The sequence below is a fragment of the Jaculus jaculus genome, chromosome 17, assembly GCF_020740685.1.
Source record: "Jaculus jaculus isolate mJacJac1 chromosome 17, mJacJac1.mat.Y.cur, whole genome shotgun sequence".
Classification (NCBI taxonomy): domain Eukaryota; kingdom Metazoa; phylum Chordata; class Mammalia; order Rodentia; family Dipodidae; genus Jaculus; species Jaculus jaculus.
Window position 1 is genome coordinate 24,153,346 of NC_059118.1, and position 143,600 is coordinate 24,296,945.

Below are 143,600 nucleotides of genomic sequence, written 5' to 3' on the forward strand. Positions count from 1 at the left end.
GGGTGATTAAATCTGGGTCCTTAGGCTTCACAGCCAAGTCCTTAACCACTAAACCATCTCTCTCTCTCTCAAATAAGTAAAAGAATAAATAAAACTAAATTAAAACTTATCTACCTAAACTAGTGGCTGTCTATAATAACAGCACTTGAGAGGCTGAGGCAAGTGGATCGCCATGAGTTCAAGGCCAGCCTGGTCTACATAGTGAGTTCAGGCCAGGGAGAGCGGGTCTAAAAAAAAAAAAAAAAAAAAAAAAAACTAAAAAGGGGCTGGAGAGATGGCTTAGCAATTAAGCACTTGCCTGAGAAGCCTAAGGACCCCGGTTTGAGGCTCAATTCCCCAGGACCCACGTAAGCCAGATGAACAAGGTGGCACACGACGCGTCTGGAGTTCGCTTGCAGTGGCTGGAGGCCCTGGCACGCCCATTCTCTCTCTCTCTCTCTCTGCCTCTTTGTCTGTCTGCCTGTCGCTCTCAAATGAATGAATTAAAAGAAAAATTGAAAAAAAAAAAAAAAAACCTAAAAAGCCAGGCACCATGACTTTAATCCCAGCACCAGGGAGGCAGAGGTAAGTGGATTGCTGTGAATTTGAGGCCAGCTTGGGCTAGAGCAAGATCCTACCTCAAACAAACAAATCCTTAAGAAACTGAAATCATCTGTCTGGGTGGAGACATAGCTCAGTAGAACGGCAACTTGCCTAGTGTGCGCAAGGCCCCTAGTTCCAATCCACAGTACTGGAAAAATAAAACATTAAAATGATATGGGGCTGGACTGTTAGCCTCCTACCAGGATCAGCCTTTTCCCTCCCTCCCCTCCTTTTTGTGACACTGAGGATTGAACCCAGGGCTGGCATATGCCCAATCAAACTCTCTTTACCAACAGAAATCTCAAGCCCACCTGTCCCGCATCTTGGAAGACTGGTGTCCATCAATGTTCCGGTGAGACTCTATACAAGGTCACACTTATTTTGATCTTGAAAAACACATCTGGTAGAAAATGCAGTCCGGGGCTGGAGAGATGGTTTAACGGGTGAAGGAGTTTGCCTAAGAAGCCTAAGGGCCCAGCTTCGAGTCCCGAGAACCCATATAAGCAAGATGAAAATGGTGGCACAGGCACCTGGAGCTCGTTTGCAGTGGGCTAGAGGCCCTGGCGCGCCCATTCTCCAAAACCAGTTCCCTTTTATTTATCCACTGGGCTTTTGATTTGTTTTTAATTATTTATTTATTTTGACAGCCTACGCTGACCTGAAGTTCATTCTCTAGCCCAGCTTGGCTTCAAACTCAAGGCCATCTTCCTACCTCTCTGTCTCCAGAGTGCTGGGATTAAAGGTGTGAGCCACCACGCCAGGCTGTAATGATTTATTAAAGATCTTCCAGTAAGTAGGACATCAACTTCTACTAATCCACTGCTCCTCTGATTAAAAAAAAAAAAAAAAAAAAATCACTTCTCAAAGACGAAAAGTAATGGCTGCCGGACCAGAGGAGGTGAAAGTACAGAAGAAAGCCAAGACGCAGGAACAATTTTTTAACATAGCTGGCTTAAGATAGCTCTTTTTTTTTTTCCCTCCTCTCCCTTTCATCAAAGTTCAATCTACTCCCAAGGCCACAGTCTTGCCGGCGAGCAGACACACACACACGTGCAGCCCGACGCATGCGCCCCACCAGGACACACCCGCCCCTCGGGCTCGGTCCTCTTCAGCCAAGTCACCAACCCTCCAAATGCTCGTCCTCAAGGCAAAAAAAGCACTGGCCAATCGGCAGCGGGAACCACTGTACACGTCACTCACTTTGCATACGGCCGCCCCGCCCCGCACGCCGAGGCCCCGCCCCGCGGGAGGGCCAGATTATCACCTAAGCGCCTCGCCCCGGCATCTGATTGGCTCTCCGTCCAGCTCCGCCTCCTCCCGTCAGCCCCACCCACCCCACCCCCGTCGGCGCGCCCATAGCGGCGGGAGGAACCGAGCACGCAGGCGCAGGCGCTGCCTTCTCTCGTCTGCTTGGCCCGCCCTCGCCTCCTCCTCCCCTTCCCCGTCCCCCTCTCCTTCCCTCCCTTCCTCCCTCCCATCTCGGGGCCTGCGCGCCGCTTCCTTCCCGCACGCGTCGCCGCTCGCCGGTGTCTCGGGCCCGCGCGCGGTTTTTTTTTTTTTTTTCTTTTTCCACCACCCTTCCCCCAGCCTCCTCGGGCGGTGGAACGGCCGGGCTCACGCTCCGTGCTCGCGGCGGCCTGGGTAGCGCGGGAGTCCCACCGCGGAGGAGACGGCCTGTACCATCGTCTCCCGGCACGCGGGGGGGTGGAGCGTGCGTGTGTAAGGGAGCCGCCCGCCCCGCCGCACGCGCCTCGGCGACCCCGTGAAACTCAGAAGCCCCCCCCTCTCCTCCTCCTCCTCCCCGGGGCCTCGACCCCGGAGCGCAGGCAAACCACCGCCTCCCTCTTTGCCCCCCATCTCAACGCCGCCGGCTCCACCCATCCGGGCCGCGGCCATGGCCGAGACGGAGGAGCGGAGCCTCGATAACTTCTTCGCCAAGAGGGACAAGAAGAAGAAGAAGGAACGGAGCAACCGAGCGGCGGCTAACGCGGCGGGCGCGAGCGGCGGGACGGGAGCCAGACCGGGCGACGGAGGGACGGGCGCGGGAAGCAGGCCGGGCGATGGCGGGACAGGAACTGGGATCAGGTCGGGCGACGGTGGCATCTCGGGCGTCGGGACCAGGTCCGGAGACGGCGGGCTCACCGGAACGGGAACCAGGCCGGGAGACGGTGGCATCTCGGGCTCTGGGGCCATCAAGGCCGTGACGAAGGTGAGGGGAACCCGGGAGGGCACCCCTCTTCCCCTCCCCCCCATGTGCCCGCCTCCGCCAGGCGCCCGGGACGAGCCGCGGGCGGCCACGTGACCTAGGCTTTCCTCTCACCCCCCCCCATGTCGGGACTGGGCTCGCTCGAACCCGGGTTCGATGCCACCACCACCCCCACACCCGCCTTCTCCACCCCGGGCCCGTCTTGTGCTGCGATTCGTCGGCTCGGACTCGGGAGTCCGTCCGTGCCCCGCACCCTCCATCCAGAGACCCTTGGGCTGCGGCTGCCCTGGCTCGAGCCCGCTTGCTTGGACATGAGTTTTCGCCCGCAAACGTGGTCGGGTGGGGGGGGAGGGGGTGACTCGTTGTTGTCGTGGCCACTTGGAGCTGGAAATGGACTTGTGGAATGACCCATCGATTTCAACGCCGGGCTTTCCCCGTAGTTGCCTTTAAGTCACAGCTTTGCTGCGCGAGGGGGACGAGGCGCCCCGGAGGGAGGATGTTGGACAACTTGGGCACGTTTCGGGATCACAGAAGGACTCGGGCTACACTTTAGATTCCATGAGTACCTCCTCCCCTCACTGCCTTTAAAAACAAAAAAAAGTATTTAAATAGCCGGGGCACCTGTTTACAAAGAGCTTTAATTGATACGTGATGTTTCTTTCGCAGGATGAAGATGAATGGAAAGAATTTGAACAAAAAGAGGTCGATTACAGCGGACTCAGAGTTCAAGCGATGCAAATAAGGTTGGTGTGATTTTTCAGCTGGATTTAGATAAGCCTTAGGGGGACACGTGTTGGGCACAAGTTTCTTCTTTGGATTTTCGAGGTCGGGTCTTGCTCTCAGCCCAGGGTGACCAGGAATTTGTCTCAGGGTGGCCTCGAACTCACAGCGATCTTCCAACCTCTGCCTCCCCAGTGCTGGGATTAAGGGCTTGGGACACCACGATAGACTACTAAAACTTTTCTTGAGCCCCAAAGCAGCATCAGGGCAGCGTCCTCGGTTACTGGCTATTCCTCTCTCGGGGGAGGAGGACCTCAGGTGTGCACGTCAAATTAGCTGCCGTCTCTAAAATCCTGTGAGAGTTTATTTCTAGCTCAGCTTGCTTAGGCTTTTTTTTTTTAATTGAGACAACTAAGATTTTGTGGGGGTTTTTGTTGTTGTTTTCAGGGTTGGGTCTTAGCTCCTTGGTCCTGGCTAACCTGGAGTCTCAAGGTGGCTTCGAATGGCAATCCTCCTACCTCAGCCTCCCGAGGGCTAGGATTAAAGGCATGAGCCACCACCAACCTCTACTCCTTTTTTTGGGGGGTGGGGGCTGTTAAATATTCTATTTGTGTGAGGGCGGAGGGAGAGAATGGGCACATGAGTGAGGGCCTTCAGCCACCGAAAACGAACTCTAGACAAATGTGACCATCTTTTGCATCTGGCTTTACGTGGGTACTGGGGAATGGAACCTGGGTCCTTAGGCTTTTCACGCAAGTGCCTTAGCCACTAAGCCATCTCTCCAGCCCAGTGTTATTTAAAATGTTGGTGTTGGAACTTCAGTCTTTCAGTGTAAATCTCCCATTTCTCATGTTTTGCCCTTTGTCATGCCATCTGTAGTAGCATTATTTCAAGTGTATACATATAGTTTACTTGACCATTTTCTTAGGTCTAATCAAGTTACATTAAGGGGGTTCCTTAATTATTTGCAAGCAGAGAGGGAGAGAATGGGTGGGCCAGAGCCTCCAGCCACTGCAAACTATTCCTCCAGCCCCAAGCTTTTGTTTTTGTATTTGGTTTTTTGAGGTAGAGTCTTGCTCCAGCCCAGGTTGATCTGGAATTCCCTGTGTAGTCTCAGGCTGGTCTCAAGCTCACTGTGATCCTTCTGTCCCAGCCTTCTGAGTGCTGGGATTAAAGGTGTGCGTCACCATGCCTGTCTTGAGTTTCTATTATTTTGAGACAAGGTCTCACTTAAGGCTGATTAAACTCGGAAGGTAGGCGGGAATGACCTTGAGCTGCTCATCTTCTAACTTCTGAATGCTGGTTGTACAGTCCTATACCACGCGGTCAGTCTGGCTTGAACTTAGTGGATGTTGTTTTTGTTTTTTGAGGTAGGGTCTTGCTGTAACTCAGGCTGATGTGGAATTCCCTATGTAGACTCAGGCTGGCCTCAAACTCATGGTGATCCTCCTATCTCTGCCTCCTGAGTGCTGGGATTAAAGGCATGCACTGCCACACCTTTGATTTTATTTATTTATTTTAGAAAATGGGCATGCCAGGGCCTCTAGCTTACTGCAAAAAAATTTCACACGCATGTACCGCCATGTGCATCTGGCTTACTTGGGATCTGGGAAATTGAACCTGGGTCCCTAAGATTCCCAACCAGTAAGCCATCTCTCTCCAGCCCTTTTTCTTTCTTATTGCTAAATAAAACTATTAAAATGACAAAATCTGGCGTTGGAGAGATACCTTAGGAGTTAAGATGCTTGCCTGCAAAGCCTAAGGACCCCGGTTTGATTGCCCAGTACCCACATAAAGCCAGAAGTACAGTGGAGCTTGGGTCTGGGATTTGTTTGCAGTTGCTCTCTCCTCTCTTTGCCTCTCTCTAAATAATTTTTTTTTCTTTTTCTTTTGTTTTTTTTTGTTTGTTTGTTTTTTGGTGTTTTCGAGGTAGGGTCACCCTCTAGCCCCTCTGACCTGGAATTCACTATGGAGTCTCAGGGTGCCCTTGAACTCACAGCAATCCTCCTACCTCAGCCTCCCTAGTGCTGGTATTTTCTTTTGGTTCTTCAAGGTAGGGTCTTGCTGTAGCTCAGGCTGATCTGGAATTCACTGTTCAAGATACTGAACATTCCTATTACAAAAGAAGGTCCCTCCACTTTACTTCTAGGGTTAACCACTAGCCTATCACCATCATTTCCTCTACAGTTTTCCTAGGTGTGGGATTATTATAAGATTTTTAAAAACACTTTTACTTATTTGAGAGGCAGTGGGCATGCCAGGGCCTTCAGCCATTGCAAAAGAACTCTAGACACATACACCACCTTGTGAATCTGGCTTTTGTGGGTCCTGGGGAATTGTACCTAGATCCTTGGGGTTTGCAGGCAAGGGCCTTAACTGCTCAGCCATCTCTCCAGTCTTTAATTATTTATTTGAGAGAAGGAGGCAGATGGAGAGAATGGGCATGCCAGGACCTTTAGCCACTGTGAAGGAGCTCTAGATGCATGTGTCCCTTTGTGCATCTGGCTTACTTGGGTATTAGGGAATCAAACCTGTGTTCTTAGGCTTTGCAGGCAAGCTCCTTAATTGCTAAGTCATCTCTCTATCCCCCCAGCCTTTATTTGAGAGTGACAAAAAGAGGCAGACACAGAGAGAATGGGTATGCCAGGGCCTCCAGCCACTGCAAACGAACTTCAGATGTACACACCCTCTGTGCACCTGGTTAACATGGGTCCTGGGGAATCGAGCCTCGGACTGGGGTCCTTAGGCTTTACAGGCAAATGCTTAACCACAAAGCCATCTCTCTAGCCCCTTCCCCCCCCCTTTTAAATAAAAAGGTTAAACTCATATCCCCTCTCCTGTACCCCAGTTCTGAGTGTCTTCAGTGGCGTTATTGACATTCCTTGTGGGGACCAAGAGGCCTCATTCTTTGGGGGTGGCGTCTAAGTTATGTTTAAAACTCAAGAAAACAAATTTTTATTTAATTATTTTTTTTTTTGAGATAAGGTCTTGCTCTAGCCGAGGCTGACCTGAAACTTGCTATGTAGTCTTAGGGTGGCCTCGAATTCACAGTGATCCTCCTACCTCTGCCTCCAGAATGCTGGGATTAAAGGCATGCACCTCCATGCCTGGCTTTTAAAAAGTATTTTTAAGGCTGGAGAGATGGCTTAGTGGTTAAATACTTGCCTGTGAAGCCTAAAGGCCCCAGTTCGAGGCTGGATTCCCCAGGACCCACATTAGCCAGATGCACACAGGGGTGCTTGCGTCTGGAATTCATTTGCAGTGGCTGGAGGGCCTAGTGTGCCCATTCTTTCTCCTTCCCTCCCTCTTTCTCTGTCAAATAAATGAATAAAAATAAAATATTTTTTAATAAAGTATTTTTATTTATTTGTAAGAGGAGTGAGAGAGTGGGCACTGCGAACAAACTCTAGGCACATGTGCCACTTTGTGCATCTGAGCCAAGTCTCTAGCCCCAAGAAAACAAACTTCTTTCAGTTAGATTAGTTGGTTGAAATACTTTATTTTTGGATTTTTTAATATAGGGTTTCACTAGCCTAGGCTGACCTGGATCTTACTCTGTGATCTTCCTGCCTCAGTTTTCTAAGTTCTGGGATTAAAGTCATGTACCACCATGCCAGCTGGTTAAGGAATATTTTATTAAGTCCAGTTTATGATAGTCAGAAAGAAGGGATTCTGGGGAAGAAAAGATATGGGAGGGGAAAAAGAAAGTTGTGGTGGGGGATTATCATGATTTACATAGTGTAACATACCATATACATGTGTTATTTTATATATATACATATCATATATACTATATATAATGTAATAGTATAACATGTAAATTCATTTGTGAGAGAAAATAAAAAAGGAAGCACCACGTAGGGCCTCCTGCCACTGCAAGTGAACTCTAGACACATGCCAATTTGTGCTTTGGATTTTACATGGAGAGTGAGAAATTGAACTTTGGGTGGCAGGTTTTGCAAGCAAGTGCCTTTTATTGTTGAGCCATCTTCCCAGCCCCTACACTTGTGTTTTTAAAAATCTCTTCCATTGTTTTAAGATTTAAAAAATCATTGTTTCTCAGTTTAAAGAAATGAGATGATTTCAGACTCCCTCATCTGAAGCTTCCGATTTGTACAGAAAGCTACTGAGTGTATGTGATAGTAGAGGAAAGCTTTTCTTTAATTGAAACCTGTCTTTGACTTCATCATGGTTATGCTCAAAAGTAGCATGAAAAACCCTTAATATTTTTAACATGTTCAATACCTACAAGACCCAGGCATTTAGTGTCGTCTTTGGGGGTTCTCCCATCATTTTGTGAGTTTACCAGACCAAAAACTGTTGGTAGTGGGGAATTGAAGAAAGCAGTGGTGTAGGGAGTGTCAGGCGTTGAAACCAGGACCTGAACTACATCTCCAAACTCCTCCTGACTCAAGATGGCTTTCTAGTAATGCTCAGTAGACGTGATTGGACTTGTTTGATTCCCAAGTACTTGGCTTCCTTCATGTTTTTAAAGGTATGTACTTCATGGCTAGAGTGATGACTTAGTGGTTAAAGTGCTTGCCTGTGAATCCTAAGGACTCAGATTTGATTCCCCAGTGCCCATGTAAGCCTGATGCACAAGGTAGCACATGCGTCCGGAGTTATTTGCAGCAGCTACGGGCCCTGGTGCATCCATTCTCCCTCTCAAATAATGTCTGTACTTCGGGAAAGATTAAACTGGGCAGACCCTCCCTGGTTGCTGAGAAAGCCAAGGCAAGAGAATTCAAAGTTCCAGGCCTACTGGTCAATTTAGTAAGACCACGTCTCCAGGGGAAAAAAAAAAAGCTGTTTCTAATAGAGTTAGCGTTTGACCTATAACTGTGAGGGAGGGAGTTGTGAGAATACTCCTGTTCAGGATGGTAGACTGCCTGCCTATATGTGACTCCTGTTGTAGATGGCCTCTTGGTCTCTTTTCTTGTCTTCTTGAAGACTGGAATGCTGGCCATGTGGAACGTATCTCTCTTTGGAAGGAAGGGGAAAAAATGTTTTAGGTTTATGAAGTTTTAGAAATTTGTTTTAAGTTGTAATACAGAATATTTACATTGAAACGTTCCCATTGAGTATAAATCTCCTGTCTTTTTTTTTTTTTTTTTTTTAATCTGTTTGAGAGAGAGAGGCAGATAGAGAGAATGGGCATGCCAGGGCCTCCATCTTCTGCAGATAAACTCCAGGGGCATGCGCCACCTTGTGCATCTGGCTTACGTGGGTCCTGGGGGATTAAACTGAGGTCCTTTGGCTTTACAGGCAAATGCCTTAGCCACTAAGCAATATCTCCATCTCCCTATCTTATTTTTATTTTATTTTATTTATTTGAGAAAGAGAAAAAGAGTCAGAGAGAATGGGCTTGCCAGGGCCTTCAGCTGCTGCAAATGATGCACACACCACCTTGTCCACCTGGCTTACGTGCGTCCTGGGGAATTGAACATATCCTTTGGCTTTACAGGCGAGCACCTTAACCACTAAGCAATCTCTTTAGTCCATCCTATCTTTGTTCATTTACTTGTTTTTTTAAGACAGGCTTTCATTCTATCCTTAGCTGACCTGGAACTCTGTAGTCTATGCTGGCCTCCAGCCTATGTCCATCTTACTACCGTAGCCTCTGGAGTGCTGGGATTAAACGGTTGAGCCATTGTGTTCAGCATTTATATATTTCTGTGGTCCATTTTTTCTCCAATTGGGCTGGTATTGATTGAGCTCACTATGTGGCAGAACTTCCATGATTATAAACAATATTCCATGATAATGCCCTCCCTCTCTCAATCAGTCTCTCCTTTATTTTGATGTCATGATCTTTTCCTCCTATTATGGTGGTCTTGTGTAGGTAATGTCAGGCACTGTGAGGACATGGATATCCAGGCCATTTTGTGTCTGGAGGAGCACGTTGTAAGGAGTCCTACCCTTCCTTTGGCTCTTACATTCCTTCCTCCACCTCTTCTGCAATGGACCCAGAGCCTTGGAAGGTGTGGTGGAGATATTGCAGTGCTGAGCATTCCTGTCAACTTCTTTCCAGCACCATGATGCCTTCTGAGTCTTCCCAATGTCACTGCCATCTGAAAAGAGAAGGTTCTCAAACAAAAGTGAGAGTAGCATTAATATACAGGTATGAACATTAAGAGAAGTGCTTACTGGACAGTTTGATGAGCATAGTATGTACATTTAGCCAGACAGTAGCAGACGTTACACCCCTAGGGCTCATGACTACCTGTTTTAGGTTTTCAGTATCAGGGATGTATTCCCTCCCATGGAGTGGGCCTCCAGTCCAATTAGAGGACAATTGGTTTCCACTGTGACAGACGTGCCACTATTGTACCGGTTGGCTCATTTGGCCTGGCTGGCCAATTTTTTTTTTTTTAAGGTAGGGTTTCATTGTAGGCCAGGTTGACCTGGAGTTCACTTTGTACTCTTAGGCTGGCCTTGAAATCATGATGATCCTCTGCCTCTTAAAGTGTTGGGTTTAAAGGCATTTTCAAGAGACAGGCAGTCTTAGTCCATTCTAGCATCCATACTCCAGGGTTCAGGTGATATTTTTGCCTACACTTGATGCTTATTAAATGATACACCTTTTCCTTGCCAAGGACGGTGAAGTTCGGCTGGTATGAGTGTTCATGTTGTTTGTGCTAAGGTAGATCAGCTGTGTGTGTGTGTGTGGGGGGGGTGCCAGGGTCTCTGGGAACAGCAAACACCAGATGGGTGTGCCACTTTGCGTCTGGGGAGTACTAGGCAGTTGAACCCAGGTCAGCAGGCTTTGCCATCTCCCAAACCAAATCTGCTCTGATGTTTTATATTGTCGTTGTTCTTAACTTCTAGTTACAGCTCCTCGGTGGCCATCTGAGAGGTGTTTTTCTAACCTATTAACATTGAGAAAATTCCTTTTCTGGGAAGCTGGTTTTGTGGGTCCTCAAAACCTGGAATTAGTAATTATTTAATAAAGGGGAATTCTAACACTTCTAGGAAAAGCTTAAAGGTTGGAAACCATTTGGGATTTAAGGACTAAAATATTTAACCTTATATACTGAATATTCTTATAAACACTGCATTAAATACTAATTTTTCAACATTTTATTTTTATTTGCAAGTAGAGAGTGAGAAAGAGAAGGAATTGGGTGCACAAGGGAGTGGCAGAAGAGTGATTAAAAATCTGAAGCCTGCTTCTTGTTTTACATGAGACCCTGTCTCAAAAAAAAAAAAAATTCAAAAAGCCTGGGGGTCAGGTATTTTGGTACCAGCAAACCATACTATGTTAGGGCTCTTTCGCAGTCAGCCCCAAAAGTAATTACTAAGGATATTTAATATGTTAAATGAATTGATCTTATTCAAGGTAAGGTCATCATAGACAGGTTATTGCAAGAAGTCATGAAATGGTGATTAAAGGGCTTGACATTTGAGCTTCAGTGTGATTTAAAAAAATATTTGCCAGCAGAGAGAGAAAGAAAATTGCCACACCAGGGTCACTAGCCCATGCAAACAAACTCCAGATGCATATGCCACTTTGTGCCCCTGACTTTACACGGGTACTGAGGGATCAAACCGAGTTGTTAGGCCTTGCAGACCAGCTCCATTTATCTCTTCAGCCCCTGAAAATAAATCACTCTGAATCCCAGGTAGACTCACTATAGCAAATTCTTAGGAGAGTGCTGTATAACAAATATTGTGTGTGGTTTCCCAGTTGTAATTCACTCTTAGTAGATCCCAGCAGGTGGTTTTAGAGATAGACAGAGTGCTGTGGGCACAGAGGAGAGATACCAATGTAGCAGGAAGGCAACTGAAAAGATTCTTTGGAATTGTAGTGACATCTAAAGATTCAAGGCTACGCATAGATCAACAGGCATTCAGGCTTCCCATTTTACTGTACCCTTATAGTACAATGAGGACTCCTGCTTCCAGCAGCTCTGCCAGGCCTGTTTCTGTGTTAGCTGCTTCCCTCTAGTGTTGAGGAAAGGGGTTTTTATGGATTCTCTAGTTAACCTCCAGTGTAAGGTAAGGATAGCGTTCTGCCTCAGCTCATGCCACTTGGAGGTATCTGGGGTGACAGTCCCAGCTAACAACCAGCACTGTCTGCCAGACCTTTAGATGATGCCAGCCTTCAGTTTTCATACCTAGTGGAGCTATGTGATGCCTGCCAAGTCTTGCCCAAATGTCAGCACTATGAACAAAATAAATGGTACGTTCACATTACAAAAAAGTATTTTTCATAAATAAAATGGTAATTCTCAGTAAAGAAATTGAATTTCTCAAATCTCAAAATAGAATTTCCAGGTTGTATTTGTTTGTTTGTTTTGGTTTTTGGTTTTTCAAGGTAGGGTCTCACTCTAGCCCAGGCTGACCTGGAATTCACTATGGAGTCTCAGGGTGGCCTCCAACTCACAACAATCTCCTGCCTCTGCCTCCCAAGTGCTGGGATTACAGGCGTGTGCCACCACACCCGGCTCCATGTTGTATTTTAAAGCCATAAAGAGGATGAGATACAAGAAGGCAGAGAAAGTATGGGTTCCTGGAGCCCTTCTGACTTGGCTCTGCTACTTTTTCCTGAGGGAGAGCGCATGAATGTCTGCGCAGCGCTTGCCTGAGGGTCGGCTTGGTGTAGCGCTGCGGTGACACACAGTGAGGGGGCGCTGTGTGGCGTAGCAGCTATCCAGCAAGTGTCCGTTTTCTGCATTTGGTTTTTCCAGGTAGGGCCACGCGCTAGCGCCGGCTGACCTGGAATTCACTGCTCCTCCCTCTTCCTCCCGAGCGCTGGGATTAAAGGCGTGCCCCACCAGGCTGGCCTCAAACTCAGCCTCCAGAGTTCTGTCTGCGATGACATGTGTGCCCAAGTCCTCACCTCGCCAAAGACACTCTTCATGTATTTTGTGTTCCAGGGTTTTCAGATGGTCTCACTGTATCATGGCTGGCTTCAGACCTGTGCTCCTGCCTCAGGCTTTGGAGGGCTAGGATCGTAGACACGCAACCCTACTCCTGTTTTCTTTTTTAATGGGTGACAAGGACGTGTTTGGCGGCTGTGTGTGTGTCTCACTGTCAGCTGAAAGACTGAGATGAGCAGGACCCCGGCACCGACGGCAATGCTGAGCCACAGGCCGGCTTCTCTGTTGGCTGTCGAATAAGAATTCTCGTCTCATGAGCATTCTGGCACATGTGCAGTAGGATTAGCAAGTAAAATTACAATTTTGCAAAAACCTTTCATTTGCTCACTAAAAATAAACTTAGTACCATAAATGCCAGCTTATATGCTTTGGTCTGGGGCAGTCTTGTAATTGTTTGGTTAAGCCTTATTTAAGTCACCCTTGCCTCTCCCTTTCGGGGTGCATCAGTCTCTTGCCCTCATGCTTCACTTAGGGTCCAGCACTTAAAATCGTCCTGCAGGCTGTCACACAGGCATGCATATCAGTATGTTAGATAGGACTAATTGTTTTTTTCTTTCAATGGTGGGTGGTAGGTGGGTGATGCAGTGATGGAGTTGGTCGGTGGTGATGGAATACTAAATTTTTCTGAGTGTATGTAAGTGATCTGCAAAAAGGTGGGTGTGACCAGAGATTTTTTGAACTCTTATTTTCAGATAGGGTCTTGCTGTATGTGTCAAACTGGTGTCAAACTCATGATCTTGCCTCATCCTTTAACTGGGGGATTACTGCATCCATGGCTGGCTCCTCTTTTATCTTTTCCCTCCTCTTTTTTTGAATGGAGCCTCCTGTAGCTCAAGGTAGCCTCAAATTTGGTAGATAGCCAAGGCTGGTAGTGAACAACCACATACTGTTTTGTTTTGTTTTTTAAAAAATAGTTTTTTATTTGACAGAGAAAGTGGGGAGAGAATGGGCGCGCCAGTGCCTCCAGCGAATGCAAATGAACTCCAGACGTGTGCACCCCCTTGTGTATCTGGCTAACATAGGTCCTGGGGGATTGAACCTAGGTCCTTTGGCTTTGTAGGCAAACACCTTAACTGCTAAGCCACCCCTCCAGCCCCAGATACTGTTTTTTTTGGCAGTGACTATTTCCTCTCACGGAAAGTAATTGGAAATCCCAACATGTATTATATATAAAATCTTGTCTTCCCCACTTTTTTAAAACAAGTGAGGCATTTAGGCTGTCAAGAGATTAAGTGACTTCGCCAGGGTCACCAAAATAAATGGTGACTTAAATACAGGGTTTGGTGCTGGAGAGATGGCTCAGTGGTTAAGCTCTCGCCTGTGATGCCTAAGGACCCCAGTTCGAAGCTCAATTCCCCAGGACCCACGTTAGCCAGATGCACAAGGGGGCGCACACATCTGGAGTTTGTTTGCAGTGGCTGGAGGCCCTGGTGTGCCCATTCTCTCCCCTAATTCCCCCCCCCCAAATAAACCAAAAAAAAATTAAATACAGGGTTTGGACTGACCATTTTACTGGTAACTTATTAATTGCATTCACTTGTTTGCTTTTTCAATAGTGAAAAGGAAGATGATGATAATGAAAAGAGAGAAGATCCAGGAGATAACTGGGAAGAAGGTGGAGGTGGTGGAGGTGTAGAAAAATCTTCAGGTCCCTGGAATAAAACTGCTCCGGTACAGGCCCCTCCTGCTCCAGTAATTGGTAATGTTTCCTTTTGAAAAGAGCTCTTTTGTATGTGGTCTTCTGTCCAATTGCATGCTTGTAGGCTTGGGTCAGTGGGCTCCTCTCCATCCTAGGAGAGAGGGGTCTGTGTATTTTTCTGTGAAGATTTCAATGGAAGAAACATTGAAGCTGAGATACTATTCTCTTATAGGCTGCTCAAGTTTTAACTTGGATTTGATTGACTGACTGCAGCGTTTGGTCATGAAGCCAAGGCAAGCACTGGGCTAGGCAATGACTCCCATTTGGTTATACCTCCTGCCTTCCTCCTTTTTTGGTTTTTCGAGGAAGGGTCTTGCTCTCTAGCCCAGGCTGACCTGGTATTCACTATGTAGTTTCAGGGTGGCCTCGAACTCACAGCAATCCTCCTACCTCTGCTTCCTGAGTATTGGGATTAAAGGTGTGTGCCACCACGCCCGGTGTCCTGCCTTGAATCATGACTTCCTGGCAGGACTGCTTTCTCACCCCGAAGGGCTATAGAATTGGTTTTTTGGTGCTAAAGAAATCTTTGGTTTGCTTGTTTTCATTTTGCTGTGCTGGAAATTGACCACAGAACCTTGCACATGCCTACTGAGCAGTCTACAGCTCCCTCAGAAGTAAGGTCTTAAGGTAGACCAAGTTGGCCTCAAACTTGCTAAGTAGCTGAAACTGGTCTTGAAATCTGACCCTCCTGCTCCTATCTTGCCAGGACTAGTATTGCTGGTAAGAATCAATCATCAGTGGTTATGTTTAACCTTCACATTTTTGTTCATTGCATATTCTGAGACCAAGATGGCTTCAAACTTGCTATGTTGCTAAGTAAGGCTGGCTGGCTGTGGACCCTGATCCTTCTGCTTCTACCTCCCAAGTGCTAGCTAGGATTACAAACCCAAGACAGGGTTTTGATTTTTCTGGCCTAGCCTCCAGTGCTGGGATGACAGGCAATATATACCCAGCTTGGTTTTTCTCTTGAACTTGATCCTCCGCATTCTGAGTGTGTACCAGAAACACCATTCCTGCAGGCCTGTTTTTGGCCTCTGGCCTGGAATGCTTTCCTTAGTGTCAGAAGCTTTTTCTGTAGAGGTCTGGAGGTAGTAAATCAACTTTTGTTGATTTCTCAGTCTGTTGCAGCGGCTTGCATTGGCTTCTGTAAACAGAAGCCCTCCCTCCCTTTCCCCTTTTTTCCTCTTTCCCTGTCCCTGTTGCATCCTAGGCAGACAGATAAAGTGAGAGAATTGGTGCTCCTGGGCCTCAGCTACTGCAGTCAAGCTCCGGACACTTGTGCCACCTAGTGGGCATGTGTGACCTTGTGCTTGCTTCACCTTTGTGCATCTGGAGAACATGTGATCTGGAGAGTAGAACATAAGTCCTTGGACTTCACATGCAAGCGCCTTTACGGCTGAGCCATTTCTTCAGCCCCTACACTAGTTTTCATGTTGGTTCTGTTTTTCATGACTTTTTCTTTTCTTTTCCCAAGATAGGGTCTCACTGTAGCTCAGGCTGACTTGGAATTCACTATGGAGTCTCAGGGTGCCCTCGAACTCTCAGCGATCCTCCTATCTCTGCCTCCCGAGTGCTGGGATTAAAGGCGTGCACCACCACACCTGGTTTGACTTTTTCTTTTTAAAAAGAATTTTATTTTGTATTTTGTGGTAATGTCTTGGTCTAGCCCAGGTTGACCTGAAATTTACACTGTAGTCTCAGGGTAGCCTAGAACTCATGGTGATCCTCCTACCTCTGCCTGGTATTAAAGGTGTGCACCACCACGCCCACCTTTGCTTAATATTTCCATCCTGACACTGAGGCCCTCCCCAGGGTTGTCACACCTTGCAGCTTCTCCCTCTACCACTCAGTCTTGCTTTCCTTACACAGGCCTTGTCCCCAGTATGGTTTTTGGTGTAGTACTTAATTTGAATTTTAGATATTAGTTCACTTGACTCATCTACAATAGTCTCCTGTGGCTACTGGATAGAATATGAGGTTCACAAATGTTTGGGGTTTGTTTTGATTTTTGAAGGCAGGAAGGATCTCAATAAATTCTGCAGGTTGTCCAAAAATTGACTGTATAGCTCAGGCCTGGCTTTGAACACAGTGATTCTCATGCCTCAGACTCCCATGTGTTGGGATCACAAACATGTTCACCAGGCCCAGCAAGTTTGTTCATTTCTTTCCTGAGTCCAGTTTGGGCTCTCAGTAAATACTAAATATGTAAGGCTTTCCTCCCATGCAAACACCATACAAAACAGCCTTTTATGCTATTTTATAGTAGCATTCCAATGATTCTTATTATATTACAGATAGTAAGTATATAAGATGTTTTTAGAAATATTGGGATTTCTTTTCAGAGTTTGTGGTGCCTAAGGATCTGTCCCTCCATATGCCCCCCCCCCCCCCGCAAAAATTTGATTATGCTAGGCAAGTACTCTACCACTGAGCTTCTCCAGCCAGAGACATACTCCTAACCTTACTTGACCGAATTGAGTCTGTTGAGAGAGAAAATCTGGAGGGCAATGTCTCCAAAGTCATAGTGAAAGATGAGGCGGCTCCTCAAGTGCCCCCCCTTTCATTTATTGAAGACTTTCATACATTATATAACGCATTTTGTCACAATTGACCCTCACATGTTTTCTAAGGAAACAAAACCGTGAATACTATTGGTGTGGTGGAAAAGGAAGAAATAAGCCTTGACTGTTTTTTGTCATTATCTTTAGAATTCAAAATACTATATAGGTATTTTGTTACATAAATTATTTATAAAGGCATTTTATTTTGCCAACTTGCAAAGTAAGGAAGTGAATGCCACATTGACATGTAGTTAGAGACACTGAGGACTACAGTGTCGCATCCCGAAAGTTAGTCCCTAGTGAGGACTGGCCACCTCCCAAACCAGACGCTTCCTTCTCAGCAGGTACCCACATTTTCACAACTTGCTTATATAGAATGCTAGAGTTGTACCCAGAGGAATTACTACCTTAGAAGGTAGGGTTTCTCTTTAAGCCCATTTCCCTGCTGCTGTTCAACGCAGAGCTCTGTGGTGGAGTGTAGAGTTCATGTGAGGCCGTGGCTTCGGTGTCCAGCTGCATTAAAAAGTCCCAGGCCAAAACGTTAGTGAAAATTGTGAGGAAAAAAAAAGTCCCAGGCCAGCCTGGCCTGGTTGAGTTCACAACCAGCTGAGCTACGTAGTAATCCAAAGGTCCTTTTCTCGGGGATGGTGCTTCTCCATGATTAATGACTGGGAATGCAAGAAGAGCTTACAAAATACCAGACTCTTGAATGGTTCATCTAAACTTTTACCAAATATTAGTTACAGAAACCCCAGAACCGGCAATGCCTAGTGGTGTGTACAGGCCTCCTGGGGCCAGGTTAACCACAACAAGGAAAACACCACAAGGACCTCCAGAAATATACAGCGATACACAGTTCCCGTCCCTGCAGTCCACTGCCAAGCATGTAGAAAGTCGGAAGTAAGTACCAGTAATGTTTGCATATGAGGTGGGACATCTGGCCTTTGCCTGGGATGGGTGTATGACTGAGTTAGATGGCTGTATGCTACGTCTTTAGACGTGGGGAGGGCAGGAAGGAGTGGGGGAGGGTCTTGAAAGGGCAAGGGGAAGAATAGTAAAGACATTTGTCTGCCCTTACTGTCATGAGGTTCATGTTTATAGTGGTGATAAATTACATTTAGTTACCCTTATTTTAATAATATACTTTTAATGTACTTTTAATAAGTACATTATTAAAAGCTTATGTTCCTTGTAATATGAAAAATAAAAATGTAAAATCAGTTACATTATTACACTCCCATTAAATGTGATTAGATGAAAGATGTTGGCATTTCCAAGTCTAATTCTAAAAATAATCTTATTTCAGCAGGTACTTAAAATGAATGCTACCTGGATTAAATGACCACATATGGCACATCTACATCTTATTTAGGGACATGAATTTTTTAAAGTAAATAAAGTGGGAAGAAATGTAAATGTCATCAGATGGAAACTTTTTTTTGGGTGGCTTTTAAAGTAAATCCCAGCCTTTTCGTCTCAATGAGAGCACAACTGGCTTGAATTTAGACCTCCACTTGGACTTGCTTCTCCACGCTGTCCGACAAACTATATAAGGGACTCTGGGAGGGCAGTGACTTGCCACACACATCTTTCTTTACTTGATCTAATCAGACCTACTCCCCTACAGTAGAAGGGAGGCGAAATCGTTGAATGATGAGAACTTTACTTGAATGAGAAAATTGTTATCCTTATGCATAAAGAAAGAGACGTATTATCTACTAATTGCTAAAACTTAAAAGTGAGTCTTAGGAGGAATATCATTACACAGCTTCTTTCTGGTTGACCTCAAGTTGGTCCCAAAATAACATTTGCAGACATTACTATTGAGAAGATGGGACCACAGAGCTTCAGTACAGTATTACCTGTTTTCTGTTCAATTGAAGCCTTAAAATGGTTTGCTAAGAATTTTATATTCCCTTTCTGTCCTTCCCCAAGATTCTTCTTAAGGGGTGACTTACTACTTTTTTTTTTTTTAATTCAAGGAAGAATATTTTCAAAGTCTCTAGTGAAGAAGACATATTTACTGATTACATTTCTTTTCCCTTAGGGATAAAGAAATGGAGAAGAGCTTTGAAGTAGTAAGACACAAAAATAGAGGTAGGGAGGAGGTTTCAAAGAACCAGGCCCTTAAACTTCAGCTAGACAACCAGTATGCTGTGCTTGAAAACCAGAAAAGCAGCCACTTGCAGTACAATTAAGGAATGGTCTTTGTTAACCCTTCCGAGATAACCAGACCACAGCTAACCACCACAGCCATTCACCATCTGATCTGTTGGATCTACAGTGACTGACCGGTGCAGACCTCAATTCCAGTGACTGGCCCTTTTGCACTGTGGAAGTTCAAAGTGTCACGACTTCTTTATGTATTGGATTTAGGGAAATATTCATTGTCATAAATGTGCAAGCTAGATTCAGCAATGTTCTTTCATAATTGCTTCACAAATATAAAAACCAAAACCTGCAGTCAGCGGTCATTTCAAAAATCTTTATGTTCAGATACTGAGCCTCCATCAGGGTTGACTACCTCAGAGATGCTGCACTTCCTGTGGATGTCATGTGGGTCCTGCCTCTGGATTGGAAGGCTGTCGCTACTGAAGTGTCCAGGGGAACCTTGAAGCCAGCTCTATTGGATTCTTATCAGAAATCCTGCAGAAAGTCAGCCATCTGGGTTCTGATCTGCTGTAAAAGATGAAGATTTAAGTGACCTTAATTAATCCTGTCCTGTGCCCCACCCTAAGGAATACTCTGTAGTAGGCTGTGGCTATGTTAGACTTCCTGTCAAAAACTGGATCATCTGTGTAGGGCTGTAATTTACAATTTTAAATTTTTAGTTGTAGTTTGAGGTAATTACAAATTAAATTCAACCAAACTTGGGTCCACCAAATGGGAAGGGGTGTGTGGGAATAATCTTCTTTGAGTAATTTTTTTATTTGGATAGCAATTTTTTCTGTGTTCCACATTAAGGCCTTTTTTTGCTTTGACTTTGAATAAGTTCTTCGAGAGCATAATGCCTAGCTAAGTAACCTGGAATATGCATTGGAATTGTGAAATGTCCTGTGAATTTGCCAATGTCTAGGTGGAACCAAATAGCCTTTGTAAAGGGCAATGGATACCAGAGGCCTCACTCGAGGTGCTGCTAAAAGCTTCCTCTGATCAGGGCTAAATTGTGTACTGACCTGCTGTGGAAGGAGTGTGGTGTCTGCTCAGGTGAAGGTCCCCTGGCCTGTCCTTTGAGAGGCAAAGCAACACAGCTAATCAGGTTTAATTGAGTACCGAACTGCTGTGGAAGGAGTGTGGTGTCTGTTCAGGTGAAAGGTGCCCTGACCTGTCCTTAGAGTCAAAGCAACACAGCAAAGCCTCACCCGACAGCACCCTCCCGTTTCATGGACCTTGATGACCTTTGACCAGAATTCCTTTAAGGCACTGGATACGCTGTAGATGAAGCGGTTTGTCCTGCTAGCTATTACCAACTCTGGTGTGTTTTCATAGTGGTTATTTGAGAAGGCAGGGCAAAAACGTAGCACTTCTGCTTTCAGTAATTACAGTTGAACTCTCCAGTAGTATTTAGTCCTTAAAAGAGACTTTTAAAAAGTTCCCGGGCTTACTGGCAAGTTTCTTTCCACCTGATGAATGGTCTGGCAATTTCCTGCTTGTATCTTTGGTTCACTAGAAATTCTCCAGAGCGGCTCACGACCATGAGAGGCAGAGTGGGGTTCATTACAATCCCTTTTCTGAATGTGGCTCAGGTGCTTGCTGCTGGCGGGAATGAAGTAGATGGTGAGTGATGCTCCCAGTATGGGCGCTGGGAGCCTTTTCCCACAGTCCAGAAGAGCGTGTCAGTGCAGGAAACAGACTGCCTGGGGCCACACTGTCTCCTGACAGGACCCCAAGCCACTTCTGAGCCATAATGGTATTATCTGAGCCAACCAAGGCGAGCTTGAGTGGTTAGAAATAAGAGTCTTGGTTAGATTAAAGATGTTCTGGGCACCAAAACCCTTGTCAGACCTTGAGCCGCATACTTCTCTTGAAGAAGAGTATGAGTGTCCCCCTCCCAAACTTCGGGTTTGTTACTAGGAAGAGAACTGAGACAAATGTGAAGAGGTTTGTTTAATGGTGTGCTGTACTGGAAATCTGAAGGTTTGCAGCAAATTTAAGTTCCAACTCATAATTTTGATTATAATTGTGAAATTCTCAAAATGCACATGAATCAAGTTTTAATATACTTTATGATGGGTGGATGAGGCTGTCTATTGTACCATTTCTTTGGATTCTCAGGCATGGTTTGGCAGTGTAAGAACTCTGTATCATTAACAAGTTCAATAAAAAGTAAATATATGGATCATGGAATGTGACAGTTTATGTCCTAAAACTGAAAGGGTGAACTAATGTCATGTACACGCAGGGGTGGGCTGATAATGCTCTCCATCAGGAATGTACTTTGTGTTTGAGAAATGTTTACTGAGTTAATCATGTTAGAAAGATGTGGAGTGACTGGCTGCGAAATTGACGTTACTTAGGGGAAGGTTACTGAGTCAAGTTGTAGTGTACTTTGTTACCTTAAATTATAGCAAGTATAACTAGAATCTTCCCTGTAAACCACAAGATAAACATCCCAAAGGAGCAAGGACCTTTTTTTGAGGTGGGTCTCACTCTAGCCCAAGCAGACCTGGGGCCTGAGTTGAATATGTAGTCTCGTGGTGACCTCAAACTGTCAGCAATCCTCCTACTTCTGCCCCCCAAGTGCTGGGGGGTTAAAGGCATGCGCATCTCTGCCTGGGTAGATTTTTAAATGTTATTGAGATGGTCTGCTAGGTATGGAAACTAGCTTCCTGCCTCTTCCCTGTGGTTACAGATCAGGGACACGTGCCACAGTATCCCAGCCTAATCTATCCAAGTGTGTTTTCATTTTGACAAGGTCCAAGTTTTTAATTTGGCTTGTTTCCGCTTTCGTTGAGGTGGTCCTGCTGAGCTAGTGGTAGGCATCAGTATGAACTCTCAGTGGAAGGCAAGTTGCCCAGCAACAACTCTTACTGTTGCCACACTAAACATTTATACCTATTTCCCTGTTAGAATGTGAACTTGGGGGTGGGAAGGGACATAGGTAGTGATGTCAGTGAACTGGGAGCATGGGATAAAGATCTGGGTGTGCTGGTCGCTGCTGGGACAAACACGACCAGAAGCAGCTTACCGGAGAAAAGGGTTAATTCCAGTCTTACAGATTGTAGACACTCCACATGGCAGCACACTTTATCATCCATAGCAGAGGAAACTGCTGAAAACTAAACAAAAAGCTTCATTAAAAAAATACCTCAGGTGGGGGCTGGAGAGATGGCTTAGTCCTTAAGGACCTAGGTTTGATTCCCCAGAACCCACATAAGCCAGCTGCACAAGGTGGTGCATGCATCTGTAGTTTGCAGTGGCTAGAGGCCCTGGCGTGCCCCTTTTTATTTTTGCCTCTCAAATTTGAGAACGAGAGAAAGCAGCAGATAGAATGAGTCTCCCAAGTACTGGGATTATAGGCATGAGCTGCTGTGCCCAGCTAGAATTTTGCCAAGTTACATGGTCTGGGCACTGTTCTAATCAGGTAAAAGGTGAACATGTCAGCTGACAGCCCCTTGAAGCCTGGGTACTAGATTCTAAAAAGTGAAAACAGTTTCTTCAAAGCCAGGCCAATAACCAGGATGCCAGCCAAGTGCTTAGATGAGGCTTTGCTTTTGCTTTAGTAGGGTTCAGGCCAGAGAAGGAACATAGGCCACAGGTGCCGCCTGCCTTCCGGTTTGTTGCACCTGAAGGCGACTCTTCGTTTTTAGCATGTTTATGATGAGATTTCTTTTTGTTTGTTCAATTTTTTTATTTTTTATATGATGAGATTTCAAAGTAGCACAAAGATGGGTTGGAGGGATGAGTTAGCGGTTAAGGCGTTTGCAAAACCAGAGGACATAGGTTTGATTCCCCAGGACCCATGTTAGCCAGATGCACAAGAGGGCGCACGCTTCCGGAGTCTGAAGCGGTGGCTGGAGGACCTGTCGTGCCCATTCTCCCCCACTTTCTCTGTCAAATGAGGTTAAAAATTGTTTTTATTTTTATTTTATTAATTTTTTTTGGTTTTTCAAGGTAGGGTCTCACTCTGGTCCAGGCTGACCTGGAATTAACTATGTAGTCCCAGGGTGGCCTTGAACTCACAGCGATCCTCCTACCTCTGCCTTCCGAGTGCTGGGATTAAAGGCACACGCCACCACACTAAAAATTATTTTTAAAATGGCACAAATCTCCTTGTTTTCATAAAGCAACTTGGATAATGACTAGGTTATGCAAACTCAGCCTGCAAACAACACTTCTGGGCTAAAGTTACCCCAGATACTTCACCAATAGGTACTTTCTCAATTATGAAAGTACCATTACCTCATCTAAAATTCTTTGCAAAATATGCTGTTAGTACTTGCTTTTTTTTTTTTTTAAAGGAATTCTTATTTATTTGAGAGTGACAGAGGGAGAAAGAGACACAGAGAGAATGGGCGCGCCAGGGCCTCCAGCCACCGCAAGCAAACTCCAGACGTGTGCACCCCCTTATGCATCTAGATAACGTGGGTCCTGGGGAATCGAGCCTCGAACCAGGGTCCTCGGCTTCACAGGCAAGCGCTTAACTGCTAAGCCTTCTCTCCAGCCCAGTACTTGCTTTTTAAAAGTTTTTATGTAAGAGACAGGACAGGCATGTCAGGGCCTCCAGCCACTGCAAACCAACTCCAGATGCATGTGCCACCTGTGCATTTGGCTTATGTGGATACTGGGGAATCGAACCTGGGTCCTTAGGCTTCACAGGCAAGCACTTTTAACGGATAAGCCATCTCTCCTATAGCTTTTGTTTTAATAGAATGCACATCTAGTTGTCCCACTGTGTGCAGTCACATTGCACCACTGTTTTCCTTAGCATGTATCTGTGCGGACAGTTCTAGCATATGCCTTGTAGAACTGCGTTCTGGATGAAGCCGGTTCCTTTCTACATTCCCCATATGGCACGATGCCAGGTACTGACGACACCAGATGCTCAATGGGTGCATTTTTCAGATTCTGGATTTCAAGTGTGAGCCCAATAGGATCCCAACAGTGTCCTTTCTCCATTAAGCCTTGGGCCCTGTCCTGGGTGGACTCAGCTTCATGAGGTTGTTAGTGGAGCTTCTGCTGCCTGACATGGAGGGCTTCTTGGAGTGGCATTTTTGCAGTGGGTTTATTATGTGCCATATGTACCTCCCACTCCCCCAATTAAGTCCTCTTGAGATGACACGACCTTAGCATGTAGAGAAGTATGCTAATCTTAAAAGACATTTTGTGAAATTTACCTGTTTTATTTGAGACAGAGAATGGGCATGCCACTGCAAACTCCAGACACATGCGCTGTGGCTTACGTGGGGTCTGGAGAATCGAACCTGGGTCCTTAGGCTTCACAGGCAAACGCCTTAACCGCTAAGCGCAATAAGTATGTTAATGGTGGCCTATCTGCATCCTTGAAGTCTGGTAGGCCCTTCATAGCTGGGTGCCATGGAGACTGCTGATTAGTGAGAGCTCAGGGCAGGCCAGGGATCAATAGACTGCACGGTGTAAGGGGCGGGAGGAGGCAGGCTGGGGAGATGGTCCAGAGGTTAAAGGAGCTTGCTTGCAAAGCCTGATGGCACACGTTCAAGTCCTCAGCCAGATACACCAAGTGGGGCATACATTTGATTACTCAGGAAGTTTTCATCTAAGAATGAATTAGCTTAGACAACAGGGAAAGTTCAACGCTTGAGTCGTGGCTTCCTTTTGAGACCATCTCATGCAGCCAGGCTGTCCTGTGTAGCTAGTGACCTCGAACTCCTCACCTTCCTGCCTTCTCAAGTGCTGGAATTCATAGCCATGTGCCAGCCACTGTGCCAGGAAGTTTCTACAGCTTGTAAAATGCTTAGCATTCATTTATTACTTGAACCCACCTACGTTAAACAAGCACCTTTACAGTCCTTAAGTATTCACAGAGGGTCTTACGGCTTTCCCTTCCGTAAAGTCACCACACATTTGCAACAGGTCTCACTGCAAATTCCAAATGTTGAACAAGCTTGAAATCGCCCTGCCAAATAGCTACTACTAATCACAGGTGGCAGGAACAGAGCTGGGTGTCTTCTTTGGTAACAGATTTGGTTTTTAAAGTTTTTAGGATATGGAGCCCTAATCCCCTCCCATCCCCCTCCCCCGGGTTTGAGGTAGTCTCCTTTTAGCCCAGGCTGACCTGGAATTTACCATGCAGTCTCAGGGTAGCCTGGAACTCATGGCAGTCCTCCTACCTCTGTTTCCTGAGTGCCGGGATTAAAGGCGTGCGCCACCACACCCAGTTTTCAGAGGCCTAATTTTGAATACTGTTGTCACGTTTCCTATCGGTATTTCTATAGTTAGTTTGCCAATCACTGATTTAAAAAAAGTACCTATGCGTGGTGGTGAACACCTTTAAAATCCCAACACTTGGGAGGCAGAGAGAGGTGGTAGGATTGCCATGAGTTTGAGGCCACCCTGAGACTACATTCTAAGTCAGCCTGAAAAACCCTACCTTGAAAAGCCCCCCCCCCCCCAAAAAAAAAAGACATATGTACTGAGGACCTTCTGGCAAGACGAGTGTGAATTAGCAGGTTTCGTGTGGGAGTCAGAGCTAGACTGGCACTGAGCTGTGCCCTGTGGCAGGTCAGTGGCAGACCTTCTGCCCCCGGGGTTCAAAACCACGGTGCCGTTAATTTGCTGGGGCTGCCGTACTAATACAGTCATTTTATCACAATTCTGATGTTTGGGAATCCAAGATCCAGGAAACTGGCCCTGCTGTCTGGCAGGGCCCCTTTCCTGCCAAGTGGACAGCTGTCCTTTCTCTTCAGGACCCCCCTGCACAAGCCAGGTGAGAGGGCAGTAAGAACTTGAGCCTCCTTTTGAGTGTTTTATTTGAAAGAGGCTATGAGAGTGGGGGGGGGGGGAGAGGGAATTAACAGGGGATTTTTTTTTATAATCATGGAAAATGCTAATAAAAATTAAAAAAAAGAAGAGGCTATGAGAATGGGCATACCAGGGCCTTTTGCCACTGCAAATCAATCCAACACATGGGCTACTTTATATACCTGGCTTTCCTGGGGTACCGAACCCAGGTCTGTTGGCTTTTTAAGCAAGGGCTTCCAACCTATAAGCCACCTTCCTAGTCCCACTGTTCTTCATAGAAGGACTCTAACCTTACTGGACTAGGGCCCCAGTCTGTTACCTGCATCCAATGTGAACGACCCTCCAGCTACACGTGTTACACCTAGGGTTGTAGGTGAGGGGGGAGAGAAAAGACACAAAGAGACACACAAGGGCCTCTTAACCTCTGCAAACGAACTCCAGATGCATGCACCACTCGGTGCATCTGGCTTTATGTGGGAACTGGGGAATCAAACCTTGACCAACAAGGCTTTGCAAGTAGGAACCTTTAACCGAGCCATCTCCCCAGCCCCAACTGTATGTTTTTGTTTGTTTGTCTGTTTTGTTGTTTTGAGGTAGGGTCATGCTCTGGCCCAGACTGACCTGGAATTCAGTATGTAGTCTCAGAGTGGCCTCAAACTCACAGCCGTCCTACTCCTCCTGCCCCAATGCTGGGGTTAAAGGCGTGTGCCACCACACCTGGCCCCTGACTGTATTTTTTGATAGGACAAATTCAGTCTGTAATAACAAATCACAGTAGCAAATGCTAAATCTGAGTCTGAACAAGAATTCTGTGAGAACTCCCGCCTACTGCCAGGCGTAGTGGCGCACACTTAATCCTGGCACGCGGAAAGGAGGAATGCTGTGAGTTCAAAGGCCAGCCTGAGTTACAAGTGAGATTCTACCCTGAAGCCCCCCTCCAAAAAAACAAAAAAAAAACCTCCCCACCTCTTTAGCTGAAGAGATTGCACATGCATCTGGAGTTCGTCTGCAGTGACTGGAGGCTCTGGTGTACATATTCTCTTTTGTACCTGTTTCTCTCAAATAAAATATTTTTTTAAAAAAAGAAGTCCCATCTCTAGTCTCTGAGAGATTGTTTAGTGACTAGTTTACTGCTGAATGTCGATACTACCTTGCAGGCTATGGAATATGATTTGAATGTTGGTGAGGTCACACCGCCGCACAAGCATTTTTATGCAGGGGCTCATTTAACACACTACAGACGAGAGACTGTGGCCCACGGGGAGGAACCAAGATTTAGAGTCATCACAAGTTTCAACTTTTCAATGTGAGACTGCCCGTGCTGGGCGTTCTTCACATGTAGAAGACATTCCTGGAGCTGTCAAGAACCTAAAGGCCGAATGCCACAGCCTGAGCTGAAGTGTCAGGAAAATTCAATATGGAACCAGCCATGATGTGGGCTGAGAAAGAACAGATGAGGTGATATTATCTAGAACAGAAATCTGCATTTTACCCACCACGTGCTCATCAAGAAGTAGCTCAAAGGTGGGACGAATGCTTAACATGTCCATGGTCTGGGTTAGACCTCGGCACCACAAGTTTCGGGAAGTATGAACTATTGGAAAGAATTTCAGAACCTGGAATGGTGTCACACATCTGACACCGCCTACATGGGAGGCTAAGACAGTTAGACTGTTAATTCCAGGCCAACCCAGGCAAAGGGCCCTGGTCTCAAAACCAAACCAAACGACTGAAGTGGAAGTCCAAGTGGAACATGGTGACTCGTACCTATGACCAAGCACTTGGGAGGCAGAGGCAGGTGGGTTGCTACAAGTTTAAGGCCAGCCTAGACTCCAGAGTGAGATCCTATTCCAAAACAAAAATGTGGCAAAATTCAGGGAATCTTAATAAATGGAGAGGGAAGGTGTTGAGTAGCTTATATGGCAATACTATGTGCTTTAATTTCCTTTGCTATGAACTAGCTCAAAACGTGAGGGGCAGAGGGTCTCTCTTCCATTCTGAGGGGATCTGATGAAGACATGGGGCTTTGTGTTCAGCTAAGGTTCCAGGCTTACCTAAGCTTGCCTTTCAAAGAATCAGTAGGAAGTGAACAGTTTAAATCAAAATTATAGTCCTAATGTCCTGGTCTATCCTTGAAGCAAAGTAGTAGTTTTGTAGTTAGGAACTGTGCAAATGTATGAAGTATTCATATTTAGCACAATAAAAACATTATTTAGCACTTCCAATACATGTAAATCTAATAAACCTCTGGGTCTATAAACATCTGAAATTTAGCAACTTGATTTTATTTTGGTTTTTCAAGGTCGGATCTCACTCTAGCTCAGGCTGACCTGGAATTCACTATGTAGTCTCAGAGTGGCAAGCCTCCTACCTCTGCCTCCCAAGTGCTGGGATTAAAGACGTGTGCCACCACACCTGGCTTAGCAACTTGTTTTAAGCTAGCTTTTATAAATCTTTTGCTTTAAAGGATCTACTTTTAAAAACATTTTACTTTTATTCACTTATTTGAGATAGAGGTGGGGGAGAGAGAGAGAGAATCAGATGCCAGGGCCTTCAGCCACTGCAAACAAACTATAGACGTGCATCTGGGCTTACATGGGACAGTCCTACCTCAGACTATTTAAGGCATGAGCCACCACACCTCACTTTGTTTTTATCCTTTATTTATCACATTTTCCAGGTTTGGATATCCACACTTGGCAAATATGGCAGTTTGTACATACATTTACATATATACACATTTAAGTTTAAAGCCCTAGCTTTCTCATTAAATCTCATTATGATCAGGCTCCTGTTTAAGAAGAGATAAAATGGTAAGATAAAATCAGGGAAAACATGAAATAGCTCTAACTGACAACACTCTGAAGCGAAATCCATCTCATTAAAATTTCTAACCTTCATCCTCAGATATTTACAGTAAAAATAAATAGAAAGCCCTTTAGATACTCAGTATGGTTTAACCAGCTAGCTAAGGCCTGACACTTTGTTGTCATTTAAGGTAATAACTCTGTGTGCATGTATATTTGTTTTTTGGACATAGGGTCTTACACTACCCCAGGCTGACCTTGAACTCACCACAATCCTCCTACCTCTGCCTCCCCAGTGCTGGGATTAAAGGCGTGCACCACCACGCCCAGCTTAAGATAATTTTTTATTAAGACATTTCATATTTCAGTGATTAAAATTTCAGGTGTTAAAAATCTTCAAAAGTAAGATTATCATTACATTTTGAAACAGAATTTTTCAGGTACTTGTCTTTAAATTACTATACAAACCCATCACAGTAACATTCAGGCTTAAGCAATATTCCTTTCCCTTTGAGGGGAGTGTTGGGGGAGGAGGTGCTACAGCACTAAATGAATCCAGGCCTTTGCACATTTTTGGCAAGTGCTGTTCCCTGAGCTACAGTCTCAATTCTTGGGACGGAAAAAGAAAAGACAATCATCCCCCCTCCAACATTTGGTAACTAAAGAGCAGATAGGATTAGTGTACTCTAGGTTTTTTGAATTTATTGGTCTCTGTAGGCGTTTTCCTCTTCTGTCCAGGTTCCTTATTCTGAAGTAATGGGGCAGCTCCTGGTAGACAGTAATTTCCCAAACTAGGAGGGAATTCCTATGAAGGGAAAAGTAAACATGTTTATTTTTCAGATTTTCCAATTTATAGGTAATGAAGCAGCTGATTCATTTACTTTGAATTTTTTACACAAGAAAGGGAAATGCATATTCCTAGATTCTTTCAAGATACGCTGACTAGGACACATCACATTCGGTGAGGAGGAGACTCTGGGACAAAATTTCATCTCAGGAAAATGGATGTGCAGTTCAGGTATCAGTGTAGTGCAGCCTTAATGGTTTATGTTAAAATACGCTGAAAGATGGAAAGCCATGGTCACTATCCCCTAAGCTTGAGCTCTTGTAGCATTTAAAGAGTTTTTGCCCATTTTACAACATTTAAAAAAATATACATTTACTTATTTATTCCCAAGCAGAGAAGACAGTGAATAGCTATGGGCACACCGGAGCCTAGTACCGCTGCAAGCAAACTCCAGATACATGTGCTGCTTTGTGTCTCTGGCTTTACAAGAGTACTGGGGAATTGAACCCAGGCCATCAGGCTTTGCAAGCAAGCACCTTTAATCACTAAGCCACCTCTCCAGACAGAGAGACACAATTTTAAATATTTTTACTTATTTGAGAGAGGGAGGTGGGGGCGGAAGAGAATAGGCACTCCAGGGGCCCTAGGCATTGCAAACAAACTCTGGATGTGCTACCTTGGGCATCTGGCTCACACGTGTACTGGAGAATTGAACCTAGGTCCTTAGGCTTCACAGGCTAGCAACCTGTTAAGCCATTTCCCCAGCCCTAGAGACACAATTTTTAAAGGCTAAGACAACCACCATCACATAACAAGCAAAACTTATATCCTTCTCTGCCTGTATCCAGACCCTTGCAAGGTTTTGGCTTTTATACCTTCTCTAACATTGAGATATTTCCTTCTTTATTTTTGTCACAAACATGGAAGACTACATAAACCACAATAAGTCAACAGAAAATATCAATTACATCTCGATTCAGACATTCTATAGGTAACAATCATAAATTTTGTCTAAAATATATTAAAAGCAACTTTCATAAGACCTGAAGAATAAACAGAACTACGTAAGAGTTGACATTTGGAAAATAGTATGGGGCAAGTTTCCCTTTTGCGTTTTTGTTTTTTTGAGGTAGGGTCTCACTCTGGCCCAGGCTGACCTGGAATTCACTATGTAGTCTTAGGGTGGCCTTAAACTCACAGGAATCCTCCTACCTCTGTCTCCCGAGTGCTGGGATTAAAGGTGTGCACCACCACACCAGGCCCTTTTACATTTTTTAAAAAGGGCTTTTTTAGTCTGCCTGGTCTATCATACAGGCTGGCTAAAACAGTACAAATTGTTTCAACAACCATACAGGAAGGCAATTACATATAACCCCTGGAAAATAAGGTGGGAAGCCCCAGAAAAGAAAACAAGGGGTGGGAAGCCCCAAATCAAGTATAGGGAGCCCTGCCCAAAGCATTGCCTTTTCTCAAACTTTAGATGTGCTGTGGAGACTAAAGGCTAACAGAATTTGAACTAAAGACAAGTTTTTTTTTCTTTTGTAGAAGGCCAATTAAGTAAACTGCGAAACAAAATTGTAAATAAAATAATTATCTAGGGTTTCTACAACTTATTTATGATATCCAAGAGAGTCATGTAGGCCAAACCACACAACAAGCAGAATAGGACCCATCTTTAAGATATAACCAGAGTCACTCCAAAGAAACAGAAATACAAAAAGCCAGACATAGTGGCTCACACCCATAACCGTAACACTTGGAGTTGCTGGCCAGGGAGGTCACTGATGCCCCCAAAACATTACAGGCTATTGCCTAGACTCTTGGTTTCCCACCAGGAATAGATGTTAAAACCCTATTGCTGAAGACTCCGCATACTTGGACCGCAAGGTACTGACAAATCCTGCTGGAGCTGAGCTGAAAGCCTCCTCCCTGTAGACCAGCTGACAGAAAGCTGGAAAAAGCTACATTGCATGAAGTTCCATGGGAGAGAAAGAAATTACCAGTGGAAAAAAACAACAGTGGACACTGTAAGCCTTTTATTTGGCCAGTCAGGCCAAATGAGCCAACAGGTGCAATAATGTCTGTTATGGGGGAAACCAATTGCTCTGTAATTGGAATGGAGGCCTGCTCCATGGGAGGGACTACATCCCTAATACTGAAAACCTACAACAGCAGTAGTCATGAGCCCTAGAGGTGTTATATCTTCCGGTGTTGGGCTAAATGTATATACTATGCTCACCAAACTGTCCAGGAAGCACTTCTCTTAATGTTCATACTGGTATATTTATGCTACTCTCATTTTTGGTAGAGAACCTTCTCTTTTCAGATGGCAGTGACCTTGGGATGACTCAGGAGGCATCATGGTGCTGAGAATAAGTGACAGAGTGCTCAGCACTGAAATATCTCTATCACACCTTCCAAGGTTCAGGGCCCATTGCAGAATAGGTGGTGGAAAGAATTTTAAGAGGAAAAGGAGGAGAAAGACTCCTTACAACATGCTCCTCCAGACACAAAATGGCCTGGGTATCCATGACCTCCCAGTGCCTGATACTGCCTCCACAAGACCATCATAATAGGAAGAAAAGATGATGACATCAAAATAAGAGAGAGACTGATTGAGAGTGGACTTTCAAAGAGGAAAGCGGGGATACGGAGGGAACTACCATGGATATTGTTTACAATTATGGAAGTTGCCAATGAAAAAAATTTTTTTTTAAAGATGCGCTCAAGCCGGGCGTGGTGGCGCATGCCTTTAATCCCAGCACTCGGGAGGCAGAGGTAGGAGGATCGCTGTGAGTTCGAGGCCACCCTGAGACTACATAGTGAATTCCAGGTCAGCCTGAGCCTGAGCCAGTGAGACCCTGCCTCAAAAAACCAAAATAAATAAATAAATAAAAAATAAATGAAAGATGCACTCAAGGCCAGCCTAGGCTACAGATTGAGACCATCTTTCAAATCAAAAACATAGGCACACCCACAACTCATACAGGATCTATATGCTGACAATTATTACATACTCACAGAAAATCAGAGACCTGATCTGATAGGCCATGTTTACTGATCACAATGCATTGAAGCACTCAATTCAATATGGTGTTAAAGTCAATGCAATCCATCAAAATTCCAGTCAGGTTTTTTGTTCATATAAACAAGATTATTATACTTGTTTTGAAGTTTTTTTCCTCAATTTTTATTAACATTTTCCATGATTATAAAAAATATCCCATGGTAATACCCTCCCTCCCCCACTTTCCCCTTTGAAACTCTACTGTCCATCATATCCCCTCCCCCTCTCAATCAGTCTCTCTTTTATTTTGATGTCATGATCTTTTCTTCCTCTTATGATGGTCTTGTGTAGGTAATGTCAGGCACTATGAGGTCATGGATATACAGGCCATTTTATGTCTGGAGGGAGCACGTTAAACAAGATTATTTTAAGTTTTCTATAAAACGTACAGTTAAAAAAGCCAGCCAGGGGCTGGAGAGATGGCTTAGCGGTTAAGCGCTTGCCTGTGAAGCCTAAGGACCCTGGTTCGAGGCTCGGTTCCCCAGGTCCCACGTTAGCCAGATGCACAAGGGGGCTCACGTGTCTGGAGTTTGTTTGCAGAGGCTGGAAGCCCTGGCGCGCCCATTCTCTCTTTCTCCCTCTATCTGTCTTTCTCTCTGTGTCTGTTGCTCTCAAATAAATAAATAAAACAAAATTTAAAAAAAAAAAAAGCCAGCCAGGTGTGGTAGAACACATCTTTAATTCTAGCACTCAGGAGGATGAGAGGTTTGAGGCCAGTCTGGGGCTAACAGTGAGACCACACCTCAAAAATAACAACAACAACAACAAAAAAACAGGTAGGTATTGTGGTATACACCTTTAATCCCAGCACTGGGGGAGGCAAGACCCTACCCTGAAAATCCCCCCCAAAACAAAACAAAAAAATTTTTTAAAAAAGGAAGAAAACCCAAAACCAAAGAAACAAAAATGGTTAAAAGATCATAGAATACCTACAGCATTCTTGCAATGGGCTTACTAAGTCCACTTCCAACAGCCACACTAGTACATGGCTGCAGATGGAAAGACACACATCATTGATACAGCAGAGGGAATGGGCCTGCCAGGCCCTCCGGCCACTGCAAACAAACTCCAGGCATATGAGCCACTTTGAGCATCAGGTTTTATGTGGGAACAGAATCTGGGTCATTAGCTTTTGCAAACTAATTACCCTTCCCCCCACCAAAAACAAATTCACACACACAAAAACTCTCACATTGTTTACTCAAAATTTATGATTTTGTATTGGGCCAAATTCAATATAGCTATCTGCAGGTGGCCTGTCTGCATTAGCTAAGTAAAAGTTTGATAACAAAACCACATCCATAATCAGACTTCATTAAGAACCCAGGTTCAGTCCCCCAAGACCCACATAAGCCAGATGCACACAATGGCACACGTATCTGGAGTCATCTGCAGTGGCTAAAGGCCCTGGAGCACCCATTTTCTCTATTGCTATTTGCCTCCCTGTCTCTCAAATAAACAAAGAAATAACATATTTTTAAAAAATGAAAAAATTAGGAGCTGGAGAGATGGCTTATCAATTAATGTACTTGCATGCAAAGCCTAAGGGCCAAGGTTTTATTCCCCTATCTACTCTGGCCAGATGCAAAAGCTGAGCTGAAAACCTCCTTGCTATAGACCAGCTGACAGAAAGCTAAAAAAATCTAGGCTGCAAGCAGTTCAATGGGAGAGAAATCACCAGTGAAGATACTCAACAGTGGACACTGCAAGCCTTAAATTTGGCCAGCTAGGCCAAATGAGCCAATGGGTGCAATAGTGGCATGTCTGTTATGGGGGAAACCAACCACTCTCTAATTGGACTGGAGGCCTGCTCTATAGGAGGGAATACATGCCTGATACTGAAAACCTACAACAGTGGTAGTCAGGAGCTCTAGGGGTGTAACATCTGCTGGTGTCTGGCTAAACGTATACACACTGTGGTCCCCAAACTGCCTGGAAAGTGCTTTTCTTACTGCTCATACTCATGTATTAACGCTACTCTCACTTTTGGTTAGAGAAGCTTCTCTTTTCAGATGGTGGTACCAGATCTTGGGGCGACTCAGAAGGCACATGGTTCTGAGATATAGTGAGAGAAGAGTGCTCAGCACTGAAACTTCTCTATGCCACCTTCGAAGGCTCAGGGTCCACTGTGGAAGAGGAGGTGGAAAGAATGTGAGAGCCAAATGAAGGGTAGGACTGCTTACAATATACTCTTCCAGATACAAGATGTCCTTGGTATCTGTGACCTCACAGTACCTGACACTACCTATACAGGACCATCATAAGAGGAGGAAAAGATGATGACATCAAAATAAAAGAGACTGAATGAGAAGGGGAGGGGATATGATGGAGAGTGGAGTTGCAAAGGCAAAGTGGGAGAGGAATAACCATAGTTTTATTGTCTATAATTATGGAAGCTGTCAATAAAAAAATAATGTATATATGTATGTATGTGTGTGTATATATATTTTAGAGAGAGAGCAAATGAGAAAATGGACATACCAGGGCTTCTAGCAACTGGAAACAAATTCCAGACACATGTACCACTCTGTATATCAGGCTTACAGGGGTAGTAGGTTCTTAGTGTTCACAGGCAAGCACCTTAACTGCTAAGCCATCTCTCCAGCCCACTTAGATTTTCTTTATAAAAGCTTACACTTCCATGCTGAATATGCAAGTGTCTATTATAAAGAGTATAATTTAACCCAAAAGATGCTGAATAGAGAATAGCAGGATACTATTAATAACAAGGACAGGGTTTTGATCCGCGCTTATTCTCTATAAATATAAGCACATCTCTGGTAACAAGTGAAGGCCGGCTGTCACAAACCTGTGTAAGATAATCAGCGATGTATTCTGTTTTCAAGCAGTGCACGTTCTGGGCAGCAGCCTCAGCTATGAAAACTCCTGATTCATCTGGTTTCAGTTTATTAAAGTCACAAAAGACATGCGTAGCCTCTTTAAACAGAGGTGCAGAATGACCAGAAAACACCTAGAGAGGAAACAAGAAGTATCACTCTACCAGTATTCTAATGCAGCCACCTCTGTAACACTTATTTGAAAAATTGTGATTTCAAAAATAGAGGAAGGGCAGGGGATTTAACTCAGTGTAAGAGTTAGGTACAGCAAGTGCAACACTAGGTTCAATTCTCAGCATTGAAAAAAGAAAAAAGAAAAACTGAAAAGTGATCACAAAAAAATAGAAACCTTGGGTAGTAAGGCAGTATATTGAGTCAGTACAAACCTTTGCTCCTCCTGCCTGAAGAAGACGCTTAAACCCAGCTTCTCGGGGCTGATCAACGCGCAAAATAACCTTCCAACCACTAAATGCTCCCTGTAAAGAAAGTATTAACCAGTGTTGAAAAATCATGGTAAAACAAATGGTACGTTCATTATCTCCCCCCCGCCCCCAACTCCAAGACAGTGTCTCACTCTAGCCTAGGCTGACCTGGAATTAGTCTCAGGGTGGCCTCCAACTCATGGTGATCCTACTACCTTTGCCTCCCAAGTGCTGGGATTAAAGGTGTATGCCACTATGCCTGGGTAATAAATTATAATATCTGATAACTAGTATCATTTTACAATGGTGTTAAAAATAAACATTTTCAGGGCACTGGCACTTAATTTTTGATTTTGTGATCCTGGGAATCAAACTTAGGGACTTGTACATGCTAAGCAGATCTACCACTAGGCTATATTCTCAGCAGGATACTTGCAATGAAAATGCAAAACAAACATATCTGATTTCTCAATTAAAAACAGATTCAAAGACCTTGATGTAACACCAGAAACTTTCCAACTGTTAGAGGAAAGCATAGGAAAACTCTTCAAAATATAGACAAGAGCAGGGACTTCCTTGTCAAGATGTGAAGAGCCCAGGAGACAAGAAGTGACCAGTGGGACTGCATGAAATAGAACAGCTTCTGCCCAGCAAAGGAACAACCAACCACCCAGAGCTCAGAAAGCCTAAAGGATGAGGAAATCTTTGCTCATTATACATCCAACAAGGGATGTTCGTTTGTTTGTTTTTGTTTTTGGAGGTAGGGTCTTGCTCTAGACCAGGCTGACCTGGAATTCACTGCATAGTATCAGGGTGGCCTCAAACTCACGGCAATCCTACCTATGTCTCCCAAGTGCTGGGATTAAAGGCATGTACCATCATGCCTAGCAACAAGGGATTTTTTAAAGATAAAGATTTAAAGATAATTAGTATGTAGGTTCTACAAAGAACCCCAAAACACTTAACATCCCTCCACCCCTTCCTGTATGCAACCCCCCCACCCACACTGAAACCAACTGTAGTGGTTTACACTTATAATCCTAGCACCTGGGAGGTAGAGAATAAGAGATCAAGAGTTCAAGATCATCCTCAGTTATAGCAGGAGCTTGAGCCCAACCTAGGCTACACAAGACACTCTCTCAAAAAACTAACAAGCACACAGTTTTAAAACAAAAATGTTGTAGGCAAAATCTGCATATTTCATCAGCTTAAAAAAATAATAATAGGGATGGAGAGATGGTTTAGAGGCGCTTGCCTGCGAAGCCTAAGGACCCATATCTGAATCTCCAGATTCTTACTTAATTAAGCCAGGTGCACATGGTGATGCAAGTGCACAAGGTGGTGCATGCACCTGGAGTTCAACTGCAGTGGCTGGAGGCCCTGGTGTGCCAATGCTCTCTCTCACTAAAAAAATAAAAGTAACTGACTAATTAAGAGAAGAAATGATGACAATGCTGGCCAGGATGTGGGCAGAGAGGAGCCCCTATATATTAGTGGGAGTGCAGTCTGGTGCTGCTGCTATGGAAGTCAGTTGCTCAGAGAAAGGAAATGAGAGAATGTCATCCATCACAACACACCAGTAAAGTATGAGAAATAACAAGAGTGCACTGAAGGCTGGTGAGATGGCTTAGTTGTCAAGTGTACTTTCTGGAAAAGCACAAGGGCCTGAGGGGTCTAAGAGTGCCCAAGTTCAAATCTCCAGATCCCATGTACAACCACATGGCATGGCTATGCACATCTGTCTTGTATGAGAGCAGGGAAATGAGAATTGTTGGTGTCATGCAAGCTCTGGAGTTAGTAAAAAGAGACTCCAGCTAAAATAAGACCAGGTGGAAAAGCAATGGAGTGCATCACAGATGTTCCACAAGCAAGCAACCCATGATACTCATGTGCATATGGGACACAGACACGTGCATATATATACCCCTCCAACCACAGAAGCAAGGAAAAAAACCTACATTTAACTACACACACACACACACACACACACACACACACACACACACACACACCCCATGAAAACAGAAGGGAGATTATTGGGGCTGGGTGCGAGGGACCAGTAAGAGCACAAGATGAACAGGGTACACTGGAGGAAGTGAAGAGGAGCAAAGTACAATGATAATCAAATTATTTGGTCAAGTATATTCTTAAGAAAAAATCAAGTCACAAGACTAAATATCACTTATATTATTACCTATATAATTTATACATTAATACCTCAACAATGCCTGATTCTCGTGCTTGCTGGATTTTTTTCCTCCATCTTATTGCTGCCAGCGCTAGGTTTCGCTGATGGTCAGTGACACCAGTCAACACATCAAGTATGGAACTATTTCCCCATTCGTAGTCTTCTTCCTAGAGAATTAGTTCAGGGGGCTTGTGAGTTTCTCGAATACAGAGCATATGCTACATACAGGTTTCTGGCCTCAAGCAGAAGATGAAAGATGTATGTTCAAATGCTACAGAGTACTAAGGAAATATAGATTCATCTGGTTTTACATTAAAGAGCCAACTTAATAAAAATTAGAAATATAGGGCTGGAGAGATGGCTTGGTGGTCAGGGCTCTTGCCTGCAAAGCCTAAGAACTCATGTTTGAATCTCCAGGTCCCACGTAAGCCAGATACAGTGACTCAAGTGCATGATGTCACAAATGCACACAAGAGGGAGCATGCATCTGGAACTCGTTCACAGTGGCTAAACGCCCTGGCATGCCCATTCTCTGGATCTCAAAATAAATATGAAAGAATTAGAAATAGGCTGAATACCTTTTTAAGAAACACATCCTTGGCCAGGCAACAGTATTTAGGTTATTTGGCTTCACCTGCTACACAAGTAACTTCACAGGAGGCTATTCTGAGAAGAGGCACAACTGACCGCAAGCTTCACAATCTGTGGGTGGGTACTATGATGGTCAGCCTACGATTACTTTACTATTTAATGACTAACAATAAAAAAAAAACTTACAATGAGATAATCTTGAAACTTTCTTCTGTAAGAGAGAATTACTTCAATACAAAAGCACTAACAGAAAGTCACAATGAAAGCCAGGTGCGGAGGCAGAAGTAGGAGGATCAGTGAGTTTGAGGTCACCCCAAGGTTACATAGTAAATTCTAGGTCAGCCTGGACCAGAGAGACCCTATCTCAAAAAGAAAAAAGTCAAGTCACAATGAAATCTACTGTTTTGTATGCCAACTAAATTAAAATAAAAAAGAAGAAAAGTGAGGGCTGGAGAGAGAACTCAGTAGTTAAGACACTTGCCTTCAGAGCCTAACAACTTGAGCTGGATACCCCAGTACCCATGTAAAGCCAGATGTACAAAATGACACATGCATCTGGAGTTTGTCTACAAAAAAAGTGGCTGGAGACCTTGGCATGTCCATTCTGTCTCTTCTCTCTATGCTTGCAAAAAAAAAACTTTAAAATATATTTTAAAAAAGAAAACCCAAGCACGGTGGTGCATGCCTTTAATCCCAGCATTTGGGAGGAAGAGGTAGGAGGATCACTGTTGAGTTTGAGGCCAGCCTGAGACTACATAGTGATAGTGACCAGGTAGTCAGCCTAGGCTAGACGAAGACACTACCAAAACCCCAAATGAGTAATTAAGTTAAAAAAAAAAAAGAATCTGATTTTGACTGTAACCTCTCTGCATTGTAAGATCATCATGAAACTGGGATAATTTTACTAGCCTTATGTAGCTATTTCGACTATACACATCATCAGGGAATAAAATGGAACCTCTTAAGATATTTACTTCATTTTTAGGAAATTGTTTTGTTTTTGCTTTTGTTTTTGGAGGCAGGGTTTCACTCTAGTTCAAGCTGATCCAGAACGCAGTCGGTAGCCTAGGCTGACCTCAAACTCCTGGTGACCCGATCTCTTACCTCAGCCTCCTTAGCCTTGGGCTTAAAAGCTTGTGCCACCACCACACCAGGCTGAGACATTCCTTTCGAGAAAGACCAACTGCATGAGAAGGTGGTACACACCTGCACGAAGTGTCCAGCAGTCCTGCAGGCTTCAAGGTAGGAGCGATGAAGCACCCACTTCCCAGCTGCCACACAGGCTAAGTACTTCTCATTGCGGAGTGGGTACCCCACGACAATGTGCGTGCAGCTGGGGTCACAGCACTGCTTCTCTATCACCACCCCACCTGCGGTAAAGAAGCACTGGTTACCGTACTCCTTTTCTTGTCTTCTTTCAGAAAACTATGCATGAAATGACTTCTTTTTACTTTTCAAGATGTGGCTACTAGACAGCGCCATATGACAATACACAGCTCGTGCCCCACTTGTACTGGACAGCGCTGCTATGCACACCTGTCACTCTTCCAGTATGTCACTCCTAGGTGTCTGATGGGCAGTCTACAACTAGGGGTAAGGAAACGTTCTGGGAGGAGTGCTCTCTGGCAGCGATTACCCTTTAATATACAAGTCTCATGCAGCCCAGGCTGGCCGCAACTTTCCTACGCAGCCAAGAATTACTTTGATATCCTCTACATGCATTACAGGCATATACCCCATACTCCCACCCCATCCCTGCCTGCCTGTTTCTCTCTCTTTCTCAAATAAATAAATAAAAATATTTAAAAAAATAAAAAAAAATCAACTCAGCCAGGCATAGTGGTGTACACCTTTAATCCCAGCACTCAGGAGGCAGAGGCAGGAGGCTCACAATGAGTTCGAGGCCACCCTGAGACCACACAATGAATTCTAGGTCAGCCTGAAGCAGAGTGAGACCCTATCTTGAAAAACCAAAATCAACAATCAAAGCAACAACAACAAAGAAAAAACCTCTAAGGCTAACTCAATATGTAGACTTAGGGCTAGAAAGATTGCTCAGTAGTTAAGGCACTTGCTTGCAAAGCCTAATGATCCTGGTTCAAGTTCCCACAATAAAGCTGGATATACAAGGTGGCACATGTGTCTGGAGTTTGTCTGCAGTGGCTGGAGACCTTGGCACACATATTCTATCTGCCTCCCTCAAATAAATATTTAAAAAAAATATGTAGGCTTAGGTAAGTTACCCACATTTTTTCTCAATTTCTACACATTGCAAACGATAGAATTAGACTACAAATAAAGGTTACTAAAATAACATTTTAAAGTAAGATACTGGTACCTAATTTTTCAATCAGGTGGCAATAATCAATCCGTTCTTGAGGGTTCAGAGATGACATCTGAAATATGTACTGTTTTTTAAGCTCCTTACGAGTCTCCTCTAGAATTTCAACCTGTAAGGGAATAAATAGTTTTATTTTAGAAAAAAAGTAACAATGAAAATCAAGGATAGTTATTTTACAGTAGCATTCTAGTCTTCTAAATTATCATAATAGCAATATCCAAAAGCAGTATCAATACATCCAGTGAGGAGAAACAGGAGCAAGATAGTTTTTTTATAGACAGCCAGGAAAAAGGCCCAGGCCCTAGGATGAGAAGATGCCAGCCAGCCTGCTCTGGCAAACCAGGACTGTCTATCCAGTCTCATCTAACATGGCTGCCAGCAATACTCCCCAGAAGAACTTCTTGCCTTCCTCAGCTCAGCACACCTAGGAGGGACCACCCTCCTGAGCTAGTTCACAGTCCATCCCTTGAGAACACTAACCAATCAGGTCAGGCCTCTCCTTACACACCTGAGTCCAATAACAAGGCTCTCCCTAATTGGATATCTGATCCATACAAGGAAGCCTAACCACATGGGCAAGACTTTTTTGTTTTTGAGGAAGGGTTTCTTTCTAGCCCAGGCTAATCTGGAATTCACTATGTAATCACAGGTTGGCCTCAAACTCACAACAATCCTCCTACTTTGGCCTTCCAAATGCTGGGATTAAAGATGTGCACCACCATGCTGGCTAAAAAAATTTTTTTATTAATTTATATGCAAACAGAGCAAGAAAGAATGAGTAGAAATGGGCGTATCAAGGCCTCTTGCCACTGTAAATAATCTCCAGATGCATGCCTCATGGATACTGGGAAACTGAACCAAGACTGCCAGGCTTTGCAAGTAGGCACCTATAACCACTACCGCATCTTCCCAACCCCAGGTAAGCCTTTTGTTCTGCCTGTGATTTCACCTGAACAGCAGAGCGTAAGTCTATCTGTATGTACCTTTGGGGGAACACTTCCTTCCACCTGTTTGCATTCTGTATGAGTCTTGCTTTGGAGTGCTTTCTTGATTTGTCACATGTATGATTTTTCTTCGATTTGAATCCTCACTATTTCTCAATCCTCTCTGGTCTTTCGTGTAAAGGAGATCTACTGGTTCTTATGTTCTGCCTTCCACCTGTGGTGGATGTGCCTTCTCCAGAGCCCCTTCACCCCAGGAGATTTTTCTGTGCAAGGAGGAAAACTCTGAGTTTTCAGACTCAAGATCCTCCCTGGATTTTAATTCCCCTACAATAAACCTCATAATTCATAATTTCTTCCTAAATAAACTTAATAATCTATACTTTACCCATTTCAGAGCTGGTTTTCTCAAGTATTTCTTAAAATGGAAATGAACCCAATGGTTAGTGTTCATAGGTCTGGAAGGAACACCCCCCCTCCTCAGAGCCCCAAAATCTTGCATCACACCAGTATCAACAAACCTTTTCTATGGGTTGTGGAGCCACAGGTGGGTTGGCCAGGGGGAAGGCAATGCTGGGGGCTTGAGGCGTAGGGATCAGGTGGTCTTCTTTTGTTGGAGTTTCGGCCTCCTTAGGGAGCTGACACACATTTCCACGACTACAAACAGCTGAGGGCAAGAAGATGTTGCAGTGTCAGTGTCCAAATACAACTAAGAACAAATTCTGGAAACATTTTCATCCATCTTGGCCAAAATAAAACATGAACTTTGCAATGCAAAAGGATATGTATGCCGGGGCATGGTGGTGCGTACCTATATCCCCAGCAGTTCAGGAGGCTGAGAAAGGGGGAGTTCAGGTTTGAGACTAGCTTGGGCTACAGAGTATGACTCTTATGTCAAAAACAAAAAATAAAGCCGGAGAGATGGCTCAACAGTTAAGGCATTTGCCTGCAAAGCCAAATGACCTGAATTTGATTCCCCAGTACCCACATAAAGCCAGATGTGCAAAGTGGGGTACACATGGAGTTTGCATGCATTGGCTGGAGGCCCTGACAAGCATATCCTCTCTCTCCCTGTCTCTCTTTTCTCTCTGCTCGTAAATAAAAAAAATTAAAAACTTTAAAAAAAACACATGCAAAAAGATATCCTATTTTTAGAGCTTATAAATAAATGCAACTAACCAGCTTCATATTTTCTTTATTCATTTACTTACTTACTTACTGTGTGGTTTATGCACATGTATACACAAATACATGTGCCCTGTGCATGTATGCGTGAAGGCCAGAGAAAAGTCAAGTGTCTTCCTCCATCTCCCTTCTGGGTGACTTCTTTGTGATGGCATCTCTCACTGTACAAGGAGCTGCCACATTTTGTTCAGACAGGCTAACAGAGCCCCAGGTATCCTGTTTTCACTCACCCTCTGTACTGGGGTTACACAGATGTGCAGCCATACTCAGCTTTTTATGTGGATTCAGGGCCTCAAACTCAGGCCCTATGCCACTGAAACATCTCCTCACCCCAGTAACAAATTAGCTATTGTTTCTTTTCTTTAACTAGTGACCTATCACCAGTATAGTATGACCCCAAATTTGTCAAATTAAAGCAAGTCTTCAGACAAAGTAATCAGAAGCGAAGATCAGTCCAGGTATCACCCAACACAAACAAATAATCACACAATAGGAAAAATAAAAGACAAGAAGCATTTGGTTTTCATGGTCAAGAGTTCAAGAAAGGAAAAATAGGGAAACCTAGAATAAGATCATATAATCCAAAGAACAAATTTAAGAATATACTGGTGAAATTCAGATGATTTAAAGAGCCAGGTGCAGTGGTGCAACCTTTATTTCCAGCACTTGGGAGGCAGAGGTAGGAAAAAAAAAAAAAAAAGACTAAAAGGAAAATGAGATTCCAGGAGAAAAAAAAAGCACTACCTGCACAAACGCAAAACAGGCACAGAAAGAAAGAGCAGCAGTTTGAAACAGGCCTTGAATCCTACATTCCAAGCTTACAAACCAAAATACAGTTTTCAATTTCTGAACAAAGGTTTTCATTTCCATGTACCATGCAGAGAACCACAGCCTGCATATGCATGTGCACAGAACAAACAGAGCTTCCTTATACCTTGTTCAGGAATCACTGACTCATGTAGAGGCTCTTGAAAAGGCGAATCCTCCAGCTTCTGCATTTCAACCTGAAGGTCAGAGTACTGTGTGGGATAACTGGGCCACTGCAAGTTGCTGGCAAGCCTTGCTCTTTCTTCCCTCGCGGTTGGATCATCCCAAATGATCTGCTCATTTTGGGACGGCTCTGTGTTGATATCAGGAATCACTTGCCGAGACTGCCTATGGAACAATGGAGAATTTTTTGGTTCTAGAGGTAGGGTCTCACTCTAGCCCAGGCTGACCTGGAATTCACTATGGAGTCTCAGGGTGGCCTCGAACTCACGGCGATCCTCCTTCCTTTGCCTCCCGAGTGCTGGGATTAAAGGCATGCGCCACCAAGCCCAGGCTTTAACAACGGAGAATTTTAAAATCAACAGCCTTAATGGTGCTGGGGAGTTGACTGTACATTAACCCTGATGCACAAAGTGGCATGTGTGGCTAGACTTCATAGGCAAGAGGCCCTGATGGGTTCATATTCTTTCTCTGTGCAGACAAATAAATTTAAAAAATTGTTTTTTTAAAAAAAAAAAAAAGCCTCAGGGGGCTGGAGAGATGGCTTAGCAATTAAGTGCTTGCCTGTGAAGCCTAAGGACCCCGGTTCAAGGCCTGATTCCCCAGGACCCACAAGTTTGTTTGCAGTGGGTGGAGGCCCTGGTGCGCCCATTCTCTCTCTATCTGCCTCTTTCTCTCTCTGATTGTGCTCTCAAAATAAATAAAAAAGCCGGGCGTGGAGGCAGAAGTAGGAGTATCTTTTTGAGTCCAAGGATACCCTGAGACTACACAGTGAATTCCAGATCAGCCTGGGCTAGAGTGAGACCCTACATTGAAAAAAGAGAAAAACAAACAAATAAGAATCAAGCCCTAACCCTGGTGTATAAAGTCTGTAGGTTGCACTGGGAAGATTAACTTACATGCTCACCACCCAGTACACACAAGGCATTAATACTTGCTGAAAAAATAAAGTCAGTGAATTTTCTAGCCTTCTTGTCTGTTTTTTTTTTTTTTTTTTTTGAGGTAGGATTTCACTCTAGCCCAGGATCCATTTCACTCTAGCCCAGGATCCATTTCACTCTAGCCTTGAACTGGAGTCCTTAGGCTTTACAGGCAAGTGCTTAACTACTAAGCCATCTCTCCAGCCTCCTCCTTTTGCTTTTGAGATGGGGTCTTAACTAAGTAGCCCAGTTCTTCCTGCCTCTGTCTCCTGAATGCTGACAAGCATTATTAGGTCCAGCTAATTACTTTTGTTTTCAAAAACGGTTTGCCATTTTAAAACTGAGTGTCTATTTAAATTTTTAAGCCAGGCATGGTGGCGCATACCTTTAATCCCAGCACTCGGGAGGCAGAGGATCAAGAGTTTGAGGCCACCCTGAGACTACATAGTGAATGCCAGGTCAGCCTGGACTACAGTAAAACTCTACCTTGGAAAACCAAAAAAAAAAGAAATTAAGGAAAAATTCAATTGTCATGAAAATGTTTTATTCTGAAATAACTGTTGCATTTAAAAATGAGATTTTATTTTAATTTTGTACATCAGGGAATCACAGTTAATGTTTAGAAGTGTCTGGGTCTTGGGCCTCAACTTGGCTATGTACTTGAAGTTATGATCTTCCTGCCTCCACATCCCACAAACTGGGATTACGGGTGTGTACCACCAAGCACATGCCTAGCTGGACAGATGCAGAATGATCCTAAGTTTATGGTTAGCCTTGATTACATTGAGAATTGAAGGCCAGCTTGGGTTGCAGCATGAGACCCTGTTTGGTAGGGAGGGAAATAGAGAGGCATAATGAACCTCAGGCAACTTTCCTAGAAGACAGTTTCTTAGAAGAGTATAACAGATATGGAAAGCTCCAACAGGAAATCATGTTTAAATACAAAACCATTTAAATGATATGTACGCACTCACTACTTAGTGCTAATGTGGACTGATTTCCCACTGAATCTACTTCAAATGAGGAAATCTGGATCCTATAATCATTTCTATCTCAGGAAAGGCAATTAAAAAAAAAAAAACTTAATCACACCTTACACGCAATGAGGTTACTAATTGCAATGGGACAAACCTCTGTGTAGCTTCCTAATTCCAAGTAAGAAGAAAACTACTTGGAACAAAGGAAGGAGGGGAAACACAGTCAGCAGAGACAAAATAAACAGAAAATAATGGAATGCAAGGCACATTATTATTTGAAACCTTCAGTGATCTAATACTTGAAACAGGGCTGGAGAGATGGCTTAGTGGTTAAGGAGCATGCCTGTGAAGCCCGAGGTCCCAAGTTCTATCCTCAAGGTCCTACATTAGCCAGGTATACATGGTGGTGCATGTGTCTGGAATTCATTTGCAATGGCTAGAGGCTCTGACGCACCCATTCTCTCTGTCTCTCAAATAAATGAAAAATAAATCTTAATACTTGAAACATACTTTATTCTTATTTAATAAACAAAAGCATAATTAGCCTGACTCAAAAATGCAGGTCAGTAAACAAGGAGCTACTTTTCTCTCTGGCCGCTTAGTGAGTACAGACCTCAGTGCCTCAAGGACGCGGCTCCGTCCATTCCGCGCAGAGCGCACGCTGTCCGGGGTTGAAGACGCGCTGTTACAACCGCTCCTGGACAGATTCATCCTGGGCGCTGGTGGCTTCACAATGCAGGTTGCTGACATTATCTCCTGTAGCTGCTTCTGGAAGTTCTCTCTCATCTCCAAGGTCTGTGTCAGAGCTGGAAACAAGCCAACCAATCCAGGTCAGTTTCTCTTCCCAGGCCCTGTTTTGGTTTTCATTTCTTTTTTTTTTAAAAAAAAAATGATTTATTTATTTGAGAGAAAAAGAGAATGGGCGTGTTAAGGCCTCTAGCCACTGAAACTTCCAGAAGCATGCTTCATCTTATGCAGCTGGCTTACATGGGTACTGGGGAATTGAACCTGGGTCCTTAGGCTTTACAGCAAAGGCCTTAACTGCTAAGCCATCTCTCTAGTCCCACTTTGGTCTTCAAAGACAAGACCTCACTGTGTAATGAGGCTGTCCTTCAACTCATGATGGACAGCCTCTTTTTAGAGTGCTGTGATTTCAGGCACGCCTCACCATTCCCCACAGCCACTTCCAGATCTCCTTGAATACAAACTTAGTGACTTGGACATTCACTGAGTATTTGTTACAGTAGCAAGACTACAAATACCACAAGATGCAGGCTGACCCACAAGGGCTGTTAATGAAAAGCTGAGGACTTGAACTTCTGGCTTTTACGTGGGTGTCTGGGATCAGACTCGTTGTGCAGCCACTACTTTACCCCCAAGGCCACCTCCCCAACCACCTCTCTCCTTATTTAGCCTCACGGCTATCTCCCCAGCTACCTCTCTCATTTTTTTTGATTTTTCCGAGGTAGGGTCTCACTCTAGCTCAGGCTAACCTGGAATTCACTATGTAGTCTCAGGGTGGCCTCGAACTCACAGCGATCCTCCTACCTCTGCCTCCCAAGTGCTGGGATTAAAAGCATGTGCTACCACGGCCAGCTTCCTTATTTTTTTTTTAAAACACCAAGGAAAGATACACCCTTTATATGTTTATTAATTTGCTTAATGTAGGTACTAGGAATTGAACTCAGGTCCTCATGCTTATAAGTCAAGCGCTTTACCAGCTAAGCTATCAGTGTGGTTCATTTATATAGCCCCAGTACTAGGGAGATGGAGATAGGAGGACTGCTTTGAGCTCTGGGCCAGCCTGAGACTACATAGTGAACTACAGGTCAGCCTGGGCTAGAGCGAGACCCTACATCGAAAAAAAAGAAAAGAAGCCAATAATGTTGGGAAGATAGTAGAAATGCTTCCTAGGACTGCAGAGCCTTTAAAATTCAATTAAAAACATTGTACACAGATTAAAATGCTTGAAAAATCACTTAAAAAAAAACATGAACCAAAATTTGCTTTTTTAGGCCAAGGCCCCACTCTAGACCAGGAGGCTGACCTATAACTCCATAGCCAAGGCTGGCCCTGAACTCATGGAAGTCCTGCCTCAGCCTCCTGGGCTGGAGTGATGGCTTAGTGATTAAGGGGCTTGCCTGCAAAGCCTAAGGGCATAGGTTCAATTCTTCAGGTCCCCCATAAGCCAGATGCTCATGGTGGCGCATACATGTAGTTTGTTTGCAGTGGTTAGAGGTCCTGGTATGCTCATTCTCTCTCTCTCTAATAAAGAAAAAAGAATAAAGGTTAGCCAGGCGTGGTGGGGCACGCCTTTAATCCCAGCACTTGGGAGGCAGAGGTAGGAGGATCGCCATGAGTTCAAGGCCATCCTGAGACTCCATAGTGAATTCCAGGTCAGTCTGGGCCAGAGTGAGACCCTACCTCAAAAAAAACAAACAACAACAAAAAAATAGAATAAAGGCATGAGCCACTACACTTGGTTTAGAACATATTCCACCCATCTTTATTGGAATAAGAGCACATTACACAAACACTATAAAATACTCAGCTCTGTAAATTCCACACGTTTCCCCGTAAATCACTGAAAACTTTACCAGTTATTATTTCATGATTAGAATGAAATCCCAAACTGAGTACAGACTCAGTCCTCAATATATACTTTACCAGTATTTAAAATTTTATTATTTTATTTGAGACAGAAAGAAGTAGAAAAGGCAGGGGGAGAGAATGGGCATACCTGGGCCTCTGACCACTGCAAAAGAACTCCAGATGCATGCACCACTTTGTGCATCTGGCTTACGTGGGTCCTGGGGAATCAAACTGGGGTCCTATGGCTTTGCTGGCAAGCACCTTAACTGCTAAGCTATCTCTCCAGCCCACTTTGCTAGTATTTACAAAAAAGAATCATTTCTTTTCCATCTTACATTTGTTAATAGATATTTTTTTCTAATTCAAAATACTTTATTTATGAGAGAGAGAAAGAAGGGAGAAAATGGGTATGTCAGGGCCTGCAAATGAACATCGGATTCATGTGCCCCCTTATGAATCTGGCTTTACATGGGCACTGGGGAATTGAACCTGGGTCCTTAGGCTTTGTAGACAAGTGTCTTAACCACTGAGAAATCTCTCCAGCCCTCAAAAGACTTTACCAATAGCCAGGACTGAGACCAACCTGTGCTACACAACTTTTCAAAAAATAAAAATAAAATAAGAAGGGGAAGAAAAGGAGGAGAGGACAGATAGGCTACAGAATTTAAATCCCACTGCACAATGGACTACAATCACCTTTTCTAGAAGAAAGATACAGCGTTTAAAAGATATGCAAAACTCCAACACGAAATCTCTCTCAAAAAATAGAATAAGAGCTGGCCTTCTCTGCTTCTCTGTAGAAAGCTCAGTCATAAAAGTAAAGGTATGAGCCGGGCGTGGTGGCGCACGCCTTTAATCCCAGCACTCGGGAGGCAGAGGTAGGAGGATCGCTGTGAGTTCGAGGCCACCCTGAGACTCCATAGTGAATTCCAGGTCAGCTTGGGCTAGAGTGAGACCCTACCTCGAAAAACCAAAAAAAAAAGAAAAAAAAAAAAAAAGTAAAGGTATGAAGCACGCCTTTAATCCCAGCACTCGGGAGGGAGGCAGAGGTAGAAGGATCGCTGTGAGTACAAAGCTACCCTGAGACTACACAGTGAATTCCAGGTCAGCCTGAGCTAGAATGAGACCCTACCTTGGAAAAACCAACCAACCAACCAACCAAACAAACAAGCAAACAACAAAAAAAAGTACAATAAAATGCATTACCCCCTTTGGATTCACTCCTTCCATTTCCATCTGACATTGCTGACTCTTTATTACTGGTGACTATCTTCTCTGTATCACTCTCTTCTACAGGCAAATGACTTAGCTATTCAAATAGAAAAAAACATTTTTTTTTTTTAAGTAAGGCCACTGCATAAAGTCTCATATAAATCTATGATGGTATCTTTGGCTTAGGAGGAGTACATTTTATCCATATTGCCTACCTCATTGTCATGTGATGCAGAAGCTATAGAGGGAGCTTGACTGTTACAGAGTCTGCCATCTTGCACTGCACTGATATCCAAGCTCATTTTGGGATTGTAAGTGTGGGGATAGAGAGATTCAGGAAGGTGTTTATACTCTTGAGCACACTGAAATACAATGGCATGCTTTAAAAGGCAGTTCACAGTGAAAATTCTATCATATAAATAAATAACAAACTGTCCACACTTCTTGAGTGTTGTGTCTACTAAAGTTCATCTTTATCTAGTTCTGTCTTTGTGCATTTAGAAAGTGCCAATCACACTCCAGGGAATACCTTCTCTTCAGTCACAATAAAATTCTCATTGTTTTCTTAACTTTCTAATGATGAAAGGAATCAGAATCAGGGTATCCATTAAAATTTTTCCCCCATTTACTTATTTATAAGGCAGGAAAGAGAAACAGAGAACAAGAATGGGCATGCCAGGGCATCTTTCCACTGCAAATAAACTCCAAATTAATGTGCCACTTTGTACATCTGGCTTTATGTGGGTACTGGGGAATCAAACCCAAATTGTCAAGCTGGGCATAGTTGCACACGCCTTTAGTCCCAGCACTCAGGAGGCAAAGGTAGGAGGATCACTGAGTCTGAGGCCACCCTGAGATTACAGAGTGAATTCCAGGTCAGCCTGGGCTAGAGTGAGACTCTACCTTGAAAAAAAAAAAAAAAAAAGTTTAGACAACAAAAGATCTTAAGTCCCGCCCAGGTAGGGTCTCACTCTAGCTTAGGCTGACCTGGAATTCACTCTGTAGTCTCAGGGTGGCCTCAAACTCACGGCAATCCTCCTACCTTGCCTCCCCAGTGCTGGGATGAAAGGCGTGCACCACCACGCCCAGCTAAGACCTTGAGTTTTTGATGCCAAGGAAATGAAATGACTGTGCAAAGCTGGCTTTTACCTTCAGTGCTCTCAGTCTCCAGCCTGCCTTGTGGGAGACTTTGGAGTTGTGCCTAGAAAGGAACAGCAGAATCTCAAACCATTCCTCTCTTTCTTTCATTCTACAGCCAGGGGCGAACAGTTTTTCAATTTTTATTTTTTGCCATGATGTGTCACTACAGTTAACCAAAACTATCAAATTTGTTTACATATACTGAAACTTGCTTTGGCTCTGAAATGTTTTCATACATCTTCAGTTAACAGAGAAGGGCGGAAAAAAGAGCTGCTTACTTCTAGAAGCCAATGCTCTGAAACAATGTGTATTCCTCTCTCCTTTACAGATTTATACTCTCGGTTACTGTCGTTTGGCCGCCCTTGATAGATGAAATGAGTCACTGTTTCATCAAAATTCCACCTAAAACCAAATACCACAAAATTAGTAACTAGGAGTAATATATGCATTAGCTCAAGACAATCACTATTTATGACGAAGAGAATGTTCCGACTGCACAAAACTCACAGAACTAAGAGTAATAAGCAAAAGCAGTGAAATGATCAACTCTGCTCATGTGCACGTGCGTGGAAGCCAGAGGCTGACGTCAGTCGTCTCCATAATCTCTCTCTACCCCATTTACTGAAGCAGAGTCTCTCACTGAACCCAGGGCTAGCTAGCTCCCTGCAGGGATCCTAGCTCCATCTATTGAGCACTGGGATAACAGGCAGCCATCACACCAGCCTGGCATTGACTTGGGGCTGGGGTACCTAGACTCTGGTCCTTAAATTTGTTGGGTAAGCACTTCCTTCACTGAGCCATCTCCCTAGCCCCAATCCTACTTTATGGATTCCTGAATTTTTCAACAACAAAAGCATTTTCAAATTAATAAAATGTCACTGAGCACCCAAATCTGTCTTGCAGTTGTTGGCAGTCACTACTCTGCCCACTGGCTCTACTTCCCATTGTAAACTATGTATTTTACTTGCAGCTCATTCACTTCACAGAAATCACGGTCAAGTAGTAAATCTTAGCCTCTGCAGGACCTTCCCTTCTGTAATGACTCTTGTTAAGTCAAAGCAGCCATAGCAACATGCAAATGAAGCACTGCTGTTCTTGCCATGAAGAAGAACAATGATCAAATCAGTAATCCTCAGTCTAGGCCGGTGCTTTCTATCAGCAAGTGTTGCTTTACGAGCTTTCTTAGATATTTGTGGGGGAGATCTTGGCTATTAAAATGCTGTCATTCTTCAGTTCCAAACATAGTTAGCACTCAACTATCATCTCCTTGCAGACAGTATTCTTTTAAATTGCTGGCCATCAAGGGAAACAAACCTTCTATAATAGCGAGTGACACAAAACAGGTTTACAAGTAAATGCTGAATATGTGGAAAAAACAAAAACAAAAACACAACCCACTTAAGAATGCATTGTTGGGAGGCTGGGAGAAGTTGGGGAAATCAGTGGTTAAAGGTGCTTGCAAACCATGTGGACTCAATTCAATTCTGCAGTACACAGTAAAGCCAGATGCTTAAAGTACTGCATATACCTGGAGTTCATGCGCACTGGCAAGAGGCCCACTGTGCCCATGCTCTCTCAGCTCACAAATAAACTGTTCTATAAAATGCTGTGATCATATGCTGAAGAGTGTTGCTATTGCTGTTGTGGCTGCTAGAAATTCTAGGGATAGTCACATAAGTACCCCAAACCCTGCATGATTTTCTGAGAAAATCACATAGGCTCAAAAGCGAAAACAAATAACAAAACCCCAAAGGTTTATAATTAGATGGGATCTACAGTCTTTTTTTTTTTTTACATAAACACTTTTTTCAGTTTTAATACACACTACTATGTGTAATACAATGGGATATGACAACTGTGTGGAGCACAACTGGCCTATTTGTTTAGCTGTCTGAAAGCAGGAAGCAATATTTAATGATAAATTCATTTGGGTACCTCTGCTTGAAAACAGATTGACTCAACAAACAAATATTGCAGCCTCTGCATATTAAGCCTCCTCTCATTAAGTATAAGGTTTAAAAAACTTGTTTGAAAAAGAGTTTCAATGTAAACTTTAATATAATTCAACAGTTAAATTCTACGTAGGGTTTGAGCAAGAAATTTTGGTTTTTTTTTTTTTTTTACCATAAAAGAACTGGTATTTTACATCTTATAATCTTCATTCACTTTTTTCTTGTCTATATTTTATATCTTATAATCAAGTCTATATCTAAACCATACTCAAGGAAGCTTTCTGGTCTAATAAATACATGCATGTTGCCCGACATAAGGGTACTGCGAGAAAGATAATGTGCTCAACACTGAGTTGCTTAAAACTATTGCAGATACACTTTATCTTACATCCTCCTAACTTCTTTTTCTTTTTTTTTTTTTTTTTATGGGGCAGGGTCTCACTCTAGCTCAGGCTGACCTGGAACTCACTATGTAGCCTCAGGGTGGCCTTGAACTAGTGGCGCGCCTTCTACCTCTGCCTCGTGAGTGCTGGGATTAAAGGCGTGAGCCACCACGCCCGGCCCTCCTAACTTCTTTAACAAAGACAACACTGAGCTTACCAAAGGGGAAGAAGAAACTATTCATGGTTCCCAAATGGCTTGCCACCTGCAAAATCACACACTGCTGCCTATGGACAGAAAAACACAAGTGGCCTACAGCGAGCACTGCAGCAGCTGAGAGCGTGCAGGCACCGGGACAGGACAGGCTGGAGCTCACAACGAAACAAGGGTGAGGATCACTGAGCCCAGCCAACATGCTATGCTGAGAGACTCACTCATATTCTCTCTGGTGCTCTCTCTCCCTCCTTTACTTATTTACCTCCTTATTGTGGTAGTGAGGATCGAGCCTACAGCCTTGTACAAGCTAGACAAACAGTCTTATCACTGACAGATACCCCTAGCCCAAGACTTTCTTCTTAAAGAAGATCCAATTTTTTAAAAGATTAAAAAAAAAATGGTTTTAAAAGGCCATCTTAGGGCTGGAGAAGATGGGTTAGTGGTTAAGTCATTTGCCTGTGAAGCCAATGGACCCAGGTTCAACTCCCCAGGAACCATGTATGCCAGATGCACAAGGGACATGTGCATCTAGAATTCGTTTGCAGTGGCTAGAGGCCATGGTGTGTCTATTCTCACTCTGTCTCTCTGTCTTCTCTCTCTGCTTGCAAATAAATAAATAAATGTTTTTTGTTTTTTTTTAAAAAGGGCCATCTTAATCTAGAAAGTGCCAGAATCATCAGTACTACTCACAGAAACTTCGACAATACTGACTGACACAAAACAGGTTTACAAGTAACTGCTGAATATGTAAAAGAAAATACACATTCAAAAATGAATTGTTGGGCTGGAGAGATGGCTTAGCGGTTAAGCACTTGCCTATGAAGTATAAGGACCCCAGTTTGAGGCGTGATTCTCCCATACCCACGTAAGCCAGATGCACAAGGAGGCACATGCATCTGCAGTTCATTTGCAGTGGCTGGAGGCCCTGGTATGCCCATTTTCTCTCTGCCTCTTTGTCCGTCACTCTCAAGTAAGTAAATAAAACCATTGTTTTCTTGTAAAGGCATAGACAGCGTCCAGGCTGGCCCATCAGCAAACAGGAAGATGCGCAGCTAACTACCTGTAATCTGCCCCCAGCGAGGCTGCGACCCCATTCAGCTCACTCTGCTTCTTGGCAAGCTTTTTACTCACACACACCACAACTTTGTGAAGTGGTTTTGGAGTCTCTTCCTGTACAGGGGAAAAGAAAGGAAACAGACCCATAAGTACTCTGAAGCATTGTAGCCAAGACTGCCACTTAATAAGAGAACCGAGTCTACCTTTTCTGCTTGGGCATCCTTCAGGTGTGGGCTGGCAGAGAGGGCCACAGCATCTCGAGAGCTATTTGCCACAGCAAGTTTCAGGTTTCTCACAATGACTTCTGAGAGCGGTGAACTCACTTTCCTTTTCCTCTGGTTGGCACACCCTGGGGTTTCCAAAGCTGCAAGTGCATCCTGAGAATATGAGACAGAGAGCCATGGGAGGACAGAAGAGAAAGGGGAAGACAGGAGGAAGAGAAAGCATGAAAAGGGCAAGTAAGGAGGGAAAAAGAAAAAGCACATCAAATTCTATGTATCTAAAACCCTGTATTCTTCATGTTTACATGTCCGTTTCAACCTATTCTCGTACTCAGCTGACTAACTCATTTGAAAAGAAACAAATTCTAAACATTTATAAATGTACTACTCACTGGGGAAAACTCAGATCTAGCAACACCTAGACTTACCTTTGTAAATCCATGAGACTTTAAAGGTAAATAAATTCATATACCTGCTAAGCAAAAAGACAAAATAACTTTCTATCTTATGCTACAATAAATGAAGTAACAAGTTATACAGAACCTGGACAAATCTAGATGAAGGCTAAACAAGACAACAGATGCAAAAAAGGTATGATGATGTCATCTATTTAATATCTAAAAGCAGGGTTGAAGTGATGGTTTAGAAGTTAAGACATTTGCTTGCGAAGCCTAAGGACCCAGGTTCAATTCTCCAGTACCCACCTAAGCCACATGCACAAGATGGCACATGTGTCTGGAATTCATCTGCAGTGGCTAGAGGCTCTGGTGTGCCCATTCCCTCTCTATATATGCTTTTTTCTCTCTCTCCTTCTCTCTCAAAATAAATGAATAAATAAAATATTAAACAAACTTTTAAGCTGGACATGGGGCATAAACCTTTAATCCCAGCATTCAGGAGCAGAGGTAGGAGAATTACTGTGAGTTTGAGGCCACCCTGAGACTACACAGTTAATTCCAGGTTAGCCTAGGCCAGAGTAAGACCCTACCTTGAAAAACTTTAAAAAAAAAAAATCTGGGCTAGGCTGGGAGATGGCTTAGCAGTTAAGAAACGTGCCTGCAAAGCCTAAGGACCTAGGTTCAATTCCCCAGTAGCCATATGAAGCCAGATGCACAAAGTAGCCCATGCATCTGGTGTTTGTCTGTAGTGACTGGAGACCCTGGAGCACCCATTTTCCCTCTCTTTCTCTCAAGTAAACAAAATATTTTTTAAAAATCTAAAAACAAGCAAAATAAGCTTTAGTCTAACAAATCAGAAGGGGAGTAGGCAAGTAGCTCCAGGGATGAAGAGCCTGCCGTGCAAGCGTAAGTACCTGAGTTTGGCTCCCCAGATCCCATGTAAAGCTGGACACTGGAGCACTAGTGTCTGTACTTCCAGAGTGCCTAGAGCAAGAAAGGAGGCAGACAGGACAATCACCCAGAAGCTCGCAGGACAGCTTGCCTGGTGACTGCAGCAGTGAACAGGTGAGTGCCTCAAACAAGGGGGAAAGCAAAGACGACACCCTATAAGTTGCCCTCTGACCTTCACATACCTGTCATGGGATACCAGTGCACCCCCTTTGTCCCCTAAAAAGCTGTAGGAGTTACCTCTATGAATGACAAAGAAGAACCAGTAGGAAGGGAACGTAAATGTTCTATGGTGACAGCAAACAATGGACTATGCCTTCCCAACTGTTACACTGACGTTTCATTTAGCAATACACTGTCTTCTTTTTGTTTTTGAGATAAGATCTCACTATACAGGGAGTTTACAAGCATGTGCCACCAAGCCCAAATATTATTTTTCTGGTGTGTGTCTACTAAAAAGTTAATCTTATAGCACGTAGATTTTCTGTTTTGTTTGTGAGGCCTAATAAGTGATCAATTTTGTGGCCATTCCTCAGGTCCTTCTACAAAGTAAATAATTCCATACAATATACTGTCAGCACGACAAACCAATGGTGTTAATATGAAGATCACACACACACACAAACATATACATCCAAAAAAGGATAAACTCTAAATAAACTGATTCTAAACAATGAAATACTTAACTGTGGCTTTTTGTACTGAGATTATTTCAGAACTCCAAAGCTTTCACTGCAGGGTTTCTATAAAAGAATAACTAGACGTGCTCTATTTTCTGGTTAGCAATATTATGTCATTTGCTACTCAAAGGGTCTACAAACTGTGAGACTTTAAAGGTTGCCTGGACTCACTCCATGACAGCAATAATTAAGCCCAAGCAGGTTGTTAACCTGTGTTAAAAACAGTATGAGGTAAAGAGCCCTGATTCCAGACCAGTGTCTCTTGCTACTGCAAATGAATGTCTGCCCTGGCTTCATATAGTCAATTGGGGAATTTAATCCCTGGCTGACAGGCTATGCAATCAAGTAGCTAACTGCTGGGCCATCTCCCAGCCTTTCCTCGATTTAATAGAAACAATCTTAAGGATTAATTGTAGTACAGCCTGTTACTTCAGAAGAGATCTGATAAGAAACCTCGGGAGTTGGGTATGTTCATGTGTGAGTACAGGCATGTGCGCCACAGCCCATGTGTGGAGATCATGGGACAACCTCAGGGGTTGGTCGTCCATTCCCACTGATTGAGGCGGGTCTCTCACTTGCTGCTGCGTTCACCAGGCTAGCTGGACCACAAGTTTTGGGGAAATTTTCCTGTCTCTGCCTCCATCTTACTGTAGGCACAAGCTGACATCATAGAGACTGGCTACAGCACCTGGTGAGTTTACGTGAGTTCTGAGGTCCAAAGTCAGGTACTCATGCTTGCATGGAAAGTGTTGAACCCACTGAGTCATACTCCTAGTCCCAACCTCAAGACTGAGTTTGTGACAATATTAAAGGTAAAAATTAGCCCGGGAAAACTGCCCTGGGTACTATTTACTTTCTGAAGGTAAACAATCTACCCCAAAGCACAGCAGCAATTTTGTTTTTCTTCTGTGATACTGAGGATTAAACCTAGTTCCCTCTCATGGACAAGCAAGCACTGTACCATTCAACCATAACCCAGCTTTTTCGTTGTTGTTTTTTTATTTTTATTTTTTTAATTTCTTTTAATTTTTTTTTTCATTGTTGTTATTTTGAGATAGTGTCTCACTCTAAGAGCCAGGGCTGGCCCGGAATTCACTATGTAGTCCTCAGGGTGGCCTCAAACTAACAGTGACCCTCCTACCTCTGCCTCCCAAGTGCTGGGATTAAAGGTGTGCGCCACCATGCCTAGCTCCAGCCTTCTTTTTTGTTTTGAGGCAAGATCTCACTAATTTGCCCCAGCTGGCCTTGAATTCACTGTGTAGTCCACACATGCCTTGGACTTACAACTTCCTTGCCTTACCCTTACAAATAACTGATAATTAGGCCCAGCTAAAATGCTAATCAATACCCTATAAGCAAAATGCCAACAGGGGGAATGAATGGCTCACTGACAAGTCATAAGCAATGGCTTCTTGGCAGGCCAAAAGCTTTTTAAATGAAAAGAAAAGAAAATCATCTTTGGGAAACAAGAAAATCATTTGAAAAGGTTAAATTTATATTAGCCTATTTATATTAGTTGGGGAGAAGGCTTAGCGGTTAATGCACTTGTCTGCAAAGCCAAAGTACCTAGGTTTGATTTCCCAGCACCCACATAAGCCAGATGCATGTGGTTGGTGTTTGTTTGCAACATCTAGCTGGAGGCCCTGGTGTGCCCATAATCTGTCTCTCAATGTCAAAAATAAATAAATAAATAAATAAATAAATAATAAATAGATTTAAAAAACTGTTTGAAAAATATATTAGCCTTTGATTTGCAAATCATTTTCAGAAAAGAAACCAGATCATGCTGCCCAGATCAAACAGAGAAACAGACTTAACTCATTTCCACTAAGAGAAGCGACTAGAAAGTAAGGTGACAGTATGAACATTTTCAGCAAGCAAGCTTCAGATGCAATTGTAAGCAAGCACTTTTAACCACTGAGCCATTGCCTCACCTCCCTAGGTGCAGCTGTATCAAAAGTAGCAACATTGGCTGGGCGTGGTGGCGCATGCCTTTAATTACAGCACTTGGGAGGCAAAGGTAGGAGGACTGTGTGAGTTCAAGGATACCCTGAGACTATATAGTGAATTCTGGGTCAGCCTGGGCTAGAGCGAGACCCTGCCTTAAACAACTAAAAAGTAGCAATATGTGCATGTATTTATATATCTAACCATTTCATTTGCTCCTTAAAGTAAACCTGGGAAGTCTCAAGAGTTGTGGTTTGAATATATGTTGCCCACAGACACAGTGTTTTATTAAAATTTGTAACTTGGCTCTCCAGCTGCCTGGCTGGAGATGGTATCACCAGGGGCAGGTGTGATTCCAGCCTGAAGGTGAGAGAGAATAGTGGGAGCTCTGGTGAGATCCCTGCTGCTGGCCGGTGTCTCCCTCTGTCTGGATTCATGAATGGGAGCCAGCTTCTTCCACCATTGAGGGAACTTCCCTTGGATCTGTAAGCTTGAAATAAACTCATTCTTCCTGTGTTTCGCTGGATATTTGTGCCAGCAATGTGAAGCTGTCTACAATACTACTATTATCTACTTTGTCTGAAAGGAGAAAGTGATGCTCAGATTGCATCATCTGCCTAGTCACACAGTTCGTAACAGATCTAGGACTCAAACCCAGAGATCCATACTTCACACTTCATGGTACCTCAGCCCTAGGTGTATGTCAACCTACTTGCCAACATCATCTGGAAATCTTATGGATACAATTGTGGAAGTAATGCAGAATTAGGGGCTCAAACTTTACAAACAGTAAGACTATTTCCTTCACCTTACCGTCACATCAAAGGAAGGCTTGAAGAGTTTGTCCTTGGACAGAAATTTTGATGGTGTGTCCAGATGCAAGGAGGGCTCCTTCTGAAGGGGCTGTTTTGCGGCTGGGGAGGCTGAAGCCTGCCCAGTGTGCTGCACAATCACAGCATGGAAAGCTTTACTCTGAAAGCAGCTCGTGTCCAAGGGTGTGACCACTGTTTTCCTGTGAGTTTCCACATTTGTTTCAGAGTACACTGGAGAATCTGGATTTACATTGACTCCATTGGTTATTGTAGTTTCTAAACTTTGTTCTACAGATTTAAAATGAAAAGAAATGAGTATGAGCCAGAAATACCTGCTTTTCTTCTCTAACAAGGCACAGTAAGTAATAGTTTCATACCTTATCAGTTTCCATATTAAATCTCTTTAAACCATAAAGCTACACCCTTACTTTCCAAAAAATGAACCAAAGTAGCATATGTTTTTTATTGCTAATTATTTCTTTGCCAAAGAGAGGGGGGAGAGACAGAATGACAACAGGGACACCAGGGCCTCCTGCAAATGAATTCCAGACGCATGTGCCACTTTGTGCATCTACCTTTACCCATAATCAAACCCAGTTTTTCATGCTTTATGTAAGCAAGTGTCTTTAGCCAATGAGCCATCTCTGCAGCCAAGGTTTATCTTTTGGTACAGATCTCATTATATAACTTAAGCAATCCTTCAGTCTCAGTCTCCCAAGTGATGAGATTATATAGATCTGTACCACCAAACCCTACTTCCAGATGATGTATTAAAATGTACATTGAAGCTGGGCGTGAGGGTTCACGTCTTTAATCCCAGCACTAGGGAGGCAGAGGGAGGATGATCACCATAAATTCAAAGCCACCCTGAGACTACATAGTGAATTCCAGGTCAGCCTCAGCTACAGCAAGACCCTATCTGGGGAAAAAAAAAAAAAAAAAAAAAAGCATGTTGAGCCAGGGGTGGTGATACATGACTTTAGTCCCAGCACTTGGGAGGCAGAGGTAGGAGGACAACCATGAGTTTCAGATCAGCCTGCGTTTGAGTGAGACACTACCTCGGGTAAAAAAAAAGGGTATGTTGTTGAACTCTGGTCTGACTTAAGGAGTCAAGTTGCTCCTAATGTGCATATTGTGAAGTGTGAAGGGGGTAAAGCTAAGTACTGGGTGTTTTTGAGAAAAAAAAAACAACAAAAAAACGAGTTAGACAAGCACTTTAACTTGGGTCTCTGAGGTTGCTTCCAGGAAGGATTAACTGGAGGAAGTCCTTCTCCAGAGTGAGCCCTTCTCCCAAAGTGGGCCCTCCAGGAGTGGGCCTTTATCTTGGGAAGCTTTGGGAGAAAAGAATTCATTCCTGCACCTGGCTGCCAGTGCTGGCTTGGGACAGCTGAGGCATCCAACCACGTGCACAGTGGCTAGTGGGTTCCTGGAGTGTGCCTGCTTATGGTGCTGCTGGTGGTGGTATTTGTCTCGCATGGACCTGTGAAAGGAGGCCAGCTCCTTCTGCCATTATGAACTTCCCCGGGACCTGTAAGCTTCAATAAATCCTGTTTCTCCCATAAACTCTGCCAGACCTAGAAGTCCAAGCTGACTAGGACATTATCTAAACTCATCTTTGCCTCAGGCATAAAGTTCATGGCTACCTAGGTAACAAGTGATGTAAACAATAGCTCTGTGGTGTCCCCAAGCTGCTGGTTTGCTTCGTTTGCCCAAGAAGACCACTGCCTATATATAGTCGATTTGTGCCTCTGCCCTCGCCAGTTCTCAACAATGAATATAAATGTGGTATATGACTGCTCTATGCCAGCCCCACTGCTAGACAATGAAGACACAAATCACAAGACATGTGCAGTCCTTGCCTTTAGAAGGCTTATGGTTTAGCAGAAACAAAAAGGCAAACTGGCTTTTTTACTGGGAGGAGAACCTCAAGAGGGTAAAGCAAATGTTAGGTAGGGAAGACAAAGGCTATACTTGGTAGTAAGCAAGCAGGAGGTGATCTTCAGGAAATGCGCAGAAGTCCGGAAAGGCAGACGAGTACATGACTTATGTGGTGTGTTATGGTAAGTGGGATGCAAGCTCACGCCTTCAGACTTCAACACTGAGAACCTGAATGTTCATGTACTATTTTGCAAATGTATTTTTTCTGAAGCAGGGTTTCACTCTAGCCGAGTCTGACCTCAACCTCGTAGCAACCCTCCTACCTCTACTGGGATTAAAGGCATGCACCATTGCTCCAAGCTTGCATATTATTTTATATCCACTAGCTATCAGCACTTATAGTAGATAGGACTATACACATTAGGATTTGTGCTTAAAGCATATTCATGTGGTCACCCAATGATAAATGCCCAACAGTGGCTTACTATACCCACCATAATAAACAGAAATAAATTAACCTTTTATTTTTTCTTAATTTAAAAGGAGTTTTTATTTAGCTAGCCAGCATCTATCTCTCCACAGCTGGATAGCTGGATGCTGAAAAGAAAAACAGCCTAAATTATCTTTTCTAAAAACAAGTTTCGGAGGCTGGAGAGATGGCTTAGCAATTAAGCACTTGCTTATGAAGCCTAAGGACTCTGGCTCGAGGCTCCATTCCTCAGGACGCACATTAAACAGATGCACAAGGGGGCACACAGGTCTAGAGTTCATTTGCAGTGGCTGGAAACCCTGGTGCGCCCATTCTCTATCTGCCTCTTTCTTTCTCTCTCTGTGTCACTCTCAAATAAATAAAAAATGAAGAAAAAAAAAGTTTTGGGTACCAAGGAAATGGTTCAACAGGCAAGACTACCTGCTGCACTGAGAGGAGGGCCTGATTCCAGAGCAACCACACAAACATCTGTTAGCCAGTCTTAAATGAAAAATGGTAACTTGGGCTGGAGAGATGGCTTAGTGGTTAGGGTATTTGGCTGCAAAGCCAAAGGACCTAGGTACGATTCCCCAGGACCCACGTACGCCAGATGTACAAGTGAGCGCGTCTGGAGTTCATTTGCAGTGGCTGGATGTCCTGCACACCCATTCTCTCTCCCTCCCCTCTTTCTCTGTCAAATAAATAAATAAAAATAAAATATTTAAAAATAATAAGAAAAAGAAAAATGGCAATTCTAAGTTCAGAGAAAGACTCTTATCTCACGGAAGCATGGGGATGAGCGAAAAAAGGACAACTGACATTCTCTTCTGGTTGGCACTTGTGCCTACACCATCCATTCTGCAAAACACACACACACAGCCTGACGTTTTCCTCTGGCCCTACACTTGTGAATACACCTTCCACCCTGAGACACACACACGTGGAACACTTATATCCCAGAAGCCCTAAGTTGTAAAATATATAAAAAAAGTACTAACCTTCATTAAGTGAATTTTCAACCAGAAACTGGTTTTCATCTGCTCTCTTTCCCATTCTAGCAGTTTCCAACAGCCATGCTGCAGTGACTGCTGGCAAATTCCACTTCTTGGCAGCTTCATATTTAGGACCAACTGGCTCTTTCAGTATGAGATGTGTGCTGGCAAGCATGCTTTTCTTCACGTTGGCCTTGCGAACAAAGAATTCTTGAACACTACAATTTGCATGTAAAGAAAAGCAAATAGTGACGTGTATAATTAGCCAGAGACCTAAGAACAAAGTTCTTTTAGAGCAGTGTGGGTAGCTTGGTACCTTCAAGAACAGATAAAGGAATCTCTTTCCAAGTGCTTACTCTAGGATAAAACATGCTGTCAGAACAATGAAAGTTTGTTTTGTTTTTTTCCTTGTGAAATACAGAACCGTTTAAAGTATAAAAAACCCTGTCAAGAAAGACCAGGTAGAAAATGGATTCCCAATAAAATAGAATTTAGGGGCAACAAAAGTCTAAAAGGCCACAAAGAAAAAATAGCACCACTGTCATTTGAACAATAGTTAGTGACTTGCATTATTTTTTTGACATTGTTATGAAACTTTTTATGAAAGCACAAGCAAATGACCTTTCAAAGGATAGAAAAAAATTACCTCAAAAAAAAAAAAAAAAAAGGCAGGTGTGGTGGCGCACACCTTTAATCCCATCACTCAGGAGGGAGGCAGAGGTAGGAGGATTGCCATGAGATCTAGGCCACCCTGAGACTACAGAGTGAATTCCAGGTCTGCCTGAGCCAAATTGAGACCCTACCTCGAAAAGCCAAGAAAAAAAAAAAAAAAAGGATAAATTAGCTGCTTTCCTTACAAAAGGAGACAATGAACAATTAAAGGAAGAAAATATATAAATAATACTATCTTCTTACCCACAGTGCCTTCCCAAAGCATTTTTCACATACAGTCTCAGTGTTTACAGACGTGGGACACCAGAGCGAGTGAGTGGCCTGCTCAATACCCGAGGATGTCACACAGAAGAAAGAACATATGCAGCACAACAGACAGAAACAGCATTTGCTCTGTTCTGACTTCTGGGTCTTAAATCCTAGTTTCTGACTTGTTTTTGGTATTATTTTTTTTTTTTTTTTTTTTTAAATTTTTTATTTATTTATTTGAGAGTGACAGACACAGAGAGAAAGACAGATAGAGGGAGAGAGAGAGAGTGGGCGCGCCAGGGCTTCCAGCCTCTGCAAACGAACTCCAGACGCATGCGCCCCCTTGTGCATCTGGCTAACGTGGGACCTGGGGAACTGAGCCTCGAACCGGGGTCCTTAGGCTTCACAGGCAAGCGCTTAACCGCTAAGCCATCTCTCCAGCCCTGGTATTATTTTTATATGCTCATTTTTAACATCTATCCTGCTAATCCACTGAGTACCTATTTTGATATAAAAAATGACTTCTGGGCTGGAGGGATGGCTTAGTGGTTAAGGCATTTGCCTGCAAAGACAAAGGACCCAGGTACAATTGTCCAGGACCCGCAAGGGGGCGCACACATCTGGAGTTCGTTTGCAGTGGCTGGAGGTCCTGGCATGCCCACTGTCTGTCAAATAAATAAAAATAAAATGAAAAAAAAATGACTTCCAATTTTATAGATTGCTACTTACTGACAAAGTCAACTCTTCCTTGTAACTTGAAATGTTTTTACCATAAATAAAGCTGCTGCCTGCACTGGGCTGAATGCTTGACCAGCTGCTCATTCACTGACATTCCTGCCACTCTTAACTTCACTGGTATTTAGTGAGGTTTTACAAAATAGTTTCATAACTGTTAGGACTGGCCTCGACTACAGTACTTCAGAATTTTCATGATTTTCTGGCATATGAACTTTGGTAATGGAAAATTCCAGAAATAAGCAACGCCCAAATAGTTTGCCCTGCACATCATTCTCAATAGTATAGCCACAACTCACACTGCCGCTCCATCCCAACCAGGACCTGAATCATCCCGTGGTCCACAAGACACATGAACCTGGCCACTGCTAACTTATGTTAGTCCTCAGACCAACTGCTGTGTGGCTGTAGGCCGCTCACAGGAGAGGGACCACAGTCACGTACCTTCTATCACTGTATCTGCTGTTAACTTTTTTTGGCTGCTGTTGATCTTTACAGAACCTAATTCATAACATTATAGAGCACAAGAACAGAGACTGAAAAATGTATCTATAGGCTTCTGTGGTGTGGTGTGTCCACAAGGGGATCTTGGAAATCTATCCTTCAAGAATATGGGAAGATTACATGCCTTAGTGGAATCATGTTAATTTATACATGGACACAGAAGCTAATGGAAACACGATTTTCAGTATTTATTGGCAAGAACATGCAGACCTTGGCTAGAGGATCAACTTCCTACTTTGTTTCCCCCAGGGGTACAAGTCTCCTGTAATTTTCTCTAAGCATCAAGTTACACTTGCCTTTCTCCCTGCCCCACTGCTCTTCTACTGGCTGTTTGCATGAAGGCCCCTGACTTCTGTGCAGTCACTTCACTGAGCTTTTCTCTGAGCACTGCTTTAGCTGTACCCAGTGGAATCTATCAACGTGTTTGTTGTATCTTCTGTAATTTCAGTTTTGCAAATAACAACATCTGAATTCTACTGTCACCATGCAGTGTAGTTTCTTGCAGATCGGTGGTCAGGGTGGTGGAGCAGCCTTCACGGACAGGCACTGTCCACTTGTCTCTTGCCTGGGTGATTTACTTGATGTTTGATGACTAGAATCTTTATAGACATGTGGTTTTATTTGCTGCAACACCTCTACAGCCTAGAACTGAAGCTAGTCTACTCACATGGAGCTGAAGCAGACTTAAAGAACAGCTGATCCTTTCCTTTTGCCAGCTTTCACAATAAAGGACTTCTTCCTCTCTCTCTTTCTCTTTTTAAATAAATTACAGATAGGGTCTGAAGTAAGGCATGGTGGATGGCATGAGGATCATAAGCTCAAGGCCACCCTCAGCTATTTACTGAGTTCAAAACCAGCCTGGGCTACATGGGACCACATCTCAAAAATTGGTAAAGTCTTGCTCCATAGTCCAAGCTGGTCTTGACCTCATCATTCTGCTGCCTCAATTTCCCAAGTGCTAGGACTACAGTATGTGTCTGCACACAGTACAATAGTGCAGACAGCTCCTTAGCATCTTTCACATGACCCATCATTTACCTTCTTCATACTGTGAAGTATGACTTCATTTGATGGGAGTGGACCAATGCATTGTTACCTTTAACAGTTAAATATTCCTCTCCTTGGCCAATGGATGTACTTTTGATACTATTATCCTCAATGGTCTTTGATAACGTCCTTGGTGATTTGACCTGACAGTGTGTTCAGACTTACTTCTCCCCAGATTGGGAATTTATTTAAGTTCTTCATTCATGCATTCATTTGCAAGGAAAGAGTGATAATGGGCATGCCAGGGCCTCTTGCTGCAAACAAACTCCAGACACATGTGCTACTTTGTGCATCTGGCTTTATGTGGGCAATGAAGAGTCAAACTTAGGCCTGCAGGCTTTAGTAGCAACTGTCTTTAACAACAGAGCCTCAAGCTTTACTTTCTTTTCATGAGAAACAGTATTTTGAGATTAAAATCTGGGTGCCAGGCAGCTTATTACTACTGGGTTAGTATATATTTCCAGGTTTGAAAGTGATTTTCATGTATTCATTGAACTAAGAATTATTTCAGCTGATGTATCTTTTGTTTCTACCTTGTCTATTTTTTCAATATCATTTTAAACTATGATAATACAGTGTTCACACTTTTCTACTTCACAAACTTTATATTTCTCTCTCTCTTTTGGTGGGGGGGAGGAGTAGAGGGTTGGAGGTAGGGTCTTGCTTTTGCCCAGGCAGACCTGTAATTCACTATATAGTCTCAGAGTGGCCTCACAGCAATCCTCCTACCTCTGCCTCCCAAGTGCAGGGATTAAAGGCAGGCGCTACCAAACCTGGCAAATTCCTTCTCTTTCAAAGTATTCATTACTTCTATTTTGGGCTGAAAACAAGAGAAGCAATGAATGTAGACTAATGAACACACCATTCCTAGTACATGGAAATGTACTGTACTTAGACAAGAACAAACCACTCACCGCCTGTGTACCCACATTAGTTATTCCTTTCTTGGTGAGTAGCCACTGAAACGTTAACGCCTGTCTTCTAAAAACCCTCTGCTTCTCTAGTTCCCACAGACAACAAAAATACCTGGCCAAGACCTATTTATAACACTTTCCAGTAATTCCAAACCAAATGAATTACACTGCAGGAAGGGGCAGAGCAATGGAGTGCTCATCCAACATGCACAAGGCTCCATGGACTCATTACCCAGCTCCTCAGGAGAAGCAGTGCACTACGACACACTAGCACTGCATACCTTGCTCCAAGTTGATTTGCTAAGAAAACCAATGACTCTTTTTCTGCTCCAACACACTGGCTGAATGAAATAACACAGTCTTCCAAAGGAGTCACTCCTGCCATTACAGGGACTGGTGTGAAGAGAGGGTTTGACTTTGGATCAATTAGCATCTTATGGTCTATACAAGTAACCTTTCAAAAATAAGAAAAACATTAAGATCACTATAAAATAAGAAATCAGACTAGCTCAAGTTACAATAGCAGTAATTTTAGTTTCAATGAAGACATTTTACTTTTATACAACTTCAGTATACTCCTTAACACATTTTAAATGATGAATATAAGCCTGTCAATCTTACACATGGATATTAAAATCAGCAAATGTATTACTACAGCAACTGAACGTTGCTTTAAATTTCATTTCTTTCAATAGAATTTTTTTTTCTCTTCATTCTTGAAAAATTAAAAAAGTATGTCATACTTTGGTTGTGAGGAAAGATAAACAGTCTAAGACGAGAAGATCACAGCCACCTCCTGATATGGCATGTTGTTGCTGTGGCATATGACAATAATGCCCCTAGGACAGGATGAGGACCAAGAAGCTTGCACATTGCTATATTAAACATTTCCCTTGCTAAAAGCAGAACCTAGACACTGCTCAAACCCAAATGCCTACTTAGGTAAACCGAATTGTCCAAGGGATCAACATTAAGACCTTTGAGAATCACATGCCCTTCAATAATACATTTCATACCCAAGTCTCTGCTTACCAGCCATGCATTTGTGACAACTTCTCCTACTGCTGCTTCTACTTTACACCCCAGCAGTGGAACCACAGCGTAGTCAGCAACAACTCTATTGGGAAGGGACACAATCTTTCCAGCATGTTCTCTTATGATGCTTGCAATATTACATTCATTTTCATCACTAAAACCCAAAACAAGGAAACTCTTTTGGCTAAATAAGCCTTCCTCAGTAACTGTAGGGGCATCTGGGGAGCAGTGGCTGACAGATGCCTGGTTTTCTCCTCGCAGAGAAATGTGAGTAGAATCACGATGGGACTCAACATGGGTAGAACCGTTACAACATCCAACTTCAGGCTCTGTGGCTTCAGACTTCTCAGCTTCAACTTGGAAAAGAAAAAGCAATGTTGTACTAGTTTACTGGAGTTAAGAGTTTACTTGCTAGCAAAGACACAACAGTGAAAGCAGGATCTGGATTCATCCCACCTTCAGGGTTATCAAGAATGTTACCAGCATCATCATCTTCAACTAGGAAGGCCTATCATGTCTGTTTTGAGTATTTATTACACACAATTAGCTAAAATTATGATGTTCCACCAGGCTTTTGTTTCAAAACTGGCTTAAATAATTTGAAATGATTGGGAAAAAAATTCTGAGAAGAAAAACAGCAACAGTCAAGTGTTACAACTATCAAACCTTTAACATGGAAATAATCATAAATGCAATAAGAGAATGACATCTAAAGATTCTTTTTTCTATTCACGTTGGAGCTTTGAAGCTTATACACAGATTTCTTTTTATTCAGTCTTTATTTACACATGTATGTATTTGTACGGGCATGCCAGGGTCTCTTGTTGATACAAATGGAATTCCAGATACTTAGAGAATTGAAACCTGGCCAGCAGGCTTTCTAAACAAGTACCTTTAATTTTTGAGCCATCTCTCTGGCCTCTATACACAGAATTCTTTCTTTTTAAAATAATATTTTTATTTATTTGAGACAAAGAGGCAGACAGAGAAAGAGTATTAGCCACTGCAAAATGAATTCTATATGCATGAGCCACTTTTTGTGCATCTGTCTTTACCTGGGTACTGGGCAATCAAACCTGGGCCATCAGCTTTGCAAGTGCCTTTAATCACTGAGCTATCTCTCCACCCCCACAGATTTCTTGATCAAGGACTTAAGCAAATGATCTGGACATTTCATTTTAAGATAAAGTTCACTGACAGATGGACACAAGAAAAAAATCTAAATAAAAAGTTATATAAGTCTATATAAAAATAGCTGGTGAGATGACTTAGTGGTTAAGGTGTCTGCTTACAAAGCCAAAGGACCCAGGTTCAATTCCCCAGGACCCACATAAGCCAGAGGCACAAGGTGGCACATGCGTATGGAGTTTGCAGTGGCTTGAGGCCCTAGCGCATCCATTCTCTCTCTCTACCTCTTTCTCTTTCTTAAATAAATAAATAAAAGATTGGAAATATCAATTTAGTTCTTCTACACTATCAGTTGGAAATGGAATTTTAAAAGAGATATGAGTTAAAAAATGTCTAAAAATGACTATGAGCCGGGCATGGTGGCGCACGCCTTTGATCCCAGCACTCGGAGGCCAAGGTAGGAGGACTGCCATAAGGTCAAGGGTAACCTGAGACTCCATAGTGAATTCCAGACCAGCCTGGGAGAGAGTGAGACCCTACCTCGAAAAAAAGAAAAACAGTAGCAGCAGCAGCAACAACAACAACAACAACAGAAATAAGTCTCACAACATGTCCAGAATCTTATAAACAGAGCTATTGTGTAAGATATTAAAAAGGTATTACTCTGTATTTGTAGATAGGAAATCTTACATTTTAAGATGTCAATTAGCTGTCAAATTATAAAGACAAAATGCCCAGATTGCTTGAAACTGACCTAAAAAGAATGGAAGTAGCTGCAGAGACGGCTTAGCAGTTAAAGGAGGTTGCCTGCAAAGCCAAAGGACCTCAGTTCAATTCCCCAGGACCCACGTAAGCCAGATGCATAAGGTAGCACATCCGTCTGGAGTTTGTACTGGCTGGAGGCCCTGGTGCACCCATTCTCTCTCTCTCTCTCAAATAAATTTAAAAACAAACAAACAAAAAAAGAATGGAAGTAAAAAGCTCAGAGTATAGTCAAGGCCTTTATACAAACAAGCAAAAAAAACCCACAGTGTTTGCATGTCAGGAATCAAAATGGCCCAGGTTTGATTCCCCAGGACCCACATTAGCCAGATGCACAAGGGAACACATGTGTCTGAGGTTCATTCACAGTGGCTAGAGGCCCTTGCTTGCCCATTCTCTCCCCACCCCTTTCTCTGTCAAATAAATAAAAATGAATTCTTTTAAAATCAATACAGGCCATATTGGGCAATGAATATGCTGGCTTAAAAAAAGTAAAGGAGCTGGGCATGATGGCACATGCCTTTAACCCCAGCACTCGGGAGGCAGAGGTAGGAGGACTACCGTGAGTTTGAGGCCACCCTGAGATTCCATAGTGAATTCCTGGTCAGCCTGAGCTAGAGTGAGACCCCATTTTGAAAAACCAAAAAAGTAAAGGGCTGAAAAAATGGCTTAGTGGTAAAGGTACATGTCTGAAAAGCCAAAGAACCCATGTAAGCTAGATGCATATAGTGGCACATGCCTCTAGAGTTCGTTTGCAATGGATAGAGGTGCTGGTGTGCCCATATTCTCTCTCTCTCTCATAAATAAATAGCCAAATAAATAAAAATAAATAAAATGAAAATAAAGGCCTGAAGCTATAGCTTTAGACGTAGCCTTTGCCTAGCATGTGCAAGGTCCTAGGTTCAATCCTCAGTTCCACAGACAAAATTCAAAAAATGCATACACTATGTGCAGATATGAAACATGACACAAACCATAAAGAAACTGGGGGGAAAAAAAGAAACTGGGGAGTCAGAGGCAGCTTTTGGCGTAGTGGTAAGGTTCCTCTTATAACTGGACAGCATACGATTACATACTACACCATTCTTTTTTATCTTTTTGGAGATATCAATATTTAATAACTTTTTATTTTTTTTTTTGGTTTTTTGAGGTAGGGTCTCACTCTAGCTCAGGCTGACCTGGAATTCTCTATGTAGTCTCAGGGTGGCCTCGAACTCACAGTGATCCTCCTACCTCTGCCTCCCAAGTGCTGGGATTAAAGGTATGTGCCACCACGCCAGCTTAATAACACATTTTAAAAAGAAAAATGTTCATTCCCCTCACGACACTGGTAAGAGCAAATGCTGAGACAGTAGCACAGAGTGCAGCACTGTACGCAAGAAGACCTCAGTAATGCAATGCTGGCCACGCGCTTATAAACTCGTGCTCTTTACAAGTTCACACAGAAACCAAGCACAGGGCCAGGGAGAGAGAAGAGTCAAGAGTTACGAGCCTGATGACTTGCCTGCTCAGGAAAAAAAAAATGTCACAAACCAAACTTCAAGAGAATAAAAGAACTGGTACAACATAAAGTCTAGATATTATTCATGTCTAAATTCAGCTCCTGAGCTATTTCTTACTAAGTACAAGCACTGGTCAACTGTATTACCTGTTGTGGAGCCATCATTTACATACTGAGAGAGCAGGTCCTCATCAGCTTGCTTAAGATTCTCATTGGGAGAAAAGACGTTCTTGGAGTAGCTGCTGTGCCTCTCTGAAAGAGCTGTCTGGTTTTCAGGTTGATTTGAAACTTGGATTTCTACTGGCTGGTAGCTGGCACGGACATAGGATTCTTCAGAAAGCATGTACCCTTTGCTGAAGCACTCCAGCAGCCACTCTGCTCCCACTACAAGAGGCCTATAAAATCGCAACGTTATGCATTAGTTGACGCTATGAAGAGCTCTTCCCCCTTGTCATGTAATCCCCACAGCTACATGCACACGCAGTGTGATCAAAAGTCATTACTGTACAAAGTGTTCTGAATTAAGAACTTTGAAAAGAACCTGTGTGCTGATCTACTCCAGAACTGCTTCAAATCGTCATCATAGTCTCCCACAATAACATGAGTGACATCTTCATTGAGCTGATTAAAACGAACTCCACCTCCAGTGTTAATAAGCCTTCTCAGTTTATCTAGCTTTCTGCCACTAAAGCCACAAAGATATATCTGCAAGAAAAATATGTGCCTTGGATTAATGTATTTAACTGGCATTATTTCTCAACAGAACAAATGTAGAAGATCCCTAAATCCACAGGGTATAGATAAGAGCTTATGCACTCTTAGGGTATGTTTAGGAATGAAGCACAGTGTGAAGCTGTGATCTTTTTTACATTTGTTCAGTCTTACACCATCACCATCTTTCACAGCAGAGGCCTGATAGGTAGTTGGAAGCCTCAAATAAACTAGAAGACAGACTCTAGCATCTTCTTTTTATTTATTTTTAATTTTTGAGATACAGCCTCACTCTAGCCTGCCCAGGCTGACCTGGAACTCACTCTGTAGTCTCAGGGTGGCCTCAAACTCACGGTGATCCTCCTACCTCTACCTCCTGAGTGCTGGGATTACAGGTGTGCACCACCACACCAGCTTCTAGTGTCTTCTACATATTGGTGTAATACAGGTAGCTTCCAAAATTGTAAGCACTGCTAGAGTCACAAATATCTAAATATATAAAAAGTCACACATATCTGGACTTTGTTTACAGTGGCAGGAGGCCCTGGTATACCCTTACTCTGCCTATCACAATCAGATCAAGACATCTGCTGCTGCCTCCTCTCTTGCTTTTCTGTTTGAATGACGCATTTACTTGTAATTACTAGTGATTGAACCCAAGGGCTCACACACAATTAGGAAAACAGACTTTGGCAGGCTACTTAATATCTATGACTCTGAACAATAATATCCATGTTAGCTATTTGAGAGAACTAAGATGTAAATAATACAAAACTGAAATGATTACCAATACTCACGGGTTGTAAATAACAACAGCTATAAACAGAATTCTAAGAAGTAGTTCAGAAACCAAGTATTCTCAAGACACAGTGGATGGAAAAATTAATGAAATGAGAAAGATTCAGAAAAGACTTGAAAAGTGAACTTTGAGAACTGAACCACAGCACATGAAGCTGCACTTGCCACCAGACAGACCTTCACAGCCCAGAAAGACAGAGAGTGCCACCTTTTAATATAGTGGAAAGTTTACGTGGAGTAAAGATAAAATCCAGCCACGGGGTCTTCAAAGTCAGGCTGGCGGGTGTGTGTGTTTTAAGACAGGTCTCATCGTGGAGCCCAGGCTGGCCTTAAAGTCACAATCTGTAGTACGTTATTATTCACTGCATTTATTACAAAGAAGACATACCCGACAACCATCTAGTAAATCTTCAGGTGCCTGAAATGCACTGACGTCCAGGTTCTCCAGGTCTGCAAGCGTAGGCTCCAGTTTGGCTGAGCTGAATACTGATTCATTTATGCAGCTGCCATTTATGTTGGAAATATGGCTGACATCCGAAAGAGGACGACCTACATATTTAAAAAGAAATGCATAAATACATAGAGTTACAAATAATGATTACATATTTCCTTATAAATTAACCCTTTTAAGGACAAGTTCATAAAAACTTGTCCATAAAACAAGTTTTATGGAATATGAACAAGCTTCAAAGATTAAGACGCTAGGTTAGTTACTGAAATCTTAGAGGCAAAGTATGAAAAAGGAAAAAATAAAATGAAGTCTTATTCAAATGAAAACAGATCCATACATTTCTACAAAGTGGCTTGTTCCCCTTAAAATTTCAAAGTTGCTAGCCTTATGGACCAAGAAGCTTACTTTAAAGCAGACCCATGGAGCACAACAGCTAGCTTAAAAGATAGACTTGTGTTATAAGGATTCACAATATATAATGAAACTGGCCCCACAAAAGGTAAGAAAAATTTTAATTTTTTTTGACAATTTTCATACAGGATCATAATGCATTCTGATCAAAATTGCATCCCATTCCTTTCTTCCTTCCCATCCCTCTTTTACTGAACCTCTTCTTTCCAACTAGTCCCTCTTCAATCTTGGTATCTTTTTTCTGCCCTCCTCCATCCCCCATGACAACGTGCTGATGGACTCAATGCTGGACAGGTAACAAAAGCTGCTGTGAGGTCATGCATACAACGGCACTTTGTGTCCAAAAGATAGCAGTTCAAATCACTCCTGTTTGCTTTTGAGACAGGGTCTCACTCTGTAGTCTAGGCTGGCCTAGAACTCAGAGCAATCCTCCTGCCTCAGCCTCCCTAGTGCTGGGAAGGTGTGTGAGTCACTACACCCAGCTAAAAAGAATATTTATGTTATGAGGATTTATAACAATCATAGTGAACCAATAAATGTATTAATACTCATCAATAAAGTGATAAATTATTTTTCCAAAGTTTCTATACACTAGTGTTTTTAGTATCTCTGCTCTCTTCTTGCATTACATCAAAGTATGGCAGAAAGCAATCTTCATTCAAAAAAAGGAATAGCGGGCCTGTTTTATTGGGAGTGAGGTCTTGAGGTAGGGTTTCTCTGTAGCCCATCCTACATCTGCCTCCTGAGCTGAGTGCTGGGATTGAGGGTGTGCACCACCACACCCTGTTGGACTAACTTTTTATACTATTGGCTAGTTTTAATTTTTTTTTTTTTAATTTCAAGGTAGGGTCTCACTATGACCCAGGCTGACCTGGAATTCACTCTGTATTCTCAGGGTGGCCTTGTACTCATGACGATCCTACCTCTGCCTCCCGAGTGCTGGGATTAAAGGCGTGCACCACCACAACCGGCACTATTTTTCAACAATCCTATGAACAAATCAAATCCTTCCCCCTGCAACCCCCAGTGCTGAGAACTGAACCCAGGGGCCTCACACAAGCACTCCATCACTGAGGCACACCACTAGCCCAACACATCAATTTATATATGTGTGTGTGTGTGTACATATATATGTATATATGTATGTGTATATATATATGTTTTATTTGAGAGACAGAGAAAGAGGCAGATATAGAAGGACATTGGCATGCCAGGCCTCTAGTCATTGTAAACAAACTCCCAATGCATACACCACCATGTGCATCTGTCTTAGGTGGGTACTGGAGATTAAAACCTCGATCCTTAGGCTTCACAAAGAAATGCCTTAATCACTAAAACATCTCCCCAGCCCCAACGCATCAATTCTTAAATGGAAAAATGAAGGTGATTTCAGTGAGACTTACTGTCAGCTGTGTTGACATTACCAGTGGGAGTTGAAGTGTCAGGCGCAATCCTTTTCTCTGACTTGGGTTCTGCCTTGTACATTGATTCGTCCTGACAAAAGCCTTTCTCAATACTGTCAGTGAACCACTGCATAGTCACACAGTGCACATTCCACCTCTTGGCACATTCGTATTTCTGTCCTATTGTGCTCATTTAGAAAAAAGAAATGTGTAAATATTTGGATTATAGTAGGCTATTTTAAAAACCTACCTGAAACAAAATTAAAGCTTACCACTAATCACTCTTAAGCAGTACACTATAAATAGTGGAACAGAAAGAATTTGAGAAAGGAGGGTTGTGGTACAAGGAAGAATATACTAAACATACATAGACTTGTCCAAAAACTTTAAAAGGTTGACATTGCAATCAAACGCAGATGCTTGTGCCACCTAGTGGGCATGTGCAACCTTGCACTTTCCTCACCTTTGTGTATCCGGCTAAGGGGAGATATGGAGGTCCTTAGGCTGCACAGTCAAGTGCCCAACGCTAAGCCATCACTCCAGCTCTTCAAAAGGTTATTTTTAAAAAGCTTATAAGGTTAAGCCAGGCATGGTGGCGCACGCCTTCAATCTCAGCACTCAGGAGGCAGAGGTAGGAGGAACACTGAGGGTTTGAGGCCAACCTGAGACTACATAGTGAATTCCCAGTCAGCCTGACCCAGAGTTGAGACCTTACCTCGAAAAACAAAAAAACAAAAACAAAACAAAAAAATCTTACTTGTTAATCCAATGCTATTTTCTACACAGATGCCTTATTGAGGATTATCTTTTACATAAACATTGCATGAATACAGAGGCAACTGTGACATAACACTAAACTTGGTAACATACAGGCTCTATCACTTCAGTAAACTAGTTGCTTTTTCTTTATTTCTGAGAGAGATGAGACAGAGGCAAATAGGCAGAAAGAGAATGGGCATACCAGGGCCTAAAGCCACTGCAAGCAAACTCCAGACACATGAGCTACCTTGAGCATCTGGCTTATGTGGATACAAACCTGGGTCCTTAGGCTTTGCTGGCACATGCTGTAACTGCTAAGCCATCTCTCCAGTCCCTAAACTTGTTTCTTAACGAAACAGATAGAATTCAGAATTATGTGATTTTAATAAGGCATAAGATAATTTCAAAACCATGAATGTATGCATTAAAAGTACTAACTTTTGAACAGACTATTCCAGTGCCAACAGGATTCTACTTAAAGTCAAGAGTAGGAAGACAAATAAATTCTATCAAATATTCTATCACATCAAAAAACCTGGCTCAGGAGCTAAAGATAAAGATGGCTCAGCATCTAAGGAGTTGTAATGCATAAAGACGAGGGTGCAATTCCCCAGTGTCCAGGTAAAGCTAGATGACAAGAAAACCTGGCTCAATGGCTAAAGGTATTTGCTTCCAAAGCCTGCCAGCCCATGGTTCAATTTCACAGTACTCCTGTAAAGCCAGATACACGGTGTTATGAATTCATCTGGAGTTTGTTTGCACCAAAGACCCTGAGGCCCCCATGTTTTCTTTCTGTCTCTCTCTTACAAATCAATTAAAATATTTTTTTAAAACTTTAACAATATAGCCAAGTCTGATGGCACACGCCTTTAATCCCAGCACTCAGGAGGCCAAGACAGGAGCCTCACTGTGTGTTTGAGGCCAGCTTAGAACTAACTATATAGGTCAGCCTGGGCTAGAGTAAGACCTTTTTCAAACAAACCAAAAAAATTTTTAACAATGTACTTTTAAATAGTACCACAGAAAAACTGAGGTCAATATGTAACATAAAAAGGTATTTTGGTATTTATTTTGTTCTGTTTTGAGAAAGGGTCTCATGTATCCTGGTCTGGCCTTGAACTCACTATGTAGCTCAAGTTGGTCTTGAACTCCTACCTCCACCTCCTGAGTAGTAGAAATGCAGGCCTGCGACATCTTTACAGGCTCCATTCCAACATTCTTGAAATCAATAAAGCTGGGCCTAGTGGTGCAAACTTGTAATCCCACGTACTTAGGAGACTTAAGGCAACGAGATCACAAGTTCAAGGCCAGCCTGGATAGCTTAGTGTGACCCTGTCTAAAAACAGAAAAGTAACAAGAGAACTGAGAATAAAGCTCAGTGTCAGAGCATTTGCCTAGCATGCACAAATCCTTAAGTTTAACCCCCAGTTTAATCCTTAATATCCCAAAGAATAAAATGCCTTCAGATTCAGAAAAGCAACAGAAGTATGAACTCTACTAACACCCCTCATCCAATCACTGCAGTACCTAAAGTCCTAGACAATTATCAACTAACCTCAACAATTATTCCCCAATGTTAAGTCTTATCAAAGCATAGTACAAAGATGAAAAAAATAGCATCAATATAAAAAAGAGCTGATAAAAAATTTAAAAGGGCCGGGCGTGGTGGCACATGCCTTTAATCCCAGCACTCAGAAGGCAGAGGTAGGAGGATCAACATGAGTTTGAGGCCACCCTGAGACTACATAGTGAATTCAAAGTCAGCCTGAGCTAGAGTAAGACCCTACCTCGAAAAACCAAAATAAATAAATAAATAATTAATTAATTAAAAGGGCTAGAACAACGGGTCAGTAGTTAAAAGTACTGGACTGGAAAGCCTGCCAGCCAGGGCTCACTTGCCCAGAAAACTTTGTAAAGCCAGATGCACAAAACGATGCATGTATCTGCAGCTCATGTGCAGCAAGAAGCCCTGGTGTGCCTTCTTTCTGTATTGCAAATGAAAATAAATTAAACCAAACAAAACCAAAAAACACTGGGCTGTAGAGAAGTGGTTTAAGCACTTCTCTGCAAAACCTAGCAACCCAAGTTTAATGTTCCAATACCCAAGTAAAGTCAGATACACAAAGTGGCATGGGCATCTGGAGTTCATTTGCAGCAGCTGGCAAGTCCTTTCTCTCTCTCTCATGGGCATCTGGAGTTCATTTGCAGCAGCTGGCAAGTCCTTTCTCTCTCTCTCTCTCTCTCTCTCTCTCTCTGCTGAGCGTAGGTAACACACATATTTAATCCCAGCACTGGGGAGGCAGAGGTAGAAGGATTGCTGTGAGTTTGAGGACACCCTGAACTAATAAACCACTTTTCTAGCTGGGTGTGGTGGCACACACCTTTAATCCCAGAACTCAGGAGGCAAAGGTAGGAGGATCACAGTGAGTTCGAGGCCACCCTGAGACTACATAGTGAATTCCAGGTGAGCCTCAGCTAGAGTGAGACCCTACCTCAAAAAATAACAACAAAAATATCTAGTTCATAAGGCTGGGGGTGTGGCATAGTGGTGTACAGTGCTTGCCTAACATACACAGACTCTGGGGTCCAACCCTGGCCCCAACCCATTATCCCCAAATCCTGGTTCACTGTATCATGCTAACTTATTCAACTAAATCAGTCTCTCATAAATTAGTTATTAAAAAAGACATGTCACTGGCCAGGCATGGTGGCACACACCTTTAATCGCAGCACCCAGGAGGCAGAGGTAGTAGGTGGACTGCTGTGAGTTCAAGGCCACCCTAAGACTACATAGTGAGTTCCAGGTCAGCCTCAGCTAGAGTGAGACCCTACCTCAAAAAACCAAAAACAGGGCTGGGGAGATGGCTTTGCAGTTAAGCGCTTGCCTGTGAAGCCTAAGGACCTTGGTTCGAGGCTTGATCCCCCAGGACCTACGTTAGACAGATGCACAAGGGGGTGCACGTGTCTGGAGTTCGTTTATAGTGGCTGAAGGCCCTGGCACGCCCATTTTCTCTCTCTCTCTCTCTCTCTCTCTCTGCCTCTTTCTCTCTCTGTGTTGCTCTGAAATAAATAAAGAAAAACAAACAAACAAACAAAAGGTATAAAAAGACATGTCACTGAGTCACATGTGTTAGTTTTCTTTTTATTTACTAAACTTCTTGTAATCATTTGATGTGAACAGCTTGATTTTTAAAGATCTAATAGCCCCATATGATGAAACATCAGTCCCCTTGTAAACCAGATATACAAAATGATGATCTATCTGTAGTTCGTTTGCAGCAAGAAGCCCTGGTGTGCCTTCTCTTTCTCTCTGTATCGCAAATGATATGGTCATGTAATTTTCCTATGCATTGTGACCCAAACCATCTTTGCAAGATTATTAAAGGAAAAAAAAAATTAAACTACAGTGACAACACATCAGAAGTCAAGTGGCAAATACTACAGAGAAGTTTACATTTGCTCATCGTGAAGCAGCCTTACCTTTTGGTTCCTGCACAATGAGGTGAGTACATTCGTTCATTCTCAACTGTCCTGTGTACGTTCCTCCGTGCTTCACTGTGAGCTCCTGAACTGTCTTTCTTAATACACCATTTAAACCAGTCACACAGATGGTGCAACCAAGAAAAACAGGACACCTGAAATCCTCCATGTTTATGTCAGTATATCTAGTTATTTGTCTGGCAAATACAAATGATAAAAAGAAAAAAAAATTAATATATTACCATAATCAGATAGTGTTAAATTTAGAAGCATAATGACAATGGAAGTATTATTCTTTCCTTATATTTATAATAACATAATTTTAGGGAAAAGAAAACTAATATTGCAAACTACACTAATTGCTCACTTAGCTCTATACACTTTCTGTAATAAGTTGCATTTTAGCTACATTCTCTCAAATAAAACTGTCTTCATTAGCTTTAAGCCCTAGCTATTCTAAGTGTGGCTCTTTCCATCACTGTAAGTCTGAATCTCTTAGAAAAGCCAGGTTTCTTGGGATGCCTACTATAAAATGTATTTTTACAAGCCCCAGTGGCCTAATGGATAAGGTACTGGCTGCCTAAAATGTACTTTCAAATTCTCTCATTATCCTATATAAGCAAAAGCAGTGAGTTTTGGCAGAACACTAAAATGTATCACAGTCACTTTGCTGCCAAGGAGTCAAGAGTCCTGAAGCCAAGCTGGGAATGTGGCAACTCTCCAGTACATGCTGAGGGGTGATGGAACATGCAGTGCAAAGTGCCAATGAAATTTGTACGTGGGTATTGTTCTGAAACCCAGACTTATGATTGTAAACCTAATTCAGCAAAAGTTTAAATGTGTCTCTAAGCCACACGAGGGAAGAGATACCTTGTGCTGCTCTCTACATACACCTAATGCCTTGTTCAGGCCAGGCCCTAAATAAACATGCTCAATTTATACTGACCAAGTGGTCACACCTCAGCTGATGGCTAAGACATTTTTATATTCAATCTAACCTACACCCCCTTTGGGAGAGAAAACAGCTGCCAACATGGTTAATTTATGCTCCATCTTCACATCTGGGCATAGTATTAAAGATAATACAACATAACAGCTATAGAGTTGCCACACTGGTTTTCTGTTATTTTAGAAACAACTGCTGCTGAAAATAATGTTATTATCAAACTATTTCCGTTCTAGCTAGTATGACATCCACAGCCCAAATTTCCCTGGCAATTTAGGCTGTTTGATTATGGGTACTTAATGGCTTCTGCACCCTTCTTTTTACTGGGGAAGAGTAATGGCCCCATTTTGTCTCTGAGTAACAAATCCAGATAGTATCATAAAGCTTCTTCTATGAAAACCCAGAGTATGCCAAAAGAACTAAATGTACCAACTGCTCAAACACAAGCAAGCACCTTTAATGGCTGAGCCGCCTTCCAAGCCCCTGCCTGCCCAAATACACAAAGTACATAAATGTCTTACTTTTCTTGTGATTTCTCCCAAAGCGTTTTTACCCAAGAAGAAAGCAAAATTGGTTTCTTCAGATTGGCAGCAACTAAGTATTTCTTACTCCCAACTTCTCCTGCAATAAGGTGAGTTACGGATACACTAAGGTCTCTGAACACTCGTCCGCCCATCATTTGTACGTATTTATGGACTTCTTCCTACAGCCCCAAAAGAAAATACATTAAACCAAATCTCTTCTAAATTTATACTATACCCCACAAATGTCTTTGACTGACCATCATAAATAAATTAGCAAAACTAGTTTTTGAAAGATGAGTATGGAGCCAGGCGTGGTGGCGCACGCCTTTAATCCCAGCACTCGGGAGGCAGAGGTAGGAGGATCGCCGTGAGTTCAAGGCCACCCTGAGACTACATAGTCAATTCCAGGTCAGCCTGGACCAGAGTGAGACCCTACCTCGAAAAACCAAAAAAAAAAAAAAAAAAGAAAGATGAGTATGAATTGTAAGTTTAAAAACAATTTTCCTAGATGGGTGTGGTGGCAAATGCCTTTGAACCCAGCACACACGAGGCAGAGGTAGGAGGATTGCTGTGAGTTCAAGACCACCCTGAGACTACATAGTCAATTCCAGGTCAGCCTGGGCTATAACTCAAACAAAATACAAACTATTTTCCTAAACTATCGTCTATTGCTTAACAATGTTTTAGTCAAGAGATAATATATAATGGTGAGGTCTCATGAGATTATATTCCAAATGACAACACAGCCATCTAAACTTGTATAAATACATTCAATGATATAATCATCTAGAGAAACATATTTCAGATGGTATCACCATTAAGTAAAATGTAACTGTATTTATTCTTTTTTTTTTTTTTTTTTGGTGGGAGGGGGTTCGAGGTAGGGTTTCACTCTAGTCCAGGCTGACCTGAATTCACTATGTAGTCTCAGGGTGGCCATGAATTTATAGTGATGCTCCTACCTCTGCGCCTCCCAAGTGCTGGGATTAAAGGTGTGAGCCACCATGTACAGCTTGTATTTATTCTTTTAAACGCAATTTATTTATTTAGTTGTTTTTGAGGTAGGGTCTCACTCTAGTTCAGGATGACCTGGAATTCACTGTACAGTCTCAGGCTGGCCTTGATCTCACAGTGTTCCTCTTACCTCAGCCTCCCAAGGGCTGGGATTAAAGGTGTGCGCCACCACATCCGGCTCTTAAGCACAATTTATTAAAACTGTTGTTCCTATATCTTATATGGTATATATGTATTTTAAAAAATTTTATTTATAAAAATTTGTTTTTGGGCTGGAGAGATGGCTTAGCGGTTAAGCGCTTGCCTGTGAAGCCTAAGGACCCCGGTTCGAGGCTCGGTTCCCCAGGTCCCACGTTAGCCAGATGCACAAGGGGGCGCACGCGTCTGGAGTTCGTTTGCAGAGGCTGGAAGCCCTGGCGTGCCCATTCTCTCTCTCTCCCTCTATCTGCCTTTCTCTCTGTGTCTGTCACTCTCAAATAAATAAATAAATAAATAAATAAATAAATAAATAAAATTTTTAAAAGAAATTTGTTTTTATGAAGCTGCCATGTTTTGAGACAGTTTCACTCTGTATGCCAGGCTGGCCAAAAACTTCTAGCAATCAGCCCTCCTTCCTCAGGCTCCCAGTGCTGGGAAGTACAGGTGTGAGCTACCATGCCTGTTTTATATCTTTTAGAATTCTTTCTTTAAAAACTAACTGTTAGACAAATTAAGTGATTCAAAAAGAAGTTCACTGTGCTGGGATGATCAGTCTTCAATTAAAGGCACTTGCTCACAAGACTTATTGGCCAAGGTTCAATTCCCCAGTACCCATGTAAAAACCATATGCACAAAACAGCCTATGTGTCTAGAGTTCACTTGCAGTGACAAGAGGCCCTGGTGTGCCATATACTCACTCTCTCAAATAAACAATAATAAATAAATAAATAATAAAAACAAAAACAAGCTGACTGTAGGGGGAAAAGTGAACTTTTTAAATCAAAAACAAAAGATTCCAATTAAACAGTTTATTTTCTACAAAATACATTCCAATATATCCAATTACTTTTTTTTGGAGGTAGGGTCTCACTCTAGCCTAGACTGTCCTAGAATTCACTATGTAGTCTCAGGGTGGCTGGCTTTGAACTCACAACGATCCTCCTCTGCCTCCCAAGTGCTGGGATTAAAGGCATTCGACACTACGCCCAGCCCAAGTGATTTCTTTTAAAGACCAGCACTGTTAGATGCTGCATAAGGAACCTTAATTCATGAATACTAAGCAGAAGTTCTTCCAAGTTCCCTCCTATACAGTGAGCAATGAAGTGTGGAGACAGCGATGCTCAACATTTACCCTTTTCTCTTTATCCAGGCTTGTACACGATACAGTCACGTCAGACATAATCATATTGTAAACTGGATGTTCGGCTCTTGGAACACACTGCTGGTGTTGCATGCAAAATATGACGACTTGAGGACCAACAATTCTGCAGCCAAGCTACAAGAGACAGATCACTAATCTTAAAATTCCATTTGGTAATATTTACCACATACTTACAAGCTAGTAACTGCTACCAAATGTGTTAAAAGAAAAAAAAAGGACCATCATATGATGTCTCAGACACACTGTACATTAAACACACACATACAGAAGCAAAACACTGCAAGCAATCAAAAAACAGAACTTCTAAGACCCTTCACTCAAAACTGCCACCAACATTTCAATCTCTGAAACAAATATATCTTAATGCAACAATCTTATGTTATGAACACCTGAGAAGCAACCAGGTGTGCTTCTCAAAGGAAACACAAATCAATGAAGCAGCTAAAAAATGTGAGAAGTGCTTCCACTCAGTAAAGAACCAATGGAGCAGTAAGGCCCTGGGTTCAATCCCCAGTGGCAGAAGGAAAAACAAAACTTATGAGGCAAGACATACTACCAAATGAGCATACTCAAAGATGGCAAACCTGACTGAGCAAAGGAAAGGTTGGGGGGAGGGCTATTCGAAATCTAAGAGGATATGAGTAAGTCATATGGAAACCTACTGTTTTGGACAATGGCACACCCAGAAGCCACAGGTTGTTACTAGAAAATTTTCAGCGCCAGGGATAGGATACCTTCCAGTGAGTTGTTGGCCAGGGTTCTTCATGAGCCAAACCATTACAGGCCATTGCTGAAGCCCTGGGTTGTTCTCCAGGAATAGATGGTAAGACCCTATTGCTAGACTCCACATACTTGGGCTGCAAGGCCACTGAGAAATCCTGCTGGAACTGAACTTCTCCACATAGAGCAGCTGACAGAAAGCTGGAAAAGGCTATGCTGCATGCAGTTCAATGGGAGAGAGAGAAATCACCATTGAAGATACTCAACAGTGGACACTGCAAGCCTTATATTTGGCAGGCCAAGCCAAATGACCCAACGGGTGCAATAGTGCCATGGTGGAAACCAACTGCCCTCTAAGTGGACTGCAGGTCCTCTCCACAGGAGCGAATATGTCTGATACTGAAAACCTATGACAGGGGAAGTCATGAGCCCGAGGGATGTATCATCTGCTGGTATCTGGCTAAATGTATATATTATGCTCACCAAACTTCCCGGTAAGTACTTCTCTTAACGTTCATATCCATGTATCAATGCTACTCTTACTTCTGGTTAGAGAAGCTTCTCTTTTCAAATGGCAGTGACCTTGGGATGACTCAGAAGGCACCATGGTGCTGAGAAGTGACAGAGGAGTGCTCAGCACTGAAATATCCTTCCAAGGCTCAGGGTCCATTGCGGAAGAGGTGGCAAGAAGAATGTAAGAGCCAAAGGAAGGGTAGGACTCCTTACAACATGCTCCTCCAGACACAAAATGGCCAGGATATCCATACCTCGCAGTGCCTGACACAAAATCATCATAATATGAGGAAAAGATCATGACATCAACATGAGAGACTGATTGAGAGGGAAAAATGTTTGATGGCCAATGGAGTTGCAAGGGGGAAAGTGGGGGTGGGGGAAGGAATTACCAAGGGTTACTGTCAATAAGAGTTTTTAAAAAGCCAAAAAAAGAAAGAAAGAAAGGGAGGGAGGGAGGGAGGGAAGAAAGAAAATGGCAAACCTTTTTAAGGTGATCAAAAGCAGGGCCACTAAAAGAATCACAGATGTAAAGTGATTTATCATTCTCCGTGATCTTCAATGCCTCTTCCTCTGCAATAATCTGAAGATACTCATCTGATTGGAATTCCTTTAATGACTGTAAGAACAAATGAAATTCAAAATGGAACAGAAATTCATCCCTTTCATTTAAGACCTATCAACTCCTCAAACATTCATTTCAGGACCACCATATGTTGGCCAGGGGGTGATGTCCACCCTCTGCTCATGCCATCGTTTTCACTACCATCATGGAGCTTTGCCCTCGAGCCTGGAAGCCAAAATAAACCTTTTTCCCAGAATCTGCTCTTGGTTGGGTGATTTCTACCAGCAATGCTGAACCTGACTGCAACAGTAAGGTGGTACCGAGGAGTGGGATTGCTGCTAGAATCCTGATTGTGTGGCTTTGGCCTTTTGGAGCTGATTTTCAAAGTGAATGTGGGAGGATTTGAAACCTTGAACTAAGAGATGCCTTGCAGTGCTGTAAGTACAGCTTGATGAACTATTCTGGTAAGAACTATGGACTGTGAGGTTTGGCTTATGAGAGTGAGAAAGAGCTTTGCTTGGACTGAGATAGCAGTTTGTGTGAAGCTTGTTGTTATGCCCTTGTCCTGAGAAGTTGTGCAGGGTTGCTTTGCACAGAAATGAACTGGTGTGAGCAGAGGGCTATGGCACAGAAAAAATGAAATCTTTGGGCTTAAACTGCTGCCCATTCACCTGCAAATTGTTTGAGAGATTACAACCACTGAGATTGGGCCAGCTGACCTGTACTGGGGCAACAGGAAGAATGCAAACTCTTTGGAAGGGGCCTGAGTGCTCAAGAAGTGTCCTGTTCTTCAAAGTCTGCTTTACTCCCCCCTGGATTAACAAATTGGCACCCTACCTGGTATTGTGGAGTGTAAGAAATGCAAGAAAGAGAGTGTCACTGAGTTTGCAACATGGTCTTGTGTTTTGGAAATGGCCATGGGCAGTGTGAAGCAGGTTTGCTAGATGCCTGCATGGAGACCCCATGGGGCCATGAGGATGAACCATGGCTTGCAGTGGACAACCAGTTGAGGTGCCGGGACCATGAGATGGCTGCTAAGGAAAACTGCTGGCCCCAATAAGGTTTTCCAGGACTGTGAGTAGCATATCTGGAGGGGTAGAATTGGAATGCCAGAGACTTGTTGCTGGTTAGAATTATCAGACTTGGAGACTTGTCACTGACTAGAGTTGTTGGACTTGGAATTTCAGTTTGATGTTTGCTCCGGTTATTTTAAATTTTATATTGGTTGAATGTTTCTTTGCTATGCCCAATGCCATCTTTTGCAGTGTGAATGTTTATTCTGTGCCATTATAGGTTTTGGGGGAATTTTTGGTATTATGGCTCAGTTAAAAGATCTTGAACTATGGGGATGTTTGAACATCACTGGGATTAATAAAACTTATGGGGAAAAAGAATTCATTCCAAACCCAGCCTTTTCCACACTGAAAGCAGTCATTCTCATCAAGACTACTATAGAAGTGTCCTTCTGACTCTTGTGCCTGAAATCTACTCTTCACATAGCAGTTAGTAATCTTTTAAAATATATATACACAAGCTGGGTGTGGTGGTGCATGCCTTTAATCTCAGCATTCAGGAGGCAAAGGTAGGAGGATTGCCTTGAATGTGAGACTACCCTGAGACTATATAGTGAATTCCAGGTCAGCCTTGACCAGAGTGAGACCCTACCTCAAAAATCCAAAAAATACACACACACACCAGATACTTATACTCTGCCTTAACAACTGCCCACCATTCTCAGAATAAAATCCGCATGCTTACAATATTTATTTGTATGAGAAAGAGGCCGAGAGAGAAAGGGAAAGAGAGTGAGAGAGAGAATGGGCATGCCAGGAACTCTAACCACTGCAGACAAACTCCAGACACATGTGCCACCTTGTGCATCTGGCTTATGTGAGTACTGGGGAATTGAAACTGGGTCCTTAGGCTTCGCAGGCAAGTGCCATAATCACTAAGCCATCTTTCCAGCCCAAAATCCACATTTCTTATCACAGCCTAGAAGACCACATACCTAGGTTTGTCCTTTTACCTCCTGTATCTATCTCCCTGGCTAATTCTACCCACTTCAGTTTTCCTAAATCTGACCTCGTCAGAGGATGGTTCCTGGTACAGCTGCAGGCAGACAATACCTTTTTTTTTTTTAATTTTTTTTTTTTTTATATGAGAGCGACAGACACAGAGAGAAAGACAGATAGAGGGAGAGAGAGAGAATAGGCGCGCCAGGGCTTCCAGCCTCTGCAAACGAACTCCAGACGCATGCGCCCCCTTGTGCATCTGGCTAACGTGGGACCTGGGGAACCGAGCCTCGAACCGGGGTCCTTAGGCTTCACAGGCAAGCGCTTAACCGCTAAGCCATCTTTCCAGCCCAGACAATACCTTTTGAAGTCTTCACCTGATAGGATCCTTCACTTCAGTCAGGTCTGTTTAAAATGTCACCTCCTCAGAGATGCCTTTCCTGATCACGGTTGGTTTGTTTTGCAGCGATGGGCGCCTTATGCATGCTAAACAAGTGTTCTCCCTCCGTACTATACTCCCAGGGTCCTGATCTTGCTTTCTAAAATATCCTTCCTCTACCCTTCAGCCTGTCTAGGAAGAAAAATAACTGATATTTTGTAAACATGTATGTTCTCTCTCCCCTACAAGAATGAACATTTCATGAACTATCTTGTTTGCTAACCTATCCTGTGCCCATGTACTATCAGCACAAATTTTGGAGTCCTGTGTTAAATAGCTACAATCCTTTTAAATTGGCAAGTCACATTATGTTATTCAGATTAAAACCCCAGAGGCTCTCCATTTCACTGAATATCAGCCTTAACAAAGGCTAGTAAGGACCTTGTGGGAGTGTGAATGTGATGTCTTGTGTTTGTGATTATCCACCCCCCCCTTAGCAACTTGGGGGGTGGGGCCTTGCTGGAGATGATGTCATGGGGGGGGGACTTGAGGTTTATTAGCTCAGTTCCAAGCCCATTATTTACAGACTACTACTTCTGCTGAGGTGACGCCCTGCCATGCTTTCCATGTCTTGGTGAAGCATCCCCTCGCACTGTAAGCCACATAAACCCTTTCCTCCACTCAGCTGCTTTTGGGTGCTTTCTAAAATGCCCTTCCCCAACCCCTTTAGTCTTCTCACAGCAATGACAACAACAGGCCTATATAACCTCTTCACCCTTTCTTCCTAAAGTATTCTTTAATACTCATCCTCATCCCTTGCTCACGACACTATAACCACACCAGCCCTGACTAGATACGTAAGCACTGCCCCAGAGCTCTGGACAAGGGATGCTCCTTCTGTCAAAATCCCTCTATCCCAGATAACTGCATGACTGCACCCAGTTTACTTACTTATCTCCACCATAAAACCTACTCTAGCTACCCTCTTTCAAGGTATAACCTTCACATTTCTTTCTCCTCCAACAAACATGTTCTGAAATTCCATAAACTGTCTTGCCTCTTTCCTCTTCCCAAAGCACTTAAGACATACTGTTTAGGAGCCAGGTGTGGCAGCACACTCCACAAGCTCAGTATTCTGGAAGCCGAGGCACAAGGGTAGAGTGTCACCCTGGGCAACAAAATGAGACCTTGTCTCAACTCCCTTCCACTCAAAAGATAACCCTATACTATATAGATTGTCACAGATTGTCTGATAAATACCTATTTCTTGCACGGAAGATAGGAGTTCTTGGCTCTGAGTACTGATGCCTCCCAAGCACTAGAATGCTATCAGATCGTGGACACTCAATAATAGGTTTTTGCTGAGTGAACGAACTTCAAGGAAAAAAAAACCAAACATACAACTGCATCTCAAACTTTAACATGCACTCGGGATCTTGTTTATAATGCAGGTTGTGGGGCTAGAGATGGCTCAGTGGTTAAGGCATTGCCTGCAAATCCAAAGGGCCTCGGTTTGATTCCCCAGGACCCACGTAAGCCAGATGCACATGGTGGAGCATGCATCTTGAGTTTGCCTGCAGTGGCTGGAGGCCTTGGCATGCTCGCTTGCTCGCTCGCGCTCTCTCTCTCTCTGCTTCTTTTTCCCTCTATCACTCTCCCAAATAAATTAATTTAAAAAATAATAAATAAGTAAGTAAACTGTCGGTTGTAATTGTTAAGTCAAGGTTGGTGCCCAAGATTCTGCATTTCTAACAGACTTCCAAGCCACTAGGATACAGCTGGAGCCTGTGAACAGTAAAGGTCTTAATCTACCCCTACTATCTATCATCTGATACTGTGAATAATGAGACATACTTGTTAACACCCAAAACTACAGAACTGTGACTCAAAATTTTTCAATGTTCTAAACACCAATGGAGTTGAATACAATTTTCAAGACCACTCACTCAAAATATGTGAGGGGCTGGGAAAATGGTTCACTGGTTCAAGACGCTAGCCTGAAAAGCCTGCCAGCCCAGGTTCAATTCCCAAACCATGCATGTAGGGCAGACCTAAAAGCCTCTAGCATGTTTTTTGCAGCGGCAAGAGAACATGGCATGCCTATACACATGCACACAAGCAATGTACACTTAAAAGAAATTCTCTCTCTCAAATAAATAAATATATACATGCACGTGTGTGTGTGTATACATATATATGAGGTACATCAATTCAAAATTATTAACAATAATATATAATGCATAGGCTGCAATAAAGTTACATGAAATTACCAGTTTCTAAAGACATAAAATCGAACAAATCAAAACACTTATAAACAAGAAAAATGAACTCAACAATCAAACATGACATGTTCAGTTATTCTTACCTCAAGAGCTTTAAAGAAACACTCGGAGTTGTCTGATGACTTCAAAAACTTCACAAATAGCTGTTCTTGGTCATTGCTGGGCATTTTTGAACTATAAAAATAAAGCAACAAATAAGAACAAAATACACACTGTAGGGAGTCAAAAATGTTCAACACACCTACTTTCTTGTGCGAACACGAATGTTTAAAGATAGGCATTTTCTGGTTTTGTTAGGAACATCTCCATGCCGTCTGCAAGAAACTCTGGAAGGTAGTCGCAGAGTCCAAGAAAAAGAAGGCAGCCCTCATCCTTATAGAGGTGAGCCGGGACGTGGTGGCACAACCTCTAAATCCCAGCACTCGGGAGACAGAGGTAGGAGACAGAGGATCACCATGGGTTCGAGGCCAGCCTGAGACTACATAGTTAATTCCAGGTCAGCCTGGGCTGGAGTGAGACCCTGCATTCAATACGTCGACGCCTTTCTAACCCATTCAAACTGCACCTGGCTTCAAGGACAGAATGCTTCGGTGGCCGGGGAGGCGTATCCACCGGTAAGTAAATGGACTTGACACCCAGCAGCCACTCTGCAGCGCCGCGGGAAGCTCGAGGCCCCCGGGCTCCGGGGGAAGGCCTGGCTCCGAGAGCGCCGAGGCCGCGGTTTTCCCGGGAGTCCCGGGTCCCACCCGCCGGTTTACCACCGCCCGGCAGGCCGCAGGAAGCGGGATGGTGGTGGTGGGGGGGAGCCCGGCTCCCACTCACCGCGACGGAGCCTCGGGCTCCGAGTCGGGGGGCGCACGGCCCGCAGGACGGCGGCGCACAGCCCCCGCCCCCGGCGGCGCCCCCAGCACCCGGCTAACGCAGGAGAACCCGGAAGTTGCTGAGGCCCGGAACCGACTTTCGCGCCCAGCACGAGGACGCGCGCTCCCTTCCGGCGGAAGTGACGTCACGGCCGCGGCGGGGAGCGCGGGGGACGGCCAGAACTGGTGGGCGGGCCTGCGAGGGATTTGGGCTGGGCCTGAGTGAAAGCCTACCTTGAAAAAACAAAAATAAAAAACAAACCCTTCTAGGTTTAGAGTATTTTGTTTGGGCTTTTTTAAAAATTTTTAATTTAATTTATTTATTTGAGAGTAAAAGAAAGAATACGGGCCCGCCAGGGCATGTAGCCTGTGCAAAGGCACTGTATGCTTCACCTTGTGCATCTGGCTTATGTGGGTCCTGGGGAATCCTGGGTCCTTGGGCTTTGCAGGCAAGCACCTTAACCATTAAGCCATCTCTCCAACACAGTGAATTCCAGGTCAGCCTGGGCTAGAGCGAGACCCTACCTCGAAAAGCTCCCTCACCCCCCCACACACACACACACAAAAAGAATCCCACAATTTAGGTAGGACTTTGCAAGGTTGAAACAGCTGGCTATATCTATGTCCCCAAAAGAAGAGAAAACCGAAAGAGGCTTTGAGCCATGTCTTTCACATCCTGTGTATGTGGGAAAGATATGGTCCAAGATTGGAATCCTCTCAACCAGGCGCCATAAAATGAGAAAACTATGGGAACTGAAAATTATGTCGAGGAAACATCTGCAAGAGGTTACCACTGTGGGGGGAGGGCACTAATACAGGGGAAGGCTCCTTCATGGCTTCCTGGTAAGCTTACACAGCCCTAGAGTCAAGGACTTAGCTGAGCCTCGACAGAGCATCATGTGGTCCATGAGATCGTTTCTCTGCCCCTCCTGGGTTCTGATGAGCTACGCGCCTTCTATCCCCACTCTCTGATTAGAGCTGCAGAATGTGAAGGCACCTAAGTGCTGCCCAGATTCGGCTCTTCAGCCATGGAGCTTTCCCTAGCTCCCATTGCAGTGCCGTTTGTATCATCATTTTTGGTATATAGGGCAAGGCTGTGGGGAGCTGGCACCCTTTGGCTTATCCTTTTGTGCTACCGGTAGAAATTAGAAGTGGTTAGAGGGGGCTGGAGAGATGGCTTAGCGGTTAAGCGCTTGCCTGTGAAGCCTAAGGACCCCGGTTCAAGGCTCGGTTCCCCAGGTCCCACGTTAGCCAGATGCACAAGGGGGCACACGCGTCTGGAGTTCGTTTGCAGAGGCTGGAAGCCCTGGCGTGCCCATTCTCTCTCTCTCCCTCTATCTGTCTTTCTCTCTGTGTCTGTCACTCTCAAATAAATAAATAAATAATTTTAAAAAAGAAGTGGTTAGAGGAGGGCTGGAGGTCTGGCTTAGAGGTTAAGGCGTTTGCGTGCAAAGCCAAAGGACCCAGGTTCAATTCCCCAGGAGCCACGTTAGCCAGATGCACAAGGGGGTGTACACATCTGGAATTTGTTTGCAGTGCTGGAAGCCCTGGCGTGCCCATTCTCATTCTCTCTCTCTCTCTCTCTCTCTCTCTCTTTCTCTGTTAAATAAATAAACAACGTATTTAAAAAAAAAAAAAAAGAAGTGGTTAGAGGCCCTGGAGCACCCATTCTCTTGCTCTCTCTCTTTCTCAAATAAAAATAATTAATTTTAAAAAAAGAAATCAGAAGTGGTCTACATCTGAAAGTGTGTCATGTCTTCACCAGGAGCCAGTTAGATCTTACTCTTGACCTTGTCTTCCAGTGTTGAAGGTTGACAACTACCACCTGAGTGCCTGGGAGAGAGGAGATGTGCAGAACGCGCATATTTTGAGTTCATAGTTTTCTGCGCTAGGAATCTGGAGTGTTCAAGCTTTGATGCAGTCCTGAGGCTAGCAAAGTGAATGAGATGCCATGCTGCTCCGTGAAGTGCGGGCTTCCCTTCTCAGTGAAGGAGTCACTGATACTGAAGGCCCAACCGGAGGGGCAGGTGCGAGGGACCCCAAAGGGCAGCGAGCAGAAGAGCTTCTCTGTAGAACCAAACCTGGATCTAGTCAGGGCCTCAGGCCGAGAACCTCTCAGTGGCTGTCCCCCTTCAAAGTGGGGGTGGACCTGCAACCTCTAGGGCTCCACCTCTTCCATTTCAGAAACGGAGTTTTATTGTTATTCTGTTTCTGTCCCACCAATGTATGCTGCTGCTTGTAAGGGGAGGGAAAGAAAGCTGTGCTATAGTAGGGTGCTAGGATGAAGCCTGGGGCTTAGAGCATGCTAGGCAAGCACTCTGTCCCTGAGCTACATACCCTCCCTGGAAACTGTGTTTTGAGTCCCTGTGTTACTGTTGGATCCCGGCAGAATCAACAAGATCCTTAATGTCTCATTGTTACCACTCCTTTTTATGTGTGGGGGTGTCCGAGGTAGGGTTTCACTCTGGTCCAGGCTGACCTGGAATTAACTATGTAGTCTCAGGGTGACCTCAAACTCATGGCGATCCCCTTACCTCTGCCTCCCAAGTGCTGGGATTAAAGACGTGCACCACCACGCTGGGCTATGTTACCACTGCTTTAAAATATATATATATTTAGGGGCTGGAGGGATGGCTTAGCGCTTAAGGAACTTGCCTGCAAAGCCAAGGGACCCAGGTTCGATTCCCCAGGTCCCACGTAAGCCAGATGTACAAGGTGGTGCATGCATCTGGAGTTCATTTACAGTGGCTGGAGGCCCTGGCATGCCCATTCTCTTTCTCTCCCTCTTTCTCTCTGTCACATAAATAAAAATAAAATATTTAAATATATGCATATGTACATATATATGCATACACACACACACACACACACACACACACACACACACATATATTCATTTATCTCAGAGACAGAATGATAATGGCTGGCCTCCTGCCACTGCAAATGAACTCCAGATGCATACACCACTTTGTGCATCTGGCTTTATGTGAGTACTAAGGAATTGAACTTCAGGCTTTGCAAGCAAGTACATTAGCCATTGAGGATCTCTCCAGCCCACCATTCAAAAACAAAAAAGAAAAAGTAAACTTTTACTGGTGTTTGTATGTTTGTGTATGTCTGATGTGTGTGTACGTGGGGGGATGCATGCCGGTCATGATGCTGAAAGGCCCAAGAATTCAGAAGCCCAGAAATACTATCACACTCCAAAGGGAGCTTAAGCGGGCCCCTGCATACCTCAAACTCCAGGCTTTACTCTCTGTTGAAAGCAAGTAAAGAATCCCTCTTCTCATTATATCAGAGCCCGCTCCTAATATAAAACTGGGTAAAAAGGGCATGAGATAGCCCTCAAGGATGGGAAATGAGTAATGAAGTGAACCACTTATTTGGTTTCTGTAAATAGCCTACACCATAAGCCTTAATAGCCTGCACCATAAGCCTTAATAGCCCACACTGTAAGCCTTAGTAGCCCGCACCATAAGCTGTAGCAGCCTGCCTCAGACCACCAAGGTCATAGGAGGCTGATACCACACTCTGCTACTCCCACCCAAGGACCTGCACAAATGCTGACCACCAAGGTCATAAGAGACTGATTGGTCCATGAGGGGCTTGAACAAATTAAACTAATTGGCTTAGAAACTATGGAGTGGCACAAACTGACTGGCTCGCACCCCGTGGGCTCCTGATATTAAAAAAATGATTGGTCTAATGCACAGGCTTTGTTAGAAACCCTATAAAAACTGTCCCGTTCCTGCATTCGGGGCTCTGCAGTCCTCTACCCCGTGCGGTGTACGACTGTGGGCCCCAGCGCACTTGGAATAAAATCCTCTTGCAGTTTGCATCAAGACCGCTTCTCGTGAGTGATTTGGGGTGTCGCCATATCCGGGCAGAGCGTGGGGTTCTCGTTTTGGGGGTCTTACAATGCACATATGGAGGTCAGAGAACAACTTTATGGTTTGGCTCTTTGCCTCCCACCTGGATTAAGACAGGGTCCCTCTTCTTTGTCACTGTGGAACTGCAGATGACCTGGCCTGTGAGCTTCAGGATTCTCCAGACTCCACCTATCCTTGCCATAGGGGTATTAGGATATTAGAAGGGCACACCACTGCATGTCTGTTTTATGTAGGTCCTGGGGATTCCAACTCTGGTTGCCAAGTCTGCACAGAAAGTGCTTTGAAACATGGACACATCTTCCTATCCTCTAACTTTGGCTTTTTTTAAAAAAAAAAAAAAGTATTTATTTATGTATTTATTTGAGAGAGAGAGAAAGAGAATGGGCACACCAGGGCCACTAGCCACTGGAAGTGAAGTCCAGACTCCTGGGCCACCTTGTGCATCTGGCTTACGTGTGTACTGGGGAATCAAACCTGGGTCCTTAGGTCTCACAGGCAAGCACCTTAGCTGCTAAACTGCCTGTCTAGCCCAACTTTGTCTTAAAAAAAAAAAAAATTATTCATTTGTAAAGAGAGAGAGAGAGAGTATTGGTGCACCATGGTCATTTGCCACTGCGAATGAACTTCAGACACTTGTGCCACTTTGTGCATCTGGCCCTGTGTGGATACTGGGGAAGTACACCTAGGCCCTCAGTCTTTGCAGGCAAGCACCTTAACTGCTGAGCCATGTCTCAAGCCCAACTTCGGCTTTAAAAAAATGTTTTCAAGAGCTGGAGAAATGGCTTAGCAGTTAAAGTGCTTGCCTGTGAAGCCTAAGAACTCATATTCAAATTTCCAGGTCCCAGGTAGCCAGATGCACAGTGAGACAAGTGCACAATGTCGCACATGGGCACAAGGGGGCGCATGTGTCTGGAGTGTATTTGCAGCAGCTGAGGCCCTGGCGCGCCCATTCTCTCTCTCTCTCTCAAATAAATAAATAAATAAAATATTAAAAACATATTTGGGGCGGGAGGGATGCTTACCAGTTAAGGCGCTTGCCTACAAAGCTAAAAGACCCAGGTTGCATTCCCCAGTACCTATGTAAGCCAGATGGCGCATGCATCTGGAGTTCCTTTGCAGTGATTGGAGGACCTGGCATGCTCATTCTCTCTGTCTCTGCCTCCCTCTTTCTCTCTCTCAAATAAATAAATTAAAATAAAACTTTTTTTTTTTTTTTTTTTTTTTTGCAAGGAGAGAGAAAGAGAGCCTGAGAGAGAGCAGGCAAGTGTGCCAGGGACTCCTGCCACTACAAACGAACTCCAGATGCATGCACCACTCTGTGCATCTGGCTGTACGTGAGTACTGAGCAATTGAACCTGGGTCCTTTGGTGGGTGGCAAGCACCATAACTGCTGAGCCATCTCTCCAACCCTAACTTTGGCTTTTGAGACAAGATCTCATTCTGTATCTCAGGCTGGTCTTGAACTTACAAAGTAGACCAGACTAGCCTTGAACTCATGGCAATCCTCCTGTCTCAGCCTCCCAAGCGTTAGGATTACAGGCATGAGCCACCATGGCCGGGTTTGTCCCTTGCACTCATGCACATCAGGAAACTTCCACCTGCTGGCATCTGTTCCTTGGATGAAGGCATTCTCTGGTCTGCAGTGCAGCATGCATGGCATGCCAGATGTCTAGAGGATTATGAGCCATGGAAGAAACTCAACCAGTGACTGACAGGAGGGGATGTACAAAACCTTTATTTGAGTGCCCTTTGATGGGATTCTTTATAAAAATATTTTATTGGGCTGGAGAGTTGGTTTAGCGCTTGAGGTGCTTGCCTGCAAAGCCTAAGGACCCAGGTTCAATTCTCCAGACCCTATGTTAACTAGGTGCAGAAGATGGCACATGCACTTGGAGTTTGTTTGCAGTGGCTGGAGGCCGCGGTGCACCCATTCTCACTCTATCTCTCTCTCTCCCTCTCTCAGATAAATACATAAAATATTTTAACATTTTTTAAAATATATCTATTTTATGTATTTATTTGAGAGATAGATAGAGACTGAGAATGGTGCACCAAGACCTCCAGCCAATGCAAACACACTCCAGACACATGTGCTACTGTGTGCATCTGGCTTACATGGGTCCTGGGGAATTGAACCTTGGTTCTTAGGCTTTGCAGGCAAGTGCCTTAACTGCTCAACCACATCTCCAGCCCTTCATGGGGTTCTTTACTTTTGTACTCTGGTTCCTAGTTTCCTCAGTGGAATTAAGCCTCAGTCTCAGCTTCAGCCTCAACAGTTAGTAACTGACTTGTTAATACATTGTTTGGATCACTTTCCATATCTCATGCCCCCATTTTCTTTCTTTTTTCTTAATGGGGAGGTGAAGTGATGGGGTGTGTGTGTGTGTGTGTGTGTGTGTGTGTGTGTACATGTTCACATGTTTGTGAGTACAGCTGTGTTGGGGTGGGTGTGCATGTGGAGACCAGACACTGACATTGGGTGTCCTCCACCTTATTAATATTATTTTTTTTTTTTTAACTGAGGTAAACTGTGTTACTTGAATCCAGTGCTCCAATTCTGTTAGTCTAGCTACCCAGTTTACCCCCTGGATTTACTGTCTCTGTCTCCCAAGAACTGAAATTACAAGCAGGCTGTCACCCCTGCCTGGCATTGATGTTGGTTCTGGGGCTCAGGACTCCCACACCTATGCTTGCATAGCAAGAACTTCATCCACTGAGCCATCCCTCTCATGCCCCCTTTATCTCCCTCATGCCCCCATTTTTATATCTGTGGTCATTTACTTATCAAATTAAGCATTATAAAAATCTTGCAAAGCTGGGCATGATGGCACACCCCTTTAATCCCAGCACTTGGGAGGCAAAGGTAGGAGGATCTCTGTGGGTTCGAGGCCACCCTGAGACTACATAGTGAATTCCAGGTCAGCCTGGGCTTGAGTAAGACCCTATCTTGAAAAACCAAAAATAAATAAATATAACAATAATAAAATTAATAAACAAATAAAAATCTTGCAATCGTCCTGTCTCTGCTTCCTGAGTTCTGGCATTAAAGGCATGCACCGCCACACCTGACTTGGGTTTTGTTTGGTGGCAGCGTCTCAGTAGCCCAGGCTGGCAAAAACTCACTATGTAGTTATGGCTGCCCTTCAACTCCTGATCCTCTTGTCTCCATCTCCCAAGTACTGGGATTACAGGTGCGTGCCAATGGCTCTTCTAACCATCCGTTATGGTATTTGTGAGAAGAAGAGATGAGCTCAGCTCTTTGGGTGTTCTTTCCCTTTGCAATATGACATCCCTGTATGTAAGAAATGTTCAGAGCTTCTTCCACTCAGATCAGCGGGTACTTTGACCCCTTTGGATTTGGGGAACATTAGCTTTTAGATGGATCATTAACTTTAGGAGACATGGTCACCCTTTGACATTATGTGATTATTTTTTTCCACCACAGGACTGCAGAAAAGATTGCTCAACCCATCATGAGGACATTTATACATACATCTGATTTTTATTTGTAAGTGGGTGATCTGTGTGTGTGTGCATGTGTACGTGGTCACATGTGTAGGAGGTAAAGGCGCACATGTGTGGTGTTCAGAAGATAACTTCAAATGTTTCCCTCAGGAATGCCATCCACCTCTCTCCTTGTCTTAGAGATCAACAGTTAGGCCAGACTGGATGACCAGTGAACCCCAGGGATCCTCCTATCTCTGTCTCCCAAGTGCTAGGATTACAGGCATGTGGCCATTTTATACAGGTACTGTGATCCACACTCAAAAATCATTTGTTTGAAATCGTTGGTAGGCATTTCACCTAAAACAATCTCACTAGGGGTCATTTCTGATGGATTTATAATTTTTGGTGGGATTGTATTGTCTTGATTCTTTGTATTTCTTGTATTATACTGAAGAGATTTTTGCATCTTGAGTTAATTTGATGCTTGGGTTTTCTAATTAGCTGCAGTGCTCTTAGCCATGTAAATCCAACTTTATGTATCTTCAGTGTAGGTGTTTAAGGTGCCAACTGTAGCTATTATACTCCATGAGAAACAGTGGAAGAGACCCTAGGTATTGAGTGTGTCTGCTCTTCAAGTATTAAGGTAGACTGGGTGAAGCAAATGACTGGCAAATTCTAAAATTCAACTGAACAATATAGACATTCAATCAAAATCAGCATAGAGTATTTACACAAGCCTGGGGATTAAACTAAACAGATAATCTAATAAAGCCAAAGTCCCTAAGGGTGTGTGTTTATCCATACCCTTAATCCCGTCAGCAGGAGGTAGAGATTTCTAGTGTGAAATGGGTTCCAAGATAGCCTGGGGCCAGTCAGTCCCTGCCCCCAGTAGTGACTTAAGAAAAAGACAAAGGCCCTACAAATCAGGAAATGTCAAAGGCAACAATACACCAAAATACAGCTTATTTGAGAGGGGTAAAGCCAACCAAGAATATATCAGTCAAGTGTAATACATAACCTTTCCCGACATGGACAGAGCGATTAGCACTTCCAGTGCAGGACTATGTATCTGGCTTTGTCTAAGTAGGTCTTCTTATCATTTGGGATGGCTGCCAGTCTCACCAGTCCTGAGTGCCCATCTTGATGTCTCTCGGCGCGGGGTGGCCAGTGGTGAATGAATTCTCTGGACGTTCACGGCCCTGATGTTTGGGGGACGGGAGGCTATTCAGTGTGCCTGGGATTGTATAGGAACTGCTCAGCTGGTCCTGTTTGCGTCTCTCTCAGCCACTGCTCAGCTGCTCCCTGCTGTCCTCTTGACTGTGCAAGGAGGCTAATGTGAGTGGAAAATCCCCTCACCGTGTTTCTGCTCCTGCAGCTTGGCACCTCTGGCTGGGTGGGCTGGCAGGCTCGTGGATCAGGCCGGCTGGCAATTTAGCAGGATTTTGGCCAGTTTCCTGCCTTCTGGATATCTGGGTCTCTCCTGCTTCTCTGCCATGGTTGATAATAACTTATACAGTTTAACTTTTTGGTTGAAGAGTATATTTTGCTGTGTTTCTATTTATTTCCCTCCCCAGGCTGCTTTGGTATTGCTAGGACCCGACCAACTTACCCAGAAGTCTTGTTGTTGGTGTTTCAAGGGAGGGTCTCACTGTAGCCCAAGGTGATCTGGAACTCACTGCAATCCTCCTACCTCAGCCTCTCCCAGGTGCCTGGTTTAAGGTGTGCACCACCATGCCTGGCTTTGATATATTAAAACATATTTTGGGAACTGTAGAGGTCGCTCAATGGTTAAGGCATTCGTTTGCCTGCAAAGCCTGATGGCCCAGGTTCTATTCTCCAGTACCCACTAGAAGCACATGCATCTGGACTTTGTTTCCAGAGGCTGGAGGCCCTGGCCTGCTCATTTTTTTCCTCTTCCTCTCTCCTTGCAAATAAATAAATATAATTTTCTAAAGTTATCTATGGGACACAGAGACAGAATTGGCACATCAGGACCTCTTCCCTCTGCGAACAAATTCCTGATGCGTGTGTCACTTTGTGCATCTAGCTTTACGTGGGTACGGGGGAATCTAACACAGTCCTTAGGCATTGCAGGCAACATATTTTAATTAGAAGTTCTTATAGTTTTATCTAAACAAAGTTTTGTTTTTGGTAAATATTTTGTTTCTTTTATTTATTTGACACAGTGAGAGAGAGAGAAGGACACCACACACACACACACACACGCAGGGGGAGAGAGAATGTGTGTGCTAGGGCCTCCAGAAGCCACAAACTCCAGATAGTTGCACCACCTTGTGTATCTGGCTTACATGGGTCCTGGGGGGTTGAACCTGAGTCCTTTGGCTTTGCAGACATCTCTCCAGCCCATAAACTTAGCAGGGAGAGGTCACAGACTTGAAGAAGTGTTAACCCAGAATTGGCAAGAATAAAGACCACCGACCACAAATTATGGCCCCAGGGCCTCCAGCCACCACAAACGAACTGCAGACGTATGCGCCCCCTTGTGCATCTGGCTAACATGGGTCCTGGGGAATCGAGCCTCGAACCGGGGTCCTTAGGCTTCACAGACAAGCACTTAACCGGCTAAGCCATCTCTCCAGCCTAAAGCAAGCTTTTAATTGTTCACAACAGAGCCTCCCTAACGCCGGGTGTAGAGAGCAGCCCTGAGTCAGCTTCTCAGACTCTTTATTGGGGCGAAACCATAGAAATCACAGGGTCGGGGTTTTCAGAGGCAAGCAAGCGTGGTGACAGAAGCAGACCAGCCATTACAGTTAAACAACTTTCCGGAACATGATGAGTACACAGTCCTGGGAACAGCAACCGGGGAGCAATTTGTTGCCCCAGCTCAGACACAGAAACTTAAGAGAAACAGAAACTTAACTTAGTCGTTCTATCAAAGTGGCTCTTGACATTAAAATGGAGCCAGGTTGGCACCTGCAGTAGCCTTGGTAGGCCTGTCCCTCGGGCAGCAGAGGGGCAGAGCCGCTAGGCGAAGTACTGTGCCATAGGGGGGTACAGGACCCTTGAGGGCAAAGGCAGCGCCACTTGGGGGAGTGACAGAACTTCTGGGGATTGGCAGTGCTATTGGGGGAACAGAGCTCTGGGGCACAATACCACTAATGGGACCGTGGCTTTCAGGTGCGCAGTGCCTCCGCAGTGGAGGAGCGAGATCAGCCTAGAAGTCTTGGGCCGTGGTCTGGGGAGAAGTCTGAGAAAACGGTGTCGGCAGGTGGCACGCGTGTTCTCGGGTGTTTTTCTGGAGGAAGAGAGCGTCTTTGTCACCGTTGTCCCCGAGCGCACCCAAAGGAAGCCCCGAAGCACCGCGGTGTCCCCGAGCCTGCAGATGGAGATAAGGGATGGGCGGGCTTTGGCCAGGGGAGAGCAGGGGGTGTGGCTGCGAGAAGCTTCTCCGACAAGCCTTCCCTAGTAGGCAGATCCAGGCTCAGGCAAGTGGACCAAGACCGGGGGATCCGAGGGATCCGAAGCTGGACGATGCTGCACAGAATGAGGCTCGCCGTTTGCGCCCTGCTGTGCGCCCTGGGTGAGTGTGCTGGAATGCCGGCATGGGGCCTGGGCCTCTTGGGGGGCTTCGGAAAGAGGGGATGGGTGTCACCAGCCAGAGAGCCTGCTGGCTGCAGTGCAACACTTGCACAAACGGAGCGGGGGAGAGAAGGGGGTGCAGGAACACTTGCTTGGAATCCCCTTGTCATGCACTGACCACTGTGTGACCCCGGGGGTGGCCTCTCTGAACCGGTTTCGTTCTGTGCAACTTGTCTATATGCAACAGACTCAAGGTTCTGGGGAAAGGAGATAACGTTCCGAGTGGCAGCCCGGACCCTAAGCACAGGCTACCCGTGGTCAGTTAAAAGTTCTGCACGCATCTGCAGGCTCCCCCCTTCCTGTGCTCCTCTCTCCACACAATGAGCCCTCTCTGCCTCAAGGACCGTCTAATCTGTGCAGCCCCTCCGCTGCTGAAAGAAATTCCGAGCTGGGTGTCTTACTCTGGGGAGGGCACAGAGGAGAGGCCCAGCGTCGACAGCTGTGGGCAGGAGAATCAATGATGTCTGCTGGGAGGTAACACTGTCATGATCTCACTGCGTTCTAAAGTAACCCAGCGTGGCAAGCCCCTGGTTTCTTCCCCAAATTCTCCTGAACAGCACCTCCATTATTTGTTCATCTTCCTTTCCTCTCCTGGCAGTGTCGCACACACTGACCAAAAGTCGACTGTCTCAACCGGCTTCACTCCTTGATCACACACCAGAGGTCAGAGATGTCCCTCTGGGCTCCGCCCCTGCATTCCCTCCCTCGGGGCTGTCAGACCAGAGCGGAGTCTGGGACTGGTTTGCCTCAAAGCTCAGGGTCTAGTTTAACAAGAACTCGTCTGGGGGCTGGAGAGATGGTTCAGTGGTTAGAGGCACTTGTTCGCAAAGTCTTGACAGCCCAAGTTTGATTTCCCAGCACCCGTGTAAAGCCAGATGCACAAAGTGCTGCATGTGCCCACAATCTTTCTCTCCTCCCAGAAAGGGCATCCACATTTCCTCCTGCCAGACTAAGGGGTCCCTGGTTGGTGTTGCTGATCTCTCATAGGGTTAGGAACTATACAGGGCATAAAAGGCTCCATAGGCAGTTTGGAGAAGGTTGATAGTGGCTATTACAGGAGACCAGTGGTCCAAGGGTACTGTATCAGGTCAGGAGCTCTTTGATGGTGGGAGGCAGGCATTGATACATATGAAGAAGGTTGATATCCATGAAGGAGCACTGTCTGGGATCTCAAGGCTGTAGTCAGGCAGACACCAAAATCATGCCACCGGTAAAGTGATTTTCCAGTCCTGTGGAAGAAATAATGAATTGAAGTTTTAACTTTTTTTTGAGGCAAGCACAACAGACCGGCCTTTCTATTTTATGAGAGAGAGAGAGCAAGAGCGAGAGTGAGAATGAGAGTGAGAAAGAATTGGCATGCCAGGGCCTCCAGCCACTGTAATGGAACTCCAGACGTGTGCACCACCATGCAGCACCTTGTATGTCTGGCTTACATGGGATCTGGGGAGTTGAACATGGGTCCTTAGGCTTTGCAGGCAAGTGCCTTAACTGCTAAGCCAGCTCTCCAGCCTGAAGTTTTAAAACTTTTTGGTAACATTTACATAAAGCTTAGACAAACACAGACTTTTAAGTTTTTCTATCTTGATTTGCTTGCAAGCAGAGAGAGAGAGAGATAGAAGAAGACAGAAAAAGAGAGAGGGGTGTTACCAGGGACTCCAGCTGCTGTAAATGAACTCCAGATGCATGCACCACCCTGTGCATCTGACTTTACATGGGTACTGGGGATTCAAACCTGGGTAGTTAGGCATTGTAGGCAAGTGCTTTAACCACTAAGCCATCTTTCCAGCCCTTAACTTTTATGTATTTGAGTGTGTGTGTGTGTGTGTGTGTGTGTGTGTGTAAACAAATGCCAAATGCTTGTGTCACTTTGGTTTGTTTGTTAGTCTTGAGGTAAGGTCATGCTCTGTCCCAGGCTGACCTGGAATTCACTATGTAGTCTCAGAGTGGCCTTGAATCCATTGCAATCATCCTACCCCTGCCTCCTCAATGTGTGGGCCATCATGCCCAGCTTTTTTTTTTTTTTTTATAGTAGTACTCAGCTTTTAAGTAGCTAAAAACCCGAAAAACTTAGCAGAAAACACAAGTAATTACCTTGCTACAATAAAAACAAATCTTTGTTCTTAGAAATATTATCATGAGTACAGCAATAGCTGAAGAGAACCTCGTTGTTTGAGTGAAGTTGTGAGGGGAAAGTGATGGGGGAGGGAATTATCATGCTTCATTGTCTATAATTATGGAAGTTGTCAATAAAAACTTTTAAAAAGTGGGGCTGGAGAGATGGTTTAGTGGTTAAGGCATTTGCCTGCAAAGCCAAAGGACCAGGGTTCGATTCCCCAGGACCCACATAAGCCAGATGCACAAGGTGTCACATGTATCTGGAGTTTGTTTACAGTGGCTGAAGGCCCTGGCATGATCTTTCTTTCTGTCTCTCTTGAATAAATTAAAAAAAAAAAACAAATAAAAAAAATTTAAAAGAACCTCATTGCTTTAAACAAAGCACTAATTTTAAATTCATAACAGTCTAAATTTTGACCTTAGAATTTTAACTATGTTGTGGTTTCTTTTTTTGGTGGGGGGACAAGGTCTCACTGTATCCCAGGCTAACCTGGAACTCACTCTGTAGCCCAGGCTGGCCTGGACCTCAAAGCAATCCTCCTACACCAATGTCTCAAGTGCTGGGATTATAGGTGTGAGCCACTTCCCCCAGGCTTAACTTTTAATCATCATTTATTCACTATCTTTGAGTTTTATCCTGCACAAACATTTTGTAGCTGACTTGGACCTTCTGCAATGTTCTTAAGCTTTCTGGTTTATTTTTAACATTTTTATTTATTTGCAAGCAAAGAGATATAGAGAGAAGAGCGCAAGAGAGAAATGGAGACAATGGACTCACCCGGGCCTCCAGCCACTGCCCATGAACTCCAGATTCACACACCACTGTGCGTCTGGGTTTCTGTAGGCACTGGGGAATCGAAGCCAGATTCTTAGGCTTTGCAGGCAAGTGCCTTAACCATTGGGCAATCTCTCCACTCCCCAGCCTTCTGGGATGGGTGCTGGGGAGATGACTCAGTGTTAGTAAAGGGTCGGCTGCGCAAGCATGAGGACCTGAGTTTGTATCCCCAACACCCACATCAGAAAGTTGGGCATGGTGACGTGTGTGCTATCGTTCCAGCTCTAGGAACATGGGGACAGAAGGGTTCTTCGGGCTTCTCGGCCAGTTAGTCTAGCCAAATCAGCGAGCTCCATGTCTGGGAAGAGACCCTGTCTCACAAAGTATTGCCACAGGGCAGGAGAAATGGCTCAGCAGTTAAAGGTGCTTCAATCAAAGCCTGACAGCTGGGGGGTTCAATTCCCCAGCACCCATGTAAAGCTAAGCGCAATGTGGCACATGCATCTGGAGTTTGTTTGTGGTGGCAAGAGGCTTGGGAGCTCTCTCTCTCTTTCTCTCACATACAAAAAGCTAACTTTAATTTAAAAAAAAAAAAAGTACTGCCGCATTTCAGTAAGAACTGGCCAAGGTAACAGAGATTCCAATGACCTTGGACAGTGTACCATCTTACATAAGCAAAACAATGACAGGAGTTAACATGCACAGAGAGCCCCAAAAATCTCTATATGTTAAACTCTGTGTTTCAATTTTGGATACAAAAGGAAATTGTTCCCCTGAAGAACTGAGGTGACAGCGAACTGTTACTTTAAAAAAATTTAGTTATTTCTTCTGGGTAGGATAGTGGGATACTAGCTACACCAAAGCAGCCTAGGGAGGGAAATAAACATAAACACAACAAAATACAGTCTTCTGCCAAAAAGTGGAGGTGTATAAGTTATAATCAAGCACAGCAGAGAAGCAGGAGAGACCAATATCTTCCAGAAATGAGGAAATCAGCCAAAGTTCTATCAAGGTGCCAGTGGCCCCGATTCATGAATCCACCAGCCCAGCCACAGAGCCATTCCAAGCTGCAAGAACAGAAACAAGGTGAAGGGATTTTCCAATCACATCAGCCACCTTGCAAAGTCAAAAATCCTGAAGGAGACAGCAGGGGCCATCTGAGAAGCTGCTGAAGGAGATACGAATGGGACCAGATGAGCCATTCCAGTAGGACTCAGGCTTCCTGCAAGGTCTCCCATCCCCCAGCTGTCAGGGCCATGAATATACAGAAAACTCATTCACCCCCCCCCAGCCACCCAGCACCAAGAGACATCAAGGAGGGCACTCAGCATTGGTGACACTAGCAGCCATCCCAAAAGGTAACAGGGCCTACTTACACAAAGCCAGATACATAGGCCTGCACTGGAAGTGCTAATCGCTCTGTCCATGTCGGGAAAGGTTCTTTATTACACTTGACTGATATATTCTTGGTTGGCTTTACCCTTCTCAAATAAGCTGTATTTTGTTGTTGACTATTGTTGCCTTTGACATTTCCTGATTTGTAGGGCCTTTGTCTTTTTCTTAAGTCACTACTGGGGGCAGGGACTGACTGACCCCAGGCTATCTTGGAACCCATTTCACACTAGAAATCTCTACCTCCTGCTGACGGGATTAAGGGTATGGATCAACACACACCCTTAGGGACTTTGGCTTTATTAGATTATCTGTTTAGTTTAATCCCCAGGCTTGTGTAAATACTCTATGCTGATTTTGATTGAATGTCTATATTGTTCAGTTGAATTTTAGAATTTGCCAGTCATTTGCTTCACCCAGTCTACTATAGTACTTGAAGAGCAGACACACTCAATACCTAGGGTCTCTTCCACTGATTCTCATGGAGTATAATAGCTACAGTTGGCACCTTAAACACCTACACTGAAGATACATAAACTTGGATTTACATGGCTAAGAGCACTGCAGCTAATTAGAAAACCCAAGCATCAAATTAACTCAAGATGCAAAAATCTCTACATTATAATACAAGAAATACAAAGAATCAAGACAATACAATCCCACCAAAAATTATAAATTCACCAGAAATGACCCCTAGTGAGACTGTTTTAGATAAAACACCTGACAAATTTTTTTAAAAAAGAGATTTTATTTATACTCAAAGGAATCAAAGAAGAAAACAAATGAGAACACAGGAAACCAACTTAATGAAATAAGGAGGTCAATACAAGACATGAGTAAGAAACAGAAACAATGAAAAAATACCAATCAGAAATACTAGAAATGAAAATCAGAGTAAGTCAAAGTACAAGTTCTGTAAGGTTACAGCTGTCAACCAAGATTAATGTATCCTGCAAAGGTATCCATTCAAATAGATGGAGAAATAAGGATAATGGACAATAAAAGCAGGCTAAAGGAAGACATGAAGTTTAATCCAGCTCTACAGAAAATCCTTGAAAGGATCCTCCATGCAGAAGAGAAAGAAAAGCACATACATAAGGAACCTGGAAAACACAAGCCATACTCAAATACTAGTTAATACAAGAGAGCAAAGGAAAAAACAGAAGAACAACAAAACAAGAAAAATGACAAGAGTAAACACACACCTTTCACTAATAACTCTTAATATCAATGGTCTCATTGCCCCAACCAAAAGAGACAGGTTTTCAGACTGGGTTAAAATACAGAATCCTTCAATTTGTTGCCACCAAAAAACTCACTTTTCTACAAAAGATGGACATTATCTTAGGGTGAAAGGTTGGAAAACAGTGTTTCAAGCAAATGGGCCAAGTAAACAAGCAGTTGTAGCTATCTTAATATCTGACAGGGTAGACTTCAGACCAACATTAGTTAGAAAAGATAAGGAAGGCCACTTTATATTGATTAAAGGAACACTCCAACAGGAGGATATTATAATCCTAAACATATATGCACTGAGCATGGCTTACAATTTCATTAAACAAACACTTTAGAACTAAGGTCACAGATAACACCAAACATAGTTGTAGTGGATGACTGAACACCACACTCTTATCAATTGACAGGTCATCTTGGCAAAAAAATAAACAAACTTGCATGTGGACAAAATGAGGCCATAGAACAAATGTACCTAACATATCTGCAGAACATTTCACCCAAATGTGGCAGAATACACATTCTTTTCAGCATCACAGGGAACATTCTTTAAAATAGATCATATATTAAGACACAAAGGAAATCTTAACAAATAACCAGAAAATTGAAATAATTTCTTGTACTCTATCTGATCACAATGGGATTAAAGTACAAATCAACAGCAAGAAAAGCTATGGAGCATACACAAAATCATGGAATCTAAACAACACACTATTAAATGATGAAGGAGTCAAGGAAGAAATCAAGAGAAATCAAAAACTTCATAGAATCAAATGATAATGAGAATACAACATACCACAACCTTTGGAACACAGTGAAGGCAGTCCTAAGAGGGAAATTAATAGCTATAAGTGCCTATATTAAGAAATTAGAAAGGTTGCAAATGAACAACTTAATTAATGCTCCACCTTAAGGCCTTGGAAAAAGAAGAACAAGGCAAACCAAAAATCAATAGATGGAAAGAAATAATAAAGATTAGGGCAGAAATAAATGAAATAGACACCAAAACAAATAATCCAGGGAATCAGTGAAACAAAGAGTTGGTTCATTGAAAGGATAAACAAGATTGATAAACCCTTAGCAAACCAGACCCCCCCCCCAAAAAGAGAAGAGACACAAATTAATAAAATTAAAGTTGAAAAAGGCACCACCACAACAGACACCAGAGAAATTCAGAAAATCATAGGACATACTATAAGAACATATACTCGGCTGGGTGTGGTGGCACACGCCTTTAATCCCAGCACTCGGGAGGCAGAGGTAGGAGGATCGTGAAGAGTTCGAGGCCACCCTGAGACTACAGAGTGAATTCCAGGTCAGCCTGGGCTAGAGTGAGACCCTACCTCGAAAACAAAAAAAAAAAAAAAAAAAAAAAAAAAAAGAACATATACTCCACTGTTTGAAAATCTGAAAAAAAATGGATGATTTCTTTGATTTACATGACCTACCAAAATTAAATAAGGATGAGATTAACCATTTAAATATACCGACAACAAATATAGAGATCTAAGCGTTATCAAACATTTCTCCACTAAGAAGTCCAGGTCCACATGGATTCACTGGTGAATTTTACCAGACCTTCATGGAAGAACTAACACCAATGCTTCTTAAACTTTTCCATAAAATAGAAAAGGAAGGAATCCTACAAAACTCCTTCTATGAAGCCAGAATCACCCTGATATCAAAACCAGACAAATATAGAACAAAAAAAGAAAATTACAGATCAATCTCCTTATGAACATAGATACAAAAATTCTCAGCAAAATATTGTCAAACAGAATACAAGAATACATCAGAAAGATCATTCACCCCGACCAAGTAGGCTTTGTCCCAGGGATGCAGGGATGGTTCAACATACGTAAGTTGACTAAAGGACAAAAATCACATGATCATCAGAAAAAGAATTTGACAAAATCCAACATCCCTTCATGATAAAAGTCCTACAGAAACTGGGAATAGAAGGAACATATCTCAACATAATAAAAGCTAGTTATGACAAACCTACAGTAAACATAATACTAAATGGACAAAAACTTAAAGCTTTTTGACTAAAATCAGGAACATGATAAGGCTGTCCATTGTCCCTATGTTTATTTAATATAGTACTAGATTCTCATGGCTAGTATTCTTAGTCACAGCAATAAGGAAAGAGACACAAGTAAAAGGGATATAAATTGGAAAGAAAGAGATCAAATTATTATTATTTGCAGGTGATATGATTCTATACATAAAGGACCCTTAAGCCTCTACCAGCAAACTGTTAGAGCTGATAAATACTTATAGCAATGCTGCAGGATACAAAATAAACACACAGATGTTAGTAGCCTTCCTATATGTTAACAACAAACACGCTGAGGATGCAATCAGAGATTTACTGCCATTCACAATTGCATAAAAAAAAAAAATAAAGTACCTTGGAATAAACCTAACCAAGGACATGAAGGATCTCTATGATGAAAACTTTAAAACACTCAAGACAGAAATTGCAGAAGACACTAGGTGATGGAAAGACATCCCATGTTCCTGGGTTGGAAGAATAAATATTGTGAAAATGTCAATCTTACCCAAAGTAATCTACACATTTAATACAATCCCCAATAAAATTCCAATTTCATGGCCGGGCGTGGTGGCGCACATCTTTAATCCTAGCACTCGGGAGGCAGAAGTAGGAGGATCACCATGAGTTCGAGGCCACCCTGAGACTACATAGTTAATTCCAGGTCAGCCTGGGCCAGAGTGAGACCTTACCTCGAAAAATCAAAAAGCAAACAAACAAACAAAAATTCCTATTTCATTCACAGAAATAGAAAAATAAAATCCTAAAATTCATTTGGAAGCACAAAAATACCTTGAATGTCTAAAACAATTTTGAGCAACAAAAATAAGGCTGTTGGGCCGGGCATGGTGGCACACAATGGCAGCACTTGGGAGGCAGAGGTAGGTGGATCACCGTGAGTTCAAGGCCACCCTGAGATTACATAGTGAATTCCAGGTCAGCCTGGGCTAGAGTGAGACCCAAACTCAAAGAACCAAAAAAAAAAAAAAAAAAAAAAGATAGTTGGTATCACCATGCCTGATTTTAGCATATATTACAGAGCTATAATAACAAAAATAACATGGTACTGCACAAAAACAGACATGTAGATCAATGGAACAGAATAGAGGACCCAGATGTAAGTCTGAGTAGCTAAAGACACCTGATGTGTGACAAAAATACTCACTGTGGAAAAGATAGCCTCTTCAACAAATGGTGCTGGGAAAACTGGATATATATCTGTAGAAGGATGAATGTAAATCCCCTTTTTCCTCCATGCACAAGAATTAAGTCCAAAAGGATCAAAGGCCTTAATATCAGACCGAAAACTCTGAAACTACTAGAGTAGACAGTACGTGAAATCCTTCAACATATTGGTATAGGCAAAGACTTTCTGAAATTGCTCAGGAAATAAAACAACTATTCAACCACTGGGATCTCATGAAATTACAAAGCTTTTGTGCAGCAAAGGACACTGAATAGAGCAAAGAGGCACCTACAGAATGGGAGAAAATCTTTGCCAGCTACACATGTAACAGAGGATTAATATCCAGGATACACACAGAACTCAAAAAACTAAATAACATGAAATCAAACAACCCAATTAGAATGGGCTTTGGAACTAAATTGAGAGTTCTCAAAAGATGACATACAGATGGCTTATAAACATCTACAAAAATGTTGTAAATCCTTATTCATCAAGGATATTTAGGCTAAAACTACTTTGAGATTCCATCTCACTCCTTTCAGAATGGCTACCATCATGAAAACAAGTGACAATAAATGCTGGCAAGGATGTGGGAAAAGAGGAGCCCTTCTACACTGTTGGTGGGAATGCAATCTGGTCTAGCCATTGTGGAAATCACTGTGGAGGTTCCTGAGACAGCTAAACATAGATCTACCATATGACCCAGCTATAGCACTTCTAGGCATATATCCTAAGGACTTGTCTTACTACCTTAGAGATACTTGCTCAACCATGCTTATTGCCACTGTATTCACAATAGCTAGATAATGGAACCAGCATAGATGTCCCTCAGTTGATGAGTGGATAATGAAGATGTGGCACATTTATACAATGGAGTTCTATACAGCGGCAAAGAAAAATGAAATTATGAAATTTGCAGGAAAATGGATGGATCTGGAAAAGATTATATTTAGTGAGGTAACCCAGGCCCAGAAAGCCAAGTGTCACATTTTTTTTTTCTCTCAGATGTGGTTCCTAGCTACAAATGATTGTTCTTCTATGTGAGTTGGAATAAAACTCTGTAGCAGAGGCCCATAAGGTAGAAAGTGAATTTAAAGAGAATGGCAAGGGAGGTAGGTGGGACTTAAGAGGATGGTATTGTATATATGTAAGTAGAAAAACAGATTAATGGGAGTGGAAAAGCCTAAGTGAGGTCAGGGGAAGAGATTGAGTAAAGGAAAGGATGGGTGGGCTAATTAAAATCTAAGAGGGTATGAAAAATCATATGAAAACTGACTTTTTTTTTGTTTGTTTTTTGAGGTAGGGTCTCATTTTAGCCCAGGCTGACCTGGAATTCACTATGTAGTCTCAGGGTGGCCTTGAACTTATGGTGATTCTCCTACCTCCCCAGTGCTGAGATTAAAGGTGTGCACCACTGCACCCAGCTAAAATCTACTTTTTAGACAATGGCACACCCAGAAGCCATAGGTTATTACTAGAAAATTTTCAGTGCCTAGGGTGGGATACCTTCCAGTGAGTTGTTGTCCAGGGAGGTCACCAGTAACCCCCAAACATTACAAGCCATAGTCCAGGGTCTTTGTTTTCCCCCAGGAATAAATGTTTAGACCCTATTGCTGAAAACTCCACATACTTAGGCTGCAAGGACACTGAGAAACCTGGTAGAGCTAAGCTAAACACCTCTTCCATGTAGACCAGCTGACAGAAAGCTAGAAAAAGCCATGCTGCATGCAGTTCAATGGGAGAGAGAAGTCACCAGTGAAGATACTCAACTGTGGACACTGCCAGCCTTAAATTTGGCCAGTCAGGCCAAATGAGCCAGCAGGTGCAATAGTGGCATGTCTGTTATGGGGGAAACCAATTGTTCTCCAACTGGACTGGAGGCCTGCCTGCTCCATGGGAGGGAATACATGCCTGATTCTGAAAACCTATGACAGGGGAAGTCATGAGCCCTAGAGGTATAACATCTGCTCATGTCTGGTTAAATGTGTATAGTATGCTCACCAAACTCTCCAGTGAGCATTTCTCTTAATGTCTATATCCATGTATTAATGTTACTCTCACTTTTGGTTAGAGAAGCTTCTCTTTTCAGATGGTGGATGGTGGTGGCCTTGGGATGACTCAGAAGGCACCATGGTGCTGAGATGAAGTAACAGAGGAGTGCTCAGCACTGAAACATCTCTATTACATCTTCCAAGGCTCAGGGTCCATTGCAGAAGAGGTATTGGAAAGAATGTAAGAGCCAAAGGAAAAGTAGAACTCCTTACAACACACTCCTCCAGACACAAAATGTCCTAGATATCCATGACCTCTCAGTGCCTGATGCTAGCTGCACAAGACCATCACAATAGGAGGAAAAGACCATGACATCAAAATAAAAGAGAGACTGAATGAGAGGGGGAGGGGATATGATGGAGAGTGGAGTTGCAAAGGCAAAGTGGGAATGAAGGAATTACCATGGTTTATTGTCTATAATAACTGAAGCTGTCAATAAAAAAAAAATTATTTACTTGCAAGAACAGAGAGATCAAAAGAAGAGAGATAGAGAGAATGAGCCTGCAAGTGCCTCCAACAACTGCAAACAAACTGTAGATGCTTGCTCCACTTTGTGCATCTGGCTTTATGTGGGTACTGGGGAATCAAACCTAGGTCATTAGCCTTTGCAGGCAAGTGCTTTAACCATACCTTAGCTGCTAAGCCATCGCTCCTGCCCACAAACTGATGCTTTTCCCTGGAGTAGCAAGAGGAAGAAAAGAAAAACAGTGTCCAGTAGTACACGCTGGACAAGGGACTTATACTTTGGACCAATGATTGGCAGGCTTGATCCAGAGAATTTGTATTTGGGACATGGAGCCGGATGGTGTTAAGGTTCCCATTGGCCTCCTTGTAAAGGAGAAGGATGTTCTCTGAAGGAAGTGGAAGGGGGGTGCTGTTTTACTATCTATGTTCCCTATATGAAGTTCTCAAGTAAGTGTGTGAGGAAGAAAATGTGTCTAGCGAAAGGAGGAGAGTGGTTGGGGAGAATTCTGTAAGGTGGAGAGGGGAAGGGAGAAGTTGGAGGGGGGAGCTAGGAACAGAGTTGTCACATGTGGGGGTGGGGTAGGAGTGATGGAGAAACCAGAGGTCGAGCAAGAGCTTGAAAGTGCATAAGGGAAGGATCAACAGGAGCACTGTGGGGCTGAACTTAAGGAAGGCTGGCTAGTGTAAGAGATTCTAGTCAGGTACATAGGACATTCCTCTCACAGTGGACGATCTGACGATTGAATTTAGACTGATTTTTTTTTTTTTAACTGTTTTGGTTTTGTTTTTCAAGGTAGGGTCTCACTCAAGCCCAGGCTGACCTGGAATTCACTCTTTAGTCTCAGGGTGGTCTCGAACTCACAGCCATCCTCCTATCCTGGCCTCCCAAATTCTGGGATTAAAAGTGTGCGACACCACGCCGGGCCAAATTTAGACCAATTTTTGAGACTACATCCCAGAGGTGAATCAGAAGGCATAGAGACCCTTTGTGGGCTCTAGTGGAAGTATGATATTTACTCATGAGGGAAATGGAATTCCCCTGTTGTCAAGGCTGAGACCCAATCTCAACACACTGACTGGATTGGGATGAGCTTTAATCTGGAGGTCCTGTGCAGAGAGTAAGTACCCTCAATTTACGAAACCCACTTTTACCTCAGAGCCACATCTCTCTGATTGATCAGGCCACACTGACTCTGCCAGGAGACCCACAAACTCAAACAGGCCAAAGGTAGGAGAAAAGGGTGGGGGAGGTACAGACTTAGCCTCCCAGAGAAAGGCAACCTGGTTAACCATCAGCCCCTTGGGTCGGGAACTCTGGCCAGGATGGGGGAGATGGGGACAAACACCATCACTGCCCCCTGGTCCTTCTGCTCCAGAGAGGTGGCAGCAAATGCAGAAGCGGGAAGAGGAGAGGGGACCAATGACAAGAGAGAAGAAAGAGAGAGTCCATGGAGATTCACCCTGCTGACTGCACCACACACTGAGAGTGATTGGGTGGGCTTTCAGAAGAAAGCCTCGGGGGCTCTAGCAGGCTGACCTCCTTGTATCTTTCTCGTCAGGTCTCCCCAAAGTGTAGCTTTGGCCAAGGCCTATCAATTGTAAGTAAGGTTTCCCACAAGGGGCCAAAAGGAACTCCTTAATCCAATCCCAGAGGGCCCCTGAATGCCATGGCCACAGTCTGATGACCTTCAGGCCACATTGGGGAATAGCCTAAGCCAGAGGCCGTCAGTTCCTTCCAAACTGCTCCACCAGCCCTCATAGGTGCCGGGCTCCTCCAGCAGGCAGGCAGTGCTGTGGAAGGACCAGGCCTGCTGGTTCCTCCCTAGGGGTCAAGGAGGATGATGAACGCCGGACGACTCAGAAACCTCTCCTGGCCACTGGAGAAAAACCACACTGAATCGGGAGTCTTTTCTTTTTCTTTTTCTTTTTTTTTAAAATATTTTTTGTTCATTATTTATTTATTTATTTGAGAGCGACAGACACAGAGAGAAAGACAGATAGAGGGAGAGAGAGAGAATGGGCGCGCCAGGGCTTCCAGCCTCTGCAAACGAACTCCAGACGCGTGCGTCCCCTTGTGCATCTGGCTAACGTGGGACCTGGGGAACCGAGCCTCGAACCAGGGTCCTTAGGCTTCACAGGCAAGCGCTTAACCGCTAAGCCATCTCTCCAGCCCTTGGGAGTCTTTTCGAAGCAGGAACTCACAGAAAAAACTCGCTTTATTGCTGTGAGCAGTTGCTCACATGTTGGGGATGAAGGCGGGGATTGGGAGGGGAGGTAAGGGCCAATAGTAAACTGTAACTATTGAAATGGTAATTACAATTGCCAGGTGGAGGTGTCTTGCTGAGTCCTAGCTGGCCGAGACAGGTTGCCAAACTTTTTAGCTAGGCTCAGGAAGTCCCACTAGTCCTCACGCCTGGGCCTTTCAGGACCCAACATCAGGCAGCACAATAAGAAGTGGCCAAGAGAGGAAAGGAGAGAGATCCCAGCACCAGCCACCAAAACGCTATGCGGAGGAAGGTTGACAGACCAGCGACGTGCAGGCTGCAAGCGAATCCACCAAGGTCAGAAGCGAGCAGAAGAACTTGGGCTGGAGAGATGGCTTAGCGGTTAAGGCGCTTGCCTGCAAAGCCTAAGAACTCATGTTCGACTCTTCAGGTCCCACGTAAGCCAGATGCACAAGGTGGTGCAAGCCCAAGGTCGTACATGTGCAGAAGGTGGGGCGCGCGTCTGGAGTTAGATTGCAGTGGCGGGAGGCCGTGGAGCACCAATTCACTCCCTCCCCACCCTCTCTCATTAAAAAAATAAAAAAGAAAGAAAGAAAGCAGAAGAATTCATAGCTACATTGCGATACAATCGTAGCCAGTGAGATGGTAGAGAGCAAGTGTGCAGAGGTGTACAGGCGCTGCTTCTACGGGAGGGGGGTAGTGTTAACGTCTGGCCGTGTTCTCATGTCGTGGGGTCCTGGAATAGTTGCAGTGGGCCTTTTTGTTAACTTTATTTTTACTTATTTATTTGAGAGAGAGAGAGAGAGGGAGAGAGAGAGCGAGAGCGCACACCAGGGACTCCAGTCACTGCAAATGAGCTCCAGATGCATGCGCCCCCTAGTGCATCTGGCTTACGTGGGTCCTGGAGAGTCCAACCGGGAATCCTTTGGCTTTGCAGGCAAACACCTTAACCACTAAGCCAGCTCTCCAGCCCTGCAGGGGGACTTTTTGAGGTTAGCAACAACCTGACCTTGAGGTCATGACAGTCTTGCCCTGCATGACCACTCCTCCTACGCTGACGTCCACAGTGTGCAGCTCGGGGCCTGTTGGGCGTGGCTCTCGGATGACGTCGCAGGCCCGCTGGGAGGCGGCAGTGGTCTTTCTCTGAGCCTGGGTGCTCATCCGTCCCAGAACAGCAGCCACCCTGTTGAAGTGTGATTTAGGAGATGATAAAATGCGCTTATGAGCCTGGACGTGGAGGCCCGCGCATTCAACCCCAGCACTCAGAAGGCAGAAGTAGGAGGATTTGTGTGAGCTCAAGGCCACCCTGAGGCTACGCAGTGGATTTCAGAGCAGCCTGGGCCAGAGTGAGACCCTAATCTCGCAAAACAAAACAAAAGAATGCACTTAGGCATATATACAAGTCAGCCTGATGAGTGCTGGAAGGGCGCCACCATACGGTTAACCATTCTGCTTTTTTCTTTAGAAAAATTATTGACAACCTTACACACATACACAATATACCCTGATCATAATCCCCTTCTACCACTCTCCTTTGTTCCCCCTCCTCATGCCCCTCCCAAACTCCCCTCTTTCCAACTCGTCTCTCTTTTATTTTGATGCCATCGTTTTCCCCTCCTCCACTGGGGGCTATTCCATCCTTTCCCTCACTTCTCCTGCAATGGTCCCTGAGGCTTGTATTATCTTCTTTTATGAGGAGTCAGCTTACATCTTTCCTCTGCTTATTTTCCTGTATGCATGTATTTGTGTGTGTGTGTGTGTGTTTAGGTGTGTGTGTGTGTGTGTGTTTAGGTGTGTGTGTGTGTGTGTGTGTGTACATGCCACAGCACACGTGTGGGGGTCAGAGGACAGCTTCGGTTGTCGGTCCCTGCCTGCCATCTTGCTTAAAGCAGGCTCTATCATAATTCACCACTGTGTCCGCCTGGCTGGCTGACCTGTGAGCTTCTAAGCTCATTTCCTGTCTCTGCTTCCCTTCTTGCCCTAGGGGCACTGGGATGACAGGTGCTATCTACAGCATCCAGCTTTGTAAGCAGGTTCTGGGATCCAAACTCAGGCACTTGTATCTGTGAGGCAACTGCCTTATCCACTAAGCCAACATGATACTCTGCACAAGAGCATGTGGACTGGCGCATTTCTATTTCTTAGCTGCCTTTACCTTGGTTGCTATGACTGCAGACTTTTTTTTCCCCCCATAAAATTTCAGGGTCTCTATTTGTCCCTCTCTCACTTTGGCATAGGATTCTTGTCTGAAGTACTTTGGCATCTCTTTCTCATATTGTTTGAGATTACGGGCAGTTAAAAGATCATTCAGTGTTTGAACTCAAACAAAACTGGGTGGTCCAAATTTTAGCTTCATTTCAATTTATTTAACGTACTTGATTATTTGTTTAAATCTATACAACAGGAAAATAATACTGAAATGGCAGAAGACTGTGAAAATTGGAAGGTCATATACTTGTAGACTTGACATAGGGGCTCATCAAAAAAAATGGCAGCTGTTCTACTGTAATATGTATTTCTAGATTTTTTTCTGTGTATGTATGCAGTTTGAAAGAGAGAGAGAGAGAGAGAAAGGCAGATAGAGACAGAGAGAGAAAGAAAATGGGCACAGCAGGACCTTTAGTCACTGTAAATGAACTACAGATGCATGTGCCCCCTTGTACATCTGGCTTATGTGGATCCTGGGGAATTGAACCTGGGTTCTTAGGCTTCACAGGCAGATGCCTTAACCATTAAGCCATCTCTTAAGCCCTCTAGATTTTACTTATGATAATATTTGTCCAAATATCTCTGGCTTGTAAGCAATATTTTTTCCTTTGACCTATGTTAGGCTCACCAGGGTGATTAATACAGCCTAAAATTCCAGTGAAATAAATAGGCATTGATTTTAATGGCCCAGTAATTAGTGCCATGTGAGGTTACCATGGCCAACATTAAAATAAATACTAAATCAGAAGATCCAAAGCTCTTTACCCAGTGTCAGGAAACCTTTTCTCTTTTCTTTTTGAGATGACATTCACATGGCATACATTAACTACTATTTATTTTTTAACTTACTTTTGGTTTCTTTTTTTTTTTTTTTTTTTAGAGTGACAGACACAGAGAGAAAGACAGATAGAGGGAGAGAGAGAGAATGAGCGCGCCAGGGCTTCCAGCCTCTGCAAACGAACTCCAGACGCGTGCGCCCCCTTGTGCATCTGGCTAACGTAGGACCTGGGGAACCGAGCCTCGAACCGGGGTCCTTAGGCTTCACAGGCAAGCACTTAACCGCTAAGCCATCTCTCCAGCCCACTTTTGGTTTCTTTGAGGCAGTGTCTCATTCTCACCCAAGCTGACCTGGAATCACTCTATAGCCCAGGATGGCTATGAGCTCTTTTTTGTTTGTTGGTTGGTTGGTTTTGGTTTTTCTAAGTAGGGTCTTGTTCTAGTTCATACTGATCTGGAATTCACTATGTAGTCTCAGGCTGGCTTTGAACTCACAGTGATCCTCCTTCTTCAGCCTCTCAAGTGCTAGGATTAAAGGTGCCAGCATGCCCGGTGACCTCAACTCTTGAGTGCTGAGATTAAAGGCGAACACCACCATGCCTGGCTTAAATGAACCACTTGAAAGAAGGCGCTCTGTCGTGCTTGGTACATTCACATTTCTGTACAGTCACCACCCCTGTCTGGCTCTGAAACATTTTCATATATATATACATTTTAGAGGTAGAGTTCACTCTAGCTCAGGCTGACCTAGAATTCACTATGTGGTCTCAGGGTGGCCTTGAACTCATGGCAATCCTCTTACCTCTGCCTCCTGAGTGCTGGGATTAAAGGCGTGCGCCACCAAGCCCGGCTTCTTTTTTATATTTTTAATGTATTTTTATTTTATTGACAGCTTCCATACTTATAGACAATAAACTATGATAGTTTCCTCCCCCACTCTGAAACATTTTCATCACCCCCAAAACGAACCTGCTACCCATTCCCTTCTCTACTCAGCCCTTGACAACTATCAATTTGCTTTCTTCGCTATTTATTTATTTAAATTTTTTTATTTATTTGAGAGAGTGAGAGAGAAAGAGGCAGAGAGAGAGATAGAGAGAGAAAGACAGAGGAAGAGAATGGGTACACAAGGGCCTCCAGCCACTGCAAATGAACTCCAGACACATGCACCACCTTGTACATCTGGCTTATGTGGGTCCTGGGGAATTGAACCAAAGTCGTTTGGCTTTGCAGGCAAATGCCTTAACTGCTAAGCCATCTCTCCAGCCCTATTTATTTTGAGGTAGAATCTCACTCTGTTGCTCAGGCTGGTCTCAAATTTGAAGCCTCATGCTCCCAAGAACTAGGAATACAGGGACGAGGCCCCATGCCAATTTGCCTATGGATTTACCTGCCTAGACATTTTTCTATAAATGAAGTCATATAATAGGTGGCTGTTTTGTCGAGTTCCTTTCTTCACTCAAATCATAGCATGTAGCAGTGCGCCATTCTTTTTCATGACAAAATAATGCCATTGTATTGGTAGTCCACATTTGATTTATCTATACTCCTTTGATGTGTATTTGGGAATTTCGCCTTTCAGTTGTTACTGTGAATAATCACGTAGGCATGAACAACTGTGCAAATGGATTTGCTTGAATTCCTGTTTTCAATCTTTTTGGATGTATTGAAGGATGGAATTGCTATGCTACAGTGTCAATTCAAGGTGTAACCCTTGGGAAGTGTTTGACTATTCTTTTTTTCCAAGGTAGGGTCTCACTCTGGTCCAGGCTGAGCTGGAATTAACTCTGTAGTGTCAGGGTGGCCTTGAACTCATGGCGATCCTCCTACTTCTGCCTCCCGAGTGCTGGGATTAAAGGCGTGCGCCACCACGCCCGGCTGACTATTCTTTATATAAAGGGAAGGCCAGAACCAGAGAGATGGGCCCCGAGAATTCGTGTGAGTGAAGAAGCCAGTTCAGTTTGGTACAGATGAAGATGTCTCTTTATCTCGCCTTTGACCTTCGGCCGGTAGAGGACATGAGTGGTGTGGGTCTCCTACATGAGCAGATTCTGTCCTCCAGGGCTGTGCCTGGCTGTTCCTGAGAAGACTGTGCGATGGGGTGTCCTGTCAGATCTCGAAGCCACTAAGTGCTCCAGTTTCCAAGACCACATGAAAGCAGTTCTTCCTGCAGATGGACCCCTTGTCACCTGTGTGAAGAGAAGCTCTTACCCTGAGTGCATTGAGGCCATCTCGGTAAGTCTTTGCTGCCTAAACGACGGTAGAGGATAGTCATATATTTCTCTTTTTTTTTTTCCTTGCTAAGCCAAAAACATTGACTGGCAGGGAAATTCATAATCTTTTTTTTTTAATTTTTATTTATTTATTTATTTGAGAACAACAGACACAGAGAGAAAGACAGATAGAGGGAGAGAGAGAGAATGGGCGCGCCAGGGCTTCCAGCCTCTGCAAACGAACTCCAGACGCGTGCGCCCCCTTGTGCATCTGGCTAACGTGGGAAAAAATATGGAATGCTTCACAAATTTGCGTGTCATCCTTGCGCAGGGGCCATGCTAATCTTCTCTGTATCGTTCCAATAAATTCATAATCTTTATTGAACAACTAGTAGAGGATTCAATCTTTTTTTAAAAAAAATTGTTTATTTATTTGAGAGAAAGAAAGAGAGAGAGAATGGGCATGCCAGGGCCTCCAGCCACTGCAAACACACTCCAGAGGCATGCACCCCCTTGTGCATCTGGCTTATGTGGGTCCTGGAGAATTGAACTGGGATCCTTTAGCTTTGCAGGCAAGCACCTTAACCACTAAGCCATCTCTCCAGCCCCTCAATTGTTTTTTTTAAACATTTCTTTTTCTTTATTTTAGAGAGACAGAAGGAGAAAGAGGCAGATAGAGAGAGAGAGAGAGAGAGAGAGAGAGAGAGAGAGAGAGAGAGAGAGAGAATGGGCACACCAGGGCTTCCAGCCACTGCAAACAAACTCCAGATTGCATGCGCTCCCTTGTGCATCTGGCTTACATGGGTCCTGGGGAATCAAGCCTTGAACTGGGGTCCTTAGGCTTCATAGGCAAGTGCTCAACCGCTAAGTCATCTCTCCAGCCCTAGGATTCAATCTTAATCAGTTACTATAGCATAGCAAAGCCAGTGTTGCCTTAAAGAGAATCTGTAAAAGCTCAGAAATACATAAGGCACTCCAGTGTTACCATCCGTCAATATTGTTTTGAGGATTTCCTGGTGAATGAACAGCACAGAAAATATGTGCAGTGCATAAAGAAGCAAAAAGGCGAGGACAGTGAGCCAAGTGTCAGCTGTGGCTAAGAGGCAAGGAGGAAAATGAAGTGTCACGCAGCATTCGTGAGGCGGGAGCTTTCAGAGTGGAGCCGAGGGCAGGGGAGAGGGCTGAGTGGGTGAAGGGCTTTCTGTGCAAGCCTAAAGACCTGTGCTTGGATCCCCAGAACCTACATAAGGTGCCAGGTGTGGTGGTGTGCACCTTTAATCCCAGGGCTGGGGAGGCAGAGACAAGTGACTCCTGCAGCTCACTGGCTAGGAAATCAAGATGAATCAGCGAGCTCTGGGTTTGGTGCAAGACACTGTCAAAAAAAAAAAAAAAAAAAGTGAAGTGATGCCAGGCATGGTGGCACACACCTTTAATCCCAGCACGCATCGGGAGGCAGAGGTAGGAGCATCGCCATGAGTTTGACGCTAGCCTACAAGCCCGAGACTATATAGTGAACCCCAGGTCAGCCTGGGTTAGGGTGAGACCCAAGTGAAGTGAGCCAAGCCTGGTGGCACACACCTTTAATCCCAGCACCTACGAAGAAGACACAGGAGGACCACTGTGAGTTCAAGGCCAGCCTAGGTCTACAGAGTGAGTTCCAGGCCAGCCCTGGCTAGAGTGAGACCCTACCTCAAAAGTAAACCACAACAAGTGAAGTGCAGACCTCTGCCCTTCACATGCATGTGTGCATGAGTACACACACATGTGCACCCACGCACCGACAAGAAGCATGCCCACATGCATGCACATACATGCATAAAAAGGGGGTCTGAAGAAATGGTTTAGTGGTTAAAAGTGTTTTCTTTCTTTGTTTTTTGTTTTTTTTTATTTGAGAGCGACAGTCACAGAGAGAAAGACAGATAGAGGGAGAGAGAGAGAATGGGCGTGCCAGGGCTTCCAGCCTCTGCAAACGAACTCCAGACACGTGCACCCCCTTGTGCATCTGGCTAACGTGGGACCTGGGGAACCGAGCCTTGAACCGGGGTCCTTAGGCTTCACAGGCAAGCGCTTAACCGCTAAGCCATCTCTCCAGCCCTGTTTTCTTTCTTTTTACAATTTTTATTAACATTTTCCATGATTATAAAAATTATCCCATGGTAATACCCTCCCTCCCCCCACACTTTCCCCTTTGAAATTCCATTCTTTATCATATTACCTCCCCATCTCAATCATTCTACTTACATATATACAATATCAACCTATTAAGTACCCTCCTCCCTTCCTTTCTCTTCCCTTTATATCTCCTTTTCAACTTACTAGCCTCTACTACTAAGTATTTTCCTTCTCATGTAGAAGCCCAATTATCTGTAGCTAGGATCCACATATGAGGGAGAACATGTGGTGCTTGGCTTTCTGGGCCTGGGTTGCCTTACTTAGTATAATCCTTTCCAGATCCATTCATTTTTCTGCAAATTTCATAATTTCATTTTTCTTTACCGCTGAGTAGAACTCCATTGTATAAATGTGCCACATCTTCATTATCCACTCATCTGTTGAGGGACATCTAGGCTGGTTCCATTTCCCAGCTATTGTAAATTGAGCGGCAATAAACATGGTTGAGCACGTACTTCTAAGGAAATGAGAGTCCTTAGGATATATGCCTAGGAGTGCTATAGCTGGGTCACATGGAAGTTCAATCTTTAGCTGTTTTAGGAACCTTCACAGTGATTTCCACAATGGCTGGATCAGATTGCATTCCCACCAGAAATGTAGAAGGGTTCCTCTTTTTCCACATCCCTGCCAACAAAAAGTGTTTTCTATGCAAGCCTGATGACTGGAGTTCACATCCATCAAGTCTACATAAAGCCAGGACACAAGGAGTACACGTGTCTGTAATCCAACCCCCCTGTGGCAATGGGAGGTGGCATCAAGAGAATCCCAAATCTTTTTTTTTTTTTCAAGGTAGCATCTCACTCTGGCCCAGGCTGACCTGGAATTCACTATGGAGTCTCAGGGTGGCCTCGAACTCATGGTGATCCTCCTACCTCTGCCTCCCGAGGGCTGGGATTAAAGGCGTGCACCACCACGCCCGGCTGAGAATCCCAAATCTTAATAGCTAGCTAGTTTGGTGTTTGCAGTTGCAAACAAGAGAGACTCTGACTCAAGCAAAATGGGAGGTGAGGACTGACACCCTGCGGTGGTCCTCTGACCTCCACACGTGCGCTGTAGTACACGTGTGCTCATATGTAACACATACCATATACACACATATATGAACACATGTATGTGCATGCACACCCACAAACACACGAGTGTGGCCAGAGACAGCACAGACAGGATGGAGGTGGGGGTCCAACCTGTGAGTATCTATCGAGCAAGCATTCCTGGCAGGCACTAGGGCAGTCTTCCCCAGAGGTGACCGTTCTCATTCATGGCTGATCTCTCTCAGGCAAACAAAGCGGATGCTGTGACCATTGATGGAGGCTTGGTGTTCGAGGCCGGCCTGCCCCCCTATAACCTGAAACCCATTGCTGCAGAATTCTATGGGTCAAAGGACGGTAAGTCCTCCCTGGGGATCCCAGATCTCTGGTGGCAGCCACTGGGGGAGGCACGGGCTTTGCCAACTATATCACTTAACGTTCCTTGTTACTATGACGAAATACCTGATGAGAGCAGCTTGAATTAGAAGGAGGGAAGGGTTTATTTTGGCTCCCAGTTTTAGAGTACAGTCCATCATGGTGGGTAGCAGGAGCAAGAGGCTGCTGGTCACATTGTCCCCATAGTCACAAGCAGAGAAAAATGAATGCTGGTACTTGGTTCACTCTCTCCTATTCCTTTTCTGCTCAGCCCAGAACCCCAACCGATCCCTCACATACATGTTCAGGGTGGGTCTTCCTAAGTCAGTTAAACTTTCCTGGAAACACCCTCACAGACGCAACCAGAGGTGTGTCTCCCAGATGATTCCAAATCCACTCAAGTTAACAACGAAGATTAACCATTACGGTGACGTGGCAGTGGACCAAGTTGCTGGAGCTCTTTGGATGAAAGGAGGCTGTCACTGAGGCCCGCAAGGCCGGTCACTACAAGGGTTGGGATGTGAGCTTTCGCTGGGAAATGGCAGCCGTTGTGCATCCAGAAAGAAATGCCGTCAGCACTACAGGCTGGGGCGGGGGTGTGTGGCTACAGGCTGAATGGGTTACTGTCCAGACTCTGCCACGTGCCTCTAGGGCCACATCAATGGGAACACAGAGTTTCTGGAAGAGTCTCCAAAGAGAGCTAACCCTCTTTCCCACATAGGTCCATCAATGCTATCAGTGTGTGTGTGAGGAGTGCGTGTGAGCATCGTCCGGCTCAGTCTGACACTGCTTAAAGTCCTCTGGCATATTCTGGGGACACTCCACATCCTTTCTCTCATACCTTCACTTTCTTTTTTGTTTTTTTGAGGTAGGGTCTCACTCTAGCCCAGGCTGACCTGGAATTCACTATGTAGTCTCAGGGTGGCCTCAAACTCACAGCGATCCTCCTACCTCTGCCCCCCGAGTGCTGGGATTAAAGGTGTGCGCCACCACGCCCGGCTTCATGCCTTCACTTTAGTGACTGAGCTTTCGACTGAGAAACAGAGAAGGCGCAAAGCCCATCCAGGAGCAGTGACATCACAGTGACTGGGAGCTAACGTTCACGGTCTTGTAACACCCACAAGTCCCATAAGGCAGTATTATGTCCGTGTGGGGGATGTGGGAGGGATGTTCAAGGCTCCTATGAGTACTGGCTTAGAGTGGCTGGCCAACAAATAGTCACAGGTGCTCCTTGACTTATAGTGGGCACATATCCTGATAAAACCATTGGAAACTGGAAATATTATATGCCAAAATTGCACTTGGTGTACCTGGTCTACCAAACACCCTAGCTCGGCAGCTCAGAGCATTATAGAATTTCGTTTGCTTCCCCCTTGTGAGCTTAGGCTGCCACGGCCCTGCCTCAGAGAGAGGACCATAAGGCATTTCAAAACCCAACTTTGAGGGGCTAGAGAGATTGCTTAGCGTTTAAGGCACTGTCTCTCTCTCTGTCTCTCTCTCTCACTCTGCCTCTTTCTCTCTCTTAAATAAATAAAAAAATATATTTTTAAAAACTTCAAATCTCAAAGAATGGCTTCTAGTGGCCATTTTTTTAAAAGTACTTTTGCACCATTATTAAGTCAAAAAGTAAGAAGTCTTGGGCTGGAGAGATGGCTTAGCAGTTAAGGTGCTTGCCTGCAAAGCCAAAAGACCCAGGTTCGATTCTCCAGGACCCACATAAGCCAGATGTACAAGGTAGCACATGCATCTGGAGCTTGTTTGCTATAGCTGGAGGCCCTGGCATGCCCATTCTCTGCCTCTCTTTCTCTCTCCCTCTCACCTTCTCTATCTGCTTTTTTCTCTCTCTCAACTAACTAAATAAATAAATTAATTAAAAAAAAATTTGGGGGGCTGGAGAGATGGCTTAGTGGTTAAGCGCTTGCCTGTGAAGCCTAAGGATCCTGGTTCGAGGCTCAGTTCCCCAGGTCCCACGTTAGCCAGATGCACAAGGGGGCGCACACGTCTGGAGTTCGTTTGCAGAGGCTGGAAGCCCTGGCGTGCCCATTCTCTCTCTCTCCCTCTGTCTTTCTCTCTGTGTCTGTCGCTCTCAAATAAGTAAATAAAAAATTTAAAAAATATATTTTTTAAAAGTCTTGGGCTGGAGAGATGGCTTAGCAGTTAAGATGCTTGCCTGTAAACCTAAGGATCCAGGTTCGATTCCCCAGTACCCACAGATGCACATGGTTGTGCATGTGTCTGGAGTCCGTTTGCAGTAGCTAGAGGCCCTGGTGTGCTCATCTCTCCCTCCCTACCCCTCTCTCTTTTTCATAAGTAAATAAATAAAAATAAAAAATAAGTCTTTCAGTTTTAAGTCAGGAACTACCTGTAGTGTTTAGTTCCATTTTCTCTCTCGTGAGAGAGTCCTCAGGTGAGGGTTTTTATATTTTCATTTATTTATTTATTTATTTATTTATTTATTTATTTATTTATTTATTTATTTTCACTTCCTTTCCTCCCTGCTGAGCAGGTCCAGGTTCAGGTCAGAGGGTTCTCCACAGTTCCACCCTGTGGACGCCCTGGAAGATTAGCAGTGATGATGTGGTATCTCCTTTTGGCCTTTCTCTCTGCTCTTCTGCAGACCCACAAACCCGCTATTACATCGTGGCTGTGGTGAAGAAAGGCTCCGGCTTCCAGCTGAGTCAGCTCCAAGGCAAGAAGTCCTGCCACCCAGGCATGGGGTGGTCTGGGTGGAATGCCCCTCTCAGCATACTGCTTCCCTCGGGCTCTCTGGAAACAGGTAAGGCAGCTGGGCCAGGTTTCCTCAGGTGAAGCTCCAGTACCAGGTACCCCAGTGGGTCTTGCTAATGTTACTCGGTGTATTATTTACTCTTCTTTCTGCTGTGACAAGATACCTGACAAAGAGATGGCTCAGTCGCTAAAGGTGCTTGCTTACAAAGCCTGATGGCCAGAGTTTGATTCCCCAGTACCCGTGTAAAGCCAGATGCACAAAGCAGCACATGCGTCTGGAGTTTGTTTGCAGTGGAAGGAGGCCCTGGTGGAACATTCCCCTTTCTCCCATTCTCTCTCCTCCTGAAAATACATGGCTATAGTCTACGTGAAAGAATTACAGACTACCATACTTCTTAAGCTAATTAAGAATTCTTTAACTCATGGAAGTTGTTAATATAAACTTTTTTCTTTTCCAATTTTTTTTATTAACAACCTCTATGATTATAAAAAATATCCCATGGGCTGGAGAGATGGCTTAGCTGTTAAGCACTTGCCTGTGAAGCCTAAGGACCTCGGTTCGAGGCTCAATTCCCCAGGACCCACGTTAGCCAGATGTACAAGGGGGCGCACGCGTCTGGAGTTTGTTTGCAGTGGCTGGAAGCCCTGGCACACCCATTCTTCCTCCCTCCCTCTCTCTCTCCCTCTTTCTCTGTCTGTCACTCTCAAATAAATAATAAACAAAAATAATTTAAAAATCCCAGGTAATACCATCCCTCCCCCCACTTTCCCCTTTGAAACTCCATTCTCCATCATATCCCCTCCCCATCTCAATCAGTCTCTCTTTTATTTTTATGTCATTATCTTTTCCTCTTATTATGATGGTCTTGTGTAGGCACTGAAGTTATGGATATCCAGGCCATTTTGTGCCTGGGGGAGCACGTTGTAAGGAGTCCTACCCTTCCTTTGGCTCTTACATTCTTTCCGCCACCTCTTCCACAATAGACCCGAGCCTTGGAAGGTGTGACAGAGATATTGCAGTGCTGAGCACTCCTCTGTCACTTCTTTCCAGCACCATGATGCCTTCTGAGTCATCCCAAGGTCACTGCCATCTGAAAAGAGAAGATTCTCTACCAAAAGTGAGAGTAGCATTGATATCAGGGCATGAGCATTAAGAGAAGCGCGTACTGGGCAGTTTGATAAGCATAGTATATACACTTAGCCAATAAAAAAATTTGAAAAGAAAAGAATCCTTTGTTGCTGGCAGCCAAGAGCGAGCTAATGTCCGGGAGGGCTCTCGACCCCAAAGGAAGGTAGGATAAGGTTTATAAAGCCAAAACCCACAATTACATCATACCAGGTACAGGACAGATAATACAAGTTACAGTTAACCAATAGCATCAAACCAGGGCACAGAAGTTACAGTTATTCACAAACAACGAACCACCTGGAGCTCCAGAAAACAATAAATTTCCTGGCACAGCAGGTGAAACTTGGACAAGAATGTTCTGTTAGCCAGGTTGTGGTTTTTAGAGGGGAGAGCAGCACAAAAATAGAGCCAGCTAGAACAAAGTTCGTACAAATGTTTATGAAAATGCCTTACAGAAGCAACTGAAAGAAGGAAGGAGGGAAGACAGGCTAGTGTGGTTTACGGTTTAAGAGCATAGTTCAGGCTGGAGAGATGGCTTAGCGGTTAAACTCTTGCCTGTGAAGCCTAAGGACCCCGGTTCGAGGCTCGCTTCCCCAGGTCCCACATTAGCCAGATGCACAAGGGGGCGCATGCATCTGGAGTTTGTTCGCAGAGGCTGGAAGCCCTGGCGCGCCCATTCTCTCTCTCTCCCTGTATCTGTCTTTCTCTCTGTGTCTGTCACTTTCAAATAAAATAAAAACTATTTAAAAAAAAAAAAAAGAGCATAGTTCATGATGGCCAGGAAGGCATGGCATGCTCTCTTCTTTTCCTTCGCTCCCAGCCCATGGGCTAGTGCCGCCAGCATTCAGCGTAGGTCTTCCCTCTTCAGTTACAATTTTCAGAAAAATACCCTCCCAGACACCCGGAGGTGAGTGTACGTGGATGGTGACTTACATCCACCCAGGTTGATAAGACTAACCACCACACTGTCAGATGTGTGTCTAATGCGGCAAGAGCGTATGCGCCAGGAGGAGCCGGTGACTGCTCTCTCTCAGTGAAGACTGGTTTGTTTCTCTGAGCAATGGGCCTCATGTTCTGGGGACCCCCATAGCTTGGCTTGGCAAGGGCCATCCTTGAGCGCCCCCTAGCAAAGCCATCTCGCTCCCAGCTTCCCAGGAAGGTTCTCTGTGGTTTCCAGACACCCAATCAGCACTCAGGCTCTTAGATTAAAGGCTTGGGACATAGGCAAGGACAGGAGGACTGGTGCTAAAATTTCCTTGGGTGCGCCCGTCTTCAGACATGAAGTGCCAAAGCTGAGCCTGGGCCCACGAAGATGCTGACCAGCTCCTGCACGCCGTGAAAGCATACCTTGGAGGGCTAGGAAGGAGGCTCGGTGGGCTCAAGCCTGGGCACCTGAGTTAGGAACCCCAGACCCTATATAAAATCCCAGCATGTCCACTGTGAGATGATAGGCGGAGACAGGAGAATTTCCCACAAGCTCAAGGACCAGCGAGCCTGGGGAGCACATCCAGCCTTCAATGAGGTGGGAGGAAAGAGCCAACACCCGGAGGTCGTCCTCTGGCTGTTGGCTATGGCATACGTGTGCCCAACCTCACACACATGAACAGGCACACACACACACACACGCATGTCAAAAATAAATTTAGGAAGCTGGGCATGGTGGCACACGCCTTTAATCCCAACACTTGTGAGGCAGAGGTAGGAGGGTCGCCATGAGTTCAAGGCTACCCTGAGACTACATAGTGAATTGCAGGCCAGCCTGGGCTAGAGCGAGACCCTTCCTCAAAAAACCCAAAATAAATAAATAAATCAATTTGGGGCTGGAGGGATGGCTTAGCAGTTAAAGCACTTCTCTGTGAAGCCTAAGGACTTAGGTTTGATTACTCAGAACCCACATAAGCCAGATGCACATGTGGAGTTTGTTGGTAGTGGCTGGAGGCCCTGGCACGCCCATTCTCTCTATCTCTCTCTCAAATAAAAACAAATATTTAAAAATATTTTTTACATTTTTTAAAAGCTGCTGGCTTGCGCCCAGCCTCCACGCCAACAGGCTTACCCCAACTCCCTCCCAGAAGAGGCGTGCCATGAACCACCATAGCCTCTGGATCCACCCACGTGAGGGGTTCCGTGGGCTCGTGTCCTGAAGTAAGGAAGGAATGTTGGAGGGGGCTCTTCTGCAGAGACTCCTGACTTCGCCCGAGTCTTGCCCAACCTTTTCAGGGCATCCATGATGACGAGTTAACAGAGCCAAGTGGCGCTTCCGAATCATTACACTGTAAGCTGGAAGCTCTCACACTCTGCAGCCCACGAGCAGGCTTAGAATTTTCATAGGCTTAAGGCCTAGGGTCCCCGGTGAGGGTGATGCCCTGAGCCGCGCATCCGTGCGTTCTGCGATGGGCACCATCAGCCGCCTGTGGCTGGCTGCACTGCGCGCTTCGTATGTGCCAACTTCCCTGGCCCTGAGGCGCATGCGCAGACTCACGGGCTCTGCCAGGGGTGGGGGGGCATTCTCTTTCTCCCTCTCTCCCTCCCCCTCTCTTCCCCCCCTCCCTCTCCCCTTCCTCCTCTTCCCCTCCCCCTCTCTCCCTCTCCCTCTCCCCCATCCCCTTTCTCTCCCCTTCCCCTCTCTCCCCCTCCCCCTCTCCCCCTCCCCTCGTCCCTTCCCCTCCTGCCCCCCCTTCTCTCTCCCTCTCTCTCTCCCTCCCTCCCTCTCTCTCCCTCTCTCTCCCTCTCTCCCTCCCTCCCTCCCCCCCCTCTCTCTCTGTCTCTCTCTCTGTCTCTGTCGCACACATGCACCATCCGCAGACCCCGCGCAGCTCTCAGCCTGTGACCCACGTCTCTTGTGTTGAGCAGCGGCAGCCACGTTCTTCTCCAGCAGCTGCGTCCCCTGTGCGGACCACGAGAAGTTCCCCAGCTTGTGCCAACTGTGCGCCGGGCAAGGGGCAGACAAGTGCGCCTGCTCCTCTCGCGAACCATACTTCGGCTACTCGGGAGCCTTCAAGTGAGTCCCACGCCCCGCGTTCCTCCTTGCTCTGAAGCTGGGGAGACCTTCGGCAGGACTGAACGGGGCTCGCTCTTGGCACCTGGAGTGTCATGGGACCTCTAGGGTCCCCTGTACCCACATGTACCACATCGTTGCACCTCACCATCCGGAGGAGCCGTCTTCTCTGGGGGAGATGCTCTGGTCTCCCCAGATCCTGGGGCCAGAACCTGTTGTTTTCTGGGTTACAGGAACTCAAGGGGACAGACTCATCTCTGGGGACTCTGGGATCTGCTGACACAGGCCTGGGCTCCTCACAGGGCATAAAGCCAGGGTCTCGCTCCCTCACCTCCTCCTGCAGAGCGGCTCCCTGTACAGGGGCCTAGGCCTCCCTGGTCTCCCCGCTTAGCACCCCGGGCTCTGTAAAAGAAAAAGGCTTACACAACACGCTGGGGGGGGGGGGGGGCTGGGGCAATGCCTCAGTGGGTAATGCGCTTGCCTTGCAAGGGTGAGGGCCAGTCAGAATCCCAGCTCCTGTATAAATGCCAGGTGTGGTGTGGGCATGGAGTCCCAGCACTGGGGAGGCCGAGACAGGCAAGCAGTCTAGCCGGCTGTGAGGTCTTGCTTTAAAGAGAAGTTCTGCCTCAATAGAAATATAGTGCAGAGCAACTGAGGAAGACACTTGATACCCTCTGGCCTTCACATGCATGCACGTACGTGCGCTACACATACATGTGCACCCAGGCACATATGACCACACACAAGCATTCACACCACACACACATGTACAAAAAGAGATGCCAAATTATTGAATACCTTTATTCTTTTTTTCTTTTTTTTTTTTGAGGCAGGGTCTCACTCTAGCTCAGGCTGACCTGGAATTCACTATGTAGTCTCAGGGTGGCCTCGAACGCACTGTGGTTCCTCCTACCCCTTCCTTCTTCCCAAGTGCTGGGATTAAAGGCATGCGCCACCATGCCCGGCTACCTTTATTCTTTTTTAAACAAGAATATTTCTTGAGCTAGAGAGATGGCTTAGTGGTTAAGGCGCTTGCCTGCGAAGCCAAAAGACCCAAGTTCAATTCCTCAGAACCCATGTAAGCCAGATGCACATGGTGGCGCATGTGTCTGGAGTTTGTTTGCTGTGGCTAGAGGCCCTGACACACCCATCTTCCCCACCTCTCTCTCAAACAAATAAATAAAATATTTTTAAGAGTTTTTTTTTTTTTTTTTTTGAGGTAGGGTTTCACTCTAGCCCAGACTGACCTGGAATTCCCTATGTAGTCTCAGGGTGGCCTTGAACTCACAATGATCCTCCTACCTCTGCCTCCCAGAGTGCTGGGATTAAAGGTATGTGCCACCACACCCGACATAGTATTTCTTTTATATTTATTTATTTACTTGAGATAGAACAAGGCAGAGACAGAAAGTGTATGGGCATGCCAGGGCCTCCTGCCACTGTAAGGGGATTCCAGATGCATGCACTACTTTGTGTATCTGGGATTTATGTAGATACTGCGGAATTGAACCCTGGTCATCAAGTGTTGCAAGCAAGTGCCTTTAACTGCTGAGCCATCTCTCCAGCCTGATGCCTTTATCCTTGTATAGTAGGCCACAAGACTTTAAAAAACAACAACCTCAAACCAGTTGCTTTGGGTTACTTTCCAAGAGGCAAGTCATGGTCCCTTTTCCTCACATCACCCTTGTCCCAGAATTGCCTGGGCTTGGCTGTTCAAAGGCCCCTTTGAGAAGACCACTGCCTCTCTGAGGACAGACTGATGTCTGGGAAACTGTGACAAGCAAAGCCCGAGTTCCACAGACCTCGAAAGGGTCTTCACCAGAGACTGGAGAGGTCTATGCCCAGGGTGAGGGTCTCACCTCAACTCTCCGCTTTGCAGGTGTCTACAGGATGGCGCGGGAGATGTGAGCTTTGTGAGGCACCTGACAGTGTTCGGTAAGTCCTGGGTAAAGAGCCAAGTGGGCAACAGCCAAGCCGGGCCAGACTGGCTCTTGCCCCTGGAGTTTCCTTATGCTAGAAATACTGAGATGTTTCATATTACAGGACAGCTTTTGTGTTGGCATTTCTGCCATTTATACTGGTTTCGTGTTCCATGTAGTCTGCTCGGCTAACACCTAGGGAACAAGATTTAAAATTTAAAAAAAAAAAAACTTGTTTGGGATGAAGATTTTTTTAGCTGTTAAATCTGTTAAATGCTAGTGATGAACTCAAGAAACAAGGTACTTTTCCCCCCTTCTGTTTGCAATGCAAGAAATCAAACCCAGGGCATTGATCTCGAGTAGCTAAGTGCTTTACTACTGAGTTGTTACCCTCAGGCCTATGTTCATAAAGAAAACAACAGAATAAACCTTTTCAGGTGTTTGGACAATTTACCACAAATAAGAGAGTTTTTAGTCAGGTTGAGGTTACAGATTTGTGGTTGATGTTTTGGAGGGGCGGGTGGACAGTACTGGGTATTGAACTCCAAACCTCAAGTAAGCACTCCATCACTGAGCTACATCCCTGTCCTTCTTTGTATTCTTTCTTTAATTATTATTTGAAAGTTTTAATTGAAAATTTCCATATATATATATTATACTGTGATCATACTCCACTCCCACCTCCCTCCCATTTAGTCACCTTTCCACTGAACAAATCCCTTCTTCTTTTCCACCAGTCTCTTCTATTTTAGTATTATCATTTTTTCCCCTCCTATTCTGCAGGTCTGTGTAGGTAGTGTCAACCGCTGTGAGGCTGTGAATACCGTGGCCACTTTGCGTGTAAAGACAGCGTTGTAAGCTCTCCTCCCATTCCTTTGGCCCTTACATTTTCACTTATTCATTACTTTTGATTATTTGAAATAGGGTCTCACTATGTTGTCCAAGTTGGTCTTGAACTAGCCATCCTCTTGTTCCAGCCTCCAAAGCAGCTGTATTATAGGCATGAGCCACTAGACCCACGCAGATTTTTGGTTTCCTAGCCAATTAAATATGAGGCACATGCGCACTATGCCACTCAAAATAGTTAAAACCCAAATATAGGTTGTCAATAAAAAGTTTAAAAAAAAAAACCCTTCAACATGTCCACATGTACCCACTGTGTTAAGCTCAGTTTTATAATAAATACCTGCTGCCTGTAGGGGAATCCTGAAGCTTTGCATTTTGCACTGGATTTTTATTTTATTTTTTTTGAGGTAGGGTCTCGATTTAGCCCAGCAGCCTAGAACTTACTCTGTAGTCTCAGGCTGGCCTTGAATTCACAGCAGTCCTCCTCTGTCTGCCTCCCCAGTGCTGGGATTAAAGGCGTGCGCCACCACGCCTAGCAGAGATCGACTGGCTTTAGTTACAGCCCGGAGTCCTTCCCTCATGTGGTCATTTTGGTGTCCATTGTTCTCTGTGTGAGAATCTCTCTCCTGTTACTACACACTGACCTGGTTGTTGACATTTTAGCAATTGATCTGTGTCCTATTGTCAATAATTTGAATGATTGGGGTCACCTCTGGATCTCATCTCCCAGAGTCAAGCTGTTCCAAATAATTATCCTTGTGGCCTTTGGATGCTCACGTTTCCATAGCTGTGCCAGTGGGTGGGAATCTTCTAGCATTCACCCTTCCCTTGGGGAAAGAGCAGGCTGCCCCAGCATATGGTTTACCTTTGCTGAAAGTATTTTTTTAAATATTTTATTTTTATTTATTTATTTGAGAGAGAGAGAGAGAATGGGTTCACCAGAGCCTCTAGCCACTGCAAATGAACTCCAGATGAATGTGTCCCCTTGAGCATCTGGCTTATGTAGGTCCTAGGGAATTGAACCTAGGTCCTTTGGCTTTGCAGGCAAGTGCCTTAACTGCTAAGCCATCTCTCCAGCCCTTCTTTTGTTTGCTCTAGCCCAGGCTGACCTGGAATTCACGATGTAGTCTCAGAGTGGCCTTGAACTCACTACCTCGAAAAACCAAAAAAAAAAAAAAGTTATTTATTTTTATTTTAGTACAAAGATTTAAAATGTATTTTAAGTTAAAATCATAACTTTCCCAGGACCTAATGATATTCCTTCTGTTAACCCCCCTCCTTTGTTTGCAATTTTGGGGATCAAATCTTGGGCTTGCACATGCTAGGCAATCACTGTATTGCTGAGGTGTATGTGTGTGTGTGTGTGTGTGTGTGTGTGTGTGTGTATAGCCCTCTTTTTACTTTCTTTTGTTTTTCTTTCTTTCTTTTTTTATTTTTTCATTTGGTTTTTTGAGGTAGAGTCTGACTGTAGCCCGGGCTGACCTAGAATTCACTCTGTATTCTCAGGGTGAACTCGAACTCACGGCGATCCTCCTACCTCTGCCTCTGAGTGCTGAGATTTAAGGCGTGCGCCACTACACCCCGCTTACTTTCTTTTCTTTTGAGGCAAGGTCTTGACCAGTCTAAACTTGAACTCACAATCCTCCTACCACAGCCTCCTGAGTAGCTAGGACTATAGGTGTGTATGATCTCTTTCAATAAGACTTAAAAAAAAAAATTAATCTCAAGGACTGTCGATATTAGTTTTTAGGTCTGCCTAAACAAAGAACCACAAGATGGGTGATTTAAACAACAGAAACTTAATCCGGATGCTGGGATTCCAAGATCAAGGTGTTAACAGGGTTCATTCCTTCTGAGGACCATAAGGGAGACTCTTTCCTGCCTCCCTCCTGGCTTGCTGGCAATCTCTGGTGTTCCCCAGATGGCAGACATTGCACATGGCTTGTAGACACATAACCCCCTCACCTGCATTCAGAGTCACACGGCCCCTTCCCTCCGGGCATGCCCCTGTCCAAATCTGTCCTTTTTATAAGGACACTAGTTAGTTCAGATTTGGGATCCATGCTATTCTGATATGACTCCATCTTGACTAATTACATCCACAAAGACCCTATTTTCACATAAGATTACATTCTGGGGTGCTGAAGATTAGGAATTCAATTTTTGACTGGCACTGAATCCCTAACACCTAATACGTATACCGTGGGAACCAAGGAGCTTCCTGTGTCCTGACTGGGGGAGGCGTCCAACTGACCTTCAGTCCTCTTATCGGTTTTCCCAGTCCTCTCTGTCTCCAGGGGAATGAGGCTGTTTTCATGGGGGACCTGGATTGCCCTAGCATGGCAGTATGTCAGACCCAGATGCACTGAAACTTTTTTTAAATTGTTTGTTTATTTTTAAATTTTTTTTTAATGTTTTCCTTTTTCTTCACACCTTTATTTATTTTTTATTTATTTATTTTTATTTGAGAGAGACAGACACAGAGAGAAAGACAGATAGAGGGAGAGAGAGAGCATGGGCATGCCAGGGCTTCCAGCCTCTGCAAACGAACTCCAGACGTGTGCGCCCCCTTGTGCATCTGGCTAACGTGGGACCTGGGGAACCGAGCCTCGAACCAGGGTCCTTAGGCTTCACAGGCAAGCGCTTAACCGCTAAGCCATCTCTCCAGCCCTATTTTTAAATTTTTATTTATTTATTAGAGAGAGAGAGAGAGAGAGAGAGAGAGAGAAGGGAAGGGAGAGAGAATGGGCACGCCAGGGCCTCCAGCCACTGCAAATAAACTCCAGGCACGCGTGCACCCCTGTGCATCTGGCTAACGTGGGTCCTGGGGAATCAAGCCTTGATCCAGAGTCCTTAGGCTTCACAGGCAAGTGCTTCACTTCTAAGCCATCTCTCCAGCCCGCACTGAGACTTTGATAAGTGTTGTGGTCAGCTCTGTGTTGCTGGGATGAACATCCAAAGCAGGCACAGTTTAGAGGGAGGAAGGGGTTCACTTCAAGCTCACAGATCCAGCGGGAAGGTCCCTCAGTGGCGGAAGAAGTTGCCTCCATACATCCAAGCAGAGAGAACCAAGCAAACAGCCAGCAAACACTGACAGCAGCAAGCACATATGGGCAGCAAACAGCAGGGAGCCCCCCCCCACCCCCCGCCCCAGAACTCACACCGCCCTGCAAACCTGTGGGCTGGAAATCAGATCCACCCCCCCCCACCTTTAAATGCACCTTAGGGCTAGACCCTGGGATCCGCCCCCAGTGACATCTCCTCCCTCCTGGCAGCTGGAGACTCAAGTTACAAGCTTCATAGAAACGACTGAGTCTATGGGGGACACACATTCAAACTGTCACACCAAGTGGCCTTAACTTTTCATCTCTACAACTGGAGGGTCTCTGGGCCAGGCACGCTGCCCAGCCTCGTGTCCACCCGCAGCGAGACTACAACCAGTCATTTCATGGCCTGGCCCTTCTGGTTCCTCATCTGAGCACAGTGTGTTTGGAGAAGATACTCTCTCTGTCTTCTTTAGGCTACCCATTTGCAGTCGTGGGGAGCATCCAGCACAGATCATGGCTTCGCCAGCCACCACCGGCTCACCTGGGCTTTCTTTTCCCCAGAAAACCTGCCTCAGCAGGCTGACAGGGACCAGTATGAGCTGCTCTGCCCCGACAACACCCGCGGGCCAGTGGATGACTATGAACGGTGCAACCTGGCCCGGGTCCCTTCTCACGCAGTTGTGGCTCGAAGTGCGGACGGCAAGGAGGACTTGATCTGGGAGCTTCTCAGCCAGGCCCAGGTACTTCCGCCCGCCACCCTCTACCCCCTTTTTTCCTCCTAGCTTCAACTTGGGATTGGAGGGAAAAGATCTCCTGGCCTTCTGGACGCCCTAGACATCTTTGTGTGTACAGGACTCAGTGAAAGATCCTTCACTAACAAGCCGCTCTGTATATTACAGACAGCAAAGGCCACTGGGCCCCCAAGTGACATCACCAACCAGGGGCATAAAGACTCACTGGAGAAGCTCTCTTTGCCTCATTTTATTCTTTTTTTTAAAAAAAAACATTTTATTTATTTATAATTTAATTTTTTATTGACAACTTCCATAATTGTAAACAATATCCCATGGTAATTCCCTCCCTCACCCCACTTTCCCCTTTGAAACGCCACTCTCCATCGTATCCCCTCCTCCTCTCAATCAGTCTCTCTTTTTATTTCGATGTCATGATCTTTTCCTCCTATTATGATGGTCTCGTGTAGGTAGTGTCAGGCACTGTGAGGTCATGGGTAGCCAGGCCATTTTGAATCTGGAGGAACACGTTCCTTTGGCTCTTACTGTCTTTCCATTACCTCTCCTGCAATGGACCCTGAGCCTTGGAAGGTGTTTATTTATTATTCATTTATATATTTGAGAGGGGAAAAGAGAGAGAGAGAGAGAAAGAATGATCATGCCAAGGTCCTGATATGCATCTGTCTTTTCGTGGGCACTGGGGAATTGAACCTGGGCTTGCAGGCTTTGCAAGCAAGTGCCTTTAAACACTGGGCAGTCTTCCCAGCCCTCATTTCATTCTTCACAGTTCTATCGCTCTGGTAAGTTTTTGATTGTATTGTATGTGTTCATATATGTATGTATGCATGTCCATATGCATGTGGGTGGTGCACGTGTATAAGCAGACACATGTACCCATGTGGCAACCAGAGGCTGATGGCATGTGCTGTCCTCAGTTTCTTCTCTCTCTCTCTCTCTTTTTTTTTAGTTTTTTGAGGTAGGGTCTCTGGCCCAGGCTGACCTGGAATTCACTATGGAGTCTAAGGGTGGCCTTGAACTCACGGCAATCCTCCTACCTCTGCCTCCCAAGTTCTTCTCTTTTTAATAAAAATATCTTTTTATAAAGAGAAAGGGTTTATTTTGGCTTACAGCTTTAGAGGTCTTTTAAAAAATGTTTTATTTAGGGCTGGAGAGATGGTTTTAGTGGTCACACACTTGCCTGTGAAGCCTAAGGACCCTGGTTCTAGTTTGCAGTGGCTGGAGGCCCTGGTGCACCCATTCTCTCTCTGTCCTCTCTGTCTCTGTCTGTCACTCTCAGATAAATAAATAAAAATAAACAAAAAATTAAAATTTATTTAAAAATATATTTTTTATTTTAGAGAGAGAGAGAGAGAGAGAGAATGGGGAGAGGGAGAGAGAGAAAGAGCACAGAGATACACCAGGGCCTCCTGCCACTGCAAACAAACTTTAGGTGCATGCACCACTTTGTGCATCTGGCTTTACGTGAGTACTGGGGTATCAAACCTGGGCCAGCAGGCTTTGTAAACAAGTGCTTTTAACTACTGAGCCATCTCCTCAGCCCTCTCCACCTTTTTTTTTTTTTTTTTTTCCCAAGGTAGGGCCTCACTCTAGCCCAGGCTGACCTGAAATGCACTATGTATTTTCAAAGTGGCCTCAAACTCACTTGGTGATCCTCCTATCTCTGCCTCTCTAGTGCTGGGATTAAAGGTGTGCACCACCATGCCCAGCTCCACCTTATTTATTTATTTATTTATCATTTTTGAGGCAGGGTCTCTCACTGAACCCAGAGTTCCCCAATTCTGCCAGGCTTTCTAGCCAGCAAAGTACCCTCCTTTCTGCTTCTCCCCTGTTGGGATTCCAGGCGCACGCCACCATGCCCGGCTTTGACATGGGTGCTACGAATCCAAAGTCAGGTCCCCCTGCTTATGCAGCAGACACCTTTAGCCACCGAGCCATCTTTCTCCACGGTCCTCCTCTCCATTCCTAACGGTCCCCAGGGCTGACACCCCCTTCCCCTGCACAGGGGGCTCCCCAGTTAACCCTGCTCTAGCCTGCGAGCCCACCCCTCTCATAGCAGGTTCTCTTGGTCCCGACCTGAATCGGTGACAATCTCTCCCAGCCAGCCCCCGGGCCCCATTCCATGTCTGCCATCACGGGGCTCAGAACGGGAGGCCTCAGAGCCAGACGAGACAGAGGAGCACTTGAGTCACTCAGTGTCCCTGTGGCTTTGTTACCAGATGGAATCCCACAGCCTTAAGGAAAGGCACTGTGTGCTTCATGCTTTGACAGAGGAACCGAGTTGGAGGGTGTCCCTGGGGAGAGCTCTGGGCCTTGGGGAGTAAGCTGTGTGTAGGCAAAGGAAAGGTGACTGGGGAAGCCAGCAGGTGACATTTCTTGCAGAGCATTGCAAGAGAGAAAATGCGTTTGATCTTTGTGTGTGTGTGTGTGTGTGTGTGTGCATGCATGAGTGTGTGTGGTGTATGTATGTATATGTGTATACGGCCATGCAGCACAGCCAGGCCCTTGCCTATGGTGGGTGTGTTCACCTGTGGTGGCCAGAGAGGAATGCTGAATATCCATCTCTTTCTGCCCACTCTTTATCTATTTATTTTAGGCAAGCCCTACACACTGGCCTTTTTTTAAAAAAAAAAAAATATATATATATATATATACATATATATATATATATTATTTATATTTATTTATTTGAAAGAGAAAGGCAGAGAGAGGGAGGGAGGGAGAGAATGGGCATGCCAGGGCCTCTAGCCACTGTAGATGAACCCCAGATGCGTGCATCATTTTGTATATCTGGCTTACATGGGTCCTGGGGAATTGAACCTGGGTCCTGTGGCTTCTCAGGTAGTCACCTTAAGCGCTAAGCCATCTCTCTAGCCCTGGCATTTTCTTATGAGAGAGAGTGTGTGTGTGACAGAGAGAGAGAGAGAGAGAATTGGCGTGCCATAGCCTCCAGCCACTGTGATTGAGTTTAAGACGTGTGCGCCACCTTGTGTACATAGGCAACCTTGCACATGCAGCACCTTGTATGTCTGGCTTTCATGGGATCTGTGGAGTTGAACATGGGTCCTTAGGCTTCACAGGCAAGTACCTCAACTGTTAAGCCATCTCTCCAGCCTTTATTTTTTATTTTCAAATTTTTATTTATTTGAGAGACAGAGAAGATAGATCGATAGAGAGAGAGAAAGAGAGAATGGGCACACCAGAGCTTCCAGCTGCTGCAAATGAACTCCAGATCCATGTGCCACCTTGTGCATCTGGCTTATGTGGGTCCTGGAGAATCAAACCTGGGTCCTTCGGCTTTGCAGGCAAGTGCCTTCACTGAAAAGCCATCTCTCCAGCCCTGTCCATTCTTATTTAAGTCAAAGTATGCTCCCTTGTAGGACTTACAGCCACACATGGCCATCCTCAGCTGTTTGTGTGGGTTCTAGGGATCAAACACTGGTGGTCTTCTTAGACCTCCTCCTGCCTCACACTTGCATAGGAAGTGCTCTTCACTGCGGAGCCGGCTCTCCAGCCTTGCCCACACCCCTTTTTGAGACAGAATCTCATAAAGCCTGATGTGCCCTTAAACTTTCTATGTATTGGAGGAGGGCCTTGAACTCTTGGTCCTCCTGCCTCGGCTTCCCAGGTCCTGGGATGACAGGCTTATGTCACCATGCTTGGCAAAAGCAGTCACTTGAAAAAGCACGTGGGTAGGCATAGCTTTGGAGCAGTCAGAGGGCCCTTTGGGGATGTTTTGGAGGCCAGAAAGGAGAAGAGACTGATGTCACATAGCTGGCATGACCTCCAGCCCTGACGGCTCAAGTACAGGAATCATATCAGGATGAAGTCCACCCCAGCCACAGGGTCAGAATGGGGGAGACTTCACCCTGCCCCAGGGGAACGCGGAGCAGGAGCCTCCTGTGGAGATGGGCTGCGGGCATGGCACATTCCAACTCAACTCCTTCCTACAGATCTGGAGGGAAGCCCCTGGTAGTTTTCTGCAGGTCACGTGAGGCAGGCCAGTTGGGGTTTGAGCAAAGCATTCCCTGGAATGACTTGAGGACACCCTGGGCCACGAGTCTGGCAGGGGTCCTGGCTGCTGTCTTTGTGGTCAGGAGCTCACAGTTATCTTTGTGTGTGTACAGGGGGAGGGCTATATTTCACGACTTTCAGGGGATACAAATGCTTGAACTTGCAGAAAATCTCACACTCAATAGATAGATGATAGCTAAACGATAGAGTATACATAGATGAGAGATGGTAAATACATATATGCATACATACATGATAGACAAGATATATGTATGTATGTATGTAAGGATGATGGATAGATAGATGATATATAAGATGAACAGTGATAGAAAAGATGAATGAGGAGCTAGAGAGATGGCTTAGCAGTTAAGGCACTTGCCTGGAAAGCCAAAGGACTCAGGTTCAAGTCCCCAAGGCCCACATAAACCAGATGCACAAGGTGACACACGCATCTGGAGTTTGCAGCAGCTGGAAGCCATGACACACCCAATTCTCTTCCATCTCTCTTTCTCTCCCTCCCTCTCAAATTAAAAAAAAAATTAAAAAAAAATTTTAAACTTGAAAAGATGAATGATAAAAAGATGATAGGGGCTAGAGAGATGGCTCAGTGGTTAAGGCACTTGCCTGCAAAGCCTAAGGACCTGAGTTCAATTCCCCAGTACCCACGTAAAGCCAGATGCACAAGGAGGTGCATGTGAATGGAGTTTGTTTGCAATTGCTAGAGGCCATGGCACACCTATTCTCTCCCTCTCTGTAAAATAAATCAATAAAAATTAAAAAAAACACAGATGATAGGTAAGTGATACCTAGATAGTTGCCTTGGTTTATAATGAGCTATGTTCCAATAAACCCATTATTAGGTTGAAGAATCAAAATTATTTTTAAATTTTTTGTTTATTATTTTCCTGGGTGTGTGTGTATGTGTGTGTGTGTGTGCGTGCATACGTGCATGCACACATATGCACTGGGTGCACCAGGGTCTCTTTCCAGTGCAAAGGAGTGCCAGGGGCATGTGTCACTTTACATCTTACTTTATGTGAGTGATGAGGAATTGAACCCAGGTCAACAGGCTTTGCAAGTACGTTTAACCACCAAGCAATCTCCCAGCCAAAGGTTAAACTATTTTAAGCAGGCAACCATCAATCTGTGCTGCCATGTATGTATGTATGTATGTATGTGTGTGTATGTGTATATATATATATATATATATATATATATATATATTGCTGAAACCCTTTTTTAAAAAAAAGTATTTATGAATGCATCAGGACCTCCTACTGCTGCAAATGAGCTCCAGACACATGCACCACATTGTGCATCTGGCTTTACATGGATACTGGGGAATCAAACCCTGGGCTGTCAAGGCTTTGCAATTAAGTGCCTTTTAACCAATGAACCATCTATCCAGCCTTCAAACTTTAAAGTTTAATTTATGAACTAGACACAGTAAGAGATTACCAATGACAGTGATAAAAATAGAGAAATAATAACACTGCACTATAATTGAAGCTATTTGAGGGCTGGAGAGATGGCTTAGAAGTTAAGACACATGTCTGTGAAGCCTAAGGACCTAGGGTTGATTTTCCAGGTCCCACATAAGCCAGATGCACATGGTGGCACATGCATCTGGAGTTTTTTTTTTCTTTGCAGTGGTTAGAGGCCCCGGTGCACCTATTCTCTCTCTCTCTCTCTCTCTCTCTCTCTCTCTCTAATAAATAAAAAAATGAAAAAAAAGAAAATCGGAAAAAAATTTAAACTTATTGTTTCATTCTGGAACTTTCCATTCATTATTTTGAAGGTGCTGTTAACTGTAGGCAGCTGAAATTGCAGAAAGTGAAACCATGGACAAAGAGGACAACTCCAAGGCTCTCCCCTCTTTCTCTTGCCCACTTTGAGTTTGCTTTGTTGTTACTTTCACCCCAATGTCAGCAGTGGCTCTTCACTCTTTTCCATTTTTGAATAGGAAAATTTTGGAAAGGACAAGTCATCGTCATTTCAGCTCTTTGGCTCCCCTCATGGGAAAGACCTGATGTTTACTGATGCTGCCCATGGATTTTTAAGGACCCCTGCTAAGATGGACTCCAAGATGTACCTGGGACATGAGTATTTTTTTGCCATTCAGAATCTAAAGAGAGGTATGTAAGTGCTAGAACAGTTGAGGCTGGTTCAAACCTGCGCCCATTTACAGCAGTGTCTCCTCTTCCCTGTGTAGCCACGTTGAGCAGCCCCCTCCTCTCAAAGCCAAGCAGGAAAGCATGCCAGGGGCCCCAAGACCACCTGAAATACAGCCTTGAGTCCTAGCTAGTCTAACCTTTCTGACTCCTTCTATTCTGTGTCCCCATGGCTCCTAGCATGTAGGCTGGGCCACATGTTCTAGAATATTCCCCTCCCACTTCACTTTGTTCCTTGGAACTAAAGTCTCTCCCTCTCTCTCTCTCTTTCTCTCTTATTTCTGAATCCCATCATGCTCTTCTATGGTATAACAACCCCTCCCAGCAATTCTGCTGAAGTAGGAATGCAGCCATTGCCATGATCAGGAGAAGCACTACACAGGAATTCCTGAGCCTTTGAATTCAACTCCTGCCTTCCGTAGACCTCACAGCTCATTTCTTCTTTCCTTCCTCTTTCCCCCTCTCTGTTTAGTCAGTCAGTAGTCACTGAGCATTTATGAAAGGGCAGCCAAAGTAATAGAC

At 44.3% G+C, this 143,600-nt stretch overlaps 3 protein-coding genes and 1 non-coding gene across 9 annotated transcripts in view; 2 read left to right on the forward strand and 2 right to left on the reverse strand.

Moving 5' to 3' along the window:
• The first annotated feature begins 2,034 nt into the window (after window positions 1-2,034).
• On the forward strand, window positions 2,035-20,989 carry Cdv3 (CDV3 homolog). Of its 4 annotated transcripts, XM_045136564.1 has the most exons (6): window positions 2,040-2,791; window positions 3,455-3,531; window positions 13,947-14,089; window positions 17,391-17,550; window positions 17,957-17,959; window positions 18,698-20,989. In XM_045136564.1, the coding sequence occupies exons 1-6, from the start codon at window positions 2,477-2,479 to the stop codon at window positions 18,846-18,848; spliced, it is 849 nt and encodes a 282-aa protein (XP_044992499.1). In that variant the 5' UTR covers window positions 2,040-2,476; the 3' UTR covers window positions 18,849-20,989. The 4 variants fall into 4 exon arrangements, with proteins under 4 accessions (XP_044992502.1, XP_044992501.1, XP_044992499.1 ...); XM_045136567.1 differs by lacking the exon at window positions 17,957-17,959 and having other exon boundaries at window positions 2,035-2,791; window positions 19,147-20,989; XM_045136566.1 differs by lacking the exons at window positions 17,957-17,959; window positions 18,698-20,989 and adding an exon at window positions 17,960-18,071 and having other exon boundaries at window positions 2,035-2,791.
• A 7,247-nt stretch (window positions 20,990-28,236) lies between these two features.
• On the reverse strand, window positions 28,237-90,306 carry Topbp1 (DNA topoisomerase II binding protein 1). 2 transcript variants are annotated; one of them, XM_045136568.1, is made up of 28 exons: window positions 90,232-90,306; window positions 89,493-89,583; window positions 84,656-84,790; window positions 82,909-83,052; window positions 80,562-80,743; window positions 79,095-79,291; window positions 74,856-75,035; window positions 72,979-73,139; window positions 71,623-71,786; window positions 71,229-71,476; window positions 67,688-68,046; window positions 66,937-67,109; window positions 62,541-62,752; window positions 59,197-59,483; window positions 54,393-54,566; window positions 54,194-54,303; window positions 50,863-50,986; window positions 49,660-49,806; window positions 49,439-49,541; window positions 46,254-46,446; window positions 43,691-43,911; window positions 42,093-42,238; window positions 40,628-40,739; window positions 39,496-39,659; window positions 37,728-37,865; window positions 35,475-35,564; window positions 35,061-35,222; window positions 28,237-29,202 (listed from the first exon to the last, which is right to left on the reverse strand). In XM_045136568.1, the coding sequence occupies exons 2-28, from the start codon at window positions 89,574-89,576 to the stop codon at window positions 29,074-29,076; spliced, it is 4,539 nt and encodes a 1,512-aa protein (XP_044992503.1). In that variant the 5' UTR covers window positions 89,577-89,583; window positions 90,232-90,306; the 3' UTR covers window positions 28,237-29,073. The 2 variants fall into 2 exon arrangements, with proteins under 2 accessions (XP_044992503.1, XP_044992504.1); XM_045136569.1 differs by lacking the exon at window positions 90,232-90,306 and adding an exon at window positions 89,975-90,070.
• Window positions 90,307-101,099: 10,793 nt separating this feature from the next.
• Window positions 101,100-143,600, forward strand: part of Inhca (inhibitor of carbonic anhydrase) — a 62,463-nt gene continuing 19,962 nt past the window's right edge. For both annotated transcript variants that reach the window (XM_045136621.1, XM_045136622.1), the window contains exons 1-8: window positions 101,100-101,147; window positions 119,753-119,925; window positions 123,352-123,460; window positions 126,096-126,254; window positions 130,188-130,335; window positions 132,212-132,267; window positions 136,706-136,884; window positions 142,871-143,042. In XM_045136621.1, coding sequence (XP_044992556.1) covers window positions 101,111-101,147; window positions 119,753-119,925; window positions 123,352-123,460; window positions 126,096-126,254; window positions 130,188-130,335; window positions 132,212-132,267; window positions 136,706-136,884; window positions 142,871-143,042 — 1,033 coding nt within the window. In that variant the 5' untranslated portion in view covers window positions 101,100-101,110. The remainder of the gene's footprint in view (window positions 101,148-119,752; window positions 119,926-123,351; window positions 123,461-126,095; window positions 126,255-130,187; window positions 130,336-132,211; window positions 132,268-136,705; window positions 136,885-142,870; window positions 143,043-143,600) is intronic.
• LOC123455630 lies at window positions 120,190-120,299 on the reverse strand. The gene has a single exon (XR_006634020.1). It is a non-coding gene; the product is annotated as a U6 spliceosomal RNA (small nuclear RNA).

Bases quoted from the DNA above. Each gene is read 5' to 3' on its own strand.
- Cdv3 (XM_045136564.1), top strand. From the start codon at position 2,477: ATGGCCGAGACGGAGGAGCGGAGCCTCGATAACTTCTTCGCCAAGAGG. The intron at 2,792-3,454 runs GTGAGGGGAACC...TTTCTTTCGCAG, and splicing joins CCATCAAGGCCGTGACGAAG to GATGAAGATGAATGGAAAGA. The intron at 3,532-13,946 runs GTTGGTGTGATT...CTTTTTCAATAG, and splicing joins GTTCAAGCGATGCAAATAAG to TGAAAAGGAAGATGATGATA.
- Topbp1 (XM_045136568.1), bottom strand. From the start codon at position 89,576: ATGCCCAGCAATGACCAAGAACAGCTATTTGTGAAGTTTTTGAAGTCA. The intron at 84,791-89,492 runs GTAAGAATAACT...TTGTTCTTACAG, and splicing joins GTTTCTTTAAAGCTCTTGAG to TCATTAAAGGAATTCCAATC. The intron at 37,866-39,495 runs GTGTGTACCACC...CTAATTCTCTAG, and splicing joins CTGCTGGACACTTCGTGCAG to GAAGAAGACTACGAATGGGG.